This window comes from Arvicola amphibius, chromosome 1, assembly GCF_903992535.2.
Source record: "Arvicola amphibius chromosome 1, mArvAmp1.2, whole genome shotgun sequence".
Taxonomy (NCBI): domain Eukaryota; kingdom Metazoa; phylum Chordata; class Mammalia; order Rodentia; family Cricetidae; genus Arvicola; species Arvicola amphibius.
In genome coordinates this window covers 83,379,743-83,501,638 of record NC_052047.1, presented here as the reverse complement: position 1 = coordinate 83,501,638, position 121,896 = coordinate 83,379,743, and the positions used below count along the sequence as shown (strand labels likewise).

The following is a 121,896-nucleotide window of genomic DNA, read 5'->3' as shown; positions in this document are numbered from 1 at the left end:
TTTCCTTGTATCATGTTAATGCAGGTTTTTTTTTAAAGTCTTATTCCTCTTACTCCTACCTCTTGGGGTTGGGCAACTGAAAATTAAATGTGGGCAATTTCCGTATTCACTGGAACTCCCTCCTGGCACTATTCTGTGTTTTTCTGTTTTATTATTTTCATAAGCATCTTCATATTCTTTACTAATATTTCTAAATCTCCACGCCCCTACCCTGGCAAGTGGTATTTTTGTCAAGGCCGGGCCCCGACTTATGGCGCCCAATGCGTGGTGACCGGTGAACCCTGAAATGCACAGAAGTGTACCCAATCTGGCTTTGTCGTTTGCTGGCTGTGAGCATTTGACAACTATTATCTCATCCCTGTATTTCCAGTCTGACTCAGTTCCTACATCTGACCTCAAGATTTGTTCACTGTGAACAAAGAGACTAAGATGAAATACAATGACCATCCAACTATGACTACCAAAGGGATGTTTTTCCCCCAGTGAGATTCAAGTCTATGGCAGAGCTATGGAATATGACTGCACATATGGCTTATCTTGGTATTCTCTACTCCCTACACTCAGTTTCTAGTTTCCATCCAGTGAACAACTTCCCATTAGTTGGTACTTGCATTGTATGAGCACCTGGCATACTAATGATTATTCTTCAGCTACATATATATATATATATATATATATATAGCTGAAGAATAATCATTATATATATATATAAATATATATATATGGAGTTTAAGTATATAGGGATATTAGATAATATAGATAATGCTCTAAAATAGAATATTTTTATGGGCAATAATTACTTGATCACACAGTGATTGTTACCATCTCCATTTTAAGTAAAAAAATTTATTAGGAATTTAATAAAGCATCCAAGTGAAGTTGAGGAGTATGAATTCACTGCAGAAGTGGAATATGCAAAGTAAGCCTTGCCACCCGGCGCACACCCATTTGCCAAGTGACTTAAAATGACTGTGGACAGCAGAGAGCACCAAAGTAAAACTGGTGGATTGGTTTTCTTTCGTTTGGTTGGTTGAGGTAGGTTCTTCCTACCATCCCATCTAAGTGCTGACTGAGCACATGTGGCCCTCCTTTCTCAGCCTACCAAGGGTCTGGGACTACAGGCACGTGCCACCTTTGATTCTCCCTATACTCCTGTCTTTCATTTCCAAAACCAAGTGGTTTTTGTTGTTCTTTGAGACAAGATCTATTTGGTAGCCCTGGCTGTCCTGGAATTCACTATGTAGGCCAGGCCAACCTCAAACCTCCCAGTGCAGGGATTAAAGGTGTGCGCTGCAACACCTGGCCCCAAATCGTGTCGTTTAAAAGAAACCAAATCTGAAGTAGACCATTTCATACACGTGGGGACCTCAGTTCACATGACGTTATCTCCATTCTGCAGACACTCAGAATTTAGAAATAAAATTACTAAATGCAATGTATTACCCGTGTGTCAACAATGAAATCATGAGAACGCACTACTCCTGTGTGACTCGAATTTATGATAAACGAGTGACTGGCAGCCTTCTGTGCTCTTCACTGTCTGGGCTCCAAACATCTTAGTCACACTTGGTTTTCTAACTCACTGTCCTGTGGCTGTTGTAAAACCAGCTTAGGTAGGAACGTGCAGTCCAGCTCACCGGTTCCAGCTCATCACCGAGGGAAGTCAGGGCAGGAACCTGGAGACAGGAACGAAAGCCGAGACCATGAGGAACACTACCAACAGCTCACTCGCCTGCCTGGGGATGGATTTCTCACGGTGGACTGGGTCCTCCGACATCAACTAGCAATTCAGAAAAGGCTTCACAGACATGGCCACAGGCCAACGTTACCTGGTCAAATCCTCAACAGAGGTTCCCCCTTCCCGGGTGACCCTAGGTTTGTGCCAAGTTGACACTTGGTGTTTCCTTCCCTCAGACGAGTGTCCCTGTAGTTCTCTTGAGCACTCCTCCTAGGTGTTCTCTTCTTATCCTGCCAAACTTAAGTCAGCGTTGCGCTGTGGAGGTCGCCTGTTCAGCTTTTCTGGTTGACTCAACAGCTTCGGCAGCTGTTTCTTTCTTTCTTTCTTTTTTTTTTAATTACTGTGACAATAGCTTAAAGGGTATCACTTTTTTTCTGATTACTAAGAAATAGTTTTTGAACATTTATCTTGTGAATTAAATATGCTGTGGCCATAATTACTAGAATCCTTCAATGTGTTCTTACTAAAATGGGGAAACATTCGCAAATTGAAACGTTCAAGATGAGAGTCCTTCAGTTAAACCATGTGACCCTCGGGCAAGTTATACTGCCGCGATGGGTTTCCAGATAGCTTCCTACCACATGTGGTGGGTGTGAATGGTACTGATGTTCTCAATACTGTGTTTGTAGAGATGACTGGCATACAGCAGACATTCAGTGACTTACCTTGGACTCGTGTGGCTGCGTTTACAGTCTAACATGAAGAACCTGGTTTCCCCATCACAGCGTCTAGACCAGCATTCCCAAGCTGTGCCGAGTTACTGGGAAAGTTCATTTGATTTTACTTACTTGACTTTCTGTGGACAATTACCAGAAAAAGACATACTTCTTCCAGGGAAGCATATTTTAAAATCCAGATTCATAAAACAAGCTTCAGAGCTCTGCTTTCCAAATGTATCACTTCGAGGTTTCTTTGAAGCTTCATGGAAAATGAGTGCTATCATGTCAAAAAGATAGGAAGCAGACAATTCTTGCTAACATGTAAGAGAGCTGCACTTTACTTTTTAATTTAAAAGTAATTTTAAATTAACGTTTAAAAGCAATTTTAAGATTTAAAAGTAATGTTAAGTTTTCAAAGCTCGTTTTGCTTATCGTTTGTCCTTTTGTGTTGGCACGCACTTGCTGCATGATGTCCCTGCGGAATCAGAGGACAACCATGGGAGCTGCCTGTTTCTACCATGTGGATCCTGGGGGTTGCCAATCGCCAGGTTGCCAAGGTTGACAGTAAACGCCTTTACTAGCCAGTCCATCTTGCCGGCCTCTGAGGACTACTTTTAAAAAGAGCCAAGATTAAAAAAAAAAAAAAAGTCTATATGAGTGGGGTAAGAAAATTGATCAGAATAGGAAGTCGTTGCCATTGAAGAGAACTTCATTTCCTCAGAGGGTAGCCAGAGCAGTGACACACCGAGAGCTGAGCCGACTCTACTTCAGTAAAAGGGAGTCCACATTCATCAGGAGAAATACTTTCTCTCCATTTGTTTCTAAGCCAGCATGGGGTGTATAGACGACGCTGATTATAATGGCTGAAAACTTCAGTGTCAATATTAAAAAAGGTGGCAAGCTGGATGTGGTAGCACATGCCTATAATCTCAGCACTCCGATGGGAGAGGCAGGAGGATCATGAGTTCAAGGCTAGCCTGCGCTACGGAGTGAGGTCCTGATGAAAACACAGAACTGGGTACATACAGCTGCAGCAAGAGCGCTTGCCTCACACCAGCGAGGCTGGACACTCGATTCCCAGCATCATAAACAAAGTGGAAATATCCATCTTTGACAAAAATCTAGATTTGATTTAACGTCCATGATTATAGTCCTTATTTACCATCTCTATGCCTTCCTAAACTGTTTCCCCACAACATCTACTTGGATTAATAGCAATTCCATCACTCCAGGTGCCGAGGCTGATGGAACGTGTGCACGTGTGTGTGCTCACACGAAGGACGGAGCCCTGGCCCCTCGACCACGGAACAACTCTCTGCAGCACTCACTCTCTAGTAGACTTCCGTTCACATGCTGCATCTGGCAGCAAGTCCTGCCAGCCATGCCTTCCAAACCGCATCCAGCCCACCTTCACTACCTCCTCAGACACCGACTGCTCTCTAAGGATTACACCCACCTCCCGCTCTCCTGTCTGTTCAGATTTCTTTACTCCCATCTCACAGTTCAGGCCGTTCAGGATCTAGTGCCACCCTTCCGCCCCTACACGCCTGGCTTTGCTCTCCCCTTTCTTACACCCCGTGGCCTACACATCACTCAGTGTTTAGAACACAGCTTCCACACACAGGCATTCAAGTGTGTGCTCTGCCAGAACTAGTGATGGGAGTGGAAAGACAGCGCACACTTAGGAGTGAGTCTGAAGGGTGTGTGAGGTGCGGCGATGCAGCGCACAGAGGAAAAGCCATGGGAAGGGGCCAGTTGTCTCTAAAGTCGGCAGCACGAGCTGCACCGAGGTGAATGCCACAATTCTAAATGTTTACAAATTTAAAGAGAAAATGGATACCTACCAATGCCCTCGGTTTGTGTCAGAGTCATTATCACTCCTGAGTCCTGAGATATCCTGGGGGGGAGGGGTATTTAAATGTTAGCTGTAACTATTTATTTGCATAATTATTTATTTTTACCCTGCTCCATAAGATTTTTCTAAGAGCAAAGCAAGTAATTATAGCTTCAAAAGGAGTTGGTAAAATACAACTCTGATGAAATGCTTGCCAGGTACAAGACCACCTGGAACAGCCAGGCCACGGTAACTGGGTATGGGTAGGATGGGCTAACCTGGTACAGGCAAAATGGGTTGGATGGGGTAACCTAGAACAGGTAGGATGCAGTAAACTGGTATGGGTAGAACGGGATAACTGGAATGAACAAGATGGGGTAACCTGGCAAAGATAGTTACGACTATCTGACAGACCTTCATGCCCCAGAATATGCTGCATGAATAGGAATGGAATCCCTTTCCTTCAGATTAAGAGCCTTCTAAATAAGATCACTTTGATGCAATAAGACTTAAGAGTTACCCTCCTTGAGAGTTCATTTAGAAGTAGATAGAACCATTTTTCCCTTGCCCAAAATATGTATGGATATTATTATTATTATTTTTGAGACAGGGTTTTTTATGTAGTTTCGGCTGGGCTGGAACTCACTCTGTTGACCAGGCTGGTCTCAAACTCAGAGATCCATCTGCCTCTGCATCCCCAGTGCTGGGGTTAAAGCTATGTGCTGCCACCTCCACACACACACACACACACACACACACACACACACACATTATTGGTATGTGCATGTGTTTGCATGTGTGTAGGTGTTTGCACATGCACAGGTGAAGGCACTCATAGGTCAGAGGAGAGCACTGGATTCCCTGGAGACAATCAAATGTGGTGTAAGCCACCTGCCGCAAGTGGTGCTGGATGAAACTCCCATCCTCTGCGAGAGCAAGTGCTCTTGACCGCTAAGCCACCTGTCCAGGCCCTGAAATTCCTTTAGCACAGATGAGTAAGTATGGCACCGCCAAAGAAACAGAACTACTATTCAAAGTGCTTGAACAAAAACATCTGACTTAGAATTTTTATTTTCTGAGTTTTAAAAACTTGAGTTGCATAGAAAATGAGCCATGTTTTATATCTTAGCTGATAGAAGACAAAAATTCAGGGCTTCTGGGAAGAACATGGAACCTTTATCATCACAAGCATAATTCAGGTAGCTCAGACTCCAGTTCCCTAACAGGCCTAACCTAGAGAACAGAGACTTTAGTGTCCCACTAAATGCAAACGCCTATGTATTTAATATGACTACATCAGAGAGTGGAGCAGATCTGTTTAGTCCGGGGTAGACTTATCACTTCTGGCTTCCCATTCTCAACTGTAAAAAAAAAAAAGGAACCCACAGAGACAAATTCAAATATCTATTTTGAAAAGTATTTACTTAGTTTGAATAAATTAATTGCAAATAAAAATTAAGCTACAATATATAGCCTCAACAGAAACGACAAGAACAAACACAACACAGGACTAGGTTTCCTTGCAGTCACAAAGCATGTGACTAGAATACTTCAAAATCAATTACATTTCTTTGAAAAAAGGGTAATAACCAGCAGTTACTGATACATCACAGCTAACTTATAATACAAATTTCTTGACATGCATTTCCTGAGTGAACCCAAATGATCATTTTCAAAACAAAGAATTTTGACAATCAAATAAAATAAAATAGTTCATGGCTTCTAAGTGACTTTTTTGTTTTACTTAAGAAAACCGAAACATTGATGTAGTAAGATAAACTAAAGCTATACTACCACATATAAAAACCTGACAATAGTCAATTAAGTATTATACAGTTTTGCAAACTAAAGGGAAAGAAACCAGAAGCCTGAAAGACAACTTTGTCTAACCTAGTGTGCACTGCTTTCTACAAGCGCTGAAAGGGTCTGGTGTAGTGCAACTGTCGGTACGTCCGGGGCAGTTAAAGAAAGGCTAGGGTGAGAAGAAACTGTCTTGCAAAGCACATACTGGGATTAGAGAACTAAGAGGCCTGCGGTGTGGTCTCCTCTGCTGTCACTGCCTTCACCCGCCAGCCAAACAGTCCACGAGTCACACCGAGGCCACTGTCTCAGGGGTCAAGCCCACAGAGTTAAGGCTGGTCTGCTGGGTTAGAAGGGAGGTACTACTGTCATTCAACCCTTTGTAGCTCTAGATTTTTAATGCCTGGAATAATCAAATACAGAGTAATTAACTAAACGCTTTTTTTCTAAAAGCAAATCAAGTAATTTTCTTTTCTTGTTAATTTATGCACTTTCTCATAGGATTTTTTTTCTTTTCTTTCTTTTTTTTTTTTTTTAGAAACAGTGAACAGATGAACCACAGTTTATATCCAAAAAAATAAACTTGCCAAATGTCGCTGGCACTAAAAACAGATCAGTTACCACGGGAGAAAAATAGATCATCTAGATTAGATTGCATATTCAAAGGAGCATATAAAATGTCTCTTAGCGTTAGCTTTTGTTATAGTACTACACTTGAGAGAAACATTAAGGAGAAAAACGTTTTCCGATTAACTTCAATGTGGTTAAAAACAAACACCTCTTAGACAATGGTAATTAATGTGAATCTGGTTTTATGAAATACTCTAATTCATCAAATTCCCTACTTATATGCGCCTGGGGAAGGAAGCTCTCGTCTTTCTTCTTAACTGCAAGTCCTTTGAGCTATGCGCCCACTAAACTATTTCACACCAGAGTGTGTGACGCCATCACCACCATGCTATTCTATCCCGACACTCTAAAGTATTCCCTATGATAAAGACAGATAGAAAAAACTAATATACATGTTGCTGTATTTTACAATGTTTGCAACAAATTGTAAACTAACATAGTTTGAACCAACAGACCCTCGGTTATACAGAACAACTCAACGCTGAGGATGGGTGCTGATTCAAAACACTAGAACGAAGGCATCAGATTAGACTATGTCTTTTTCTCCTCAAAATATAGTTTTAAAACTCAGAATTCAGAAGTCTGGAACTTTCAAAAATTCCTTTGCTTGAGTTTCCCAGATTTTTCTCAGAAATTGCTATTATAAATACTTTAAAAAATTCTTCATCTTAATGCAAATGACCAGAGCAGAGGAACTTACATGGACAACGGGTTGGAAAACCCAACTCCCTTAGCTTATAAACTTATAATGCAGTCCTACAGACACTGTTAGTCTAGAGGTCCTTGGAAAATGAGTCTGATATAGCCTTGTTCACCAGCCAACTGATGTGCACAGAAGGGGCAGGCTGCGTGAAAAGTGTGAGTACCATGAGGAAGTGGGATCTGGGACCAATAGGCCGTTGTCTTTTCTGAACACACGTGCCCACAAGGGCTAAAGGCATGGGTGGGAGGGCCGGCGTCCACATAAAATCCAGCTTCACATCCAAGCCACAGAGGGACATAGGGACCAACAGACCTACACATAGGACATTCACGATCTTTTCCGTCACGTTCTTCTTTGTTTCCCCAGTTATGATAGCCATGAACATGGCCGCAGTTCAGATATACCCACGGTTGTTTTTCATCGACAACGTCTTTCCTCTTCATACTGGGGAAGGCTAGTGTGTTGAACCCTACAGGGCACTGAGGTCGAGCTGCATTAATTTCCTGTCTTAAAGCTTCTAAATGCTTCACAGTAGGAGTGTGGGAAAGGCCTTCTGCAGTACGCCAAAGCAAGGTTGCACCACAAAGGTCAATTAAAGAGCCATCTTGTAGCTGATTGGTTTCAATTTCCACCTGAAGCAGAAAAGAATCAAAACCACTTTTACCCTTGTGTTTACATTAGATTCTCAATAAGTCCTAGCAAGTGCGTGAGGGCAGCCCTTCCAGGCTACCTGCTAGACTTAAGGAAGTTTTTATTTATGTGTAATGTGGAAATAGAAATTTCAGCAGAAGTTATAAAAATGTTGAATTTGAAAATCAACAACACACTGAATAGTAACTTCTTTTTCAAGACAAAAGATAACTTATGATTTAATTACCTGACTAATCAACAAACTTAATTATTTTTAATTAGTTAAGTATAGTCAAAGACATACACAAAAAATAGATGCTTAATCTTTCCTAATTGAACAAAACACTATCATCTAAAATTGGTGTTTGGAAGTCAGTGTTTGATGGTCTTAGTTTTCGTGTGTCAGAACTACGTCTAAGAGCTGACAAAACCAACACACACACACACTCACACACACACACACACACGCAAGCACACACACAACATCCACTTCAACTCATCCTGTTTATTGTTGTAAAAAGAAGCTATACAGAAGTATTTACCATCTTTCCTCTCTGTTGGGCTGATCTGGTTTCTCGAAGACTGAACACATTCCCACATACTGATATTTCTCTCCATATTCCAGGCTTGGAGTCTTCTGTGAACCCATTGCGTGGATGCATCACAAGAACACCATTAGTGGTCAGGCCATCCATCTGGCCATCAGATGTCTTCCATTTGGCAGCCTTTTCCTGTAACAATAGTGAGGTTCTATTTATATGCAATTTGGAAACAGAAACTTGTGTAAAAGAATGCATTAGGAAAAAAGCTTTTTACCCCAAGAAAGATGTTTTTTGATGAATCAAATCCTGCAGCATAAATCCGAGCAGTAAAGGGGGGATTGCGCTCACATATGATCCTACAGGCAAATCTTGAGATAGTGCTTTGTACTGACTGTGTGTCAGAATTACTCTGACTTCCAGGAACTGTGTCAGTTACTACAAAATCAATAGGACTTTCAGTTGACCGACCAATCTAAAAGGAAAAAAAAAAGAACATATAACTTAATTCAAAGAACACAGTAGAATCCATCAAGAAAGAGATACGGTTAAAAACATTAAGCCTCTGAAATTTCTAAAGCTCAAACTTATAATACTTAACTATGGAGACATCTACACCTTTGAAAACTAATCTGTCACACTCTGATACAGCAGTCATTTGGAGTACAGAATTAAGTGGGAACATACAATGGAATTTCTGAGACCCTTGGGGAATAAAGAATCCAATGTGGCTGAAGTTCTTACATGGCCATAGACTTGAACCCTTAAGGTAGAAATCTATCTACCATATATCACCCCACCTTAACAGAATACACGGAATGTGGGTAAATCTTTCATGCCAACTTCAGAACATCATTTTAAACAAGCTAAACTATTGTTGGGTTCAGAAGCTGTCCACCAACACTGATCCTTGTAAACGGCTGCATATACAGTCTTGCTCTGGGTCTTTCTATTAGGTTAGCAGCTGTCAGTTTTTGCTTTTGGTTGTGCTTGTTTTTAGCAACAAGCTCTCCTTGAACCACTTACACTGATAAGGATTGAGACATCAAATAACCAAACTTCAAAGAACAGTACTTCAAAGGTACTTTGTTCCAAGGTCTCCCAAGGAGGCACAGAAAAAGAATTCTCTGTGTAGGCTGTAGGATTTGTCACAGACCTTGGCCTTTTTCCATTTCTGAGCAGTAAGGTCTGCAGCTGGAGTCCTAGGTGAGGCATGTGTCAGGTAAACAAACTATCCTTAAAGAGCTAGAAAGTAAGCAGTCCCCTGCATCATGAAAGTCGAAGGGGAAAAGAGAAGTGAGTGAGACAGATGACAAAAGCGGCACATGTCACTGGTTCAGCGGGTGTCTTGAAGTCATCAACTCTGTAATATACTAACAGCTTAAAGATGGCACGTAGAAAATCCCAACTCTCTGCAAACAGGGTGCCTTTGTGTTGGGGAGGGGTCCAGCTATACAGCCCACGAGGACCTAGTACTCTTCTTCTTCCTGCCTCAGTTTCCCAAGTAGCTGGAATTAAAATTTTGTGCCACAGTATATGTTTTTACTTTTCCAGAGGAGATAAGAGCAGACTCAAGAGCTGCCTTAAAAAGGTCACAGAGTCAATCTAAACCAATTTCCTGTTGTTTCTATGTACCACGTCCTAGCTCTAAGTAGAACTGTCAATCTACCACACCTTATGCTATTCCACTGATTGGTTATTGTCAGAAATCCTATTAAACCTGGTCAGAAGGAACAGACTAAAGAAAGACTCAAGTCTTTACCCATCAGAAGTCTGCTTCACAGTGAGACACTGAGGAGTACCGCCACATATAACTGGACTGGACTGGAATCTGAATTTCGACCTGACAGGCTCAGCATGAATGTTCTTATTCAGTTTGGAAGGCAGATAATTCATCCCTTAATACTGAGCTAATTTACTAGACTGGTTTCTGATTTTTCTTAGACTTTATAGTGCAGATACGTTTAAATTTTCATATGGATGATGCTTGTAGAAACACATTTTTAATATTGTAAAATTAACTTAGAAAAACAAAGCGCCAACTACAAAGGATAAGATAAATAAATACAAGGTACTTTTTAAAGTTAAATTTCAAATCTGTGAGTAAACAGCTACCTGTCATCTTGATTTTTAAAAAACTAACCACATTTTAAAAACTGCTTGTTGATAATGATGTGGAAAAACACTGTTACTATTATGTTATTTTTATCATGATCCAATCTTTCATCACTAAGGTTGTTGTTTATTTAGTTTAGTAGAAACAAGGAAGAGAAACAAACACCATATTCTAATAATAACTGTAAAGATAATATTCTTAAAAAACAAATCTACATCTTATTTACAGAGCTAGACAAGAGATCAGCCTCAAACATATTTTGCTAATGATCAAAATTAAATACCTCCCTAGGTGTTTTTACTTAGTATTATAAAGAAAAACGAAAAAAAAAAAACCTAACTGGGACAATTTTAACTGATTGATAATAGTCAATTCTAGTTAAGTTTCTTTAGAAAGCCTAACATGAAGAGATAAAATATCAAGAATTTTAGTGTCTCTGGGCTCCACTGCTCTGTAATCTACCAGTATATAAAATAAATGTCAGCACCAGGTTGGTACAGAGAAAGGGAGCCAGAGGGAGAGACTTTCATTATATTCGTAGCTTTGACCAGATGTGTGCTGAAAACCAAATTCCTATAGTTGATGGAAATAGAAACAGAGAGGAAGGTAGGAGATGGTGGCAACAGAAAGTCCCAACTATGTGCAGAATGTTTCTGGAGTTCTTGTTCGGAATAATAACAACAAACACTTACTGAGAGTTTAACTAGACAGCTGCCTCAGATATGCATATGCTCCACGCACATGCTCATGAGGATCTTCTCTGCACATTAAAGAGGAGGAAGAGGAGGCACAGAGTAGCCAAGACAAGTCTGTCAGGAACTCAGATCCTACAGCCCTCTCTCTCCTCTCTCCCCCCCCCTCTCCTTTTATATTTCATGTGTATGTGTGAGTGCCTGCATGCATGTACACACACCATTTGTGTGCCTAGTGTACTTGGAGGCCAGAGGAGACGTTAGATCCCCTGGAACCTGAGTTGCAGGCAGTTATGAGCCTCCTAACGTACGTGGGTGCTAGGTACCAAATCTCAATCCTCTGCAAGAGTAGCAAGTGATCTTAAACCTTAAAGTCAACTTTCTAGCTTCAAAGCCCAGCTTTAAACAATACTACAATGACTTTTAGATATGAGGGTTCAAAAATCAATACATATTTTAAACATACATTATGAAAGTATAATATTTAATCAAATCATAGCAAATCAACAATAGGTTTTTTAAGTTTTTTCATTTTTAAAGAAAAAAAATTATGTTATATAATACCTGAAACATATCAGTGTTGCTGTCATGAGTATATTCAACCACCACTGTCTGGGCTCGAGACAAAGTATATGATATGCTATGCTGGTCCTTGTTGCTTATTGCCTATGAATGAAAAAGTTAATAGCAAAAATTAGCAGTCAATCAAACAAAAAAATCTCTTTTCTAAAGAAAGTAAAATATCTGCCACACACATGTATCTCCCTCCTGGAATGTAGGGCAAAGGCTAGAAAGTCTATAACTTCATTTCTGACTGTGGTTCCACAGGCTCCGTGGTTAAACAACACTTGACAAGAACAAAAACATACACTTTAAACTCTTTTCACTTAAAGTACTTTAAATTTAATGGAGTCAAAATCAACTACCATGTGGAAACTGAAACCTACACGCAGTATTTCTCTGGTGAGGAAAAAACCCACAAAATTCTTGCAAGAAGAAAAAAACTCTCATTTTTAAAGTGATGTAAAGAATTATACAGTTATGTGAGAATTATCAGCTCACTTTATAATCCTACAGACAACAAGTTTTTATGATACACTGAACCAGATACAGAAAAATTTATATGAGGCAGATGCTTCAGGCAATCGCTATGCCTCTCCTCTCTGGGTCAGACGCCATGAAGCTCCGGCCCAAGATGGACGTACGCTAGAATCTTCCCGGTAAGCCACCACCTCGTGGTGCTACATAGATTATTAGATATGGGTTAAAGCAAGATATGTGAGAATTAGCTAATAAGAGGCTGAAACTAATGGGCCAGGCAGTGTTTAAATGAATACAATTTGTGTGTTGTTATTTCCGGGGCTAAGCTAGCCAGGTGGCCGGGAGGCGGGTGGCAGGAACGCAGCCCGCTGCTCACTACATTTATAGGATGATTAAACACTGCAAGGCGAAATAGACACTACGACGACGGCACATTTTTACTTGTCCAAGTGGACGTCCACTGATCTGTTGTATTTTTCAGGCTTCCTATGGTAATGAGTTGAGGACAATGGAAGGGAGACCTAGTCACTGAAGTAAGGACGTAGAAACAGGCGTACAAAAGGAAAACAGATAAAAAGACACAAGCGTGAACAAAGCAAAGAGGGGGGGAATGTTTATTCTCATTTTTTAGTTAATTTGTAATAGGTAAGGCCTTTTGAAATTTTAATATTAAAGAAATTAATTTTCAAATATCTAAAGATAATAAATACCCAAGCACCAAACACCAGATTTTAGCAAAGCTTTAAAGTGCTACTTTTCCTCTCACTGTCCGTGTGCTACTCCGAGACAGGATCTCTTTACATGGCCCTGGTTGTCCCGGAACTTGCTATGTAGACCAAGCCGGCATCTAATTTACAGATTTTATGATCTGCCTCTGTCTCCTGAGTGATGGCATTAAAGGCATGAGCCACTACAGTAGGCTTCTGTGTTTGTGTTTGTTTTGAGTGTGCCAGGCTCTGTAGTCCATGCTGGCCTTAAACTTAAAATCCTATCTCAGTTTCTATGGAGTGTGGTGGTTACAGGTGTGCGTCATCACACCTGGCTTTCATTTCCTTCCTTCCTTTCTGGTTTTTAAATTTTTAAAACTCTGTCTTACATAGCTTAGGATGACCCAGCCCTCACTATGCATGCAGACTAGCCTTGAATGAATTCTGGATCCTCCTTAGTTTTCCATGGGCTGAGTTATATAGGTATGGACAATCAATCAGACTCTGTCTTGTGCACAAACCTCATTTATTTGTTTGTGAATGTGTGTGTGTGCTCACACACACATGTGGAAATCACAGTACAACTTGTGGGAGTCAGTTCTCTCCTCTCGTGATCCAACTCAGGCAGTCAGGCTTAATGCAAAGTTCATTAACCCACTGAACGATCTTGGTGCCTCCCCCCACTTTTTTTTTTCTTCTTAAAATATACTCTGAAATATAACTGAGGCTACCCTCATGCCTTTTCTATGTCCCTTTCTCTAGAAGTATCCATCCTCATAAATGCAGTACAGAGAATTATTATTTATGTATTCATACGTATAATTGTTTTCACCTGTTTTAAAATCTACAGAAACTCTATATTAAGAGAATAAATTTTCAAATAATTGCTAACTTCTGGAATTTTCTTTAGGGGAGCAAGGGAAGGAGACATGGTCTCAAGGTGCTATCCGTGTTGATCTCCAACTCTCCATCCTTCCTTAGCCTCTGGAACAGAGAATACAGGTGTGTACCACACGACAGGGCTGACGTTAGCTTTGCTGTAGTGGCTGTGATGGGATCGAACACTCAGGACATCACACACTAGGATATAACCCTACCACTGAACAAAACCTGTAGTTCTGAAGGTTAACTCTTAATTTCTAGAGTTTGGGGATAATGAGGCTGTAATTATCTTTTAGCTATTACTAAGAACTACATTGGGGTATGCCAGAGTCCTACTGAAAGGCAGGGTTTAAATCCATCCTAGATGACTGCCAGACATATAGAAAGAATTCATTTTCTTTAATATATATATATGAAAAATTTAAAAATTTGACATTCGTCAATTTTCAATCCCTGAGATTTTTGTTTAAAAAGGAGCTAACGGCTAAAACACGAAGGACAAGATAATATAAAAAAATTGAGAAAGTAGGGCTGGGAGACAGCTCAGTGTTAGGGAAGCAGAGGCAGGAGGACACCTTGAGTTCACTCGCCAGCCAGTCCATCTAGGTCAAAGACCTCCAGGTTCAGAGAGACTCTGAAGCCACCAGATGTTGACATCTGGCCTTCACAGGCACACACACAAACACGTTTGCACACATATACATGGATGAGCACACACGAAATGAGAAAGTATTTTAGAAGTAGATTATATATATATTTCCCTTGACAGTGGTCTTCAACTAGAGGTATTATGTAGCTAAGAGGCATCTGAAAATATTTAAATACTTTTGGCTGTCACAATGTTAGTGACTAAATGACTTTTAGAACCAAGGACTTAAACATCTTGTAACATGTGGGACAGTCTTCATACTGAAAAACTGGTATATTCCAAATTCTGAGAGCACTTCCATGGGTACAAAGAACAACTCCACCCACTAAACACAATCCTCCTCTACAAAGGTGCAAGAGGAAACACCTTAGAAAGACCACCCCTTCTCACACACTCATTGGCTCTCAAATAGTGACCAAGAGGAGGCCAAATCAAGGCTTGATATCCACGTTGGATATAAAACAAAGCTGAAATCTAATTAACTTCGGGGACTAGGCACTGAAAACAAGCAACATATACCAACTTTAATGCATCTCATTTATTCCACCATATATTTAACCACATATGCTGTAATGTTCACGTGCACCCCAGGGCTACTTGGCTACTGATAGCTCTAAAGTCAAGGAACTCTGTAATTGTTTATATTTGGATACTGTATAACTGAATTCAGTTTGTGTTATAAACTGGAAAGAGAGGAATTCCAAGGCAAAATGTCTAAGAAAGGCGCAGTGTCTTAGAGGTCCAGCCTATAAAGCTTCTGGTGAGGAAATAAACAGGGCTGGGAGGATTAATAAAGCCTGGAGGGTAAGAAGTGTACGGTCCAGCAGGAATGCTCTTCCTCTGTCTGCGTTCAACCCAATGATTGCCCAGGTCCACTCTGTGTACAAGGGACTGGGGCAGGAGCTATGAATGTCAGAAGCCAAGAACAAAATAAAAACCAGAGGACCCAGCCGGGCGGTGGTGGCGCACGCCTTTAATCCCAGCACTCGGGAGGCAGAGGCAGGCGGATCTCTGTGAGTTCGAGACCAGCCTGGTCTACAAGAGCTAGTTCCAGGATAGGCTCCAAAGCTACAGAGAAACCCTGTCTCGAAAAACAAAACAAAACAAAACAAAAACAAAAAAACAAAAACCAGAGGACCCACAGAGCCTTAGGAACTGGGGATATTTTCTTCTAATTCCTACCTGCCCCTGGTCTGTCACTAAGGGTAGGTGGGTGGGTGGGAGAAAGAGGCAATTCCATTTGGCAGCCTTTCAAATAACATGTTTCCAAAGTCTCTTCTTCAATCCAAACAAAAGGAGAAATTTGAAACAGAAATGTGAAGCATTAGAGAATATAGACCACACAAAAGAATAGTTCAATTTTCCAGCTAACATCTTTAGAGCGCTCTCTTACCTTGGCAGCCTGAGGAGTACATGCAATATGCACAGTGCTGGGCTTCACCCCATTTGCCTTAGGTCTTTTAAACAAAGCAAACCTACTTTTCCTCCTTCCTCTATCGCCATTCGGGAGAGACCCATTATATCTGGTAGAACAGAAAAGCAGTTTAGTTGATCTCTTTTAAGGATTATGCAATCACAAAACAAAGGTTATAGTTTGCCCTCCACGTATATTAATTCTCAATTACTTATCTCAAATTCCCTTCTAGCAACTGGTGATCTCCAGACTAGCTGCTTGGGTGTGAAGGAAGATGAAATTCTGGCTATGTTTTGAGCCACAAGAATATTATAGACAGCTTTGAGTTATCCACACGAGCCAGAGCTGAGGAACGGGTGCTGGATTCCATGTGACTATACTCTTCAAGGTAATTTTTTTTTTGCAGCTATCTCTAATTGTGAACCCAACACTTTAAAAGCCAAACTTTTGGAATAACGAGTGTCTGACTTGTTAAATCCTTGCGACCTGAGAAACACTGGTGTGCTGCCACCTCCTGTCCAAGTACTGATCACACCTACTTCTGCTGCTTCAGTCCTTCAATCATTTCTCTACAACATTGTAAACCTCAGGGGTAAACAAGAAATATAAATAAAACAACTGGGAAAAATGAAAAACTTAAACATATCTAGGTATGTACCATAACCAGGCACTACTGAATTCTATCTCATACATCATTTTAATCCTATACTCAAAACCAAAAAACTGGTATACTAAACAGGCCGAAAGAATTAGTTTTCTAAAAGTAACCCAAATGTTGGGGTTACAGGCATGTGCCATCACATCCAACATAAGTTTGGTTTGAGTTTGGCCAGTACAGATGACCCGTTCTTGGCAATACCACTAGCACTGCTGGGAGAAACAATGGGACCTGGGATCTATGACCTCCCGTCAAGACATCACAAACAGGAGTTGGTGAGGTTGTTCAGCAGTTAAGAGCATTGGTTTACTTTCCCAGGCTTGGTTTCCATCACTGACATAGCAGCTCACAACTTCTCTAACTCCAGTCCCAGGGAAGCCAAAGCTTCTTTCTGACCCCTGTGGGCATCAGGTGTCTGCGCAGTGCACAGATATCCACACAGGCAAAGTGCCCATACAAAGCTAAGCTTTAAATAAACAAGAAGCTACATTAGTCTGGTTCTCAAAGGCATTACAAAGTATAGAGCACCAGATATTTAGGACAAAAATAAGTGCCAGAAGGACAGGAGATTTCATAATTTTCAGTCTCTTGACTTCTCTTAATAACAGACTGTACTTGCATCTCACAGTTACACCAAGTTTAGGTTAAAATAACTGAAATAATGAAATCACCTATTCTCCACTCTTCAGATTTTTTCCAGGAGTTTAAATTAGTCAGGTAACTGATGCAAACGGATAGTTAGATACTGTACTTAAGAGTCTCTTACTGCTCCCATAGGTCTGTGCAAACCTGGTCCTTATGCAAACTAACACTACCCCAGAAGGCGAAAGAACAAATAAATACATACTAAGATGTACAAAATGACGTAAGGCAAGAAAGGGAAAGGGGAATTTTGGTAAAGATGACCAAGCAGTTAAAGAAAAAATTTCAAAATATTGGACAGAAAATACAATTCATTTTCTAGGGCAGGACAAGGTAAAGCTTATTTAGTACTTTAAAAAATAGATTTTATTTATGTGTGTGGTTGCTTGCAGGCCAGGAGAGACTGTTGGATCATTTGGATCTGGAGTTACAGACTACTGTGAGCTACCTGATGTGGGTGCTGGAAACTGAACTCAGTTCTACTGGAAGTTAAGGGCAGCAAGTGCTGTTACTGTGAGTCTCTGAGCCATCTCTCCAGCCCCTTATTCAGTATCTCAATACTTAAGAATGGCATAAATATGGCTATCATGGATTTCTTAAACTGGTAACAGTATTAGCTTTAATTCTTCTGGAAATAAGGTACAAATTCTTAAACACAAATCCACAACAATTCCACCCTAGAGACCAAAATCACCACATCATACTGGGTTATGTCTCACCATGACGAGATCTTACCCTAAGACAATGAGTTCACCATATTTCACTGGGGCTTTGGAAGGATGGTTTTCTTGATCAGGAGAAAACATGAGCTTGGCTGTCTTTCTCAAATCTTTGTTCACTGATCAGGAGCCTTGAGACACCTTTTGCATTATTTCCTAGAAAGAAATGGTTTTTGTTAAAAACATTAGCAATGATTCCAGTTTAAATAAAGACAGTGTTTTCCAGCAGTCTTTGTGAGCACATAGTACAAACCACATGAAATACCCAGAATGTGATGTTTCCTGATAATGGTTCTGTATCTGATACAAACAGATCAAATGTACATCTGGCTGTCTGCTACTTTATAGAAAGTATTTGTACATTTCCCTATTATTTCTACAAATTATAATTAAAGACCCTGGCTATAATAATATAAAAGATAGGAAAGGTTTTTTCTAAATCTATTAAGGGAGGAGGCTGGTAAGATGGCCAACTAGAAAAGGTGCTTGCCAGCAAGCCTGAATGACCTGTTTGATCTGGGACCCCATATGGTGAAGGGAAAGAAGCACACTCCTCTGACTTCCACATACACACCATGGCACGATAAATAAACATAAATCAGTCAATCTGTCTGTCTGCCTGCCTGTCTGTCTGTCTATCTATGAAGATATGAAAAGTTGAGAGAGGCAGAACGGTAAACACTTCAGGACCCAAGGAGTAATATAATAGTGAATTCCCTGTGCTCTCTTTGGCTAATATATGCCAGATGTGGAACTGAGGACGCCAGCAACCTGGAAATATGAACTAGTATAGACAAAGTAAACAAGAGCTTGCTTTCTGTTTAAAGGAACACTAAGGTGGCAGCTTGGTAAGACAGAAAGCTTTGACTACAGCTGCTCTACTGCAGCCAAAGACTACTGAAACTGCTCCATTCTCAGCAGCCAGAGTCCAGTGTGGAGTCTTGACAACCACTGAACCACACAAGAGACAGAAAGTCCCAGCAGGAGAGTCAATGCAGGCTTTCGGTGGACAAGCCCACTCTCACTCAATCCCAGTGACAGCAGTGGAGATAACATGGAAGGAATCTCATATGCACTCAGCAGTAGTAAGAAGCATCCTTCTCTCGACCTGAGTAAACAGGGAACCTAGACTGTATCTGCTGTCAGTAACAGGAAGACACCCACTATTCTGACAAAGCAGGGTCAGGAAATGGCAGTGCAAACAGAAGGTTTACATAACACACAGTCTCAAAACACAATTTGAAAATGTCCAAGTTTCAACATATCACTCCAACATATCAAGAACTAAAGAGTTAAAACACAGAGGTAACCAATGGATGGATGACAAACCCCAGGCTTACCCAACAAGTCAGATGCAACCAGGTAAGATGCTCCAGTAAGCAATTATAGGCACATCTGGGACAGTGGGATAAAGCACGAAGTCTCAGTGAACAAACAGAAGGCACAAAGTGGAAACTGCCAAACCAGGAAACAGTAAAACCACAACAAAAGGTTCACTAGGCAGGCTGGACAACAAGACTGGGACGACAGCAAGAGATCCAACCCCACATCACTGGAACTCAAGACGAATCAACGTCTGAAGACAACAAATTTGGGACAAGAAATAAAACTAAAGAAATAAAAACTAAAGTTTTTCAAGGTAACTCACACATCCACACCAAGATACAAGTTCTAAATACAGAAATCAAAGAAAATATTCTCCAAACAGAAGCAGTATTTTATCTACAACAAAGAAGCTGTTAGAATGACAATGTATATCTCAACAGAAACCAAATGATCCATTAAAAAGTGGCTTAATAGATTAAAAATTATTTACTTATTGAAATTAAAATATAACAGATACGTTTCCTCCTCTTTTCCCCCTATAATTCTCCCCACACATCCCTTGCAGCTCTCAAATTCATGGGCTCTATTCTCTAATTCTTGATTACATATATTATTATATACATATGTATATATATATACACACATATACAGTATCACATATATAATCCTAAACATATAAATAATAAGAACCTGTTCAGTACATATAATGTTGCTTGTATATATAGTAAAAAAATGTCAACAGAAGAATCTGTACCCAATAAAATCAGAAGAAAGTAAACAAGACCTTCTCTGGCAGATTTGCCAGTGACACATCACAAAGAGATCACCAAAGGGAGTTCTTTCAATAGAGAGAACAGGGTAGCAAAAATGTAAGCAAATTATATAAAAAAAGCTCTTTTGTATTTTCCACATTATAGTACTAGCAAAGCAAATAGTATAGCAAAGTATGTCCACTCCTAAAGTCTGAAACTATTATATGAATGCCCAAATTTGACTGACATTAGTGTATCACGGAGCTAGCAAGTGTTAGCCTGTCTTCTACATGCAGCTCTGTAAACAGGGCAATCTGTTTTCTCTGTCTCTAAAAATGAAAAGGCCAAATTAGAATGAAGAGAATTTTGGAGCTGGAAAAAATATAAGCAGCTATCTGGTCCTGGCCTGAGAATTTACAAGTAACGTGTACACTGTTATATATTATTCAGGAAAAGTCTACAGCAGAGGTTCTCAACCTCCCTAATGCTGTGACCATTTAATACATGTTGCGATGGTCCCCAATCACAACATTTTCATTTCTACTTCATTACTGTAAGTTTGCTACTGTTAGGAGTTGTAATGTAAATACCTGATATGCAAAGGGGTGGAGGACCCACAGGTTGAGAACTGTTGGTCTACAGACTAGCGCAAAGCAACAAGTTCTAGTTTAGACAAGGAACTCAGGAATAAGACCAAGACTAGCATATGTCCTCCATTTATAATTTTTAAGATCATTGGCCAAATCAGATAGGAAAAAAAGAGATTTTTTTTTCAACCAGACATATTTTTACTCTGCTTTTGACCTCTCTCAGAGAAGTCCTGATTTTGGAAAATTTTACTAGGGACATACTAAAGCTGCAGTCACAAAAGTGAGTTCAAACTCAACTTTTACTCCCATCTCAAATGTTCTAAAGCCTAAAACAATTCAGTACCATCAGCTACTTACATACATAATGACCCCAGATTAAGATTAAGACATGGAATTAGCATTACTAAGCAGCAAATAAAATGTGCCACAACAGCGATTTCTCTTTCTTTGCATTCTTGCATATATTGATTGATGGTTGTAATAGACATTGCTAGAATCTTTACAGGAAGCCCCATTGTCTATACAGTGGGCCAGCATTTATAACACAAGTCCAGTCACTAAACAGTACTTCCTTCAAATTTCTCTATGTATTCTTAAACCTGAGTAGGATGTATAATTCTTCAAAATAAATTCCTGAGTTACACATTTGAGTATCTGAAATGGATACATATACAAAAATGTTCTAGCGTCTCAGTTACTGGTTCTATTTGTTACTATTATGTTGGCAGGGCTGACACTATGTATGCAGTCCTATCCCAATGTGATCTAGAACTAAGGGTTTGAAATAGTACCATTAATTCCAAGACAGGAAAACAATGTTAGGAATCTTGCTACGATAATAAGGTTGTTTATTGTATCACCTACTAAACTGAAGCTCTGCTTAGTTGTAGGAAATAATGCATGTCACTCTCAACGGGAGGAACTAACCTTCCAGAGAAAAATGAGCACCCTCTCTCGGCCCCCCCCACAAAAAAAAAACAACCCATACTCTAGCATGGTACCAGTTTTGGGGGTGTGGTTGGGAGAAAATGAAAATAAAGCCATGAAATACATTAAATTTTAGTTTGCTAAAAGTCTCCAGCCATTTGTCCTATAATATGCAGTGAAAGATATCTGTTTTCACATTAAGTCTTCCCAAAGACAGACTTCTTAAAATGTGATGCTGTCTGGTATCTCCTAAAGAAGGGAAACTGGAAAACTGATCTTTGGCCTTTAATATCACAAGTTCTTCTTTTATTTTTAACCATTTACATTGGGACAACCTCTGCTTATCACCTAGGAAACAGCTACAAATACCTGCTCGGGAAGAGAAGAAGAACCACTTCTATTCTAGCAGGCAAATGGGTAGCCATGAAGTTCCACTGTGAGTGACTTCAACAGGATGATTCAAAACCATCTGCTTAGGTGTACGTGTGGTGGAGCCACCTCAGTAACCCAGTGCAGCAAAGGACCCAAGGGTACTTTCAGTCACCTCTGCTCTTTCATGATCAGGAGGAGTAATAAGCAGCTTTTCTAAACCAAAGAGAACAGTGGTGTCGGAGGTAGCAGCTAGAAGTTAGCCCCTCTGTTTTTTCAGCTTACTGTAGCAGTAGAGGACAGGAAAGCCCACAGTCTCCTACCCACAATAAATAAAGGGCACCACTGTGTACACTCCCGCCCCCTTCTAGACTAGCCAAATGACATGCCCGGAGTTTTGGCACTCACAAGGATCACTTACCGCATCCTGACGGGAAAGCAATTAACATTTTCCCCAAAGATGTAATTTGTTTCTCTCAACTAGGGTTGTTCAGCCTCAGTACTGCCACCATTTTGATACTGTAGTAGCCTGGCCTGTATTTTAGGAATTTTAGAAGCATCCCTAGAGGTCAGTAACACACATAATTATGATAATCAAAAAAATCTCAATGGTACTGGGCATGGGTGCGAAAGAGAAGGGCAGAAGGATGACTAGTTCAGAACTAGACTGGGTACATGAATGCCAAACACAGAAAACAAACACCAACCAGCATCTCATGACCCCACTTAATCCATGAAGAGAACCACCTTTCAAATCTTAAATTGGGAATAAGAGAATTTATTCTAACAAAAGAAATTTCCCCTATTTTGGTGTGCTTTTCAGAACACAGAAAGCTATTAAAAATGTTTGCTTAATTACACAGAGATAAGCGCTGTCCTTAAAGTTTTTATATTAAGCCTTGGGCTAATAAAGGGAATGGTTTTGAAGGTAGCTGCGTTTCAATGTCTGAAAGGGGCCGATGGCTGAGTAAGAATGGGAGAATCTCTTGTCTTGATAGAAGTTAATTTAAAATATTTTGGCAGTGTCTCTTCAAATGTTTGAAGCGAAGGAAGTGGAGCTGGGGTGACCACAAAATGAGTTCAAGACCAATGCTGTACCTAGACTCACATTCGCAAAACTCAGAAGCAAACTTTGTTAAAAACAAGAAAATCTTTTTAAGTAAAAAAGGAAATCAACTTGAATCAACTCATGGGTTAAGGTCTAAGACCTTGCACTTGCACAGAATACTAATTAACAAAATGCTTTCACATAACATTTTATTTGACCCTTAAACCAGCTATCTGGATTGAATATGAAAATCTTACTAATTTTCATTTTCTAGACAAAGGATGATCAGACATTAATGTTCAAATAGCTCTGGAAGAGCATGGACTAAAATTCACACATTAACTCGAGATGCATCAACCTGTCTAATTTCTACAACTGTACAAGTGCAGCCATTCCCATCTCATAGACGGGGAAAGCGACGTTCCCAGAGGGAAAGCAGTCTTAAGCTTTCTAACACCACTACTGACACAGAGATAAGGTTGAATGGGCTAGTTCTCACGTAAGAACCAGTATACCTCATTATAGTGTTATTTAGGAAACTAGAAAGCATACTGTATAAAACAAACCCCAAACAATTACAAAATTCCGGGTAAACTAGTAATGTATATACTATCATGACTCGTGCTTTCTGAGACCACCCGAGTCTTTGTCACTTCTTCAATGTTCAGGGTATTTGTCAACCCACCAATAAGAACTTCAGTAAATGAAATGGACTTTATATTTTAAACATTGGAGGAAACCCAAGGTAGAAAAGCAGGGCCTCGAACAAAAGCAAACTCTTGGTACCATCAGAAAGAAAGCGATGTATTATTAGAGTCAGTCCAGACAGCTCAGGAAGAGACAAGCTCACGTGCCCCTTGAATGTGTGTCAAGAAGAAAGACTGCAGGCAGTCTTCCTGAGTGAGGGAAGTAGGGTCTGCTTAAATGCTTATCATATGGACCCCAAATCATTTTATTCACCATGTTACTAGAAAATGTATTTTTAAAGCAACTAGAAACACAGATATGTTTATTGTCCTCTGTCCATTTCTAGTCTGTATTCAACAATTTTTGCTAACTAAATTGCTGACGTGAGCATGTTTCTCAAAAGGCAAGATGGAAATTCCCTTACAAGTTTGGTGGGACTTAGCAGCTATTCAGAACAAATGCATAGGAAAAGTGCAGGGAATTCTAGCTCCTAAGTCAGCATACAACAACATTAGCCTCCACTACCACCCTTCATAATGGTTAATGGTGGATTTTGTCTCTATGCTCATATTGTTCTAAGCATTTTACATGTATGGGATGTAAACTTCACAGTAGCTATTACAATGCTCAATTAATAGGTAAGAACACTAAAGTGACAACCCACTCTACTACTGTGAACTGCTGAAATATTATGTACTAAAGAACATGAGGGGAAAGTCAGTTAAGCATTAAACCCAAAACATCTCAACTTTGCACTACAGAAGCACACAGAACAAGAGTTGTGTAACTGGCTCTATTGTCCTACCAGGCACAATCTTAAGAATAAACTTCTACAACAAGAAATAATCACTTTAATTTTCTCAGTAAAGTGATCAATTGCTTTAAGCTGAGTTTTATTATACTGGGAATAAAATTTAAACTTGAGAAAAACAAAATAAATTTCTTCCCAACTACTTCAAATCATTATCAACTTAAGAAATTTAAAAAGTGGAAAGCCAAGTAACGGATATTGTTGTATTTCTAGGAGTAAGGAATATTAATTTTAAGAGGACCATGATAGAAAGTACTAAATGATTATGCTGAGCAGTTACATTACTCCTAGAAACAGAATATTCTCTAGTCTTATTAGAACACTGAAGTTCCATATATTTGCTTAGAAAAGCAACAACAGCCAAATTGTGTAAGTGAACAAATAAGGAAAACATCACATCGGCACAATGCAGTTTCTCGCAGTTAAAATGAAAAATGAAATATCATCTACAGGAAAACGGATGGTTCTGGAGATCATGCTACATAAAGTAAGACACCCTTTCTCTCATATATGAAATCTAGATTTAAAAAAAAATACAAATAAGAAAGTAGAAGGGGTAATATTGGGGTTCCAGAAAGATAGAGAAGAGGGTTATGGGAAGGGATAGATATGAGTAAAGTACATGATTACACGTGCATGAAATGCCATACATTATTTTATACAAATAATATTTTGTACAAAACCCATATCTTACACAAAGAAGATATGCTAACAATAAAAAAATATGGTTGGTGAAATGGCTCAGCAGGTAAAGGCACTTGTGGCACAAGCCTGGTGACCCAAGTTCAATCCCTGGAACCCGCTTCAGTGTAAGGAGAGAACTGATCCCACAAGTTGTCCTTTACAGACATGCCCCCCGCCATCATACACAATAACAATAGGTAAAATTTATATTAAACCGAAGATTAGAACTATGTAAAAATATATGCTTTTGCTCCAATTCCTTAATAAAAACTTCCTAAAATAAGCTTAGCTGCTTTCCATCTTCAGGAGCAGTGTCGATGGATCAGCTGTCTTCTCTCTAGAGTATGGAACCTTAAGGGATAAAATGCTCTATTTGCCTGTGAAGTACACGAAATATTTATCAGGCACAGTCAATGCATGTATGTTAGCTGCTCAACAAAGAAAGCATGCCGCATAATTAAAAAAAAAAAAAGGCGACTGCAGAGTCAAAATATCTCCCTGAGGACATTTACTAATTACACAGGTGATATACCAAGTGCACAGGGGGAGAAGCCAGGTAGTTACTTCAGAAACAACTGATCACGTCAAACACGGCCTGCAAAGACATTCTGTCAGCACCCACCAAGGTGATGCAACGAGGTATGCTGTAAAGAATCTCAATCTAATACAAGAAACCACTAGGCAAACCTAAACTGACAGACCTACAAGATAATTATGAAAGTTTGCTAGAAGTCTCCAAAGTCACAAAAGGAAAGAAACAGAATTGTCAGGGACTGATTTTAGTACGGCTCAGCTAAGCAAACAGTACTTCACCAATGTCAAGTTCCTGGTTTGGACAAATACATCTGGTTGCAGGAGTTGCTAACGTTAGAGGGTTGAGTGAAGGGTATATGAATGAGCTTGTATTAGTTTTCTAAATTATTTCAAAATAGAGAAAAAAGGATAACAAAGTAAGTTCCTTAAATACTAGGCATTTAAAAAATGAATTCAGGGGCTGGAGAGATGGCTCAGAGGTTAAGAGCATTGCCTGCTCTTCCAAAGGTCCTGAGTTCAATTCCCAGCAACCACTGGTGGCTCACAACCATCTGTAATAGAGTCTGGTGCTCTCCTCTGGCCTGCAGGCATACACACAGACAGAATACTGTATACATAATAAATATTTTTTAAAAATGAATTCACAAAAAAAAAAAGAAAAAAAAGTTGGGTGGTGGTGACGCACATCTTTAGTCCCAGCACTCGGGAGGCAGAGGCAGGCGGATCTCTGTGAGTTCGAGACAACAAGAGCTAGTTCCACGCAGGCTCCAAAGCCACAGAGAAACCCTGTCTCGAAAAACTGAAAGAAAAAACAAAGGTTTCAAGGGCCGGTGAAATGGCTTAGAGGAAAGGTGCTAGCAGTCAAGCCTCAGCTCAGTTTCTGAGACCTACATGGTAGGAGAGAACAGATTCTCAAAAGCTGCTTTCTGATCTTTACACATGTGCCACGGTATGCACATACCCAACCCAACACACAAAATAAATGCAATTTTAAAATGAATTCAAGATTCAAAGTTTGCCTTCAAGACTGTACACAATTTAGAAATAAGTTCTCTATTGTATACTTTTGCCAAATCACTGTGTCTAGCATTCTCTTTTTTTCTAAAGATTTATTTAATTTTTGGCTGGAGAGCTGTTTAGCACTGGATGTTCTTGCAAAAGACTCAGGTTCAATTTCCTGTACCTACATGGTGGCTAACAACTGTTGGTAACTCTAGTTTCAGGGACCCAATGCCCTCTTCTGGCCTCCTTAGGCACTGAGGCACACATGGTGCATAGGCAAAAGACATATTAAATAAATTTAAAGATGATTTTATTTTATCTGCATGTGCCTGCACACATAAATGCAGGTCTGGTGGCGACAAGGGGGTGGTGTTGGATCCTCTGGAGCTGGAGCAACAGGTCGTTAGGAACCTTTCAACGTGCATGCTGGGACCTCAATTTTGCAAGAGTCACAAGCACTCTTAACCACAAGCCATCTCTCTAGCTCCTCATGTCCCTTTTCTAAGACGAAATTATCTTGTCCACAGCCTTCAGTCAAGGAAGCTGCTAATGTAGCCATTTATTGGAGAGGAAGAAGAAGGAAGTATAAAAGAATGACACATTCCATTCAAAAAGCTTTTATATATAAATCTTAAAAGTACCACTAATTATCTCACTATCATAGTGTTTCTTTCCAACTATAAAGAGATACTTTTGCAAAATAAAGTCATCACTACTTAAGACTGACAAAAAGTTGGGACCCTGAATAAGGGCTTGATCCAGTTCTTTATGAACCCTCAAATTTCCCAGCCAGTTCTGAAGCATGTGACTTTCATATCTTCTTTTTTTTGGTTTTTCGAGACAGGGTTTCTCTGCAGCTTTTTTAGAGCCTGTCCTGGAACTAGCTCTTGTAGACCAGGCTGGTCTCGAACTCACAGAGATCCGCCTGCCTCTGCCTCCCGAATGCTGGGATTAAAGGCGTGCGCCACCACCGCCCGGCTCTTTCATATCTTCTAAGGGCAGTGACAGCACTTATTCTGTTACAGGATTTGTCATGAGGACTGAAAGAGAACAACTCTGCAGTAAGATTTCAATGCTGGGCCATGTGCTGGGCTCACTCATCAAATACACTCTCCTCTTTCTACAAAGCAACCTAATACAGGACATGATTCAAATCCGCACCTCAGTAAGATTACCAATAACTAAAAGCTATAGAGTTTGGAGTATCATAAAATTATCCCAACTGGAACATTATTCAGCTGTTAAGAAAAATGAAATCCACAGATAAATGGGTGGAGCTAAAAAAAAAAAAAAAACTCATCCTGAGGTAAGCTAGACCCCCAAAGACAAATATTGCATGCTTTCTCTTATATGTGGATGCTAGCTTTTAAGTTTCAGATGTGTGTGTTATAATTAGAAAAGCCACAGAGACAGGAGGAGAGGATCTTCAAAGGAAGGTGAAATAGAATACAATATTATGGAGAGAAAAAGGGGAAAACAGAACAGGAACATTAAATCAGGATGGGGATGGGAGACCAAGGAAAGGAAAGGTACGGAGAAGGACAACTAATACTAAAAGACTTTGGAAAAACCATACTGTAGAAGCTTCTTAAAACCACCAGTGCCAGGAATGGGTTACATCTTCTTGAGCCATTAGCCAAGCGGATGCTGAAAACATCACAGGCTATTGCCAAGGTTATTGGTTGCTCCCCACAACCTGAGGTAAGGCCCTATTGCTAAAGACAACACTTATGTCATTGAACACAGAAGCTGAGCTGGCATCCAGTTAGAAGCTTCGCCCCCTACTAATGACTACCATTTGGTGCTAGGAGGAACACTGCATGATACCAGAGGAGAAAGGTAATTTATTCATCACCCAGCTACAAACCTACAACAGAGATCTGCCTGCAAGATAGACTGGTACAATGGTGTTATGGGAGTACCCAATCACTTTTTGATTGTACTTAAGGCCCACTGCTGAGATGGAACCCATGCTGACATTGCTAACGTACTCCAGGACCTGAGACTAGATAGGTCACGAGCTAAGGGGAAAACCTACTACTATTATTCTGTTAAAAGAAGATAGCAATAAAATAACTCCTAATGACATATTACTATACCCACAGATCAGAGCTTTGCTCAGCCTTCACCGGGAAGCTTCTTCTTGCAGTAGTTGGGAAATAACACAGAAACTCGTAACTGGACAGTGTGCAGAGTGGAGACTCTGGAGCTCTCAGACCTAAATAGGATGTCTTCAATAAACCCTCCCCTCAAGGCTCAGGGATCTATGTGGAGGAGGAGGCAGAAAGATCATAAGAACCAGGGCCAAGAGATGATTCCAAGGAAACAGTCTTTAAGACACAAGAGGACTGGTGAATGAATGAACTCGCAGAGACTGTGGTGGCATACACAAGATCTTCATAGGTTCAAGTCAGACAGGGCCCCTGCAGTGAGAGGAAAGTAGACATAGGGTTCCAACCCTAACTGACATCTGCTGGCAAAGGGAAAACCAGTTTTCTTGATGAAGTGTCACTGGGTCGACCAACCACATTCCAGGGGCTTTTTTTTTTTTTTTTTGTCTTATTGGCTTTTCGTTTGTTTTGATCTGCACTTTGCAGCATTTATTTATTTAAAAAGAGTACATATAAAGTTGGATAGATAAGGAAGTGAAAGGATGTCGGAGGAGTTAGGGGAGAGGAAAAACATGTCAAAATGTATTGTATGAAAAATAAAATAAAATTTTCAACTGCAAGAGAGCAAATAGTGATTTACAATGACCACAAAATGTAAAAATATCAAATATTTATCAAAGTCTAAATATTTAATGAAGAACACTAAATAGGGCTTAATAAACATTTGCTTGACTTGCAGTGACGCTGCCCATAACTTAAGTCTAACCATTTTCTCAGACTTAACTGTGTTTCTTGGTACCTAAGCTAATGTTTATAATTAACTCTTTGTAGATAACTTTGATACCATATAAAAATTTCTAATTTTCTAATACTTTTAATATTTAATAATTGTAAAAATCATAATACTTAATGGTTAAGGCAAATTTAAGAATCTCAAATTAGTTTTAAGATTAAATGCTATCTATGTGTTTTTTTCAATAGAGGAAAATCAGATGAATTTGGACGTTTTACTATTCTTAAAGAAGTTAACTACTTAGGTGTTTGTTTTTTTTTCAAAATGTCTTAGTAAGCTTTATTTAAAAAGAATGAGATGAAAACTTTAGTTGATATCTAACTACAAATGAAATAACTATTTCAGAGAAGGTTGTGCTAAGAAGCCATTACTAATGTCAATGGCTGTTCCTCTCAACAAACCACGATAAGTTAATCCTGCAGCTTCATTTCCTGCTAAGTGCTTGCAGGTGATCTCTCTGGCAAATCACACTGTGTTCTCGAGAAACTTTTAAAAAGACATTTAGAGACACTGTGTGTGGGAGGTTAAGAACATCTATATTTTTAAAACAAAGTGAATATTTTAAATTACTCAGTGTAGTATTCTTATTTAATCCCCTTCATTAGGAAAATAAGTACGTATATCTATGTTATTTCCATGAATTTCCTTTTTTCTTCCATCTGATTACTGCTACACCATCAAATCACAAATATCTCAAATAACCACATTATGATCAATTTTCCGATTTCTGCCATAGCCATTTTTAATTAACAAGAGATTACTTCTTCATATGCTAGAAAAAAAAGATCATACATATATACCAATATCTAGATAAGACCTAATTTCTTTTGAATTTACTGTAAAAACCATTTGAATTCTAATTTTTCTTTAGGTAAAAACAGAACACTGCTGGGAACTGATGAATGTTTTTAGTGGAAAGATTCCTGGCAATTAATAACCGGCTCTAATATTGTTCAATCTCTTCTTACCCTAATAATAACAATTAAAATATTGTGTAGAAACCCCACTTACAATCCCTCTAAAGCACAGCTAACAAAGGTGTAAGGACAGCAACCCCATTCTAGCTACTAAGTTATTTTCTTCCCAGAACATAGTTCTCAAACTTGAAAGGAAAATAGAGGTGAAAAACATTAGGCTCTACAATATGTAAAAAACTAAGACTGTAGGTTAGCTTACAAACAGTAAAAATAAGAACAGATTTGCATTTTCTGTTGGTGTGCAATCAACAGCCACAAACACCTGTAGGTATTATATTTCTCGGGCTTTCTTCACTACTGATAAGAATTTACTAGTTATATCCTAAGAACACAGAAACTGTGGATTTGAGATTTATCCATCTTTGTCCTAAGACAAAAGAAAATTTAACCATATATAACACAATTCTAAAGTTAAATGCTGAAAAAAATGCAAAATAAAAACAGGCTGATTATGTTCGGATAATTAACTTTTGCAAGTTTACCTGAAGTCTCAGAATGGCCCTTAAAATTAAGCCTCAGAGCACCCACCTTTTTATTCTGTCGCTATCACCACACGCTGGCACTCTTTCTCACCAGAGGATAAAGTGGAGATAGTACGAAAGCATCTGCGGATGGCACTGGGAACCACACGCCGCTCAATGCCGTCTGTTCGGTGTTCTTTCACTCAAGTGCCTCAGAACGTGTGTGGGTGGCCTGCCTTACGCAAAGTAGGTAAACACTCCAGAAGCCGAGCTGCTATTGGCTAAACTGAGAATTCGCTTCTCCTCTACCTCCTCCCTGAGACAGTTTGTGGCCCAAAAGGGAAGAAACGGAAGAGGAAGCAGGGAAGAATTTTTAACACAGGCTTAACAGCAAATTATAGAATAACGCACTTCCAAAGTATTCTTCTTTAGAAGCCACTCAAGACTGACTATGCACCTGTTCTGTAAATGCTGAAAATATGACTAAGGCATCTTCTAGTTCATGACACTAAAATAGCCTATTTTAACAAATTTAGCATAATAAATAATCAAACATTCCATTTAGGAAAACAAAATTAATAAAATTCACATGTACAAAATATTCATTAAGTACCATGAAATGAGCTTGATCCCCCCGCCCCACACACAAATCTGGTCACAAAATAGTATGTTACCCTGAACATAAAAGTAGGTGAATATTTAATCATATTCTCAACTGATAACACAGGGGATCTAATGCTCTCCTCTGGCTTCTGAGGGCACCAGGCATGCAGGTGGTGCAGACATACATGGGGACGAAACACCCACATATATAAAAGAAAAAGAATTCTCTAGTGGCACTCAAGTGTCCAGCCCTACTACATTCTACTAGTGCCCCCAAACTGATGCTGGGTACTCATCAATAACAGCCACTATGGAAATGGCTCACTAACTTAACAACTTAAGACATAATTAAAGTATGCTATACTGAATAGTAGTAGTACCGCTAACTAGCGATGCATGGCTCCAAAGTCAGTAGTGCCCTTCCTGATCTTAATGAGAATCAAAGTCCTGCCTAGAAATAGTTCATCTTTCTTGAAAATCCATATAAATGATTTTGGTGGCTCTATGTTTATCTAAGACACCTTCCCTCACAATGTGCCCATAGGACACAGCTCTGATTCACAGCAGGTCTATCATATTTAAGATAGTACTGGGACAAGTCACTAGTGCCTTGGCACAAAACGAGGCACCCTTCTCTTAGAGTTGAAAAGTTTCTCTCTCTTCTCGCCAGCATTCCAAAATAACTGTGCCAACATGTCCCAAAACTGCTCTTCAGTAAGTCTTCATAACATTTCTTCTGCTCCTTCTGCTGGCAGCAGGACCACTTAGGACACAGTGAAATACATCTGCTCAGGTATCCTCTTTATGTCTAGTAAAGATATGCCCAGGCCCTAAAACTCACTGAAGACAATCTGAATATATTCTAGGATCTTGCTATCTGAGGACCCTATCTTGTCATGTTATTCTAGGCCGAGGATTGCTCAAGAAACCGGACATGACAGGTTTAACACTCATACCAAACAGAATGTAGTCGTAATTGTCTATACCTAATGCCACAACAAAACCTAAGGACCTGCCTGCCATTCTTTGGATCAAAATATCAACTCTCTAATGTTTGGAAGTGTATCTCTCACTCATTCTTACAACAACCAACTTATCAAGCAGTCTATATAATATGTCATCATTCCTACTTCAATGCATAGAAACAGAGAATTACAAGTACAAAAATTCCTCACATATTCCAGGCTATGTTTATATCAAGTGATGTGAGGAAATATTTTTTTCTTAAAGAGCTCTGAGAAGATACTAAAGACAAATGTGTTCCATGTGTTCTAAGTGATTAAAATGAGCTGCTTTTAGAATAGGCCAAAGACACATATCTTTAACAAAGAGAATGGTTAGAATTAAATTTCTAGACAAGTTCTGATTGCTTAAACAAAATATTTTTGTTTCTGACATGTGCTTTTATTTATAATGATGTTTGATTAATAATGTCATGAAAACCAAGCAAACACAAAAACAAAACATAACCAAACCTTTAAGCAGCTTTCTTGGCTGGTGGGAATTGGTTACTAAGCTTTGGCAAACGGACCTAAATCCCAACCACCTTTCTTCTGCTCTTAACTATCTGGCTCAGATTATGAGCTTCATCTCCTTGCCCCACTCTCTAGTACTATAGTCACTTTGGTGGAGCTCCAGGAAAGGCCCTAAAACCTTTAAAGTCACGATCCTTCACAAGTTAACTACAACAAGGTACACTTACCTCACAATTTCTAGGCAAATTTCAGGTGTTTCTTTCCTTAATTGTTCTCTTTTTTCTTATGTGCTGTAGCCTAGGCTTCGGCTTCACCTTTGGACACAGCTGTCCTTTGAGAACTTGCTTCTCTAATGATCTATGCATACTTGCAAGCTTATAGTCAAGGGCTCATTCCTTAGTCCCTGGACCTCTAGCCACACCCGGAGCAGGTGTGTAAATTACTTCTTCCTTTAGTCTCCCCTTCCTGGTGATGGTTTGCTCCTGTTCCTCAACTAGTCATTACAGGTCATGTAGATGGCACCTGCTACTCTACAGAAAGTTTTTGTTTTGTTTGCTTGTTTTAGGAAGCATGAATATGACCAGGTTTTTACTTCTCAAATCAATGTAACTCCCATTTTAGAAAATGTTCATTAGGTCCAAGTTTTGTTAACAAAGCATAATTCTTCCTGATTAAGAACAATAAAAAGAAAAAAGTCACTAGCGGAATTATATTTTGAAGTTGAAAAGAACTTTAATGAATATACTGTTCAATTTGTTCCTTTCAAGTCTGTTCTTTATGAATGAGACAAGTCTGTGTGCAACTGCAAGAGCTAAAGTTAATTTGGGGAAGATTGGAGGGCTACATACTGAATTTAACCAGCGTAACTCTTAATTCTCATGTCAGAACTTATTTGGAGGTAATATCCCAAACACTAAAGGAACACAGCCATCAGTCAACAAAGAACTATAATGTACTATGTACACATGACAGTGAAATCTTTAGTACTACTCTTTATATTTGTTATAATTTTTTAAAAATTTAGTTTTTATTTTATGTGTTTGCCTCCATGTATGTATGTATGTATGTATGTATGTATGTATGTATGTATGTGCAGTATGTGTGGTGCCCAAAGAGGCCAGAAGAGGGTGTCAGACCCCCAGGAACAGGAGTGACAGACTGCTGTGAGCCACCATATGGCTACTGGGAAACAAACACAGGTCCTCTGCAAGAACAGCAGGTACTCTTAGATGACAAGCTACCTTTACCGCCTAATTTGTTTAGTTTTATATTATAAAACCTGATGACAGGCACCATAGAGACTTGGTTGTCGGTTTGTTTATACAGGCATGTGGAGGTTGGGGTGGGTGTGTGTTTGCAAAGGTCAACATCAGATGTCTTCCTCTATAGCTCCCCCACATCTGCCTTATTTTTTGAATCAAGGTCTCTCACTGACCTGGAGCTAGCTGTTTCTGCTAAACTGGCCTGCCAGCAGCCTTCAGGATTTGCTTCCCTCTGCCCCAACCTCTCCAGCACAGGAGTTACAATTATATGTTACATGTTCAGCTTTGATGTGAATGCTAGGGGTCCAAGCTTGAGTCACCATGTTTGTACAGCAAGTACTTTACCCTCTGAGCCATCTCCCCAGCCCTGAGACTGTTTTTTTGTTTGTTTGTTTTGCACACCAGAGGGCATGCTTCTCTAAACCAGCTGTTCAGACACCTACTTTGTGGGCTCTGCTTACTTGCAAGTCTTCTCAAACAAACACAAGAAACCTAGGCATGGGAAGTGCTGCCATAGCTAATCCACAAAATGGGAAAAGGGAATTTTTCAAATCATATATTTGATAAAAGGCTTATAATCTGAACAAAGTACTTTAAAACTGAAAAATAATAAAATAACTCAGATAAAAAATGGTAAAGTGAAAATATTTGATTCTTCAGAGAATTCAGACAGAAAAAAATTGCAGAAACAAAAATCAAATCCACAGGATGTCATTTTCCCTTATATGTTTATTATAGGACAGCAATATTCATAGTAATAGTAATAATAAAAGCCAGGTAAAGCTACTGAAAAGTGAAAACTTTTTAATTACTGCTAGTTGAAAAAAAATGGGAGTCGCTTTGAGAAAATACTTTAGTAATTCCTCAAGGTTTAAAAATAATCATATCTAGGCAGAAACACAAGAGAAATGAAAACCTAAGTCTACAGAAAACTGTATCTATGTTTACAGCATTGCCCCAAGTTGGACATACTCAAAATTGTCCTAGAATGGAAAAAACCCAAGTCTATTAATTTATGAATAAACAAAATATATAACCCATATAATGAAGCATTAGTGGCCAGTGAAAAAGAGATAGAGTGCTGGATATGCTACAGCATGGATGAACTTTCAAAACAATGTGCTAAGGAAAAGGAGCCAGTCTTCTGCACGACTGTCCTTACATGAAATGAGAGTGGGCTGCTGGTGGCTTGTCTGAATGTGTGTATCTCTCTCTCTGTATGTGATGCAAAGAGAAGATGGAAATGATAGCTAAAGGGTTATTTGTTTCACATGATGTAAATGTTCTTACATTTCAATGGCGGTGTACACAAATCTTTGAAACCACTTAAGACTACACTCAAGCAGGTGAACTGAAAGGTGTGTAAAGTATTCCTGACACAGCGGTGAGAATAAACAGGCTAACAAATAAAGCACTAGAATAAAAGATACGGATTAGACCCAAGGGTCACTGGACGCTGGCAGCACTCACCTGGAATTTAAAACGATCTTACACAACTTTAGAACTTACATAAACTTTCAAACTTGAGACACTGGACACCTACTTCTTGAGTGAGCAGAATGGAGGGAAATTAATCACCTGAACACCAACATAAGTTTAAGTTTTCACAGATGAAGCTGCATTTCCCAATCCAAGTGTTTTTTGTTTGTTATTTTTGAGACATGGTATCCCTGTGTAGACCTGGCTGGCCTCAAACTCAGAGATCTACTTGCCTCTGCCTCCCGAGTGCTGGGATTAAAGGCGTGTGCCACCATGGTCTGGTTTCAATTTTACTTAATATATCATAAATCATGAAACTCACAATTCAGCTTGGAATTTTATTTTTTTTATTTATTTATTTTTTGTTTTGTTTTTCGAGACAGGGTTTCCCTGGAATTTTATTTTTTTATTTTTATTTTTTTTTTTGGTTTTTCGAGACAGGGTTTCCCTGTAGTTTCTAGAGCCTGTCCTGGAACTAGCTCTTGTAGACCAGGCTGGCCTCGAACTCAGAGATCCTCCTGCCTCTGCCTCCCGAGTGCTGGGATTAAAGGCGTGCGCCACCGCCGCCCGGCTTCAGCTTGGAATTTTAAATCTCACATTTTTCTTCATGTAGCTTTCATTGCAGAGATGGGTTTGTACTATATGTTTTTGCTGACACCTTATATAACCTTCAATTTTGTTTGATATCAACCAATTCCTAACAATAACTGGGTATTCAACAAATTTACACCGATTTTAATACTATGTATACCCACGAAATCACAGGCTAAAGGTTCAGTATCATAATACTATTCCCAATTCTATCATCTACACATTATTATGCAAACTGTAACCCCAGCTGGGGCAGCAGGACAACAAGCTCTAGGTCAGTCTTTGCTATACAGTGAGACTGTCACAGACAGGCAAGCTGTAATTCTGACCTATGGATATAAAGTGAAGGACTTTTACCCTTTCTTGGGTTCCATAATTTATTAGTTTTATTAGTACAATTTAAAGAAGAACTCACAAAAGAAAAATGTTTCATGTATGTTCCCTAGTCTACTATAAAGAATACAAGTCAGGGACAGTTACTTGAGAGCCTGAAACAGGGAGATCACTTAAACCCAGAAGCCTATCTCAAAAACAAAAAGCAAAGCAAAACAAAACAAAAAGGGAGGAATTAAAATAAATAGTATCACTTAGAGACAGTCAAATGGAAGGGCAAGGCATTTAAAGTAATGGACATGCAGGAGAGCTTTCATGCCCTCTCCAGGTATGCCACTTGTGGTTTGAATAGGAATGGCCCCATAGACTCATGTATTTGAATGCTCTGCCTATAGATAGGGCACTACTAAGAAGTGTGGCCAGGGGAGGAAGTGTGTCACTGTGGGGGCGGGCTTTGATGCCTCATATGTTCAGGTTATACTCAGCATGGAGCTCAGTTCACTTCCTGTTTGCCTGTGAATCAAGATGTGGAACTCTCAGCTACCTCTCTAGAACCACGTCTGCCTGTGTGCTATCTTACTTCCTACCATGATGAACTAAAACCTCTGAAGCTGTAAGCTGTCCTCAATTAATGTTTCCTTTAAAGTGTTGCTGTGCTTGTGGTGTCTCTTCACAGCAACAGAAACCCTAAGATAACACTTCCAGTATTCAGATTTATTCACTAGCCAAAAAAGCTCAACTTTATCCTGGTCTTCTCTTGTGGGTCAGTAGTAAAACAATGTTCTACTTTCTAGTCACTTGGTGACCAGTCCCATCCTGAGGCTGTTAAGAAAAACCATTCTAAGTCACTCAAGTGCATGAGTGATCTAAAAGGGACACACATAAATAACAAAATTTACCTTAAGGAATTCCAGGGGTTTTAGCTTATGCCTGCTTGGCATAAGCATTAAACACACTTCTGAAGCATTTTATAGCAATAGTGTCAAATTAGGTTTAATATTCAAATAGATAGCTCAATATTGTTGGAAGCCCACAAACTATATATACAGGGAATGCACACCTGAGAGACCAATAGACAGATCCACGGGAAGTGTATACATGCAGGTCTATATGGAATAACCGTTTTGCAGAACTGTGGGAACATTTGTCCTTTGGAAAAGTCACTGTCACATCTGTAACAACCTTGTGAACAAGTCATAATTTTTCCCTTCAAAATAGGATTCATTCCCCAAACAACTCAGCAGTGTGACTTATACCATGAGGCCTTGGAGCAATGGCATTCACTCTTTATTCTATCAGTCAAATTTACAGTTAATCCCACAAAATAACTTGCTAACAGACCACACTGAGCAGGAAGGCAGCTATAAGAGTATTCAAATTAAAGCAAAAAAAAAAAAGCTGATATGGTTATGAAAAAGTATATATATCGGGGCTGGAGAGATGGCTCAGCGGTTAAGAGCATTGCTTGCTCTTTCAAAGGTCCTCAGTTCAATTCCCGGCAACCACATGGTGGCTCACAACCACCTGTAATGAGGTCTGGTGCCCTCTTCTGGCCTGCAGGCATATGTGCAGACAGAATATTGTATACATAATAAGTAAATAAATATATATATTTAAAAAGTGTATATATCAATCAGTCCAAGCCCAATCAGTTCAAGGCATTTAGTATTTAAACAATTGATTATGTAATTTATTATATAGCGGGACACTTGTGCAATATAGCATTGGGGAGATCAGAAGACAACTTGGAAGAGTCAATTCTTTCCTTTCCTCAAACATGTGGGTCTTAGGGATGGAACTTAAGTCATGAGGCTTAGTACAAAGCACCTTTATCCACCAAGCCATTGTACCCACGCCCAGATACAATATCAATGTTCCTTAACATCAAATACTGTGTGATGTTAAAGAAAAGTGTTATAATCTAGCTGGAAGAGGTTCCAAGGAAAGCTTCATTTCAAGAGGGATATTTGAGTTGAACCATAAAAGCAGACTACAAGCCGGGCGGTGGTGGTGCACGCCTTTAATCCCAGCACTCGGGAGGCAGAGGCAGGCGGATCTCTGTGAGTTCGAGGCCAGCCTGGTCTACAAGAGCTAGTTCCAGGACAGGTTCTAAAAAAGCTGCAGAGAAACCCTGTCTCGAAAAACTAGAAAAAGAAAAAAGAAAAAAAAAAAGTAGACTACATTCTCCTAAGTGAGGAAAAACACTTTTAAGTGGAAGAAACTACTGCATCAAGATGGAAAACACATAGGGAAAGAAAAACGATTTTGTGTGTCAAGGCAAGGGTAAATCATTAGATCCCTGGAGTGAAGATTTGGTTAGACTAATGAGAACCAATGAGAAATCGGGGTCGTGTTTTTGTATGCTTGGAGACTATCAGAAAGCACACACAAGAGTGCAGCAAGTGAATGAAAGGCATCTGGAAGGTAAAGAAGAGCCTAGTACTATGAGCTCGAAGAACAGGAACAAAGATTAAATGTTGCCCAATCAAAAGCCTTTAACTAAGGTTTCAGAAAGAAAATAAACATACATAGCAGGTATTGAAAACTCTATATGCTAAAACTAATTTTTACAACTGTCATGATAGATAAGGAAATTAGGCTAATAATTTGCTCAAGTTAATTTAGAAAGTAGGTGGCAAAAGGTGAAGACTGGACTTAAGCATGTGTTGTTCCATTCTACACTGCATGAGTTAACAAACCTATCAAGCTACAAGTAACAATATCTCAAAACATAACAAAAATTTAAACTCTTAGTCTGTTCTTTACTGACTGTGGCAAATTGATTTTTAGGTTTTTGGGTTTTTTTTTCTTGCTAGTTTTGAGAGCAACCATCCTACCTCTAGAGCTACCTTTCGAATGGGGCAAACAGGTTGAGACGTTAATGATGGATAGAAAAGCATGCTAGATGTGCATTTAGACAGAATGGATGATGAATACTATAAGCTAAGTCACAGAAGGCAGTTCATAATTTCAGATACTGAGAACAAGGAGAGATGATCAAGCAAGAGCTTACTTACAGAGATGGGGAGGATGAAGTAGTTTGGAACAAAAATTCAAGCACAATTACGGATTCTCCTTTACATCCTGACAAGAAGAAAATCTGACTCTTTTAATAATAGACATATTATCAAGACCTAAAAAAAATACACCTTTAAAAGTATATTAATTCTTGAAAGCCTAGCTTATTTAAATACTTTTGCTGTTATTTATTTATTTTTTTATTAAAAGATAAAAAATAATTACTTTTATCTTTAAAAAGAAAATAAGATACATATCAATCCAAGTTCCCATTTCCTCCCCTTCTCCCATTCCGTACATATACCCTCCTCCCACCCCATCCCTATCCAGTCCTCAGAAAGGTGAGGCACATTGCTTTGGGGAAGGTCCAAGGTCTTCCCTACTATATCTAGGCTGTGCAAGGTATCATCCAAAGAGAATAGGTTCCCCAAAAGCCAGTACATGCAGTAGGGATAAATCCTGGTGCCACTGCCAGTGGCCCCTCAGTCTGCCCCGGCCATGCAACTGTTAACAACATTCAGAGGGACTAGTTTGGTCCCATGCTTGTTTTTTCCCAGTCTGGCTGGAGTTGGTGAGTTCCCATTAGCTCAGGTAGACTGTTTCAGTGGGTGTACCCAACTTGGTCTTAACCTCTTTGCTCATATTCTCATTATTCCCACTGTTCAACTGGACTTTGGTCCAGTGCTCCAATGAAGGTCTCTGCCTCTGTTTCTATCAGTTGCTGGATGAAGGTTCTATGGTGATATTTAAGATATTCATCAGTCTGACTACAGGGCAAGTCAAGATTGGGCCCCTTCTCCTCTATTGCTTAGGGTCTTAGCTGGGGTCATCCTTGTGGATTCCTGGGAAATTCTCTAGAGCCAAGCTAAAGAAGGATATCCCTATGAAGGTACAAGATGCTGTACATAAATTTATAATTAATAAATTTGGAGAAAGCACCAAATCCATCGAATTCTAAGCCATTAAGACTTTATTTGAAAACTTTTCAGAGGCATGGCTCTAGACAAAACTTGGGCCGCTGTACTTCAGCAGAAGATCACAGTGGTGTTTATAACAATTATGAGTCTGGCTTTTAATACCAATGAACACGATTTAAAACAGAATGTCTTCTGTGAAATATTGTTGCATTACAAATCATATTCATTAAGCCAGGTGTGATGGCACATGCCTTTAATCCCAGCACATACGAGACTCAGAGGCAGAGGTAGGTGGATCTCTGAGTTCGAGGCCAGCCCAGTCTATAAAGTGAGTTTTAGGACTACTCAGAGGAATCTTGCCTAACCAACCCTCACTTCCCAAAAACAACAAAAACAGATCTAACCAACCAGATACACACACACACACACACCCATACACACACACACACACACACCCATACACACACACACCCATACACACACACACCCATACACACACACACACCCATACACACACACACACACATACACACACACACGCACACACACACATACACACACACACACATACACACACACACATACACACACACACATACACACACACACACATACACACACACATACACACACACACGCACACGCACACACACCCATACTTCTCAGAGCCCTTGACTGCGTCATTGTCATTGTAATTCTGCTCATGACAGTTCTTTTTCTTGTAAAGGGGTTACTGCACTGCACTTGAAAGGACCATTACCCTGGGAGTCCTAGACTTGCTTAAGGTAACATCTGAAAGATGAAATTTAGCTTTGCTGTACTGTTAGGAATGACCACTAAACAGCAATATCTGTTTTCAAACCAGTTCTCCACATTACCTTATAATTTGGGCATGAATTACATGAATTTCTTTTCATGCAATTTAAAGTCACCATTTTATAATCTAGCTATCCCAAAAGAATAAACTCTAAATTGAGTTCCCTCTTAGAAATTTTTGCTCAGATCAAGATTTGGTAAATAAATAATATCAATCAGCCTTCTTCATTCCCAAATCAAAGAATATAGTTATATAAAAATTGATACAAGAAGGTAGGCAGAGTGATATTTAAAGCCCAGAAAAACCACATTTAAAGCTGCTTTATTCTAAGATTCAGGCTAGCGCAGTAAATATTTCCAGAGTGCCCACTATGGTTTCAGTACTTTCGACAGATTAATATGAAATACTCTTACTCTCTATGAACCACCAAAATTAGGTAAAACAGTTTTCATCATAGAAATTTTCTGTGATTTTCTGATTTAGCCATATAATGATGGTCTTAAAAGTGAACAGTCTTTAAGCAATCAGATTTGGAAAAGCATATTTTAAAGGTATAACGGTTTTATCTGCCTATCATTATTTGTTTTGCCTCTCATTCCAGCACCATAGTCAACTCTTTTTTCTTACTGGCTCTCAAATTCTTTCCTAAAATCTTTTATTTTAACTCGAGTTAAAGATTTAGTTGGACTATTATGACATCTGTAGTGAGTTTCTGAATGTATAATTTGATCTGTGTTTATCTACTTTTTTGCATTAATTATGCATTCTTGGCCTTTTTACTAGAATCTTACTGCAGAATATATAGTAGCATGCTTAAACTTTAAATTTTAAAATACATTTAAAATTTAAATTTCATACATCTTATCATCTTCAGTAGCAACATCTTAATGTTTTCAAAATTAATCAAAACACTGAGTTTAAATAAGTTTACCTAATTATTTTCATAACACAATAGAAGATCCTAATTACCATGTTGCCCTTTCTCTCTGAAGGAAAGAAACAAAGATATTAAATTGCACAGAGCCGATAAATTCACATCTATAAGTTTGGAATTTTCTTTAACTTTTCATCATAGAATAGTTATCTCTCACTAGTGTATGCTTACTGAGCCAAGAATCTACAAGGACAAACAGCAAAGCTATGCATTATAGTGAAATCAATTAGGTTATTCACACATTTAGTGAATGCTTGCCAAAGCCTTCCCTTTTTTGGTATCAATTAAAAAGCAGTCATATTGTTTTTTAAAAGTTAGTTTGTTTTGAAAAAAAAGCCAGGGTTCTTAAATTCAGTGTCCCTTCATAACTCTTGCTCACTTTGTGTGGGTGGAAGGAAGAAACCAAGATATCCAGAACAAAATGGGAAATAAAGAGAAATTTTTAGATAGCAATAAATTGTAAAAATCATTAACTTATAGTCAGAATGATATTCTGGAAAGAAACATAAATGGAAAAACTTGCGTATGCATTGGCAATGCAAAAATAGTAGGTGCTGAATGCCGTAAATGTAGAGGTCCTTTCTTTAGATCCATTTGGCTCTTGTCAACTCAATAAGTTACAACTGAAACATATTTAAACAGATTCTATTTAATGTTCTTAATGACTATAAAGATGGCTGTATCTGGGGACTTGAATTTTTAACAGTTGACGAAATCAATATATTTTCTTTCATGATAGTAGTAAAAGTGCTCTTCATCAAATGTCTATAAAATTTCCAACACTGAGCACTTAAGCATCTATAAGGGCTATCTCAGAAAGCTCATCTCAAAGATACTGTTCAAACTCTGTAAAAATGCAAGACCTATACACACACACAGATACACTGAGGATCCTTAAGACCCTGAACAGACAGTGGTTGCTAACACTGCTGATCCACACACAGCAGTAGGAATTTCATGAATGTAGAACTATCTGAATCAGAGTTTCAACTTACTGTATATGTATAATCACTTTTTATCTGAGAATTTTTTATATGACCCCAATAAACAGGCATATAAAATGGGCATACAAATCAAATACTTGCTAATAATAAATAATTTAAAAACAATTCTTTGGTATACATATAATTTACTGTTCACTAAAAATGAAGAAAATCAGAGAATTAACATTGGTTAAATATCCTACTGAGGATGTAAAGTAGCTCCAAAGTTCCCAGAGTTGACTGACATTTTTTATAATCACCAATGCTGAGAACATCTCTTTGCAAAAACACAAAGTATGAAATAACAAAAGTCTTTTTAGGCCCTTTCAGAAACTGTAAGATAATTCTCAGTTATAATTTCACTGAATAAGCTGTCTAAGGCATTTGATTTTATTGACTCTCCTTGTATCCCATGGACACTTGGCAGTAGTTTATTACTATGTTCATTTAACCTAGCCAACCACAAGTTTTGGGCTCATTTAACAGTACTGGAGCAGGTTTTTTGTTTGTCTTTTGTTTTTGTTTTTCAAGTCAGGGTCTCACTGTGTAGTTCTGGCTGTGGCCTCAAACTCACGGAGATCTGCCTACCTCAGTGCTGGGATAAAAGGCATGAACCACTATGCCTGGCTCATGAAGCAGGCTTTAAATCCAAGCAGAAAGTAGTTGGCTACTCCCATAACACCTGCACCACTACTGCATCAATGGGTCTATCTTACCAGGTCAGTTACTACTGCAGCTCACAGGAGACTTTCCTCCCTTTGTGGCATGCACAGAAACCTTGTAGAATCATGAAAGCCAGTCCGTGGGGATGAAGCTTCAAGGTTGGTATTATCTTATTTTCTCATGTCTCCAGCAATCGGATAACATCAACTTCTGGAGAGTAACAAAGCAATGGCAACAGTCTGTTACGTCTTAGTATGAGACCCCAATGGTTTTTTTTTTTTTTTTTGGTTTTTCGAGACAGGGTTTCTCTGCAGCTTTAGAGCCTGTCCTGGAGCTATTATTTACAGCTTATAATGTCTACAAAGCCATTTTCTCTTTGCAGTAGATAGCAATTAATACAGAAACCCTCAACCAGTTAATATGCATAGGATAAGAAACTGTGGAGTGTTCAGCTCTATATGCGACATCTATATCACACCTTTTTCCTGCCAAGGTACATGCAAGAGGGAGTAAAAAAGACTGCAAGAGCTTTATCTGTAAGGAAACAATATTTGCCAGTCATGACAGGACCATTGTAAACATGAACTCACAGAGCCTATGACTCATGTAGAAGACTTGCACAAGATCAAGTCAGTCAGAATCCCACACTGATTGGGGGGGGGGGGGAATGGCTGCTGGAGGAGAGCCAGTTTTCTTTTGGGATTCAGGAATGCTCCTGTAAATGGTATCAATGGGTATTTGAGGGGGAAGTGGAAGAAGGAGGGAAGAAGAAAAACAGAGAGGGAGGGAAAGAGGGAGGGAGGAAGGGAGGAAGGGAGGGAGGGAAGGAGGGAGGGAGGGAGGGAGGAAGAAGCCATGCAAGTGAGCAAGAGAGCAGGCAAGCATGTGAAGTTGATAGGGTAAGGGTAGACTTTAGTCAAACACATCATATAAAATTTTAATGAATAGAAAAAGTGTTGGTAACATTATTTGAGCCTTGGATAGAACAGAATGATGCCACTCCAATTTATATAAATCAATGCATTCCACCCCCCTTGATCCTGTAAGCTGAGTTTTCTCTTATAATGGTCTTAACTAATACAAAAAACTACTTCAAGTATGTTTGTTTTCCTTACAGTAAATATTATGTCATAGAATTCAGTTCCAAGAAAAGATGAAAATATTTTTCCTCACAGATGATTCTGTCTTTTCTATGTCTGCCCTCCTCTCAAAGACACCGGGCTTTTATTTTATGCCTCATATTATCAATAAAAAGGATTTTATTTTTCCTCGAGAAGGATAAAAAGCTGTAAAAAAAAAATAAAGTAACAAGTAATAGGAGGAGGAGATGGGGTAAACCATCTAGCTATGCTGTAAATAGTGTACAGGTGTGCTTTTACCTATGGGTTAAACAAGAGCCAATGACTAAAGCTTATAAAATTAAGGAAATTCAATATACAAATTTTAATACAAAGGCATCAAAGTTCAATTTAAAAAGCACCTGGTAAAAACTGGGATTCACAAACAACTCCCTCAAAAATTAAAATCTTAAGACAATAAAACCAAATAATTGCATAACGTCAAAAGGTAACAGTTACTCATGAAGTAAAAATTCTTGATTATATGCACTATGTGATTATGACATGTTACTGAGTGCCTAAGATATCCTAAAAATGGTTAGCAAAAGGCTCAACAAAGTAAATCACAGCTAAAGTCACTTAGTAATACTGTGAAGCTACGCACAGTAGCTTTCTGGGGGGTTGGCGATTTAAACCAAGAAGAGAGAAAAGCAAACAATGCACATGGAATTAATGTGGAATTATAGTGCATACTGTGCTTCCCAGATTTCACCAAGGTGAGCTTTCACATGTCCATTTTAGAGCACATCTTAAAGCACCAGGTGCGCATCCTTGAGCAAATCACAACACTTCTCATCACGGTGAGGCCTTTAATATGCAGTCTGCATGCACGCTGATGAGATCAGTTATTACTTGAGATGAAATAAAATAGGGATATTAAAGGAGGCCTGGAGCCAGACTGTCTATGTCTGACTGCTGACACCAACATCTAGTTTCTGTAATTGGACTAGCTTCCACTGAGGATCAATTTCCTTACTTGCAAACTTGAGATAATAATAAAAATAACTGGCATATTTGCAGCCTATATCATAAATGCCAAGTATCAGAATTTTACATGTTGTCTTTCATTCTCAATAATGTTCTTAGTAGATGAATAATAAAAGTAGTACTATTGGTTATTTTGTAGAGGAAGAAACCAACTAATTTAATTGCCTGAGGCCACAAAAATAAAAGTAAGATTTGGGAAAATTGGGAGAGATGGCTCACTGGCTGCTCTTCTCCAGGTTCTATTCCCAGTATCCACATGGCAGCAAATTGTCTGGAACTCCAAATCATGAAGACTTGATTCTTTCCTCTGATTTCTGTGGGTAATTGCATACGTACATGGTATGCAAACACATATGCAGGCAAAACATTCACACACATCCACTTTTTAAGTGACATTTAGGACTAAATCATAAAAATTTTGGTTAAGGACCTATATACACAACCATTACATCCTACAATATTAATTTCAGAGTACCGTCATAAGATATTAAACACCTAGACTATAGTAGTAGCACACCACAGCTTAATAATTAGTATTTTGACAGTTTCTATTTACAAGACTATACAGTCAGTTTAAAAAAATTAATATGCCAGGTGGTGGTGTACACCTTTAATCCAAGCACTTGGGAGGCAGAGGCAGGCGGATTTCTGTGAGTTCGAGGCCAGCCTGGTCTACAGAGTGAGTTTCAGGACAGGCTCCAAAGCTACACAGAGAAACCCTGTCTCGAAAATCAAAAACAATTAATATGGAAAGTAATTTTTGCTGAAAAAAATTACTTGAAGAGGGAGAAAACGCAGGAAATTCTTATGGGTCCTAAGCATAGGAATTTAAGATACTTTTGAAATACCCAAGGAAGGTGTTGGAAACAAATGCATCTATAACTCTAGAGCCTAGAAGAGAGAGATGGACTGGAATATAAACCCAATACCAAGAGAATTACCTGATCCGGGGAAAGAGTATAGAGAGGCCAGGAGAAAGAGAGAGAACCTAAAACTAAGGTGGCTAAAGGTTATAAGACAAGGAAACAATGTTAATATATTTAAAATACTGAAGTGATGAAGTATGACCTTCACAGCTGTTTCAAAGTATTACTGAGATTTCAGTTATTATTAGCATCTTTATATACATTATAATCAAGTTTAGAAAGCACGCATTGAAGAACTAGAGAAATGGCTCTGTGTGAATGAGAGCTTGCTGCTCTTGCAAAAGACCTGGGAGTTCAGCTCCTCGCACCTACATGGAGGCTCACAGACACCTATGGCTTTGGTTCCAGTATCCAACACGCTCTTCTGGCTTCTACCAGCAGTAGGCGCATACATATGTGGTGCCTACACATGCAAACAGGCAAAACACTCATACATGTGAAATAAGATAAGGAAATAAATCTTGCAAACATATGAGACATGCTGATAATTACATTCAAACTTTGTCCCTGACTAGCCACCACTACTACCTACCTACTAAGGACTTTGTGGCTGAGCTATGATCTAATGTATTTAGAAACTAGGATCATGCAATTTTCCCAATTGCAACTTCTAGAATTCAGGAGGCTGAGGCAGGAGGATTGCAAGTTTAAGGCCAGCCTGGGTTAAACAGTAAGACCCTGTCAACACACGCACGCACACGTGGCAACAACAAAACCAACCAAGCAAACAAACAAAAACCCTGAAAAATGTATTAGGCACCAGGAAAACAAGAAAACTAAGACTTGACCCCTGCCCTTACAAAGCTATGTAAAACAATTTAAAGTCAACTTAATCTAGTAAAATAGGGCCTCATGGGAGCAAAAAACACACATCCAAGTTTAGGATGTAGGGGTTTAGGTTTGCCTGATTTAATAATAATGATGATAATAATAACACCCACTCACTAAATTTGCTGAGTTCTTCCCATAATTTGTAGACCCTAGGAGCAAAACATAGTGAATTTAGATCTCTATACACACAGGTATAGCCTACTAAAGTGGATCTAGATGTATTAAAAGAGAAATCCTAGGGCTGGGGATGTAGCTAGGCTGCTGAGTGCTTGCCTGGCATGCATTAAGTCCTGGGTTGGCGGTGCTGTCTGTAGTTATAGAACTTGGCAAGGGAAAGAATGGAGATCAAAAATTCAAGATCATCTTGGGCTACAAAGCTCAGGAGGCTACACACAAAAAAAGGGGAGGAGGGGAGAAGGAAGGAGAGAGAGGCTAGGGTAAAGGAAGGGAGAGAGATTTTATGTGTTACCACAAAGACATTAATCAAACAAGAGGCCTGAGACCCAACTTGAAGAAGAGTCTCTTGTATACTATCCCAAATGCTTGGTGTAATGGAAAGGCATCAGGCAAAGGCATTTATTTCAAGCAAAGGGACTAACCTTTGCAGAGGTCCAAAACTACCTTGCAAAGAATAAGAATGTCTTTGTGGTTTAAGCACTGTGGTGGTTTAAATGAGAAATGCTCCCCCATTGGCTTAAGTATTTGAATACTTGGTCCCAAGGTGATGGCACTATTTGAGGAGGTTAGGCACTCTTTAGGAGGTAGAGTTTTGCTGGAAAAAGAATATCACTGGGGGCAGGCTTTGAGAGTTTATAGTTCACCTTACTTCCTGTTCTGTTTCCCGTGTGCTGATAAAATGTGACCAGCCAGCTTTCTGCTCCTGCTAAAATGCCATGTTGTCTCCACCATGATGAACTCTTCCTCTAGAACAATAAGCCAAGATAAACCTTTTCTTAAGGGTTTTCTTAAGGTCAGTGCTTTATCATTGCAACAGAAAAGCAATTAATACAAGCACGATAATGAAGGGGAGACTATAGCAAAGCTGGAGAGTAGAGGAGACCACATAAAGACTTTATAAGCCAAGATAATGCATTTGGGCAGACATAACAGGGAATGGGAACACCTCGACCTGACAAGCTCAAGGTGTTCCATCTCTTGATCCCACCTGGCCCACCCCAGAGTCTTCAGCTCAGTAAATGGTACCACTATCCTACTAGCCCAGTAAAGGTGAACACCAGAAAATTGAAAGTCTTCAATGCTCCCTTCGCCATAATCCTTTAGAAACCATCCTATAGCTATGCCATTATTTGACTTCTAAAGCAGACTCAGCACACACTACCAGGTCTTTGCTCATGCCACACTCTTAGCCTGAACAATACTGCTCTCTTTAATTAACTGGTGCCTCCTTCATGTTCCTGACAGCGTAGAGACTCAACTCAGAAAGCTCTCTTTTTATCCAATAAAACATGGGTGCTTTCTGCTGCTCTCTCACTGCAACTTGATCTGTACTGATTTGTACATTTAATTACTTTTCCTATCTCCCTCCCTATTCTGTGATTTTCATTCAGAAAGAACTGCCTGAGTTTGTCTTTACACTGTTTACCGAATGCTGGCATAGCACTTTCTCAACACACAGGAAAGTAGCTCTGATAGCACTATGGAGGATGAACAAGAAACATGTGGTGATTAGGACCAGGGACACCAAATGAAAGGAATCACAGCAGAATGCTAATAACAATAAAATTAGTTTCTAATTTCTAAGTATCTGCTTTATGTTTGCTCTGCGCTGTGGACTGAACAAAGTGTCTTTATCCCTTTCAGAGCTGGTAGAAAGGTATTTAGATCCTTGAGGTTAAGTAAATCAAGTCAACTGCTCAAGGCAACAGAGCTATTAATCCCATGGAGTAAGGATCTGTATCCAGTTTTCTTCTAATCAAAGTTTTTGTTATTCTACCCTATCTTTACTGTGAATAATACGCAGAGTGGAAAAAACACCATGATTAATGTGCTATTAGACTGAAGTATGGGGAGCGAGTCCAAAGAACAATTTAGTAGTGATATAAGAACTAGAGGGAAAGAAACAAGAGCACCTGTAAGACCCCTAAATCCAAAGGCCTTGGAATTACTACTTGTTTTGCAAGTAAAATGTGGCTCATGGCTCACAGTAATAGCAAACTTATAATTCCAACACTTGGGAAGTTGATTTCAAAGCCAACTAGACTATACAGAGAGTTCAAGGCCAGCCTGAGATACTACATAATGTGTTTCAAAAATCCTAAGTAAACAAATAAGAACTTTGGATCTAGTCAGACACATTGAATGAAAATGTGCATCTTAATATCATTCCCTGGTTTCATATAGTAATATTTGAGAAGTAATGGTATGGTTCCATTAAGTAAATAAAGAAGATAACCACATCAAAAGCCAGTCCATAGAGCTAGAACTAAGGCTTTTAATCTCTGGTTTCATGGTTTGTCTACAAACATCATTCTGAACTTCATTTACATGAGGTTCATGCTAGAGAATCTTTAGAACTTGAAATGATTGTAAATCAATTTATCGCTAAGTATTTTAATTTGTTCTATCCCTTTTGGTGTCCTGTAAATTTTCTCCAATCTTTCAATATCTTAATGAAACATTAGACTGCTATCCCTGAATATAAAGAATTCTTAAGTTCATGTAGTGTCAAGAGTGAATCATGAATATAAAGAGGCATTAGTACAGGCTATCTTTCCAGAAGCAAATCAGTATGGAAGTGAGACTTCCTATAGGCAGACAATTTGAAGTCATGGAATCTTGAAGCTGAACGAGACTAAGGCTGAGAAGACAAATGGATGTCATCTAAAAGCACCAACTATATATTAAATGCTGCATCAAGAAAGGAGTCTGGTTGAGTGCTGCTGTGCATACCTATAATACAGCACAGCACAGCACCCAGGAAGCTAAGGCAGGAAAACCATAAAGTTAGTCCAGGAAACACAACGATCCAGACTCAAAAGGCCAAAAGTCATCGGAAGCTGGTTTGTGATCGACATTTAGTTATAACTTTTATGAGGGTTCCAGAGACCATAACTACTACAGAGCATGTGACTTTGTACAGATGAAGAAACTAAGGCTAAGGTGGGTTAAAAGAAATACACAGCCACAAAATAATCAAATCAGAATTCTAGGTCCCTAACTTTAGGGTTGGGATTTTTATCCTGCACATAATGTCTCTCCTCTCTGATGTATTTATACAATAAAATGTTCTTTTTATGTAACATAATAAAAGTCAAACCAATTAAAATTTAACAGGGAGGGAATACACACCTTTGAAAGTTTTATTAGGCTATTACAGGGTTTGCAATTCTATAATAAAGACATGTTCACGTAACTACATTCAAAGATTTAAATAAAGGTTGAACCTTTAGGTTCTATCACTATGATCAATGAATCTCTGACTCAAACTGTTTCCTGACAATTTCACTTTCATGGCAAATTTTCCCATATGACAATTCTTTATAGAGTTCAGCCGTTATGACTCAGGGCACCTCGGTGCTATGAAGGAGCTTTCAATATAAGGGGTAGGAGGAGAATGAGGGACCTACTGAATCATTAACAGCCTACACAGTTATGAAACCCAGCAAATCCTTTTTGGAAACCATTTTCAAAGCAACTTAAGGAGGCAAATTCTGGTGAAAGCCTTATTAAAAGACTGGTCTTTAAGAGATGATTTATATACAAGAAAACCTCTTATTTGTTTAAAGAACACATAACTGGGAATTTTCAGCAGAAGCATTTTCTCTTTGAATGTCACATCTTTTTTTATTTGGTATCACTAAGTCGGTGTATGCTATACGTTCAACAGTTAAAGAGCCTCCTCAACATCGGTCACAGCTCTCAGGTAAGCTGCGAGAACTAGTTCAAAGACTGAATCACCCTGCTTGATGTGAAAGCTACAGGAAAGCAGGAAGCCCATGTAAAGGGTGTTCTGATACAGGGATCTACAGACAGACAAGGTTGTGGTTTCTAATTACAACAGCCACCATTTTACAAAGACATATCGCAACACATTTTCTCATTAATAATAAACAATTAGATTTGTAATTTGGACGCTCTTGTCCTTTTATGGTAAATGCACAGAATGGCAATGCGAACAACCTGAAGAAAACCCCTCATGCTAACCATAGCCTGAAATGAAGAAAACTACTGCCCAGTACTCACACTTCACTAATCTGCCGTAAATCCAGAAGATAGTGTCTGCCAGGAATCAGGAATACAGCACTGAGGTTTGGAGAAGCAACAAAGCGCCTCCTAATGTTTCCACTTACTGTTAAAAAATAAAACTAAACTTAATTGAGCCTTCAAAAAAACTAGTCCCACTTATATGTTGAAAACTGTAATAAACAACTGGGAAACATCAAGGCCAATGAATCACTTTTCATTTCATTCTTGTGGAAGGAAGGTAGAAACTTGTCACATTACCCATCTTCTATCTTCTGCTTGAATATGAGGGAAAAAGCAACAACGGAAATCCAGACAATTCTCTCCTAAGGTCACCTCAAATTATATTATTATAGTGCTAATTAAGGCTCCAATTGTTTCACATTTTGGAAAAGACAACAAACATTAAAAGCAGAAAATACCCTTTGAAATTCCACTCAGCTATTAATTCTGCTACCAACTGTTGCTCTAACAGCATATAGTTCCTACCTGAATGTAGTATTAATTTATGAAGCTTCCAATTCAGTATGCCTATTTCAGTTTCCTATATTGATCTAAAAAAATCTACATCCCACAGGTCAAATAGTTATATCTCTGTGTCTGACAGAATACACCACGGTTACCAGATACACATTAAAAAAAGAAGAAGAAGCAAAACAAAGGCAAAGATAAGAAGTTAAAAAGGAACAGGTTAAGGCAGAAACAGGAAATTGCTACATAGTTACCCTTTATTGCCTTTTTTTTACAAGTGAATCAAAGACAGCTTTTACAACTTTTAGAGTTAACATAAAGCCCAAGAATTAAACATAGGCTGCTCTGTATTTCATGCTAGCACAGTAGTGTTTAAAATACATTAATTAATCCATCCATTTTAATACATCCATCCTCACAGTATGTTTACATAAGGACTGAGTCTGGGTATTTATACACACACATATATGTACAAATATATATATATATATACACACACATACACACACATATATATATATATATATATTACATTTCTAACAATTTACAGAAAATATCTTAAGACAGGGCTTTGCTAAAGTACTCTTAATACAGCTGGGCATGGTGGCAAATGCCTTTAGTGCCAGCATTCCAGAGGCAGAGGAAGGCAGATGTCTGTAGTTCAAGGCCAGTCTGATCTATATACTGAGTTCCAGAACAGCCAGCGCTAAATAAAGAGACCCTATTTCAATCAATCAACCAAACAACCAACACTAATAACGTATTCCCTTTTCTTTAATCTGACAGGCAGTATTTATCCAGATGGTAGTCTCAACACATGCGGTTAGAACATTCAAATAAGAACTCAAATAAGATCCACTGTTAAAGATTGGTCTTCAAACATCATAGCTATGATGCCACGTTTGCTTATGATCTTTCTGATGTAAAACCACATCCACAACTCAGTGGCCACCAAACCATTCTGCAGTTTCCTTAACTGTAAGCTGTTTGAAGCTACCAGTTTAGTACTTTGAATTATTTTTTTTTCATACTCTGAATAGTTGTAGGAGTTTAGCAGAGGTTGGAGGAACCAGCTCAATCTTGGCATAGTGCCAAAATGTGGTCAATTAAGACTTTGACTGTCATGACAATGTCATGGTCTAAGGTGGAAGGTTCATTTCCCAGAACCCATAAAGTATTCTTAATACAGATGTGTATTTATAATCTTAATGGCTATAATTAAAGTTCACAAATTTTGATTATTGCCATTAAATTCTAAAAAATATGAATGAAAAAGTTATGCTTCCTCCATCATTTCACATAAGTAGAAAAATGTAGTCTTTATTAAATTATCAAATAAGTTTCATTTCTCAGGTTGGAAACATTGTAGGAAGTACAAAGATTTTTCAAAATTAATAATATCTACATATATTAATAATATCTACACTGTCCTATAGACAAATTTCTAAAAATCTCTAATCAAGAGTTTCTGGACATTTAAACATTTGGGTAAGATCCATTTTTTTTTTTTTTCAGCCTATGGTTGGAGTGCTCATAAGGTCCAGGGGTGAACCCAATACTATTATTCTGCTAAAACGGCATAGGATCAAATGGCCCTCTAAATTAATACCTCCATACCCATGGACTAGGGCAGCTCTCAGACCTCATCAGAGAAGTTTCTTTGTGCAGGTACAGCATTAATACAGAAATTCACTACCTGTCAAAGTGCAAAGAATAAATGTCAGTGGAGTGCTCAGCCACAAATGGAGCATCTGTATCACATGTCTCCTCCAGCACAAGGGACCACTGCGGAAGAGGGGCAGATGTGCTCACGAGCTCACAGCAGCTACAGCTGTCTGCAATTGATCAAGTCAGTCAACATTCTAACGTGGAAGGAGACCTGAGGGGTTCGTGAGCCCCTCACGAACATGGATTCTAGAAAAGAGAGAGGTTTTAAAGGGTGTGACCCCGGCAGGTCAGCAAGGCTCCAGTGAACGGCTCTCACCCAGGATCATATGGACAGCACAAGCTGGAATGGATGTTTTGTTTTTTAAGATGAGTTGGAGATGGGGTGAGGTAGATGTGGGAGGAGTGAGAGAGAATAATGATCAAAATACATTGAATGAAAATGCTCAAGGAATAAAAATATTAAAGGATCTATTTTTCTATAGTTCTAATATTGAAGATTTAACTTTATTAACTACTGATCTGAGAAATTAAGCATGAATACACAATTTGTGGTTCAGACTCATCTTCCACATGTACATGTGTGGAGGTCAGAGGTTGATGTAGGTGTCTTCTTCAATTGCTCTCCTCATTTTTGAGACAGTCTCTTCAAGAGCCTGGAGCGTGCCGTTTCAGCAAAGCTGGCTTAGCCAGTGAGCTAGAGAGAGCCTCCTGTTTCCACCTCTGCAGTGCTGGGACTACAGGTACATGCCACAGGTACATGGCTTGTGTTACATGGGTGCCAGTCTGACTGAGCCATCTCCCAAGCCCCACATTCATCTCTTGACATTATACCTGTTAGTCTTCTAGTTCTTCAGTTGTATGCCACAGCAACTAGAAAGTTCCACAATTTTCCTACACTTTCAAGTCCAATCTTTTGTTAATGAATGCATTTTATTTTACCTTTTACTAACTGGTCACCATTAAAAGTACTGTTTAGTCCTAAATACATGATACATATGAAATTTACCTGCAACAACTGTTTTTGAGTACTTAAACATTAAGAAGTGGACATAGTCATGTGTGCATATCTGTTTTAATATTTAGAACATAAATATCCAAACAAGTTTATTGCTTTTCACACAGTCACATTCAGAGTTATACCTATCCAAATGCTGTAATTGTTCAGAACATTATTAAACCCCTCAGATCATGGGTGGATTTAATTTTTAGAAATAGTATCTGCCTTCTCAGAGTGGACGTGGTGTTTAGAATTAGCTTCATATTACTTCCTATTTTTCTCCTGTCAAAATCCATATCTGAAAAATAAGATAAGTAACCGATAGCTAATAAGCCTTCTTTCCTCAAAAACAAGGAGTCAAAGAATTAATACAAAATAATGAACTATTTTCATGTGTGGCTGTCAGACAGGCTTTTAAAGCAATTAAAAAACCTTCTAAAACTATTCTGAGCAATCTTAATATTGATGAATATTGTTTTCATAATGGCTAAAGACTTTATACACACACACACACACACACACACACACACACAGGCACAATTAAAGCAGGATGGAGAGCGAACCTTATACTCTTTACTATTCTCACATGATCTCCTGATAGTGTTTTGTCTGTACATATATGCATAGTCATATTCACATATGTGCAGGTACATGTGGAGGCCAGAGACTGACATCAAGAGTCTTCCTCAGGTGCCCTCTTCTTTTACATACTGAGGAAGAGTCTTTCACTTGAACTCAGAGCTTGTTGACTCAACTAGTCTAACTAACCGGCTTACTCTGGGGATCCAGTCTCTGCCTCACAAATGCTAAGGTTAAAGACAGGTCAACATGTTTGCCCAGCATTGATATGGGCGCCAACTCCAGTCTTCTTACTTGCACAGTAAGCACTAAAGCCACCGAGCCCACTCCAGGCCTACTCTCATACGCACTGTCTCTCTGCAGTCTAGGGCCATCGCACCTCAGGGTCACTGTACTTGCTGCCCCCTCTTATCAAGCATGTCTGACAACAAGATTAACTACAAGGCTTGCACTCTTACATCCCAAAGCCTTCACTCAAATATGTATCATGTTATCAATAAATGTATGTATGTAATTACTTTGATCATACTCCTATCTCCCCACTGAACCCCTTCTTTCCAGCAAGTACTTTTCCTACTTTTCTATCTTTGGGGTTTATTTTTTTGGGAGTTCCACTTTATTTAGTCAAATTACTTGGATAAATATGGGTGTGGTGTAATAATACTTGACCAAGAGCAATGTATCATGATTACACCATTGAGAAATGATTCTTCCCTCCCTCAGCAATCACTAACTGCCCATATAGTTCCTTGGGGAGGATGGGGCCTTAGGAGTCCTATCACCATCTATAATGAACACCGATGGGCTCAACTTTGTGCAGACAGCCATTGCTACTATGAGTCCACGGTGCAACCACCATGCCAGGCCCAGAGCGCAGCTTTAGGAGCACTGCTTTCCATCTCCTGGCACTGGCATTCGTTGTGCCCTTGTTTAACGATGCTTCCTAAGCCTCACAGGCAGCGATACAGATGTCCTCATCCGGGGACCAGGTTCAGGGTACCTGGGATGAACTATTTCTGTGTGGTAGGCTTATAAAACAACCTGAAAGTGGCTGGCTACCACTGTAACAGTTATGCCACCATTGCCCCAGCGGGCACATCTTAGCTGGCAGGTTGGAACTGTAGATCACATGGTTCACAGCTGCTTTAAGATCCCTGACGACTTTTCTTCACTAGAAGCCAAATAGCACTTTCTAGCACTGGGAAAGCTGGTCAGCAAGGAGGAAGCTTTGAGCTCAGTTCAGCATGGTTTCTCTACGTTCTGCAAACAAGGTATGTGGTCTTATCTAGTTCTGGAGGGCAACCAAGAGCAACTGACTGTAGCCTATATTGTTTGGGGGTCCTTTGGGGCTTCCATGACCAATAACTCATAAGGTGGTATCCCACACCTGAAATGGGATTTTTATTTAATAATGTAAGACTTCTGGGAGGAGCATTATTCACCTATACAGAATAACTCCCTAAATGAAGTCTTTCTTGATGATCCTCTATCTTCCGCTCTCTCCATAGTCCTTCTACTACTTCCCTGATATATTTCCATATGTGTACAAAATTTTTATGTATTACACAAAAGTAGAAAGAATATATGAAGTTTCTTGTATCTATCTGTATGGCATCTATCCCCAACCATTTTCAATCTAGGCCAATTACATACCATCAATGTTTTCCCCTTTTCAAATAATTTAAAACCAAAAAAAATCCAGACATCCTATTTTTGGTTCATGCACATTGTATCATTTGTACATAGGTGTGTGCACCTATGCTTGGAGACCAGAGTTGACATAGAATGTGGGCCTTTATCTTTTTGTTGTTATTGTTGTTTGGATTTTGGTTCCACCTTTTTAGATATTCTCCACTAAATCTTTGATTTAGCTACATCACCTGGCTATCAAGTCCCAGGCATTGTCCTGTCTATGGTGACACCATGCCAGGCTTTTTACATGAATGCACAGAACAAACTCAGGTTCTACTACAAAACAAGAAGCACTTTACTGACTACGCATCTCAACAGCCCCTAGAAATTATATTTTATTAACTATTCCTACAAAGTAAAGATTTGTATCATCACACCTTAAAAGAAAAACTGACAATTCTTCTTCATTAAAAATCCAGAGTTTAAACCATCCGTATTTTCCAGATATCCTTTTACAGTTAACTTGCTCAAAGCACCATTCAATGAAAGTCCATTTATTATATTTGGCAGAGAGCCCTCCAAAGGCAAATTTAAATCTTAGTTTCTTCTTCTGTTCTTACTTTCTGCCATTTATGTCTGAAAGAAACATGATCATTTCTCTCTTGAAACATGAAATATTTTTAAATTTATAATTTTGGTGGTGCTGGGGTTTGAACCTTCGCCCTCATTGATACTAGCAACCGCTAAGCAAGACCCTCAGTGTGCTCATTCATTTTATTGTGCTTGTGATTATAATGTAAAACAGCAGTAAGCACTTAGGGCGATAACAACTAGACAGCACCTGACATAGAAGAAGTACCCAGTGTATATTGAATAAATTATCTGACATTTATGTCAAAGTCTAGTAGCAGTAAGTGGGACCTAGACCCTGCTTTCTAAACACAGCAGCACCTCAAGCAGTCATTATTAAGCAATCAGAATTTGGTGGAAAGCACTGTATCTGTTATTGCTTTAATGCCCTTGGAAGTGCACATCTACTTCCAAAACGAGAGCTGACCACACTTTGTATGCTGAAATTCAGCAGGAATGCAGTATAATAAATTAGTGTTTAAGTGTGTTTAAATATTTCTTTGTTTATTCTAGATAGTTGGGCAAGGGAGAACAAACTGTAGCAAAAACAAAGAAGAAGATGACGACAAAAAAGGAGGCAGAAAATTATGGGAAACTAGAGATACTACATATTTGTACAGTTAGCCACATCCCAAGAGGTTCATTACAAAATAAAAGCAACAACAAATGCTTTGAAAAGGAAGTAAATTCCATGTGTGTTGGATTAATTTTTAACTACACAAATGGTCAAGATTAACTGGCAGATGTCAGGATTTTATCATTTACAGACGTTAAGTACATTCTATTTTTCTAAATGGTATTGTGAGGTGTAATATTACAGGATACAAGAGGTACAAGAGACTTCAGCCAAGCCTAATGATCTGAATTTAATCTCTGGCCCCACGCAGTGGAAGGAATAGAACCAATGTCCACAGTTGTCCTCTGGCATCTACCTGTATGGAAAAGCTTCTGTAGGTGGGTAACAAACGGGCATCTTCCGCACACACACTACTTGTCTGAAGTAGAGCTTATTGTAGCACCATCATCATCATCTAGAACAGCCTGTGCAACGTTCTGAGTGAGCCACTTAGTCCACCAGAAGATCCCAATCTTCCAGGATGGAGCACCCCTAGGGAGGCTAAGAAGGAGGATTTTCTGTTGAAGGATAAAGTGTCAAGGATACGGTGGACTATAAGGCAAAATCTTATGGGGGGGGACCGCTTAAAAACAAACAAACCTGTAATCCCCTGACATTCACTCAAGAATTTCATGCTTTTTCTCTTTACCATAAACTTGTTTCACCAGCACAAAAATTACTTAAGAATTTCCTAAGTATAATATGCTAGCCAGTATTTCCAACTATTGATCTACTTAAAACAACACAGAAAAGACTAAGATGACTTGAAATCACATCCAGATCTTTGAATGACCCGTACTTGTTTTAAGGTCACACCTTAGTGTGTGGGCTGAAGGAAACTGTCTAGCAGAGGTCAAACTTTAACAAAGAAAAACAACACAGTGTAAAAACTCTACCACAATGTCTAATAAGAAACTCCAGAACAATGCAAATCATCTGAAAGCATGCTTTTATTTACTTTTCTGTAACATGAGTGGAGGGTTTCCTAGAAACTGAAAATGCTATGTGTAAGTCACTGTCTGGGGCTTCAACTAAAATTTGGTTGAAATATTTATAAATGTTTTCAGGAATCTTTACTATTGTACTTCCTAAAATCTTTGTCAGTTTTCCTTACCTATTAATTTTCCTTCTTCCATTGGTTTTTCTTAGAATATGCTTTATGTTTCTCAGTTAAAATTCATAACTGGAATAAAATATTTTTTCTCCAAAATGACTCCCAAAACCACCTCAAAGGCCGTTTACAGTGTGAGAGAGAGGGAGAGATCTCTGTATTTTGCCGTTCCACGGGAAATGTATACACATGCTGGACAGTTTCCAATGCTGTCTTGGCTGAAAGCGTCTCCCACCTACAGAAGCTTCTATCTGCAAACCTGTTCAATGGCAGAACTAACTCTACAGCCCTTTACAACTCTCTACTGCAGTCACAATGGGGCTCGCTGGAAATCAAAGGACTCAAAACACAACTGACATTTTGAAAGGGAAAAGGAAGTTGAAACTAAGGTAAATGGAAACATTCGGAGGCTTCCCCCTGAAACCTGCCTTAGCAGCACCATTTCCTGCCCCATATTTTTTGGCCATTTGTTTTAAAAGTTTCCCAAAGAGCTCGGGAAACCTGCAAAGTCAAAATTCACTTACTTCCTCCTCTGGACTCCTGGGATAGGACTGAGCAAAGGCACTGTTAGTAGTTCCCTTATAAGTACAAACGGCCCTGGTAAATCTGGTTGGTAAGTACCATGGAAAAAGTTCAAAATAAGGTTACTTACATGCCAATTTTAAGGAGCACATAAATAACCCCCAAATATGCAACTAAGGCGGATTTTCAGTTTACTGTTTTCAAGTCAATAAGCAGCACTACACTTCTATTACACTAAAAACCTAGGTGGAAGTTTCCTCTTTAAAAGCTCAAATCCATTAGATGAGGCGCTCTAACTATAACATGCAATCTTCCACACACTTAACTGTCCCATTTTCAAACTGTTAAAGGCATCATCTGTCAACAAACTTCAGAAACAGGATAGGTTGGAGAACAGGGAAGAAAACAAGGTCTCACTTTCATTTTCTGACACACCCACCAGATTAAAACCCAGGGGCAGCTATACATTACAAAATTAAATTATCCAAGTGAAAATACTGCTACTACAGTTCTGAGTCTCACACAACTGCAGAAAAGAACTTGTCGAAATAACATTTGATTTAAACTTTTCACATCTTCCAATCGGTACCAAAATACTTTAAAACCTACCGGGATTAACTGCCCTCTACCTACTACAGATGCGAAAAGAAAACAACAGCGACGGAAACTTATTTGTTGTATTTAGACAATCAGGAGATTTTCAAGTATGTGTATCTGAGGACTCTGAGAAAATATTTTCGGTTACCTGCAAAAATGTATCATAAACCGGAAACCGAAGAATTTGAGGAACTGCACCCTTTCCATAATTCAAAAACTTTAAACCCACACTACTAGGCAAACTCAGTCCCACGCGGAGAAAAGATAATGTCCTATCTGTCACAAAAGTACCTGCTTCGAAGACAAAAGTTCTACTAAGTAAAGAATCTCTGACCCAAAACAGACTGCCTACTGACACACAAAAGCTCCAATGCTTGGTATGATCAAGCGTCCATGGAGGAGGTGCTCAATAATATTTGCTAAGGGGAACTATTGGGGCTCGAACCACAGCGCAAAACGCTGTGTTTAGTGACTACAACGTGTTAAACGTAGGCTAAGTAGAAACTATCCCCTCCTCTTCTCATTGCTCGCCGACTTCCTAAGAGTCCTGCACATACAGACATAATAGATGGCGAAGTGAGTTTATGGCGTGCAGAGTATCTTCACCACTCGGAACATTTTTCAGAAAGTCCTTTGAGGTTTTTTAAGATTCAAACACTATTTTAAAGGAATTATTGTCTCAACTACCTAACAATTACCTAGGCTTCCTTCAGACTTCACTTAACCTGTAAGTAAAATGAGCATCTTTAACTTTTCCACAGGGCATTTGGAGAATGAGTTATTACTCATAAACGCTTTCCGAGCCTCAGACACCAGGCGCGGTACATCAAGCGTATCCATCAATTTGAGGGCTTTCTGGACCTCAGTTTACCCACTTACGGAAACGGGCTTGGCAAGGGCCCGGGAGGCGGGATTAATTAATGTTTTTAAAACGCTCGGAGATCCAAAGATGAAAGGAAATGTGAGAGGCACACAGAGATGATGACAATAATCATAACAATAAAAAGAATGACTAACTTGAAAGTCTGCGTTATGTAAGGAAGCAGAAGTTAACCAGATTCACACAAACAAAAGAAAAGCCCACCGCCCCTTTGTTCCCCTTCCACTTGGCCGGCCTGCAGCCCGGCCGCGGGACCGAGAACCGGGCAGCCAGCCGGCCCGGGGCTCGCAGCCGCCGAGCGGCCGCTCCAGCCGTGGGGGGAGGGCGTTCCGGGCAGCTCCTCACAAAGGCGCTTCCTCCCACAGCGCGGGATGCGGCGCCGCAAACTCCGCTCCCCGCCGCCTCCCCGCGGGCGGCCGGGCGCGCGCACAGCCGCGCCGCCACCGGCACAGCCTCGGAGGAAGTTCCGCGCCGCCGGGCCCCCGCGCCCCCTTCCCCTCGCCGGCGCCGCACTCACCGGACAACGGCTGGGGGCCGGAAGGCCAGCTCGGCCCGCCGCGAGGAGCCGGAGCGCCGACACCAGGGGCGCGGGGGCGGCGCGAGCACCGGTTGAACGCAGGCACCCGCGGAGCCCGCCGCCTTCCCGCCAGCCACCGAGCCCCGCGAGGCCGAGTGGAACGCCGAGCCGAGCCGAGAGCCGAGGAGCGGGGACCGGAGAGAGGCGCGGGCCCGCTTTGTGGTGAGCCTTCCTCGGGCTGCAGGCAGATCCGGTGGCGCCGCACGGCCGCTGCAGCCGCTGCTCCTGCTGCTGCTGCTGCTGTTCCTGCTGCTGCTGCTCCCGCTGCTGGTGCTGGCGCTGGAGAGGAGGCGGCGGCGGCGCCCCCGACGGTCCCTCCGCCTCTAACCGCCTTTGGGTCACTGACACACACTGGGAGGGAGGGGAAGGAACTAGTGGGAGGGCGGGGCACAAGAGGACGGGGCAGGACCACATCGGGAGGCGGCGCCGAGGAGGCTCTTGGGAGATGTAGTTCTTCGACTGAGAGAAAAAAAGCGTCTATTGTGGGGGCGCCTACGGCTGGCTCTGCTGCTCATGCGTAAGGACATTGGGGCGGGGACTGTTGCCATGGTCACCGGTTCACTAAGCCTGAAGGTTCAGTGCTGTAGTTGACTAAACAAGGCTGGTCTTGTGTCTTTGGTGCCATTGGGTTCGGGCCCATAGCCAGTCTCTCCTGCTTCGCCCCACCCCCAACAACTAGCCTCACCACTTTCAAGTGCCCAGTGAAATCTCACTTCCTCCTGACATGGCAGTCTCCCTGGCTGCTCAGATTTCTTCTAGAAATCATAAATACCCCTTTCCTTTGCCTCCTTCAAGTGAATTACACAAGATACTAGATCCACCTGTTCTTAGCATTTTAACAATTAAGTTATAAAACTGTTAGGAGCATGGCCATTAACAGAATCGCATGATTTGTTTGCTCAGCTAGTTACATTTAACTTTAGTACAGGCAAAGGTGAATGAAGGTCATCATTAATAACATCGTTTGATCATTGTAACGCAACTTGCTCATCTTAAAAATCTATAATTCTTCAGACATCCAGATTCCATAAATATAAGTTCAAAAGGTAAGTGGAGAGTCCAAGGCAGCTCAGTGTACATATTAGGCAACTTTCATTTGGTAACAAGAAACCTGAACCACGGTTTGGGTATGCTGTTGGGCTGCTCAGCTAAGCCTACACCCATTCTAGTTGCCCAGGTATGTATATGTGGTGGTGGTGGTGGTAAGTCTGGAGACAGGCAGGACAATGCACTCCTCCAAAGGAGCTGGGTTCAATTCCCAGCACCCATGTGATAACTCACAACCATCTGGAACTTCAGTTCCAGGGAAGCCTTTACCATCTTTTGGCCTCATCAGCACATAATGCAGGCAAAACACCTATATGTAAAATACTTTAAAATAATGTAGATATTTAAATAAAATATTAAAAAACAAGTGAACATATTTACTATGTGCCAGACACGTTATTGAGTCTTAAAAATAGAACAAATATATATATATATATATATATATATATATATATATATATATATATAAAAGAAGCATATTTTGTATTCAAAGTCCTCACTCTGCCAAGGAAGAGACTGATAAATGGACCCAGTGTGAGCTATGCTGTCATAGGAAAATGCATGCGACCTCAGCCTTGGGCAGGGTCAGGAAATGCTTCAAAGATCATTTGAATGTGGCGATGACTCACGGCTTTTATGTTCGTGTATTTTAGAGGCAAAGAGGAAAGAGAGAAGAGAGAGCATAAAATGCAAAGACACAAAGGCTCGTGAGCATTTTTTGCTAGCCGTGGTCAACTGGCATTGGGGAGAGAGGCAAGAGGAAATTCAAAAAAATCTAAAAGAGACAGCCAAGCCCATTTAGGTCTTGGGTAATATACTAAAGAATGCCATCTTTTTTTCTTCTGGAATCAGTAGGCTATAAACAGAAGAAATTTCGGTAAGATACATACTTTTTTTTAAAAAAAAAATCAGTCTGTGAGATGTAGTATGTATGAAGATGTCTTGGTTAGGCTTACTATTGCTGTGAAGAAACACCATGACCACAGCAACTCTTATAAAGAAAAACATTTAAGTGAGGCTGGCCTATAGATTCAGAGGTTTAGTCCACTATTATCAAGGCAGGAAGAATGACAGTGCCCAGGCAGATGTGGTGCCGGAGAAGGAGCCGAAAGTTCTACATCTGGATCTGCAGGCAGTAAGAAGAGAGAGACACTGGGCCTGGCTTGAGCATCTGAAACCTCAAAGCCCACCCCCTAGTGACACACCTCCTCCAACAAAGCCACACCTCTCAATAATGCCACTTCCTAGTGACCAAGCATTCAAATCTATGAGTCTGTGGGGGGCCTTGTTATTCAATCTGCCAAAGAAGTCTATTGAAGTATTATTGGGGGATGGATAGAGATGGAACTGAGGAATTGGTAGTGCCACGAGACAAAATTGAGTGTAATTAGGTCCTACTTAGAGAATAGAATTTTCTGGTGCTTAAATGCCTGTGTTTGGGGGGTAAATGGTGACGGGAAGTTATGGGTGGGGGTGCTTTGATTGCAGGCAGCAGAAATCAAACTCCAACTGATTTAAGCAATAAAGAAGGATTTTTTACCCACCTAGGTTTTAAAAAAAAATCCAGGTAAGGGGCGGCTGCAGGAGGATTAACTCGGCAACCCAGTCAGTCATTAAAGGCCTGCTTCATTCTCATTTCCATTGCTTTTCTCTCCTTAGTATTAGTTTTCTGGTCAAGTGACAGCTACCAACAACTCCTGTTTTACCATCTGTGTCGAGGAAGATATAAGAAGAACATCTCTTTTTAGAAAGGACTGAAACCTCTTTCCTTAGAGTCGCAAGAAACTGATTCCCGTGCCTTCACATACATTAAGAATGATGTTGCACAAGTTTATCTCAAGATGAAGACACATGAGCTCGAGAGCTGAAGCAGTGAGTTTCCCAAAGTTATGATGAAACCGTGTTATCCCAATTAAATTATGGTGATTGCCCAAAATCAGCAGAATGGAGGCTGAGAAGGGCATCACAATATCTACTACAAGGGGAGACCCAAGAATGGTTTCCAGGTTTATAAGCTAGTGATGCCATTCCTTAAATATAAGGAGAGTCAGCTGCTTTTGAGAGAGGTTTGGTGTGGCGTCCTTTAGACACACTGAGTCTGAGACGTATCTGGAACATCTAGATGGAAGGGGTGCAGTCCCGAGTAACGGGCTCTGGAAAGGGATCAGGGCACTAGTAGACACAAGTGGACTGACCATCATAACTGATTGCTGTTGAAATTACGGGGACAGATAATGCTGTGGTGTGTATAACATAAAAGGAGGAATCAGTAACAGAACCTGGGAGAACGCTGGCTGGCACTGAAGAAGCACACAGCAAAATGGAGACGATTCCCGGGAAGTAACAACGTAACAAGAGAACTTGGCAAGCAGAGTCGCGGGAAGAGGTGGGGGTGTATCCAATCTGTCACCAGGTGTGAAGTCAGTCTACAAAAAGCCACAAGGACTAACGTGATAGGATTAGCCGTCAACAGTAAAGCGGCTGCGATAAGCTTCTTCCACCGACTGAAGGAGAAATTAGAGAAGGGGAAAAAAATCTGAAGACTAACTTTACAACTTCTAAAATACAAGTGTTGCTGGATAGTATTAGAACACAGAGACAATTAGCCACTGAGCAAATTAAGTCAGTTAAAAGAAAATGAAAATGGTTGCTTGAAGACAGAGTAATTGAATCTCTCCAAAATAAAGCACATCAAACACACCACACACACATTAAAGAAAAAATCCCCAAACACTAAAGAGAAAAGTCCCTCAAATATAGTGTGGTTTGTGGGATAGTACCAAATATTCTAATATTTGTGTGATTGCAGTCCCTGACAAGAGAAGAGCCAGCAGCGGGTGACACAGAAGTGATTTGAAGTAACATGTCTGAAAATACTTTATTATATGGTGAAAATTATAAACCTGCATGTTTGAGAAGCTTAATGAACCCTCACCAAGGTAAATGCACATGCATATGAAAACCAGTGCAGGACTTGTAAGGTGGTTCAGTGGGGTACACATGCTTACCCCTAAGCCTAGCGCCCTGAGTGCTGGAAACTGTAACTATATGATGAAATAGGAAAGAGGCCCCTCATAAGAAACGGTCTAAAGATCACCTAAAGCAGAACGACAACACTGTGTGATAAGGCCCACAACATAGGCGGAAGTCAGTGTGTTGCAGCGAGCAGCTCCGCAGGCTGAAGGAGGAAATAGAATCATATTGTTTAGACAGAATTGTGGTACACTAGAAGGGCACATTCTGAAATATAGGATAGCCGTCAGAAATAAAAACAAACATGAATACACAATCGTGAAGATAAAAAAGAAACCCTAATCCTAAAACAAGCAAACCCTGGAGGGAGGAACAGAAACACGGAGGACAGTTATGTCCTTAATGACTGTGGTGCTGACACGCATGCTCTGGACTCTGCCTTCTGCTTTGGTTTAAGATTCAGAGGAAAACAATTTTCTATCCAGTTTAAAGGCAGCCTGAGTTCTTCCCAGTTCAGTCTCAGCAGATCAAGCCTACAGCAGTTTCATGGACTTGACTATGTTCCTCGGACTCAGGTATACCCACATGTTACATAGCATCTGGCCACCTTGCCAGCAGCTTCATCTCAGCTGATTTACCCTTTCTTTCTTTCTTTCTTTCTTTCTTTCTTTCTTTCTTTCTTTCTTTCTTTCTTTCTTTCTTCCCTTCCTTCCTTCCTTCCTTCCTTCCTTTCTTTCTTTCTTTTTCTTCCTTTCCTTCCTTTCCTTCCTTCCTTCCTTCTTCCTTCCTTCCTTCCTTCCTTCCTTCCTATTATTCCATGTGTGCATAGTCATAGGTACTAGAGGGCCACTTTGTGAAACTGATTTTCTCCTCAAGACTCTCCTGCCACCTTCACATGGGTTCTGGGTATCACATTCAAATGTGGCTTTCAGAGCTAGCTCCTTTCCCTGCTGAGCCCTCTCTGGTTCTTTTTAATTTTTTTGTTTAGTTCGGATACAATGTCTTCCTATGTGTCCCAGGCTTGTCATGAACTTGCTGTGTAATCCAGGCTGACCTCAAACTTGCTATCTTCTTGCCTCTGCCTCCTGAATACTGGGATTGCAGGCATGTGCCATCATGCCCAACTCCAGTTTTTCTTGAAGGATAAAGATGTGCACATGCTTAGTATAGTCCTTCGGATATAGACATAGTACATAGTCAGCACTTCACAGTACTTCGGTGATAAAGTAGAGATAGCACAACTTAGATGCGTGCTATAAACATAGGTGTAGAAATCAGTGATGTTCACACATCACGAAGCCCATTTTGAAACTGTCTTTACCTTCAGAACATAGTTCCATACAGCTCTTCAGAATTGACAACAAGCCTTTGAATTCAGGACAGTTCTGTCATGGAAAACGAGTACACTTCCAAATACCATCCGTTCAGTTTCCAAATGTCTATAATTCCTTGGCCAAAGCAAGTCTGCTTTTGCTGTGCCGTCTGACTTCAAGAATCAACTAAAATTCTGTTTCTACTCTGTCCTCAGACAAACACACAAGCAGTGTTTAGGATATAAACAGAAGGGGTTTGTTGTTTTGTAAATCACAATGTGGATACTGTGCCACTCAGCTTTCCATTAAGTACATATGAGATAGGATATGAAGAGAGGGAAGGGTTCGTGTGGGCTAGTGGTTTCGGTGGTTTCTCAGCCTGGGTGAAGTCGCACATTGCAGTGCATGGTGAAGCTGCTCGCTCGAAGCCTGGACAGTGCTGGTGGCCCCGCTTCTTCACGTCACACCTCCACCCCACAGCACCTCTCTGGGAAGCAAGCATTTGCCACATGAATCTCGAGGAATAACTTGAGATTCAAACCACTCTAAAAGAACATGCAATGAATATAGAAGTTTCTGGTAAACTGTCTAGGGTTAACTGGACGTGCCAATCTTTTCTTGCAACTGGAGGAAACCATTGCGGGCTTTTCCTCTTTCATGGCAATGTTCATTTGCTGCAAAGGAGCATATGTATGTGTGTCTTCTCAGGTGTGCAGTTTTAAAGAGCGCCAAGTGGACTTCTTCCTTCCGGGACCAGCAAGACCCGAAACCACACACTGCATCCTGTGGAATTTGTCGGACTTCCAAGTGACAGTTTTGTGTGCCTGTGTTCATTTGATGTTCAAATCACAAGTAGTTTATCTCTCAGAACTCCAGCCTTCCAACATTGCTTCCCAAAATAAAATTATTCTCTCCTAATACTCTCAAAGTCTCCAGTTAGCTCATAGGCAACCCGGAGCCTGCTCTCGTTTTAAACCTGTGAATGGCGCACAATTTGAAGGCTTGGGTTTTCACTCGGGAGATTTGTAGGTCCCAAATGCTAGCTATGACATTTTAGATATAGTTGGAAAATGTCAAAGAGAAGCTAGTAAAGATGTTCATGTTTTACAGGAATATTTCTGTACAACAAGGAATACAGCTGAGACAGTCTCACTCAGTATTAGAGAAAGAAACATGGACAGGAGAGGTTGTTTTAGAATGTCAAAAGAGCGTATGAAGCCGGGCCTACTGGCACACATCCATAATCCTAAAGTTAGGGAAGCAAAGGCAGGAGGATTGCAAACTTAAGGCCAGACTTGACTATGTAGTTAGACTGTCTCAAAGGATAAAACAGGCCAAATTATGAAATGGGACGTGGTATACTCATGAAGAAAAGATTAGTTATTTTCTCATCCTTAAAACTGACATATTTTTTTTTTTGCCAGTGGACAGATTGATTTTTCTCTTGAGATACTGTCTATGCAGTCCAAGCTGTCCTTATGTAACTGAAGATAATTTTGAACTTCTGATCCTCCTGCTCCCACTTCCAAAGTAATAGCGTTGATTACCACCACGCCTGCTTTGTTTTGTTTTAATTGCATGAACTATGGATACAGAAACTGGCTTATCATCCCCACCCCAAATAAAGTTTAATCAAGAAAATAAAGTAAAATAGTGTTTTATGGGTGCGGTTAAATACGCGTAGGGAATAGCAGGAATGCAGAGAAGAAAATAATCCATTTTCTCTGAGAATGCAGTCAGAACACTGTGTCAGAGAGAAGGCAGCACTCATGCTGAACCCTAGAAGACAAACAGGGGCTGACCGGGTAGGTGACTAGCAGGAGGGTTAGCACAGCCTGGAACGTCAAAAAGCTCAGAGGGAGGACAGAACGGGGCTATTTAGGGTAGGGAAGGCAAGACTGAAAAATCTAGGCGCAGAACACAGAAGTCCTTGCGTGTCATCTTGTCCCAAGACGTTTAGCAATCGGAGCTGTCGAAAGATTTCTGACGGAGGAGAGGAACCAAACCACATCTGTGTCTGAGTAGAGTGAATAGCGAAGGCGGAACCCTTTAATCCCCGCACTCAGGAGGCTGAGGCAGGAGGAGCTCTGTGAGATTGAGGCCAGCCTGGTCTACAGAGGAAGTTCCAGGACAGCCAGAGCTACATAAAGAAAGCTTGTCTCAAAAAAATAAAATAAAATAAAAATAATGTGTGTGTGTGTGCGCGTGTGCGTGTGCGTGTGTGTGTGTGCAACAGTGCAGGTGAGAGAGTGAGAGATGTGGGCAAAAGAGGTGTCTGTCTCCTCACCAATCTTCATTATTTCCTATTGCTTTCCTTTTCCTATTACAGTGAATATCATCATACTGTTATAATTTTTGCTTACACATTTTTTATGATTGAGGAAACCAAACAGCTTTAGAAAGAATACTGGCCATTTGGAAATCATTCCTTTGAAGGGTCTAAATTAAAATTTTGTCTATTTTGTCATCTGTCTTCTTACTAATGGAGTTCTTTATATATTTTAGTTATTTATCTAATTACAGATTTCTCTCTCTGTATGTGTGTGATACAATGCGCGCACACACACACACACACACACACATATATACTAGAATAGTATATATTTATAATTCTAGTTTATTTTTCTCATACCAGAAAGGTAGTATAAATGTAGACCCTACATTCAGCAATTATGAAACTTTGCGTTTTGGGCTCTCAGAGAATTTTTTTTCTTTACCCATAGTTCAGGACAGAAAACAAATTATCTGCTACTGGTCCAGTCTGATGGGTGACTCTTTTCAAGCTCCTTCCGCCAACTGCACAGCTGTTTGGAAGTCCAGGCTTTAGCACGAATCCCAATCCAAGCTCCAAACTGCAGGGACAAGGACGCGTTTTCTTTCCCTGTAGGATTGTTAAAGCCCTGGTCCCTGTCCCTGAGCGTGCAGGTTGCTGGCTTTGAGTGTCCCTCACACATCCCAGCTCCCAACCAGGACGCTGCTTCTCGATTTCAGTCTTGTTTTGTTGTACCAGCCATGTCTTTGTATCAGTTTAGTTTGTTCTGACTGTCATGCTGCAGGGCCCTCTTTACCCTGGTGCTGGGGATTGAACCCGGCCCCTGAGTTATGATGGGAGTCCCCAGTGCCAGTGTCACAGGCATAGCCCATGTAAAAGCCTATTTGTTATTCATCTTTAAACACTGTGTCAAACGTTTTCCTACGCCTTCCTATTTTATTCTTCCCAACACTTTAAAGCATACACCCGACTTTGTAAAGTGCCATTTCATGGTAAAGTTCTTGAACAAAATAAGAAATAGATGGTCTGCTATGTATTAGTACCTCGGGAGTGGAACTATGAAGAATTCGAGTTGGGGAATTGTGGTGGCTAATTTTTCTGCCAGCTTGACACAGGTTAGAATCATCCCCGGGGGAGAAACCCCAGTTGAGAAATGCCTCCCTAAGTTTGGGCTGTAGGCAAGCCTGTAGGTGGCAACCCCTCTGGGTGGTGTATCAGATATCCTGTATATCAGATATTTACATTATTATTCATAGCAGCAGCAAAATTACAGTTATGAAGTAACAACGAAATGATTTTATGGTTGGTGGTCAACACAACACAGGAACTGTATTTAAAGGGTCACAGCATTAGAAAGGTTGAGAACCACTGCTGTAGCATTAGTGATCATTGGGGGAGGGCTTAGTACACTGTGGGTGGGGCCACCTCTGGGCTGGTGGTTCTGGGCTCTGTAAGAAAGCAGACTGAGGCAGTGATGGGCTGCAAACCTCCATGGGTTCTGCATTAGCTCCTGCCTCCAGGTTCCTCGCCTGCTGAGTTCCGGTCCTGACTTCCGTCAGTGATAGTCTACGTGGGGAAGTGTAAGGCAAACCAACCCTTTCCTCCCCAACCTGTTTTTGATCATGGTGTTTCATCCGAGCAGTAATGACTCTAAGTAAGTCAGGAATACTGGATGGGGAAACTGGGGAGAGAGGTTAGGGTGGCAGCCTTACTTCAATTTGATGCGTTAAAGAAATGCAAGTTCACGACATTCAGTTTGATTCTGCTTCATCCCTTCAGCTAAGTGGAGAGCCAAATAACTCGGTTCTTCCTGTTAATTTCCTTTAGTTTTCTGTTCCTTTAGTAATTCAAGTAGCGAGTTATTCCTTAAACATTTTAGTTTGTTTCTTTGTAATCTCTTCATAGTCCCGAGGAACCACTCAGGCAGGGTGAGCTCTCCAGTGTTCTGGAACTCCAGCCTTGCTCTTTCCTCCAGGGAGTCGCTGGGCAGTTTCGTTTCGCTTCCTGCCTTACTCATCTGCCTCTAACTAGTGCTGCCTCCGCCGTCACCCGCTGGCATGAGTAGCTGCACAATTCCACCCACTGTGCCACGTAGAAAGCTCCCAGCCTCCCCACCGACCTGAGTCACCACACGCCCCCTTCTACTGGTACTGGCCAGGCCTGCCCGTCATAGGCCTCACCTCTAATTCTGATAAAATCAGTATCTCCGATTAGCCAGCCTGAGATTTAACAACGGGTGGGTGCCTCCAAAACCGAACAAAACCAAAGTGTTCTTTTCAAACCTTTTCATTACTGAAAATTTCAACACATAGAGTAGGAGCACACCCACCCACCAGAACCCTCACTCAGCTTCAGCAGCTCCAAACAGCCGTCGGTCCTGTTCTGTATGTACCTCTACCACACCCACTGGTCATTTGAAAACAAACTTCAAACACCGTATAATTCCTTTTATATCTGTGTATGCCCCCCCTTAAATAGGAAACAGCCCTTTTAAAGTATAATATCATTATCACACCTAAAAATTTAAAAAAAAAACTATTTCCTAGTGTTCTCAAATCTCCAGGTTTTTTACTTGAGGTCTAAGAATATATACATACATATAATATATATACATATATATTAGAGAATATATACATATATTACATCACATATTTCTTTGAAACAAACAAGCCTAGTGGTGCAGGTGTGTAATCCTTGCTAGTTACTAAGGAGGCTGAGGCAGGAGAATTACAAATTCAAGTTCCCCCCCCCCCAGGCTACAGAGTGAGTTCAAGGTCAACTTAGTCAACTTTTTGAGACCTTGTCTCACGGTGAAAGCTCTTAAGAGGATGAGGATGTAGCTTGTTGTAGAGTGTTTGCCTGGCGTGTGTGAGGCTCTAACCCTTAGTACCTCAAAAAAGACACGCACAGGAAAACTTTCAGCACAATAAAAGTGACTTATAAGATCAAGGCCATGTTCTCTGTGCTTCAGTAGGACAATTATCGCTGCCTGCTTCTAACTCCCATTACTACCCCTTCATGTGTGTGATTCTTATACAGTGTTATCAGAAGTGAGCATCTGGCTGGGTTGGACTCGCAGGCTATAGTTTACTTGACTTGAATTTTTTTATGAAAAAAATACATTTGATTTATTTTATGTTCATATAATATGCTTATGACCACGGTGGTATGTGTGCAGGAGTCAGAGGACAATTTGCTGGAGTCCATATTGTCTTTCTACCATATGGGTCCTGGGGACTCGAACTCAGGACATCAGACATGGCAGTGGGTTCTCTTACCCGCTGAGTCATCTTGCCAGACCTATTTATTGTTATCATTATTACAAATGAAAATGAAGGTCTGAAGATCTAGCCCAGTTGGTAAAGCGCTTTCTTTGCAAGCACAAGAGCCTGAACTTGATCCCTTAACCCCATATTTTTTTGGGGGGTGGGGGAAAGGCAGTTATGGTGACTCGTTACAATCTTAGTACTGAAGAGGCTAAATTCTGGGGCTGCTTGGCCAGCCAATCAATCTAGCCTACTTGGCAAGTTCCAGCCCAATCAGAGCCCCTGTCACACAAAAGAAAAAACTGACTGATGCCTAAGGAAAGACACCTGAAGTTGTCACACACACACACACACACACCCCAGCACACACACACCCTAGCACACACACACACACACACACACACCCCAGCATACACACACACACAGTCCAGCACACACACACACACACACACACACACCCCAACACCCCAGCACACACACACACACACCCCAGCACACACTCTTTGGATGCATTTATTGGGTATGGAGCAATCATTTGAACATGCACACAATGTACAGTGATGAAATCAGAACAATTAGCATTTTCATTCCCTCCCACGTTCATCATCTCTCTCTGTTAGATCCACTGCTGTTTTTCTGGGCAACGACAACAGCAAATACATCAACAGGCTTTTGTTTCTCTTCCACCCGTAAGCTGTCCTTCAGGTCAAATAAGCACCATAAGATACTTATGGTACGCTTCTGTCGGAGTGAAATACCTAAGCAGAAGCTTCGGAGCTATAGTGGTACCACCAATAGCCCCGGCTGAGATGTGGCCAGGATGCCTGCGAAAGTCCACTAGATTTCCCTCCTCCTGTTTGCTGGAAACCTCAGCAGCACACAAAACCATAGCCTGGGTCTCACGCTCTTACTGGACAGCTTCCTTGTACTCACCGTGTTTTGGTTTTGTTTTCTATATGTGAGAATTTCAAAGACTATGTGGAGACCGTGAAAAAAGTTAACAATAAAGAGATGGGGCCAGGGAGGTGGTGGCTCACGCCTTTAATCCCAACACTCGGAAGGCAGAGGTGGGAGAGTTTAAGGCCAGCCTGGTCTACACAGCTAGCTCCAGGACAGTCAGGGCTACACAGAAAAACACTGTCTCTAAAAACCACAGAGAGAGAAGGGAGAGGTGAAAAGCATACTCTCCTAAAGAAAGCGCTTATCTCAGGTGATCCTTGTAAAACAGACACCTACATTTTTATTTCTGACTGGCCATATTTAACAATATTTAAGAAACTGTGAGAAGCAATGCCTACCTCTCAGAAAGTAGAATCCACGAAAGTAAAACATCACAAATGTTTTACTAATCAATAAGAATGAAACGGAATTCAACAGAAACCTTGTTCTGTTTAAAGTAGCAGGTTCCTGTAAAATAAAAGCAAACATAATTTCAGAACTTGCATTTATGCAGTTTCTGCGTTTCATTGTCCTGACTGAGCGATACACAACTTTTGAGACCGCTTTCTGGCTATTGTAAACGATTGGTTGGTTGCTGTGTAGCCTTCAACCATAACTACCTACTCGTTCTCTTATTCCCCAGTTCCAGATTCCAGCAGACTATTCCACTGTGGGGTTAGACCTGGCGAGGGGTCATGGTGAAGCCGGTGGCACTTCACAAATCCAATCAGAGCATGTTGTTCTGAAGACAGATCCTGTGTTTGCCTTCAAGAGGTAACAAAGGGCTGGATGAGTGCTTTGTGTAATGTTAAATTTAGAACCAGGTCTGAGCCTTGGGAAAGGTCCTTAGCTGGCGGTCACCGTTGCCTCTCAGCCCTTGAAAAAAAAAAAAAAAAAAAAAAAAAAAAAAAAAAAAAAAAAAAAAAAAAAACGGCTGCTGTGTTGTAATCACTGGGCAAACGCCAAATGCCTCCTGGGATATTCTGATCTCACCAACTGTAACCTCTTCTCCAAGCTCTTATCTCCTCTGTGGGAAAGCTTTTGAATTTCCAAGCCTCTATCAGACCACACCTAAGTTCTGGCCATCCAACCCTGACCCATGTCTGTGCCTCAAACAGTCTCTTAGGTTGTTAGGAGGAAGCGGCCAAAGCGGAGGAGCTGCTTAGAAGAGGTGGTATGTGTTCTCTATATGGGACCCAGAAATTCCTGTTAGAATTCTATCGCTGTGAGAATCAATAGGCATAGTAGGGTCTTGATAAATGAGCGTAAGGGCCACACAGTAAGAAGCTTGTTCTATGGCTGTTGAGCAATGAGGCTGAATAAGGTCTTTCATAACTTGTAGCTCAGCCAAACTTTTGTTTATGCAGTTTCTAGATTTAATTGTTCAAAACAGCCGCAGATACATACCACTTAATGAGATTATTTCAGTCTCAAACAATTTGTTGCTACTCATTCTTCAGCCATAACTCTTCACCCTCATTTTTCCCCTCTCCATTTCTAAATTCCAGTAAGTCATTTAACTGAAGGATTAGACTTGTGCTAATGGCCAAAGACAAACAGACGCTATTTGAACACAAAGAAACGGAATGCACAATGCAAATACTTGATACTATTGTCTAAGTATGAAATGAGTAAGGTGTTAAGCTTTATAAACATAACCACAGGGACCTTTTACTTATAACACGGTGAGGCTGGGACTTGGCTGTTGACATACCGGCCACTCGTGAATAAAAGGCAAACATTTGTACATGATAATGCTGGCAAGCTGGTTGGCTTAAAGAAAAACCTTTAAATCTGTCTTTGTAGATGGAACAGAGAAAATGGAGCCAAATCACATAACAAGAAAAACAGGAAGGGAAAGATAGGTTATTGCCAGTTCTATAAGGTAAAAACATTAAATGTCTCGAGACCATCTATCTACCCAGTAGTCCAGCAGGATCTCCTAAGCCAGAGTAAATTGGAGCTGTTACTAATGACTAAGCAGGAAGAAGGGGGGTGGGAAGGAAGGAGAAAGAGGGAAAGGAGGGGAGGAGGAGATGCTGCAGCTACAAAGGGTATAACAAGGGATATGACTAAGCTCACAGACTTCACCAATAGACAATTTTAATTTTCAACTTCTTTAGTACATACGATTCCGTCAATTCCCCAGATCACAGAAGACCAGAAGCAACAGAAATGCTTCTCCAGTCTTCCTAGGTCCTAACTTTGTGCGTTAGCTATGTGAGAGGGATGCTCACGTGAACCTTAAATCTCTAAAGTAAATATTACGGTTCACCTCATGTTCTAGGTGAGAAAACTGAGACAGAGAAGTTGAATATAATTTGTCCAAGGCCATGCAGTAAAAGGTAGTAGGGTCTGGATTCAGACACAAATGTTTCACTAGAACCCACTTCTCTAGTGAAGAATAGCAAACCCCAAGGTGCAGCACACTTGGAAGGCAATGGAGGGGTGGGGCCCATGTCCTTGGTAGCTGAGACTGCCCTTTCCTGAACAGAAACAGAGGAGTGGATTGGGAGAGGGTAGAGGGGAGGGGTGGGAAACTTCAGCCCAGATGTAAAATTAATTAATTAAAAATCAATAGTTGGCTAACTTTCCACATATGCACAGCTGGTCAGTGGCTCTGGAATTGCATTTTGTCTGACATCAGGCTTACTTCTTTCCCGGAGGAGCTCAGTAACAGTGCCCCACAAACAGAGTCCCTTAGCATTGTCCTCATCAGAGAAGGCATCAGCCCCGAGCATGCCCACCAGAACTCTCCCGGCACAGTGAGTGAATGCACACCCCATTGGTTGTCGGTCATCAAGAAACGGGCGTGATTTTCTGACTTTTTGGGAAAGCAGGAGCCATGCAGTGGTGGTACACACCTTTAATCCCAGCACTCCGGAGGCAAAAGCGGAGGCAGGCGGATCTCTGTGAGTTCGAGGCCAGCCTGGTCTATAAGAGCTAGTTCCAGGACAGGCTCCAAAGCTACATAGAAACCCTGTCTCAAAAAAACCCAACCCCCCTCCAGTTCCCTTCCCCCCCCAAAAATAAAGAAAGTAGGGAATGCATAAGCATATTCTTACAAGTTAAAAAAACAGTTAAAACCAATTTAGGTTTAGACGAATGAGCTTAAAGTGGGTAGAAGATTCTCCTGTGTGGAATCCCTCTTTCTACAGCCTTAGATAAAGATTCCTATGCTGGACAATCACACAAATAGACATGCAAATTACAGGTTACTATAGTCCAGGGTCACAGAAACCAACACAAAGTCCTTACGCTTTATAACTTGTATTATGTGTTAGTTCTGAATAAAACAACATATTTAAATAACTTAAAATTGTTTAAAACATAATTTATCATGAACTCAAACTGTTAGAAAAATAATTGGATTTCCCCTGATTATAATTCTGTGACAAACAGCAAATATTCTTCAATAAAACCCAACCCTTTGAACTAGAAGTTCACATAGTCACACTAAGTAAGCAAAGGAGGTTCTGAAAACTATGATATATTTGGTATGCCTTTTTGTTTGTTTGTTTGTTTGTTTGTTTTTGAGATACAGTCTCATTATGTAGCTCTGACTGTCCTGGAACTTTGTATGTAGACCAGGTTGGCCTCGAACTCACAGAGCTCTGCCTGCCTCTGCCTCCCGAGTCCTGGGATTAAAGGCGTGCGCCACCACACCTGGCCTTCTACTCTATTTTGGGTAGTTTTTTTTTTCCCATGATGGCCAGTCTCACAGCGGTAATCATGATCCATAATTTGAGACATGAAAAGAGACAAAGATAAATTGTGTTTAGCGTAACTTGAGAGTGATGTGTTTGATTTCTATCATTTAAAATTGATCAACAATGTTTAGTAACCTTCAGATAACATTACTATATAAACTACAAAATGTTATTCTTCAACTTACTCATGCGAAATTTTGAAAAAATTTGTAGCTATGTAAGACAACACATTTCATCTGTTGTACATTCTTTTTATAGATGTTTAATGCCCCTGTCATGCTTAGAGATTTGATATACGTTAATGAAAAAATTTTAATAATTTAAAAATAACAATGATTTTTCAAGTGCTTACATGTTTGTAGAAAGACAACATTCAAACAACAGAACATAACTAATTCTATCATTATTTATATGAAGGAACTTTGTGGCGATAGTAATTAATTTAGACCTAAAGATGTGTGCCTCTGAAAGTGGTAATAGTTAGGCACAAGCCTTGGTAAAGGGCTTTGGTAAAGGCATTTCGCTAACTGTGGAAGCTGTTGTGGAACACAAGCTGGGTGAGCTGACAGGCGTATCAGAGCTCAGCATTCAGCAGGCTGAGACCTTGTTAGGATTATGGGTTCAAGGCTAACCTGGGCTACACAATAAGACCCATTTTTAAAAACAAAACTAAGAAAATACAAAGGAACAGGAACCAAGAAGCAAATGTGGTTTAAAGACAAGAAAAACAAAACCAAAAACCCATTGTTTTCTTCTTAGCCATTTATACCATAGATGATGCACGACTACAACTATCTTTTCCTAATTTTCCAAGAGCGTTCCAGTCTTATTTCTGTGTGTATGTGTGCCTGCGTGAATTTATGTGCACCATGTGTGTGCAGGTGCCTTCAAAGGCCAACAGAGGACATGGGCTCTCTGGAACAAGAGTTACAGGCAGTTGTGAGCCACCACGTGGGTGCTTGAAATGGAAACTGGATCCTCCAGAAGATCAGAAAGTCCTTTTAACCACTGATCCATCTCTCCAGCTCCATGCGTTCTATATTTAATATTTCTCCTAACACCATGTTAAAGCATTAATTTGATAGTAATATTTTAAAATTACTTCACACTGACTTTTAGGAAAATCTCCTTTTTTTCTGATTCTGAATGGTTTCAGCACTATCAGAGAACTTCCAAAAGTGAGCTCCATACTCATGGAAAGCATAGAATGGTGGCACAAGTTTGAGGACCCGAGTTTGATCCCTGACGCCACATTAAAAAGCCAAGCATGGTGGTGGGCACTATTAACCTGAGGCTGGGACAGTGAAGACCGGAAGATGCTTGGGTCTTTCTGGACAGGGAACCTCACCCAATCAAAAAGCAAAGTGGACAGATTCCGAGAGATGACATCTGAGGTTGACCTCTGACCTCTGGGTGCATGAGCACACACATGTGCACATACACATGTGGGACCCTTGTACACACACACAATCTAGAGCATTTCATTAATAAAGAGCTGTTGATTCTTGAATAGGTCTTCTAATTGGTTTCAGAAATATTCTGAGCCAGGTGTTGGTAGTGGCACACACTTTTAATCCCAGTACTGAAGGGGCAGAGGCAGGCAGATCTCTGAGTTCAAGGTTAACCTGGCCTACAGAGTAGTGAGTTCTAGAGAAACCAGGGCTACACAGAGAAACCCTGTCTCAGGAAAAACAAAAACAAAAAAAATCTGAAATATGGTCTAGGATTCCATCTTAGGATTTCATCCAGCAAACTGGTTAATATCCTATTTAGGGTAGGTCCATCATCTACTGGGCTAGAATTTCTGTGATGTAAGAGAATGCTTCTCTTCTTTTGAAAACATTTACTCTAATTATATTTTCTAAGGAATTATTTAAATATTGAATTGATATGATAGGCTTTGTGGAAGCAACAGTTGTATAATTGGCCTAAAATCTACTTTGTATATCTAAGACAAGGCATGGAGAATAAAGGCATGGAATGCCTGTGTCCTTCCTCTGGGAAGGAAGGGAGCGTTCTGAGGGGTGACAGTGTGACAACAGAACATGCTGCCCCCTGCTTCGTCTATGACAATGTCGGCAGGTAATTTGATTTCATCTGCTTGCCATCTTCTCAAAAAGAGGTCAATCTTTTGGTTTTTCTCTATTTCCTCTTTACAACTTTTAGCTGGTTCATGTAATTCAGACCTCAGAAAACAATGTCATCTTTCTCTTCCTAGGACATATCAATACCATAATACCTATGTCATTCTAGGACCTTGATATTTGTAATGATGAACTATGCCTTAGTTACTGTTCTATTGCTCTGAAGAGACACCATGATCAAGGCAGCTTATAAAAGGAGGCACATATTTGGGGACTTGCTAAGAGTTTCAGAGGACCAGTCCACGGCCATCATAGTAGGGAACATGGGGACATGTAGACATGGCATTGGAGCAATAGCTGAGAGATTACATTTGATCCACAAGCAGCAGACAGAGAGAGATGGGGTGGGAGGAAAATTGGGCCACATTGAAACCACAGAGCCCGCCCCCAGTGACACACCTTCTCCAAAAGGCCACACTTCCTAATCCTTTATAAACAGTGCCACCAACTGGGAACCAGACATTCAAATATATGAGCCCATGTGAAGCACAATTAATAAAAACTCAAAGACAGAAATCGGGGTTCAACTTGAAGGTCAGAAAAGCAAAACAGCCAGCCACCGGTTCTTACCTCTACCTCAGCCTGAAATGGTGATCCTGCCTCCAAGAATCTCAGAATGAGACCAGTACTGAGAGCTGTCTCCTCCCGTTTTATAATCCTCTCTAGTTCTGGGATTAAGGGCATGCACCACTACCACCTGGTTTCTATAGCAAGCTAGTGTGCCTACTGGGATTAAAGGTGTCATTGTGCCTACTGGGAGTAAAGGTGTGTGTCATGGCTGCCTGGTCTGTAAGGCTGGCCAGTGTGCCTGTTTTACTTTTCTGTCCTCAAGCAAGCTTTATTTATTAAAATACAAATGAAATGCCACTACACCCATGGGGACCATCCTCATTCAAACAACCAACCACAAGATTGTACACATATACCCAACAGAGGGGTTTTTATGACTATCTATGTGTATATAGGTTAGATTGTTCTAGTGTGGTTTCTTTGCTGTGGTAGCACCATAACCAAAACAACTAGGGAAGGAAAGAGTTTATTTCATCTTACAGGTCTGTCTTTGAAAGAAATCGGGAGGAACTCAAAGATGGAACCTGGAGGCAAGAACGACAGAAGAATGATGCTGACTGGCTTGCTCTCTGGATCATATTCAGCCGCCTTCCTGATACAACCTAGACTCACCTGTCTAAGAATGGTACCGTACACCAGTGGAATAGCTCCTCCTACATCAATTATCAATTAAGAAAATATGCCATAAATATGTCCAGAGGCCAATATGATAGAGACATCTTTTCTATTGCAGTTCCCTCTTTCCAAGTATATGAAACTGGCAACCAAGATTGGCCATTAGTGATTTAAAGCTCCAAGTGCATTTTATGTTAAGGTCCCAGAACTAACAGAGTATTTGTGTTTATGTCTTTTACTTTTTATAAAACGAAGTGTGGTAGTTTGAAAGTAATTGGCCCCCATAATCTCATAGGGAGTGATACTGTTAGTAGGCGTGGCTTTGTTGGAGTGGGTATGGCCTTGTTAGAAATGTGTCACTGGGGCAGGCTTTGAGATTTCTTATGCTCGGGATACTGCCCAGTGTCTCAGTTGACTTCCTATTGCCTGCAAGATGTAGGACTCTCAGCAACTACTCCAGCGCCGTATCTGCCTGCATGCAGCCATGCTCACTGCCATTATGATGATGGAGTAAACCTCTGACTCTGGAAGCCAGTCACCCCAATGAAATACTTTCTTTGTAAGTTTCTGTGGTCATGGTGTCTTATCACAGCAGTAGAAACCCTAACTGAGACACTAAGAAATATGCAAACGTCCATAATCAGGGCCAACAGCCAACACTTCCTCAAGGATTAGTGAGTGAATGTTACGTATTCATAAATACATATCATGGATTCCTATCTTTGTAGTTCATGAACTTTGATGTCTAGATAGAAAAAGAATACAGTGCAGTGTTTGAGCACCATGTGAGTGTGACGATAATTTGCAGGGACATTTAAGTAGACCTAGAATACCATAAACTAGATACAGTGTTTCTAAAGAGAAATCATTCCTCCCTACACCTTCTTTTTCCTGATCTGAAGTAGTTAACTTTTTTTGCTTAACTATTTTTCCCCTACGGCTCAAAGAAATCTATGACCCAAATACATTTTGTGAGGTCTTTTAAATAATCATAAAATTACATACAGTAAACTTAATCTCAGTTAGATAAATATTTAAAAACACAAATTTTATTTTATTTTGGTTTTTCAAGACAGGGTTTCACTGGGTAGCCCTGGCTGTCCTGAAACTAACAGAGATCTGCCTGCCTCTGCCTCCTGGGTGTTGGGATTAAAGGCGTGTGCCACCACTGCCTGGCAAGAATACAAATTTAGATGATAGTCTTTTCTTGACACTTGATAGTAATCTTCAAAGTTCACAATATTAAAAAATATTTTATTCCTTCTTTGAGAATTTTGTACACTGTTTTGACTAAATACTTTCTCCCTCCTCCTCCCTGCCTTCCCAGATCCCCACTCCAGACCTCCCCAACCAGCCTCCCAGATCCCCCCTTCGGGCCTCCCCAAATTTGTATTTTGCTTTTGTTTTACTAACTCACTGAAGTAAATTTGTGTTACCCGTGTACTCCTGGGTGCAGGGCCATCCACTGGAGTGGAGTTGACCATATTATACCCTTAAAAAGACAAAACCAAACGGAGTGTCTCTCCTCCAGCAGTCATCAGCTGTCCATAGCGCCTCAGTTAGGAGTGGGAGCCTGTAAACCCTCCCCCCTCCAAGCTAAAATATTGACTGGTTTGATCTTCACAAATGGTTTTCCCTTCCTTACATAAACACTATCAACATAATTAGAAAATAAAAATTTACATATGAAAATATTACCATTGCGTCTACTCAGTGTGCTTCTTGTACTAATTTTGCTTGGTTGGCTAATTCAGTCTGTAGGCAACTGTGCGGATCACAACTGTCTGTTCTAAATGGTCCCAGTGAACGAGAGCCAGGCAGGGCGAGACCTGTTGCCATCCATATGGTCACCATCCATGCTTCTGTTCAGTCATCCTACCTTCCTCAGGGTTCACTGCAATGAGGTTCAGAAGCAGCCCTCAAAGTGTCTACTCCATCATCATTTCCTGTGCTCGCCTTGCCACGTCATTGGCCCCGCCCCCTCCACTGACTGGCTGTCCTAAAACTCCTTTCTCCACCCAGTTTCCTTCCTTGGCTGTTCCTCTACTTCTCTCTTCTCATTAGCGCTTCTTGAAGGAGGGCTACATTGTCCTTCATTTTCATACCACCCTTTTGTTCTCTTTCTCTCTTTTTTTTTATTATGGTAAAATACATACTACGAGTGTATGTTACACAGAACTTGCCATTTAAATCGATTTAAAGTGTTCAGTTCTGTAGTTTTAAGCACATTCACACTATGGTGCAACCGTCACTTCCACCCATCTCCAGACTTTTTCAGCTTCCCAAATGGAAATGGCATCTATTAAACACTATTCTCTCCTCGCGATCTTTGGCAATTACCGCTTTATGTTTTATCTCTGTGAAACCGACAGCACTAGATTCCTTACGCAGCAGAATCATGCACTGTCTGTCCTTGTCGCTAGCTTGTTTGAAGACATCTTCAGAGCTCACCGTGTCTCCTCCTCTTCACTATTTCTTGCAGATCTAATCCACTCCCTTGGCTTTGCTCTTCTACCTGTGGGTTAGCTCTGACTCCATATCTAACCCAGATTTATTTTCTGAGCTCTGGGAAAGCACTAACATCTGTAACTAGAGATCTCTACATGAATGTCCCAAAGACCATACATTAAAAGCAAGACTTACCCTCTTTCCCTCCAGAATTGCTGTACCCATAACATTTAATTGATTTTCTTTAGTGTTCTCAGTTTTTCTCCTTAATAGGCCTGGTGGTACTTGTCAGTTTGAGTATTGGACTAATTCTTCATCCAGGATCACTGGCCCAGTCTCCTCCCGAGTCTGCTTCTCTTCCTTCAGATACATCCTCATCTAATAAGCCCTACCTGGCACCCTTCTTCCCTTAACTGCTGAGCATGCTGGCACCCGACTTTAGCTACATTTCAATGTGGAAATTCGCCACTGTTGAACAGAGCTGAAGGTCATAATTGCTCAAGGTCATGCTTTCTTGGAGCAGCCTAATACAGTGACTGACTCGTAAGGAGCCTGACCATGTTGCCCTCTCCGTGACAGGTCCACAGACTGTCCTAGCTCTGTAACTCTCCTGTGAAGGGCTGAGGTGTTTATGGTAACTGGTTACAACCCAGCTAGTCCTTCTGCCCCATTAGATTCAACTTCTCTCCTTCACCGTACAGGTGTTGATCCTGAAAGCGAGCTTCGTGCACACAGATGTGCAGCTGAGTCTGCACCCCGGGACACCACGTAGCAACACTTGCTCCCAACCGCCCTTGCTTTTTCCATCACATCTCTATCCCATAATTGCCTGTTTACTCAAGTGTCTATGTCTAAATATAGTCAGCAACGCGAGAACAGGAATTCAAGCTTATCTTTTTTCTCTTCGTTTGCTTTTTCTCCTAATTAAGTCCTTCTGAATAAACGAGTGTATAAATAAAAGCAAGAGAGATCGCCACCTTTGAAAACCATGTGGAGAAGAGGGGCTATTCCTAAAGTCAGTTCAGACCTTCCTGAACCATATTTCTTTTTGGAATAGCCCCATAAAATCTGGATTATCTTTCCTCAGATATGTTTTAGGCTTGCTGCTTTTCGTGCTTCATGAAATTGTAAGAAGTATGGATCTGAAGGTCTAGACTTAGCAGCCTGGATTAAATTCCCACAGCATTGTACACTAGTTGTGAGGTTTGGGAAATAATTCTTCATGCCTCAGTTTACCAGGATAATCTATCCCATCGGCATTGCCGGGTAGTAAATAAACGAGGCAATACTGTATAAAGTGATGGTGTATAGTAGCTATTTAGTAAATTTTTTATTCCCCGTCTCTCCTGTTTCTGTTTAGATTGAACTCACCCTTTATAAGAGCTTGCAAGGGAATGAATGATAGTGGTTCAGCCCTGCCGAGGCGTCTCATTGGCTCTGGCTATCTTTTTTTCCCCCGCGTGCCCAACCCGTCATTGTCCGCCACCGTGCTTATTTTAGAAGGGAAAACGTGTGACTGACGGCATCTACTCAGCCGCGCAAGCCCCTGCTTGCCACAGGCTTTGTCATTCATTTGTGAGACGGCAAATATGCCGGTGGCGAGGCGTGTGGCTAGGTGTGTCACTGAGAGTGAATCAAAGGTGAGTGTGTGACGCGAATGGGTTTCCATGGGGGGGGGGGGAGCTAAAACGATTAACATGGGCGCCAGTGAAAGGTGAAAGTGTCCATAGCGAGGTACTTCGAATCTGGGTGCCAATTCATCCTTATTTTCAGTTTTCTCCCTCATAGTATTTGAAAAACAATCACCCCCCGTCTCTCTCTCTCTCTCTCTCTCTCTCTCTCTCTCTCTCTCTCTCTCTCTCTCTCTCTCTCTCTCTCTCTCTCTCTCTCTCTCTCTCTCTCTCTCCCTCTCGTTCTTTTGAGACAGGCACTCTCTGCATAGCCTTGACTTGCAGACTTGCTCTGTAGACTAGGCTGGCCTCGAACTCACAGACATCCATCTGCCTCTGCCTCCAAGTGCTGGGATTTACAGGCGTTCAGCGCCACTGTTTGTTTCTGTATTTTTTATTTAACGTGCATGGATAGTTGTTGTTTTTTTTTTTTTTTTTGCTTACGTGTATGTGCACCGCACACATGCAGTGCCCTTGGAGTCCAGTAAAGGACATCATCTCCTTTGAAATTGGAGTTGCAAACAGTTGTGGGCTGTCATGTGGGTGCTGGGATTGAACCTGGAGCCTCTGCAAGATCTGCAAGTGCTTTTAACTGTGGACCCCTCTCTCCAGCCCACATTACTCTCTTGAGAGCCATGTGATAACCTCTGTTACAAGTAGGAGGAAGTATTTAAAAGCCAGCGATAAGTTCTTAAAATCAGTCTTAAATGCCCTGAATATCTCCCAGGCCTGGAACAGATTAGGAGAGAAAAAGACAGGAGTGGGGGGTGGGGGTGGGGTGATGATGACACGCATGAAGAAACAAGAAGGAAGGGTGAGAAGAGAAAAAGGAATTTTCTGTTGTTTTAAACTGTAAATTTTAGCCTTTTCTGGCTGATGACATTGTAGCTGAGGAAAACTCAAGACAACCCAAGGGAATAAAGAGTCTCAGGAAAAGCGGGGAGAGCTGACTGTCTCAGAAGGTAGAACTGGAAGGTTCTTCAGATTTCTTGTTGTCCATCAGTCCACGTCGATTGCCCCATGCTAGAGTGACTTATCCTCTCTCCCAGTCTCTCAGCTGAGTCTGCCTACATCAGTTCCCACTTCCAGTTGCTAGGTGACTTTCAGTGCAATTCTGTATCCTTATACCTCTACATCCTTGTAAAGAGATGGGACCTAATTAGCCCCTTTGGACATCCCCTAAAAGTGTTCTTGACCCAGATTGCTTCAAAGGCTTAAAGGTACTTAAATTTTGCTTTTTTTTGTGTGTGTGTGGGGGGGAAATCAGGGATACCTTCTACACAGACCCATTAACAGTAGCCCTGAGGCATGAGATATAGAACATGGTCACTAGTGCTTAAGGGAACTGGAGGTCTCCTCCACCCGACAGAAGCTATCAATTGGAGTCTGGTGAGACAGGGCCTTTCTGTGTGGTACGCATCATATCAGCTTGTCCAGTAAACTAAGATACAAACAGTCCTCTATCTACTGCTGAGCATACAACTGATTAAACAGATATCTTGGTCTTAACTGGAAAATTGACCAGTGGCTCCTGAGTTGAGTCAATTTTTTTGTTGTTGAGCTACATAAGACAGGAAAACTAGGCACCATGACCTGTGGTCAACAGCATAGGCTAGTCATTTAGATCAGCTTCAGCAGGGGCCACTCAACGGTGAGAGCACTTGGGGGTGACGATTGCTTTATGGCAGTGGAATACTCATGACTGTTTTGATGTTAAAGCATAAATTGGCAACTGTTTCACTTCCCTTTGACATCGGTTAACTACACATGCGAAATAAGAGTGTGGCAGTTTGAATGTCATTGGCCTCCATAATCTCAGAAGGAGTGGCTCCTAATCTTAGGAGGTGTGGCTTTGTTGGATGGGCTTGGCCTTGTTGAAGGAAGTGTGTCACTGTGGGGATGGGCCTTGAGGTTTCCTATGCTCAGGATCCTTCCCAGTGTCCCAGTCGACTTCCTGTTGACTACAGGATGTAGTACTCTCAGCTCCAGCACCACATTTGCCTGCCCACCACCATCCCCCCCCCAACCAAGACGTTAATGGACTGAGCTGAACTGTAAGCCACCACCACAGCTAAAGAGTTGTCATGGTCATGATGTCTTTCCACAGCAGTAAAAACCCCGACCAAGACCAAGAGTTTCCGTTGGCCTTAGAATCACCATTCTGCTAGCAACAGTTCCAGGAATAATCTCCTTAATGTGTGGTCATCTGTTTGGCCTCCGCTTACAGGGTATGTTCATTTACTTTCCTCCTAAAATAGTTATCTCCATCTTAAACTCTCCTCTGTAATACTCTGCCTTCTTGCTTTCACTTTCTCAGAGATATCTTTTATGTTTCTTTCGAAGTAGCCACTGGCTTCAACCCCTTAATCGTTAGGCATCCAGCTGCCAGTCAAAACCTCCACTTGGTCTCTGCTACCTCAGTTTAGGATTAAGAAGAAATAATCTAATTAAGTTACTATAAATTAAGCTATCGATCAGAGGAAGCTAAGGAAAATGTAGAATTATGAAAATCATAGATTTCATACTGTTCTTGGAATGTCTCAGGTTGCCTCAGACTCTTCAGACACTATCAGCAGAGGGGAAGGCTCTGCACTAGTTCCTGACCAGACATGGTGGGTTCTAGAACAGTGATTGTGACGCTAATATTTGTAAAACCATAATCTTACATAATTTAAGATTCTGTCATTTATAAAATCGTGTCCCTATTTTGGGGCTGTTAAAAATAGCGTGTCATAGATTCTCCTGAAGCACGGTGCGTTACTGGGTGGTAGGCCATGCAGAGGGAAGGGTGAGGGCGAGGCATGTGTGTGGAGCTTTGACACCAAACTTACCTTCTGCTACTGGAGCTTGGGACTGACCTGTCAGTGCCGAGAGGCGGCAGAATCTTTTAAGAGTTGGGGCTTTATGGGAAGAAGGGGAGCCTTTGAGGGTACGGCCCCCTGAAGGGATTAATGTCATCCATTCATATGAGTGTGGATGGTTATAAGGTAAGGCCACCTGCTTTCCTGTCCTCTTCTTCGCTCGGTTGTTTCTTTTCTGCTTCTCCAACGTGTCATGACTTTGACCCACAGGGGTCCCCAACAGAAGATAAAATGATGATCTTGGACTTTCATTTTCCAAAATATACTAGCTTTATAAAAGACCCAACTTCATGTATTTTGTTATGGCAAATATAAATATACTAAGATAGTTTCTAGTCTTATCACTTATGGCCATATAACTTTGGGCAGAGCATTACATGTCTATTTTATGTAAGCAAGAAAAACAATATGTTTTATATAAGATTTTGTAGGTGAAAGTGCCTAACATGTAGTAAGCACTCAGGGCCTGTTAGCTGAATTTGAATCTACTTTCTTATTTTATTTTATTTTTTATTAAAAATTTCCACCTCCTCCCCTCCTCCCACTTCCCTCCCATCCCTCCACACCCCTCCCCCTCCCTCTTCAGTCCAAAGAGCAGTCAGGGTTCCCTACCTTATGGGAAGTCCAAGGTCCTCCCCCCTCCCCCCAGGTCCAGGAAGGTGAGCATCCAAACAGACTAGGCTCCCACAAAACCCGTCCATGCAGTAGAATCAAAACCCAGTGCCATTGTCCTTGGCTTCTCAGTCAGTCCTCACCGTCAGCCACATTCAGAGAGTCTGGTCTGATCTCATGCTCCATCAGTCCCAGTCCAACTGGCCTTGGTGATCTCCCATTAGATCAGTCCCACCGTCTCAGTGGGTGGACGCACCCCTCACGGTCCTGACTTCCTTGCTCATGTTCTCCCTCCTTCTGCTCCTTATTTGGACCTTGGGAACTCAGTCCAGTGCTCCAATGTGGGTCTCTGTCTCTATCTCCATCCATAGCGAGATGAAGGTTCTATGGTGATATGCAAGATATTCATCAGTGTGGCTATAGGATAAGGCCAGTTCAGGCACCCTCTCCTCTGCTGCCCAAGGAACAACCTGGGGACATCTCCTTGGACACCTGGGAACCCCTCTAGAGTCAAGTCTCTTGCCAACCCTAAAATGGCTCCCTTAATTAAGATATCTACTTCCCTGCTCCCACATCCATCCCTCCTCCATCCCAACCATCCCATTCCCCCAAGTTCTCCCCATCCTCCCCTTCTCCCTTCTCTCTCCCCATCTCCCCTTACCCCTACCCTACCCCCACCCCACCCCCACCCCCAGGCTCCCAACCCCTGCCCGGCAATCTTGTCCACTTCTAATATCCAAGAGGAAGCTAAATAAGAAGGTGAACCCAAAGAAAAACATATTTATCCTCCTGGATATTGGAAGTGGACATGGATCTACTTTCTTTAAAGTGCTGTTGGATAATTTTAGGGAAAAGACTCTTGTCCTATTAGAAAAATGGATTACAGAGTAAAAAGCCAGGTGTGTCTGCATAACCTGTAACCTAGCACTCACGAGATGGAGGCAGGAGGATCATCCATTTGAGGCCAACCTGGGCCATGTATTGAGGACGTGTCTCATACATAAAAACAATCATAAAATCTGGATTGGACTGGCCTCTGGCCCCCTTTCTACCGCTATCGAGGGCCTTTGTTTCTTCTCAGGTTCTTTTTCTAAATTATTATTAGTCTCCCACTTTTTGTCAGGCACTGGCAATGAAAATTTAAACCAGGCATGGCAGCATCCACAGATTACAGCTCAGCAGTGAGGATCGAAATGCAAGCTAATCATTGTGGGAGCCAGCTCTTCTAAAGGTGGATTCCTGATGTCTTCTACAATTTGTAAAGTGCTGTGGACGTGTAAGTGACTTAAAACAACCTTATCAGAAATAAAATTTCCCTTTTTAATGTCTCCTTGGGATCAAGGCACATTTTATCTTTCTTCTGTTCTTGCTCTCTGCATCTGCTTCCTTCTTTGTTAAGCATGTAGAGAAAGTGAACCATTAAGCAAGAAACAAGAAGTGTGCATGTAGCATCTGAGTCAAAATCAGTAGGCATAATTTTAGATCTACCTGTTTTTGTGGTGCCTTTGGCTGTGAAATACTTACCTGTCTATAGAAGGCACAGTTTTCTATGGGAAGCAGCATGGCAAAGAGGGAAAAACACAGCCCAAGAGATCAGAATAAATTTAAATTTTGGCTTTACTAGTTTTCTGGCCAAGCCACTTAACCATGCTGAGCTTTGGTTTCCAATAATGATGACATTAATAAGTATATGTGGCTACATGTAGCGAGCCTTTAATAAATGTTATTATTTTTAAAACCCCAACTCAGCTCTTAGATAACTGTGCAAATGCTTTCATAGAAGATAAGCATATATTAGGGGCAGAGTTGACCTGACCACATTAAACAAGTAAATAGTTATTAAAATTAGCTTGACCCAGGATGCCTATTGGATACAAGTAATTCAGATAGCACAGTCAACTCTGAACACCAAGATGGGTACAGTTTGAGCCTCATGGGTGTATAATGTTGAAGCCTAGTATACGATGTGGAAGAGATTGGCATCAGGCACTGACTAGAGTGACAATGGTAATTTTTGATTTTAGTGTCAATATCTGGACCCTTTCAGTTTTAGGAAACTTCATTAATAGATGAATGTAGGACCCACTTCCTACCAATGAAATGCAAGGCCAGTTTCCACATTCCTAGGAATAAGGGAGCATCCATGTGGTTTACTGTAGAAGCAAAGCCGATAAACAATTCATTCTGATAGAAAGGAATATGTCAGAGCACTCAGGTCAGCGACATCAGTGTCCGGTGCTGTGGGGTATGCACCTATGATCTGCTTCACCTGCCTAAGGCCCCTGATTGGTTTAATAAAGAGCTGAATGGCCAAGAGCTAGACAGGTGGTATTTCCGGGGGGAGAGAGGAACTCGTGGTTAGAGTCTGCTGTGGGAGGAGATGGCAGCGAGACACGGAGGGAGTTGGACATACAGAATGGAGGAGCGGTAAAGAGCCACGTGGCAGGTCATAGATTAATAGAAACAGGTTAATTTAAATTATGAGAGCTAGTTGGGAACAGCCTAAATTAAAGTCAAGCTTTCATAACTAATCATAAGTCTCCATGTCATTATTGGGGAGCTGGTGGTCCCAAAAGAAAGTTTAACTATAGCTCAGGGTTGCCCAGAAGTGGTAATCACGTCCTGTGAAATACAGAAAATTTAATGATAGTCAACCAGAAAAACCAGGCATGTTTGGCTGTTCTAACTGCTTGGTCTTCCTTGGTTCTGGTTTATTTAATTTTTCTTTTCCTTTCTCTTTTCTCCTTCCTTTGTTCCTTACCTTTTTCCTTTCTTCCATTCCCATCCCTTCTTGTCTATCTCTCTTTTAGACAGGGTCTCACTTCATAGCCCAGTCTGACTTCAAATTCACAGTCCTCCTGCCTCCTAAAATGCTAAGATTATAGTTGTGCATGCTCAGCTCTCTGGCTCATTTCTTTTAGTTTTTAAAATATGTATTGTTCTATGTGTGTGAATGTGCATTTCTGGTGCCCAGGGAGACCAGAGGAGGAGTAACAGATGGGCCAGAACTGCTCTATAGACGCTGGGGAGCAAACCCGGGCCACCTGCAAGAGCAACAAGTAAACCACCGAGCCAGCTCCGGAGCTCCTCTGGCTCAATTTCTTGAACCTGGCTCTTTGGACTTCTTATCCACCTTTGGAGCTGTCTATTAGTGCACAGAATACCCATTGTCCATTGAAGAGAAAGTCCATTTCGGCCATCTGTCTCTAACTCTTGACTACACTGGGGCAAATGGAAGAATCCCAGTGTTTGGGCAAAGTGGAGAGCAAAGCTACCACTTTACCAGGAGGCAAAGGGAGAGAAATCAGTGACAATGCTGGTGGTCCAGATGGGAATGGATAATAGCTATTCGTTACCGGGGCCCTCCTACATGAATATACTCCCTAGCCAGAGCTCCTCTCAAGAACCAAGATCTCAGCTGGTAATAAGAAGGCGGATTCTGCTAAGGAATGCTTCCCTAGGGAATAATCTAAGGCAGCAGAAATGTCCAGACGCCTGATACAGAGGGCAGAACTGAACCAATATAATAATTTCAGGTCACTCCCACCTCCAGGTTCCCTTCAAGGACAGAGTCAGCAAGAGAATCAGAGAGTGGTGCCATGTTTCTTGTCTGCTGAGTTGTTTCTGGGAGTTATCCACAGCGTGAGCAGCCTTCACTCCCCTGGGAAGAGGAGGTAGGAATCCTAGTTGGGTTCCCGAGGAGTCTTGACTGACTCCAGCCACAGCTGACGAGACAGTGCTCTCCGGAAGAGGACAGTGGGAGACGCAAGCTCTGGAACTGGAGACCAGGTCCCTGCTTACGGGTAACCTTACACACAGGACAATAGCCAGGAGGCTGGACTCTGGAGGGAGGAAGACAGGTAGGGAAGGGAACATTAGAAGCGTGTGAAAAGAGGTATGAGACAAAGGCCGGGTGCTCTTAGTTACGTGTGCTTATTATGTGTACTCAAATGTTACATGTGCTCATCGTATGTGCCCTGGTACATATACTTAGTTGCTACATGTGCTGATTGCGATGTACTCAATCACGTGTGCTCAATTGTTTCCGCACTCTGTTGATACATGTATTCAGTTACATGTGCTGATTGCGATGTACTCAATCACGTGTGCTCAATTGTTTCAGGCACGCTGTTGTAACATGTGCTCAGTTACATGTGCTGATTGCTATGTACTCAATCACGTGTGCTCAATTGTTTCAGGCACGCTGTTGTAACATGTGCTCAGTTACATGTGCTGATTGCTATGTACTCAACCACGTGTGCTCAATTGTTTCAGGCACGCTGTTGTTACATGTGCTCCGTTACATGTGCTCATTGCCTGTACACAGTTAAATGTGGTGATTGCTGCAGCAGGATGGGCCTCTTCAAGGCGTTCCCAGAACCTAAACCGTCTCTTCTCAGTCACAGTGATGATAAATAATTATCAATTATTTATTATAACTACTGTATAATTAGTAACTATGTGTGTTATTTATAATAATAAATACAGTTTTGTCTTGTGATACCATGCCAGGAATGTTCTAGCCTTTAAGAGGCAAAACTCACTGCAATCTAGTCAAATGCTTCATATATGACTATATGTGTGTGTATGTGTGTATGTATTCTAAATAACTGCATATAAAGCAATATATTGAAACAAGCATTTGTCTCAGCTTCATCTTGAGACAGAAGGTGAACACTATATAAAAGCAAGCTGGGTACCCCTCATCCCTTTCCAACCTGACACCTGGACAAGGAGCCATAGAATCAGAGCTTCAGGGAGGCCAGCCCTTCAGGAGGGGATCAGTGGTTTGGGGCGTGGTGATCACATCTAAGGCTATCTCCCCACCAAACCTGCTCTCCTAGCATTCTTGCCAAGTGTACATGGCCCAGCTCTTCTGATCGAGTGGAGAACAGAGCAAGGACAGCCATGTGGGACGATGGTGTGGGTGGGGCGCTTTGTCCTGAGAGTCCTTCAGCCTCCGTGCACACTAGGACTGTTGAAGAGCACTTTCTGTACCCTGCATGGGATATTTTTAGAGCCTTAGCTGCCTCAAAGTAGAAAATAAAACTCAACAGGATTTTTAGCTTGTTTTTCATTTCTATGTTTCCTTGGCAGCCGTAATATTATACATAGTAAATATCTAGGGTAAACCAAGCAGTTCACAGGGAGAAATGATATTTCACACCTCTATTTTGGAATTATGTGCAAAATTTGCCACATGCCTCATGTTGAACATCACATAGTTAAATTGCTAATCTTTTCAGTGTGGTGAACTACAATTAAATTATTAGTCATTGTCTTATTGCATTGGAATATCTGATTTCTCAGTTCAGATAAAATACATAGTAAAGGTTGCTGCTATACAAGCCTTTTATCACAAAATTATGCAGAGCCATGAAAACCGGATTAACAATGGCTTTAACCTGAGCGAATGACCAGATAGATTGGATCCTCTGTCTGAAGGAAGCAACAGAACTAAATTTATGGAAATTAGGAGTTTCTAATAGGAGAATAAAACTAAAAGGCTCCCGCTTCTCAGCGACTGGGCACTACAATTCCGGGGCCTCTGGCAGATATTAACCATGCCTAAAATTTCCCCTTGGGTCTAAAAGCACTGGTTGAACCAGATGATTGGCAATAGAGCATCCACCTCTCTTTGCCAGCTGACCGCCAGTGGGGTACCCCACCTCCCTTTGCCAGCTGACTGCAGAGGGGTACCCCACCTCCCTTTGCCAGCTGACTGCAGAGGGGTACCCCACCTCCCTTTGCCAGCTGACTGCAGAGGGGTACCCCACTGCCCTTTGGCTCTGGCTGCTCTTTACTTTTCTTCTCTCTCCATTGCTTGTTATCTTGTTTCCATACTCCTTCCCCGCTTCCTTCTCGCTTCCCTTGCCGTTCTGTCTCCTGTTTCTTCCATCTTTTGTCGCAGTCCTCAAGCCTGATCGCCTCTCTTTCCTCCCCATCTCATTCTTCCTCATTTCTCTCAAGGCGAAACTGCAGACCAGTTATTAACAGCATATGCTCAGAAAAGCAGATGAAGGCTTCCAATTCTGGCTTTCCTTGTGCTAGCTAAGCTACTTACCTTTACCTGATGCTATTACCATGTATTTAGATCGGGGTTCAGATGGAGAAACAGAACCCTCCCCGTGGGAGACACTGGGAATGAAGGTCTAAAGAGGCTACTGTGTGATGGAGTGAGGCACCCGCTAGTCCCTTGAGAAGGCAGACACGTCCAACCAGTGAAATGGGATTGCAGATAGGAGCTGGTTGAGGATCCATGGAGGGTTTCACATTCAAACATTAGGTGATGCTATTTTTCGGCCTGAGATTTCAAAAACATTATCAGGATGTGGAACAAAGGAAGCAGACAGCCAGACCTGCTGGCCCCTCTATCTGTCTGATACTCGATTTAACCAGATGATCTTCAGAAAGCAATGACAAGCTTTCCCTCTGTCTTCCATATCTCATGCAAATCTCACTGTGGGTTAAACAAAATCCAGAATCATACAAGAAGATTCTGGAGATCCTAAGCTCTCATTCAACTTAATTGGTGGGGTAAAACAAAACTCACCACACGAGTAATTTTCGAAATAGTCATCGGTGATAACGGATATCACAAACAATGCTGTGAAAATTTAAACAAAGTTTACTACATGAGAAGAAAGCACTTTATGCAAAGACACACAGTGAGCACCCAACAGAAGCCATTAGTGATTTTCTCTCCATCTCAGCCCTTCCTGGGAGATCTGACTGAGCAACATCACCAAGTCTCTGAGCATCGTTGCCATGTGACCAGTGTGCAGGATGATTGGAAAGTGGAACAAAAAGATAGTGCATATTATTTTCTAGGTTGTGCACACGGTGACTCTTCAGACATCAACAGTTTGGTGCTTTTAACAGCCTGTGGACTAGGAAGCATCACCATTCACACGAGACTGCAATGAAAATTGAAGGAGACAAAAGGGGGGGACAGAAAAAAAAAGAAAAGAAAAAAAGAAATTGAAGGAGAGAGTACACATCCCTGCCCTAAATACAAACTGTCTCCTGAAGCAAAACCCCAAATTTTCACCTCCAAAGCCTGTACTCAGAGGGCCTGCAGTTCAATACTTTCAAACGTAGTAAATGTTTCAGACGGCGCCTACCACAGTCTCCACTCATCTTTCCGTAGCGTCTGTCTCCCGCCTTGTTCATTCATCATTACCTGCCACATCCTAGAAGGCAGGCGGGTTTCCAAGCCCTGGTCTCTAGGAGACAAATTAAGAAGAGGTGGGTGGTCCTGATATCCACATGGAAATCAGCGGACAAGGAGTACGAACTTCCTGTTCTGTCATTTTTTTTTTACTTATCTGCCCTCTGCTCTCCCAGCCCTCCCCCCAGAATCTTTTACAGATAAACTTGCCCCTGGCTTCACCCTCTGGGAAGCGAGACCTGAAGTGTTCACAAGGCCAAGTGGGCAAATGGCGCGATCTTATCTTTGTCACATGTGACACCTATTTTGAAAAAAAAAAATCCTGAGACATAAAGGATGGTTGCACCCAGGAAAAGCATAGACTTGCCCCCAAGCAGGTGCAGGTGCAATCCCTGCAAGTGCACTTGTGATGGGCTACAGAGTGCTTTTCCCTCTGTGGAGCTCGAGGCTGAAAGGTGCGCTCTCAGGGAAACACTCGCTTTCCCATGGTTTGGAGGATGTATGACATGAAGGGTTGAAGACACGGGAAGATGATGAGAGATGGTGTTGGGTATGGTGGTAATCACTTCTAGCATACGAGGGATACTTTTCAACAATAATGCAGGTAGTGCTGGGTGTGGAGGGTGGCCTGCAGCCCCAGCCTCAGGAAGCCAAACCAAGACTTGGAGCCCAAGGCCAGCCTAGGTGACAGAGTGACACTTAGCTCAGGGCAAATCATTAATTTAAAGCAGTTCTGTGTTCAATGTTTAACTTGTCCAAAAGCTGGGTTTGGCATTGTATAATAAAACTGGCAAGATTTACAGCATATCATTTAAAATTAATATACTTGATAGAATCTTCCTTTTTCTATGGTGCTATGCTGATAAATGGGATTATATTTGTGGGAAGGAAGCCGCTTGTTTTATTCCTGGCCACTTGGCCCCGAAATAATGACACAGAAACTGTATTATTTAAATCACTGCTTGGCTCATTAGCTCTAACTTCATATTGGCTAACCTTACATCTTAATTTAACCCATTTCCATTAATCTGTGAATCGCCCCGAGGCAGTGGCTTACCAGGTAAAGTTCCCAGCATCTGTCTATGGCAGTGGCTCCATGGCTTCTCTCTGACTCTGCCCTTCTTTCTCCCAGCATTCTGTTTAGTTTTCCCCACCTAGCTCTGTTCCCCTACACCTCTGCTATATGCCCAAAGCAGTTCCTTTATTAACCAATGGTATTCACAGCACACAGAGGGGAATCCCACATCATATATTCATGCCTGGTAAAGAAAGACATGGAACTCTGGGACTGGCACTTGCAGGTGTCTCCTGGTGTGCTCGTCCTGGATTGTGTAATGGAATCTGGGCATGAGGTACAGATTCTTTACATCCTAACTGTTCTCTTATGCATCTCTGGATGTTAGAGTACTAAATGAATTTTGCTAGGGATCAGGGAATAGAATGATGATTTATCACATGGCTAGCATGCACAAACCCCTAGTTTGGATCCCCAGCACAAGGGTCTGGGGACAGGGGGGGTTGTTTACTTGGTATTTCAATAAAATGATTACTTTTAGTTAAGTATAAATTTATAATTTTATTTTCTTAAGCTTTGGAACTTGGTTTTCAAAAACAAAATATCTGATTAAAATGGAAGAGTAAGTTTAACTAAAATCATTGTTTTAATTTTTTATTGATTTTATTGAGCTATGCATTCTTCTCTGCTCTCCTCTCTGCCTCTCTCCTCCTCTTCAACCCTTTCCCATGGTCCCCCTGCTCCCCAATGCTCCCAGTTTACTTAGGAGATCTTGTCTTTTTCTACTTCCCATGTAGATTAGATACATGCATGTCTCTCTTAGGGTCCTCATTGTTGGCTAGGTTCTCTGGGATTGTGGTTTGTAAGCTGGTTTTCTTCGCTTTATGTTTAAAAACCCCAAATGAGGAGCAGAAGGAGGGAGAACATGAGCAAGGAAGTTTGGACTGTGAGGGGTGCTCCCATCCACTGAGATGGTGGGGCTGATCTAATCGGAGCTTACCAAGGCCAGCTGGACTGAATAAGCATGGGATAAAGCCAGACTCCCTGAACATGGTGGACAATGAGGGCTGCTGAGAAGCCAAGGACAATGACACTGGATTTGGATCCTACTATGCATACTGGCTTTGGGGGGGAGGGGCTAGCCAGTTTGGATGCTCACCTTCCTGGACCTGGATGGAGGGGGGAGGAGCTTGGACTTCCCACTGGGCAGGGAACCCTTACTGCTCTTTGGACAGGAGAGGGAGGGGAAGTGGAGGGGGGAGGGCGGTAAATGGGAGGCGGGAAGGAGGTGGAAATTTTTAATAAAAAAATAATAAAAAATAAAAACCACTTATGAGTGAGTACATGTGATAATTGTCGTTCTGGGTCTGGGTTACCTCATTCAATATGATGTTTTCTAGCTCCACCCATTTGCCTGCAAATTTCAAGATATCATTATCTTTTTCTGCTGTGTAGTACTCCATTGTGTAAATGTGCCACATTTTTCTTATCCATTCTTCAGTCGAGGGGCATTTAGGTTGTTTCCAGGTTCTGGCTATGACAAACAATGCTGCTATAAACATAGTTGAGCACATGTCCTTGTGGTCTGATTGAGCATCCTTGGGTTTATAGCCAAAAGTGGTATTACTGGGTCTTGAGGAAGGTTGTTTCCTAATTTTCTGAGAAATGGCCATATCCAAAGGGGCTGTACCAGCTTGCATTCCCACCAGCAATGCAGAAGTGTTCCCCTTACCCCACAACCTCTCCAACATAAGTTGTCATCAGTGTTTTTGATCTTGGCTATTCTTATAGGTATAAGATGGAATCTCAGAGTTATTTTGATTTGCATTTCTCTGATGACCAAGGATGTTGAACATTTCCTTAAGTGTCTTTCAGACATTTTAGATTTCTCTGTTGAGAGTTCTCTGTTTAGGGCTGTACTCCATTTTTAAATTGGATTATTTGTTCTTTTGAACACCAATTTCTTGAGTTCTTTGTATATTTTGGAAATCAGACCTCTGATGTGGGGTTGGTGAAGATCTTTTCCCATTCTGTAGGCTGCCATTTTGTCTTGTTGACCATGTCCTTTGCTTTACAGAAACTTTTCAGTTTCAGGGGGTCCGATTTATTAATTGTTTCTCTCAGTGTCTGTGCTGCTGGGGTTATATTTAGGAAGTGGTGTCCTGTGCCAATGTGTTCAAGTGTACTTCCCATTTTCTCTTCTAGAATATTCAGTGTGGCTGGCTTTATGTTGAGGTCTTTGATCCATTTGGACTTGAGTTTTGTGCATGGTGATAGATATGGATCTATTTTCATTCTTCTACATGGTTATATCCAGTTATGCAGGCACCATTTGTTAAATATGCTTTCTTTTTTCCATTTGATATTTTTTGCTTCTTTGTCAAAAATCAGGTGTTTGAAGGTGTGTGGATTAATATCTGGGTCTTTGATTTGGTCCTATTTGTCCTCCTGTCTGTTTTTATGCCAATACCAGGCTGTTTTCAGTACTGTAGCTCTGTAGTAGAATTTGAAGTCAGGGACTATGATGCCTCCAGAAGTTCTTTTATTGTACAGGATTGTTTTGGCTATCCTGGGATTTTTGCTTTTCCATATGAAGTTGAGTACCGTTCTTTTAATTTTTTACGTTTCTTTGTTTCTCTCTCTCTCTCTCTGTGTGTGTGTGTGTGTGTGTGTGTGTGTGTGTGTGGGTGGGTGTACACATGCCACTGCACATGAAGTCAGAGGACAGTTTTGCAGGACCAGATCTGAGCCAAATCCCACCATCTTGGTTCTTTAGCTGTATCCACTTGCAAAAGATCAGACCCATTAATCTTGTTGATGGTTTATAGCTCCTCACAGAAGGGTGGGCAGGGTCCTGAGACCCTCACATGAGTATCCAGGCCCTCCCTACCGTCTGTTTTAGCCACTCTGCCCTAACTGACTGTGACCTGGAGGAGCAGCAGGAGTAGAGTGGCCTAGAAGATTAGGGGAGGGAGTATTTTCAATTTCAAGACTTTTTCTGAGTGCTTAGAGAAGGATACAGAATAATAGACCCCTTATAAACCAAATTAACCAAATTATTTACTGGGCATTTTGGAGAAATATGAAATGTTTGGACTAAGTTCAATCAATGAGTGGGGAATGGCTTTTTTGAAAAGGTCTAAGTCACACAGTTAATATTTAAAGTGAAAGCAACAGTAACAATCTGATTGGTCATGTAAAAATAATATCCTTTTGGTGTAAAATTTTAGGCTGGCTTGAATAGCACGGTCCAATAGAAATGTCTACAATGATAGAAATACTCTCTCATCTGTACTATCAAGTATGGCTAAGCCATGTGTGACTGCTAAGCATCTCACATGGCGGTAGTGCACCGGAAGAGCTAAATTCCAGTTTTAGTCAGCTGAAGACCAAGTTTCAACAGCCGTCTGAGGTAGGAGCTGCTGTTTGAAGCAGTGCAGTCCTACAGTGTTATTGCTGGAATCTCTCAGAGAAATTCCTTTAAGTTACTCCACTTACTATTTTAACCAGGGTTTGCTGGATGTGTTCTTTGTTCCAATCACCAAGAATATAATGGCACAGGAACCCTAGCTTCAGGGAAGTTAAGTAGTCTCCTGGATTAGATAAATGCCAATCAAACAGTCTCACAGCCGGTGGGAATTAGAGGATCTGAATGAAGGATGATGAGCCCTCGAGGCTGGTTTCTTTGAAGAAACCCAGGCTTTACGGCCTCTTTAATGTCTTCTGATTTCTCCTGTGGAAATGACCCATGACCTAGGATCTGAAAGACATTTGACCCTAGGGGAGGATGGATTTTATCAGCCGATGCCACAGAGATGAAACGGGGTGAGCAGACGTAAGATTGGACCTCTTTCATACCGACTACATATGTGAAAAAGTCCACTCATTCTCTTTAGAATGGAGGTCATCAGAAGCATTAAAGCTGTGGGAACGGAACATGGAAGAGCAAGCCCCAGTGTATCCAGAACCTCCTAAGTCATTTTGACTCAGGCCTCTTTAAGAGCCTCTTTGTTATTAAGTACATATACTTTTCTTTTAAAAAATTTATTTCTTTAAAGAAATATTTTCAAGATGTTCTTGGAAAAATTCATCCCTACTGAACACTAGTTAGAGTTTGGATATAGAGAAATTGTGTCTCTTGAAACCATGCCACGTTAAACAACACTGGTCTCGTCTGTTTAAAATTTCCCACTGCCCTCAGAGGATAGTCTGGGAAGCAGCTGATCTGAGGGTTCAGGAAACGAAAGGATCCAAGAGGCTAATAAGTAGGAATTAAAATCTTGTTTTCATGTAGAATTCCAATCTCCCTGGAAGTTTTAACTTATAATCAAGCTTAACTATGAAATGATATATGATAATTTGAAAATAATTATGCACTCTCAAATGAGATGCCACTAAAATATGGTGGCACTGGATTAAAGTAGACTGTGACTCTCTAATTTTATCTGCTGTAACTTTAATTTGGGTTTTATCTGAGGATGGTACTGCCTTCTCAAAACATCCTGAGCCTGAGCAAACATTGAGGCAGAAATGCTGAGAAACTCACTTCATCCCTCAAAGAGAACATATATTGCACCCAGCAGTCCACCTGGGCAATGGTGTGGTGGTACTTAAGGAATGTTGCCAGTCCCGGAGCTTGCTCCTCTCATTCAATTTCTTTCTCCAAAGTGCTTGGGAGGCTCTGAATTAAGTAACACAGGCAAATATATCAAAGCAATACTGTATTTAATTAACAGAGATACTATAACTCTGGAATATTCTGTGGGAGGGGTTGCTGCATACAGCCATTGATACATTCTTGGGTCAATGTATCACTGAAAGCTTTGTGTCAGCCACAAATATCGACGCCACGTGTTTCCTTCTATAAGGCCTGGGAGTGAGAGGATGCTGTTCCCTCTATAATTCCAGTCTACACATTTCTCAGACCTTGGAACTTTACTGATAGCACTGATTTCTGACAAACCCAGAGACTGTCCCAAAGCTGGCATTGCCACAAGAGGATGTCTAGGCCCTTATTGCTCTGCCATCATCTACCAACATCTTTTATTTTATTTTATTTTATTTTGGTTTTTTGAGACAGGGTTTCTCTGCAGCTTTAGAGCCTGTCCTGGAGCTAGCTCTTGTAGACCAGGCTGGTCTCGAACTCACAGAGATCAGCCTGCCTCTGCCTCCCGAGTGCTGGGATTAAAGGCGTGCGCCACCACCGCCCGGCTTACCAACATCTTTTCTAGTCTCTTGCTGAGCAGGTGTCTGTGAATGGCAAGGCTGAGGGGAGAATTCAGTTCATCTCCTGGCTGGTCACGGATGGCCTCTGCCCAGGAATGCTGTGAGATGCACACTATATCTTACATGTAGTTTAAGCAAATGGTCTTATAGACTATTTTAAACATTTACAATGTTGGATTTTAGAGAGGATCTAGTGTACAATAGTGTTCCAGACTCCTACAGACTTCCACCCGTTGCACAAGCTCTAATTGGTCTTAATAATAAAAAGCCGAAGCCGGATATCGGGGGAATGCTGAAAGTGCTGAGTGAGAGACAAAGTAGCAAACCACAGCCAACTCTCACCTTGCTAACTGCTCAGCCGCAAAAGGGCCGACCTCCTGTCTCCTCTGCCCAGTCATATCGCTTCCTGTCTGTCTGTACAGACCTTCAGAACTCTAGGTTATCCAGTGGCTAGCTCCGCCCTCTGATCTTCAGGAGAGCTTTATTTGTACAAACCAAGTATCACATCCACCCCTCGGTTCCACGGGATCAACTCATGGTTGCAGCTTTCATTTATTCTACCACCGCCTTGGCCCTGTCTTTTAAGAAAGTGAATGGGTTAAGTTGCAGCGGGATGGAACATAGACTAGGCCCCTCCCCCCGGGGGCTCCCATGATCCTTCTCTCTTCTGTAAGGAGTAACTGCTGTTCTTGGGACTCCCCAGAGTTCTACCTCTAGCACCTGCCATGCCTTCGACTTTTCATGAATTCTCTTTTTATACTAAATCTTTGGAGGTAGGATCCATGAGTAATGCACCCAGAATTCAATAAATATTTGTTGAATGAATGAAAAGGTCGATATATAAAGATAGGTTATAGTGACTAAAGCCAAATCAAATTTAGATAAAATAGATCTACACCTGGATTCTAAATACCGGAATCAATTTCTCTCTCTCTCTCTCTCTCTCTCTCTCTCTCTCTCTCTCTCTCTCTCACACACACACACACACACACACACACACACACCCCTATGCATACATTGGCCTGGAACTCAAAGTGCACCCCGAGATAGCCTTGAACTTGAGATTCTCTTACCTCAGCCTCCAGTGTGGTAGGGCTACAGACGTGAACCACCATGCCTGCTTCCTCGTAGTTATATTTTTACTATGTCATTTGATCTGACTTCTGTTTATAGATCCAAAGTACAGACCTTAGTTTCTTCCAAGTGCCAAGAAAAGCTTCAGGCAAAATTGATTTTCTTGAACAGAACAATGAACGTATTAGCCACTTTGTGTCGCTATGACCAAGACACTTGATAAAAGCAGCTTAAGGTAGGAGACATTTGTTTCTGCTCGTGGTCCAGAGGGTCCAGTTCACCATGGAGAGAAGAGCAAGGGTGAATGGAGCAGTGGGTATCATGGTGGGGAGAAGCAGAGCAAAGTGAGAAACAGAGTAAGCCGGGTATCCGTATTCTGCTGGCTTTCTCCTTACCCCTCTCTTATCCCATACAGCTCCCAGCCCATGGAATGGGGTTACCCACAATCAGGGTAGGTCCTCCCTGTCAGGTAATTCTCTCTGGAAATTGACACACATACACACACACACACACACACACACACACAGAGAGAGAGAGAGAGAGAGAGAGAGAGAGAGAGAGAGAGAGAGAGAGAGAAAAGCACTATTCCTCATTAATCTCCTGATTCTAAACCTAGTTCAAGATGAAATCCTTGGTTCACATGATTGTGGAGGACTAAACAAGAGCGCATGCATGAGTTCTCCCATTCTTGTGATCGGCACTCCCATGCATCAATAATACACTCACCGAGAGCTTACTCTTTGGTGAAACTGGACTAAACGGGATGCAAGTTGTAGTCATCCTTCCTTTCTTTCCCCCACCTTGCCCAGCTGATATAGCAGAATATCTGGGACTAAGGAAAAGAGATTTATTTGGGCTCCTGGTTCTGGAAATCAAGTACGTGGTGCTGACCATATTCCACATCATAATATGATGGGGAAATAGGAAGGCAGATGGGGAGTTATAGATGAGAAGAGTTGACCATCTGGTCAACCCCCTGCAACTGACCACCTCACTTCCACGAGAAAACCAATGCACTCCCTCATCACTCCCAAAACCTTGTAAAGGCCCCATCACCTCTCAACCCACTTACCGTGGGGACCAAACTCCAGTGCGAGGTCTATAAGTGACGAGCTCTAGTCAAGCCACGGCACAAGCATCATTTAGTTAATCCGCACTGTAATTGAAGATGATCTAGAAAATAGGGTAATGTAGTCAAAGTCACAAAGCCAGTAAGAGGTGGAGTTGGAATTTGGGATTTGAAGGTTTGACCCTGAAGAGGAATTCTACATCTTTACTCTTCTGCTATAATGTCTTTGAAAGCTTGCATAGACAAATGATATTCTTAAGACGTTAAGGCGAATGATTTTTCCTTTAAATCACTTCTTGAGAAATCTGCAATTTTGAATAACAAGGCATATTTCAAGGTTGGGAGAGTCAGTAATAAAAAAAGTGAGCAGTAAAGACCGTATTCGGTTTTATCTGAAATTGCACAGAGATAGAATGCACCGATAGAAAATTAGTGTATTCCAGGAACACACGATGCACAGACACTTGTAACACCAATTTTAGTGATGTGCTGAGAAAGTATTGCTAAATGCGCAGTTTCCATAAGGCACCCACAGAAACAGTAGCATCAGAAAGATAAGAATTCAAGCCCGGCATGATGTAGATGTCTGTAACCTCCTCATTTGGGGTAGGAGTGGGGGGATGGTGAAGCAAGAGGATTGTAAGTTGAAGAACAACCTCGGGTACATCAGTGTCTTCGAGACTATCCCAGGCCCCAATTCAAGAAATGATATAAAATTTATAAATTTTTCAGAAGTTTTTGAGATGGTCAGTATTGGAAACGTTTTCAGGACAGTGTCCGGCACGGAATGCGGCCTCACTGCGAAAGGAGGGGTGAAACGTGAGATACCTCAGCGGTGAAGTCACTCAGAATGTGGGACAGTGTTTAACTCTTGTCTAAACTTTAAGAAAACACTCTAGCCAAACCCCTAAAACAATATGTATTTCCTTTTTCCCCCCTCTCTCCTTATTAGGGGTTCTGGCATTTTCTAAATCTATTAGTCACTATTGGCAAACTCCCACTGAAATACTCAAGTTGACTGTTAAAGTTGGTTGTTAGTGTTCTCCTCAGATAAAAATGTTTAGATGTGATCTTCAGGAAAATGCAGCAGAGCCTGGCAAGCAGACTTCAAGTTGGACTAGCCTGGCTAGTCCCTGGAAGCTTCCGGTTCCAGATACAGACGCTGGGGTAAAGCAAAATCTCAACCCAGTGCCTGAAGAACATGGTGTGATTTAGCAACACTGCCAGCTACATCACAGCGTGTTTGGAGAAGTTGCCCCCGGACCAGCTGTCACGGGAATTTCTTAAGAGTCTCCCAGTAGAAGCTATTGTGAGGTCCCATGAGGACAGGATCTCTGCATGTGGCTCTCACCTCTGACTCAGAAGAGACACCATAAATCCTTGCTGACTGGAATAAGGAGAGATGGTTTGTGCTGTGCTTTGGTCTTTCTAGGAGTCCAGTCACGTGATTATCATCTCAAACTTCCAGACTCCTGGATGATGCGTGAAACACTTTTCAAATAAGTATGGCTAACGACCTTGATGGTTATTGTTGAAGTTGAATGTGGAGACTGTGAGCCTGTTTTGGGTATTATACCAAACTAACCCCCCATGGCTTTGTCCCCTGGCAGAGATACAGCAGGCCCCTAAGGGGACAAATGTGGGGCAGAACAATTGTTCCCTCCAGTTGCTCCTGACACAGTGTTTGTTTGTGTGGAGAGGACAGTGCCACTCACAAACCAGCCCTCTTCCCTTTGTAGACTGCAGACTTTCTCTCTCAGCTAATAATTGATTGATAGTGTGGGGTCCTTAAGGCTGAGCATGTGGGTGCCTGGACTCCAAGAATCTCTGATCAGAGGACAGAGGAAGGAGCAGTAGCCACCTACCTCTGACTCGATTGTGGCTTGGTATTCTGGGCCTGCTTTGGAACATGAATGTCTGTGGGAGAGCACACCGTAGAAGTGCACACATGTGCATGGAAAGCTTGGTGCTCTTTCAGAAATGTCCTGAAAGAAGGTCATATCTGTCACTAAGTGTGGGTTATTTGGGAAATTTAGTATCACAAATAACAAAAAGAATTAAAGCTTCTTATATCTGCCCTTACTTGGCAGCAAGACATTTAGTATGTCTCACCCTTACCTATTCATAATATAAGTCAATTAAAAAAACACTACACAACAGTGCATTAAAAACAACAATGAAACCTAGACCAGCTCCTTTCTCGCATAAGAATATCTTGTCTTTAAATCTCAGGGCAGTGGGGGGGGGGGAGGCAGCTCTCTGTATAAGCTACAAAGAGACCTGACTTAAAAGCCCATAGGCAGAAGGATTTCCTGAACGTCCAGCACACCACCTGGTACAGAACTCACAGGACCTGAACCTGATGTGTCACCAGGGCCACACATGCCGTTGATAAAAGGGTGACGTCACAATAAATATCAGCGGGCCTGGTTAGACAGGGAGGTGATAATCAACAAAGATTTCTTCCGTTTGGTTTCCAGTGGTTCTCAACCTGTGGATCTCAATCCTTTGGGGGTGGGAAGACCCTTTCACAGGGGGCACCTAAGACCATCCGAAAACACAGTTATTTACACTACAAATCACAATAGGGATGAAGTAGCAACAAAAAAAATAATTTTATGGTTGAGATCACAACACGAGGAATTGTGTTAAAGGGTTTCCGCATTAGGAGGGTTGTGAACCCCTGCTCTAGACAGTCAATGCCAAAACACCTAATGTGAGCTCATTTAGACTTAAGCGGGGCGGTGGTGGTGCACACCTTTAATCCCAGCACTTGGGAGGCAGAGGCAGGTGGATCTCTAAGATCAAGGCCAGCCTGGTCCATGGAACCAGTTCCTGGACCAGCAGGTATACACAGAAACCCTCTCTCAAAAAATCAGGAGTGGGGAAGTTACTTAGGAATAACAGGACACATGTTTCCTATTTTCAAGCACATAAAACTCAGCAAATAAGTTTTCTTTCTAGAGCGCTGGCAGGTTGGGCCAGGAAAATAATCATTGCTGAATTTTCACTGAAGTCTAGATTTACATTTTAACCCAGGAGCTGGACACTCTCCCCCTCCCCCCCTTTCCCCAGCCCTCAGAATGATAAAGTTCCCGGAAGCCATTGTGACTGCGCTTCTTTTGTAACTGGTTTATGACAATAGTTCTCATAAAAGCACCCGGGGAAGCCTACGCTCATCTTTTCAGGGGTATGCCTGCATGGAACCAGAGTCTCACTACGTAGCCCAGGCTAGCCTGTTTCCCAGGTGCTGGCATTAGAGGCGTCGGTACCACACCTCACTGGAAAGTGGAGTCCTTGATCTAGGGTTCGGTCTGTTCATATCCTTGGCCAACGGAGGAGGTGCGAACTAAAGCGAGGGTTTACCACTCCGTTTGCTTCTAAGCTGATTTCTTCTTACTTGAAAATAAGTTAGTGCAAAGCATTGGGAATAGTTCATAAATAGAAAATAGTAAGTCCTAAATAAAAAATACCATAGTTCCTAAGGAAGAAGAGAAACAATGGACTTGATGATTGGAAAGATGCTTGGCGTTTGGGCCTCGCCTTTCAGCCGCAGCGGGAGCCTTAGGTTAACTTGCCTTCTTTGGTTAGGGGCGTGGGCAAATCACGCAGCCTTTTAGGTAGGCTAAGACAGTCTTGCGGACGTTTCTCCTGCCAAGAGATAGCCCAAAATAAAGCGACTGCTTGATTGTTTGGATTTTTACTCTGCCCTGCCAACCTGCTTCTTCACTTGCCTGCCTCCATTGCTCTCATGGCCCTAACTAGCCAGCTCAGTGCAAGCTTCCATTTTCTTTGTGCCCAGCCCGTTTGGTTGTTTTCTTCCCCTGTGAAAACAGTAACACAGAGATTACTCGGGTCTAAGAGAAATTTTCAAAGATGTGCCAAAACTAGAGAGTAATCGAACATTTTTGTATTGAGCCTCCACTTCCTATTATATCTACCCTCCAAGTTTGGCACCCTGTGCCCTTGGGGCATCTGCCTCTTAGCCAGAGGCTCTGACACCTGAAGGGGTGACATAAATCAGATGGCTGCACCCAACCTGCAGAGTTTCTGATCCAGCCGGTCTGGGGTAGGACCTGAGAATGTGTATTTCTCACGAGTTCCAGGTGATGTTGACTCGGAGGGCCACGGTTTAAGGGGCTGCAATGGAAGCCTGCCTGCCCCCCCCCTCCGCAGAGGTCTCCACAGTCCTCTGCTGTGGGTTAGTGACACCCCCACCCCAGAGAGAGGTCCTCCCGCTGCTCTCTAGAATAGCCCCTGACCGGGAGCGAATGTGGAAGCCTCACTTCCCCGCACCCCCACCTAATATACACGGATTGGCTACAAGAGGGAACTGGAACCAGAGCTACTAATGAGAAACTGAAGTGAAATCGGATTGTTTTGTACAGTGTCCTTCAACTTGGTTGTTTTTTTCCCTCATTACCTTTTCCTAGTGAAGTTGTTTAAAGCATTGCTGTCCTTAATTTGCCTGACCTCAAACTCCACCCCTTTCTATGGAATCTAAACACCACAGACAGATTGTGTTTGTTAATTTACTGTGGTCTTTATAATATCTTTATTCCCCCACCTACCAAGAGCTAATTTTTATCCCTTTGAGGCTGGTATTGGCCACACTGAAGAGTTCCTATATAAGGGCAATTAAGGCAGTTTAAATTGTGTGCAGTATTCCTGTGTGGACACCCTTCTCTTCTAACGCAGGTCAGTGTTTCCAAAACTGTCCCATTCTCACTGAGCGAGCCCTTCAGTGCCAATACACATATGGCGCTCCTCCCTCCTTCTCTCTCCCCTTTCCTTCATTCCTCCCTCCTTTCCTCCTTTCTTCTTCTTCTCTTGTCTTAGCTACCTTTCTCCCTCCCTCCAGTCCTCAGGTTACACTTTTGTCTAGAACATCCAGGAGATGCAGGGCACTCTGCTTTCCCTCTTAGTTCTTTACCAAGGAAAATTCTATTGTGCTCATTCGTAGATGCTTCTTTCTGTTGGACTTCAAAGTCTAAGGACATCACAAGTCCTTTTGCCAAGGTCCAAGTTAACCAATAATCACCCTTGGGGACGTTAGTGGGACAGTCAGTAGCAAGCTCAGGGAAAGGTCCCCTTCCAGTCCCTTCTCTGACTAGCTGTAAGAAACTTCTAATTGTCCCTGCAGATTTTGGTTGGGTGAATAGGAGACTATCATTCCTTCACTTCCCACTCCTGCTACACACACACACACACACACACACACAGAGAGAGAGAGAGAGAGAGAGAGAGAGAGAGAGAGAGAGAGAGAGAGAGAGAGAGGGGGAGAGAGACAGAGGGAGAGAGAGAGGGAGAGAGAGAGAGAGGTGCACATGGGGTGGGTGAGGGGATTGCCGAGACTGACTAGTTTAAATTAAGTGTAATCCCCATTATTCTACCATTTAACTACAGCATATTTCTGCATCCACAGGGAGCTAGACTTTTCTGTTTTGTATGCAGAGTGCTTTTGAGTCTTCTCTCCTCTAGCTCCTACTGTGAGAATCACATTAGAACACCCTGGCAAACAGCAGAACCCACCCACCCTCAAGCTCAGAACTTAAGGCTTCCTTTCCTGAGCTCAAGGTGGAAGGGAGGCCTAAATATCCTCCTCTCCGGGGACACACTGGGGAGACATGACAGGTAGCAGCTCTGGGAAAGGACTGTTCCGCTGGTCACATAGTTTTGAAAAGTGGAGCTCTGACTTACTAGGACAGGATGTGTACTTTGTGTTTTTTTTTTTTTCTAAAAATGAAAAACAGAGTAAATTTCACTTAATCTGCGGGATAAGATTTTATATCACCCTCTGACGGACTACAGGCTCCACAGGAATGACTCTGCTTCTAGGCCTAGGAAAGACTTTAGAGTTGGCCTACTGAACATTCTCATCCTGGACCGAGGAGTGTGGTCCACATGCATCTTAGCTTGGTCCAGGTCCCCCAGAAGGAGGAGAGCAGAGCTCACACTCAAAGCCCCATGACTCCAACAGCTTGGGTTTTCCCTTGATTCCTTCCTCTTTCTTTACTGTAAAGCTGGGATTCTTCTGCTTATATCTACCACTGAGATGTGTGAAATCTAACAATAGAGAAACTTAAAAGGTCTGTCTGGGTTTAGACTCCAATTTTCTCAAGAACTAAAAAGGGTGGGATGTATTCTGGGGCTCCCGGATGTGAATGGGGACAAGGAGGGTCATACATAAGGAGGCTTAGCCACATAGGAAAGCTTTGGTACATTTTCAGAAGCCTCCAAGTAAGAACCCTAAGGCATCTTCCCGGGGCTGCCACATGACCAACATGGAAACCAAGAAAGGAAACAAGGAAGCTAAGGGAGCAGGCAAGGCTAAGTTTCCGTTTCCTTCTCTAGTTCCTCTTCAAGCATGGGAGGCAGGAGAAGCAAGACTGAGTGACATCAGCATCTTTGGTTTAAATGGAGACAGAAATGGAGGGTGTATGAGGCAGAAAGTAGCAATTTGGGTGTGCTTGACCCAGCAGATGCAAACAGAGCATCCTGTCGGAGACCTGAGGAAGCACTATTTGAATATGACCTCGATTGCAGAGTTGGACCCCAAATTCATCTGTAAGTTGACCTAATTCAAATAAAATGTTAAGCACTGACTATGTGGCAGATAAGTACTATGGGACTAGATAACACAATGAAGAGCTTACTTTCAAGTGCCTTATTACTGAGAAAAGATGCTCAGTAGTCTACAGACTACTAAGATAGAAAGTAACTGTGCTACCTAAGAGACACAGACAAGATTCTCCAGGAGTCCTGGGACTATGACTACAAATGAGCTCTTGGCCAACACTGCAGCCACCACAGGAGGTTTAGAGGAGAAGTAAATGAAAGGCTTATGCTAGGAAAGAGGAGGGATTTAGGAGGGGAGGAGGTTGGTGGGTGAGCAAGACATGTGACTTCCACATCAGGTGACTGTGGAAGCAGCTACTTCTAACTAGCCATCTGAGATTCCTGAGGTCACGTTTCAATTTTGGTCTGTGTATTTGCGTTCCTAGTTTCCATGAGCTTTTTCTCCAACTCTCAGACCTGAACTTAAAGGCGACAAATTATTTTTCTCACTTGAATACTTGAGGAAAATAAAACAAACAAACTAACAAACCTAGGATTGCATGTGCAAGTTCAAGATTATGAAGACAAGTGCGACTGTGTTAGGGATTGCACAACCCCAAACTGAACATGAAAAACTAACAGATGACGGTGACACTAACATGTGCCCTTGGAACTACCAAGAATTAAACTGTATGCTTGGTCTTTGGAACATCAGAACCGTGGCAAGATTTTTAGTAGCTTCTGCCTTGATACTGAGTCCCTAGAATCTCTGGAGAACAACACAGAAAACATCAACACAACTGAAACCACAAGCTCCTGAAATCTTTTTGCTATTCTATTTCCTGATAAGTGGGTCTTGAAATAATTCTTGAACACCTTCAAAATAGAAATTTGTGTGGAAGAAATAGCTAATGGATCATTAAAAAACCTATTTTCTTCCATCATGGAGTTGCGGGGGAGTGGTAGCTCCTAAACAGACTGCAATTGGCAGCAAGGCACACCTCTCCAGTCTGTGTAGTCAGGGGATCGGGAAAACACGACGGGGGAGTGTGGTGGGGTCATCCTTTTGTACACTGTGAAGATGCGTCTCTGCTAAGGCAACTTCTGATTGGTGCTTTTCATAGGGAGCTGAAGGGCCAGTGACTAGGCAGGAGAGGATAGGCGGGACTTCTGGGGACAGAGAGAAAACTGGGGGAAGAATCTGAGAGGCAGGGAATTGGCCTGCCAGACATAGAGGAAGTGGGTCACGTGATACTGAAGAGATGTAACAAGACATGTGGCAGAACATAGATTAATATAAATGGGTTAATTTAAGTTTTAAGAGCAAATTGGGAATAAGTCTAAGATAAGGTCTTTCTTTCATACTTGATAAGAAGTCTCCGTGTCATTATTTGGAGTTGGTAGTCCAAAGAAAGTCCAGCTACCTTTGGCATCCAACATGGGGCTTGAGCCTATGACTCTGGGATTAAGAGTCCCATGCTCTACTGACTGAGCTACAAATTTTAGGTTATTTTTGCTTTAATATACCATAAGGTGTTGTACCTATGCGGTTCATTTAAAAATGTAAAGTTCTAGTCCTTGAAAGCTATTGTTATAAACTATTTAGGATAATTACAAAATACAGGTTAGTAATTAGCCATCCATAATGATCAAACTTGTAGTCATGTTAGGCATGTTGTCAAGGTGAAATAGACATATATCTATATTTTAGATGCATAGGTAGTCTTCAAACACTTCAGAGACCTGTAGATTATGGCATTTAAGATTTTTTTTTAATAATATAAGGTTTTTCATGACAGTGAGATATGTCTGTTCCTGGCAGCACCAATAAAAATAAAAAATAAATAAATAAATAAATAAATAAATAAATAAAATTATGATGAAGTTGTAGGCTAATAAATTAGATAATAAAAAATTAAGTTTATGAGCTGCCTCTGCCCCACTGAGACACTGGGTTCCTTCTGTCAAGTAAGAATTTCTGGTAGATACTAAAGAGGGGAATTGAAGCTGGAGGTTGAGTGAATGCTTTAACAATTCCTGTATTACTTACCTCCCTTATTCTGGCTGATGGTCTAAGGGGATATACTAACAGTGGTGGGGGAACTCATGGCAGTGAGCAGCTCTGTGGCAGCATGAGCATGCATACTTGTTTACATACCCATGAACCAGAAGCAGAGGGAGACACTTCTGCCCCTGTGGTCCCATGACATGAGCCTGTATCTGCCAGCTAACCGTAATGTTACACACACACACACACACACACACACACACACACACACACACACAGCAGTACCAACATCTGAAGACCACGTATTCAAACATATGACTCTGCATGAGTCTGTGGTGGACATTTCACATCCAAACCAAAGCAATTCCTACGTTCCTCCAACCCCAGAGCCATCTACCTTGCCTATCCCCACTTCCTCCGGGAATGTCAGGAACGTGGAATATGAAAAGGATGCAGACAGGCCAAACACAAAAACAGATGATTGAACTTCTCATTTTTGCAGAAGGCCAAATGCTAAGTAGTCATTGAAGAAAGGGATAAGGACATTCTGGATTCTATGGCTCTTGGAGACGGCACACCTGGTGGGAGCCTGGGAATGGTTGTGGGATAGGGTGGAAAGAAAAGCCTGTGGTGACTTCCCCAAGACTGTAACCAACTGACATCTCACGCCTTTCTTGCTCAAACAGGATAGTAATGAGTAAGGACTGAGAAGTTAAAAATATGTCATAAGACAAAAAAAATCAAAGATATAGTCTAGTAGGTTAAAAAGACTTCATATTTTTTCTTTACTTACTTACAGTCAGGGAATTTATGTCTACAAACAATAATGTTATTTAATTAGTTAATTTTCATAAACTAGAGACTAGAAGGCCCTTGGTGACATCTGAGTTACAGAAGACGTTAGGTTGCAACTGTTAGTTGTACCATTCTGCAAGCTCTCTACTACAGGGATGGAGATGCTTGTATTTGGTCCTTCGTGATGCTTATCTTTAAACGATAACAACAACTAGTTGGCTTTGCTACAGTAAACTCCTGCTGTGGTCCCTTTGAGTGACACTGGTCCAGTCTTCAACATAATCCATTCGGCAGATAGTTTCCCTTTTCTTCTATTGTACTAGTCCCCTGTTATCTGGAATTTCACTTTTTAAGATTTCAGTTACCCATGGCCACTCATGTCCCGAAAATATCAAATGGAAATTTCTAGAAGCTAGAAAGTGGAAGTTTCATATTTTTGCATGCTATCCCAACGTGTGCCATGAAATTCTGAGTCATCTTTCTCTGTCTTTTCCAGAACGTGAATCATCTCACCCTTGAGTGATCCATGCTGTATAGGCTACCCTCCCATGAGTCACAGCTGACTTGCTTCATTTGATTGGGATTCTATTGAGGTATTACGATGTTTGTGAGGCATCACCGGCAGTTTTGAGTATCCACTGTCGGTCTTGGCAAATGTACCTGCCGGATAAGGGAGCATTGCTGTGCTTTAACTTGGCAGCTTTGTGTGATCTTAATGGGTGTTTTCTGAACAGGCAAGGGGGGTGCTGACAAGCGCCTGGCTCAGGTCTTTCCCACACACTGCGTTAGATCACAACAGGTTGCTAAGAAGCAGCACCTGAACTGCACCGGAAGCTGTAAAAGTAAAATATCCAGTGAGCGGTTTGCCTTGCAGCGTTCCAGTAGCCCCGACATCTGCGTTTCACTACGAGAGTAAATCACATGTGTCACAATTAGGAAGTCGGTGTGTGGTGTGAGTTGGTTGTTACCTTGGCAGCGGTGTGGAAAGCATTAAGCTCTTGGCAATGGACAAAACCAAGAATGAGCCTGTGCCATGCGTAGCACCGTGGATTTTCGGTACATAAGACAAGAGGGAAGATCATTAGGCAGTAATACTTGCCGCCTCTTCCTTTCACCTGAAGGTAGTTAATAAATTCACCTGGTTAGTAACAAAAATGCATGAAACTGTTTTAAAATACAACAGCGAATGACTTATTTTCTATAACATGGTAAGGTACCATGATGCAGACTTTGTATTTGTTGAAAATGTCTTGTGAGTGAGTGTGTGTGTGTGTGTGTGTGTGTGTGTGTGTGTGTGTGTGTGTGTGTGTGTGTGTTTTGAGACAGGGTTTCCTTTGTGCAACAGTCCTGGTCATCCTGGAACTAGCTCTTATAGACCAGGCTGGCCTCGAACTCACAGAGATCCACCTGTCTCTGCTTCCTGAGTGCTGGGATTAAAGGCGTGCGCCACCACCGCCCAGATGAAGATGTTTTATACTTGTATTACTCTGACTTGTACGTCGAGTCTTTTATTTCCCCTGAAGAACAAACTGGAGTGAATGAAGAACGTGGCCAAGCAGGAGGTCACAGAGCAATGACATGCCCAGTAGGGAGACAGGAAACTAAACACTGATCTTTATTCTTTCTATGAGGATTCTTGTGTTTCTAAGACGTCATTTCAGCCCCCATGCAAGGGTTCATCTGACCTGCCATTTGACTCCAGTCCTTCTCAGCACTGATGAGCACTGTGGTATGGGCTTCAGCTGACAAGAGGGGAGTGTTTGAAGGTAACTCCTTACGGTGAGGACATCCTTCTTCGTGTGTTATGTGAGTCATACGAAGTGTGTAGCACTCCGGGAATCATCCTGAAAGAGGAGTGCTTATCCACAACACCACTGCTGAGAGCTCTGCTCAGCTCTGCCTGGAGATGCTCTCTCGCCTGGGATTCCAGGCTGTCATCCACTTAAGACTACATTCTTCACGTTCTGCCTGGAGATGCTCTCTCGCCTGGGATTCCAGGCTGTCATCTACTTAAGACTACATTCTTCACGTTTTGCCTCATTTTCGCCATGACACAGGCTGGTCCCTTCTTTTCCTCCCCTTTGAAATGAATTCCAAAGAGGTGAAGATATTTAAAAACATTGAATCTCATTTATCCATTCATTTCCTGGTTCGTTTGCTTAATAGATATTTACCAAGTGGCTCCGTGTTCCAGGACTTGTGGTAGAAGCTGAGGATTCAGGAACAGCTCCTGCTCTGGCGGAGCTGATGGATGTTATATCAGTAAGACTGACCCACCCCACTCCCAGATGCCGAGCCGAGAAACAAATTAATCAAATACTTGCCAGATGGGCTAAACAGTCGGAAGTAAACAGAGGAGCCACTGAGCCGGGGAAGGAACAAGAAGCAGTGAGATTGTTAGGTGGGCAAAGTGACATTTAAGCACATAGTCTTAGAGGAGGGACCCTGCCACCACTGGAAGGGCTGCAGTGAGCAGGCCTGGGTTTCAGAGGGCAATTTGGGAGCCAGAGTCAACTGTGCAGAACTCACTCTCCCCACAGCAAGATTCTTTTCTGTAGGGCATGTGGTTGTGACCCTAACCAGCTTGGTAGCCACAGGAGTAATACTTCAAAGTCCAAAAATAATCTGTTGTTGAGTTGCCCGTGACAGCAAAACGTTCTATCTTATTTGGCAGTGCTGACTAATTGGTAACCAACTTGCTTTGGCTGTTTTGTTTGCTCATTTGTCTTTTACCTACACACACACACACACACACACACACAGTGGGGGGGCAGTATTCTGAGTACAACCATCCAGACTGTTGTATCTGCGAAGCCCTAGTACTTTCAATATTTCCCCTAGCAAGACCTCTGCACCACTTGAGAAATATCCACAAGGTCCTTACTGAGGAAGGGGCATCACTTAGAGCCATGCCCACAACTTTCCCTACTTTGGAGGACAGCAACGGCACCATGTTTAGCTTCTCACACTCTCCTGCAGGACAATGCCATCAATCTTGAAAAGGATTCTGAGGCCGTGCCCTGGCTTCATGGTCGCTGTTAGTGATACCTGCTGTGGGCATGGGATGGAGTCCTGTATTTTCAGCTTAGTGTCCTCATTAGGTTAAGAAGGGATCTGCCAGGTTTCTCCATTTTTAGACATATCTGCCCCCCTTTGTAATTATGAAATACTCTGGGGGTGATATTTTGAGACCACATGCTTCTCTTGTTTTCCAACATTTTGCTGCCATAGGAACAACTCAGCCTGGCGAGTTCCCACTAGCACGCTTGTGTCAGCCACTAGCACGTGACATTTCAGCAGGAGCTTGAAGAACTCAGGGCTCTCTGAAAATATAGGAGTTATCTAGATGTTTATAGTTGATTAACTGCATTTAATAATAAAACCTCCATTAAAATCCGTTAGCTTGTGGGAAATAACTAGGTTCCCCTTGATGTGGCCAAGGAAGAAATACTGGTAAATAACTCATTGTTGCTATTATTATTTAAAAGAAACGGGTAACTGTTATGGTCAGGTTTCTTGCCCCTGCCCAAATATTATTCACTAAGCGTTGGTCTTATTTTCTTTGTGTTTCGTCTTTGAATGCTGGGGAAGAATTGCTAGACAGAAGACTCTGTGGGGGGCACGGGTAATCAAATCCCCTTAGAATCGTCTGTTATAACTCCAGATTGGGCAGATTAATGTTGGATTTTATTATTAAAAGCCATACTGTGGTAGCTTTTACATGAATGTAATCCCCATTACTGAGTGTAAACAGGAGAGCCTGTCCTAGAGACTTCCTGCAGTGATGAAGTCCATGGGGTAATTGAATTAGGGTAATAGGGTTGAAACAGTTTGTAATTTAATGAGTTTGTGGATTTCTTATTCCCAGAATTATAAAAGAACTTTTGTGAATGTCAAATTCAGTAATTATCGCACTGAACAGAATTTGGCTCTATTTAACCAACTGGCAGACTCTGTAGCTAACAACATGATTTGATATTTATAAAGAGCCTGTCCCCCACCCCCACTCTTAGAAACAGAAATTCATTAAATTTAAAGGTTTTCACAATTTTGTGAAGAAACTCATTTTTCTGGAACTTTCTTAGTCTCTAAATTAGGCATTATAAAAGAGATGCCATTTCTGAAATATAACCCTTCAGCTTTTCCTGAATTACAGTGACTAGTTGTGGTCCAAGACACTAACTGGCTTGCACTGGATGGATGGATGGATGGACAGATGAATGGATGGACGGATGGACGGATGGATAGATGGATATGATAAAACGCAACGTCTCTTTGGTGTTAGAGTAATAAACAGTTGAATTCAGGGAACAGGGATGAAATTAGGATGTGGTATAGCTAAGCCACTAACTTTTGGCATTGGGTACCCATGTGGGTTCCTTTGGAGTAGAACCACAAAAGCATCGTTGTTGCTGTTCCCTGCACTTTTCCATTGTAGTGCTATTGCTAACTGTGCAAAGAGATGGCTGTCCCTCACATTTATATTCTCGGTACTTGTGAGGGTATCTTGACTTCTCCAGCAGCTCTAGAGAGGGCACAAAGATTATTTGCCCTCCTTGAAAGATGAAGACACCTGGGACCAGAGAGTTTAGGCAACATCCTGTAAAATAATCTGGCCAAAGCTCAAATAAACAGCATGGCTGCAGGATCTGAGACCGTAAAGACAGGCGACATTGCCTCCCAAATTGTGCTGCCTCTTCACTGAAGGGCAGGGAGAGTTAGAGCCCTCCTTACAGAAGACTGAAGAAAGCTTCAGTTGAACAGGATGTCTACAATCCTTTGTAGAACTTTTAAGCCAAGACGGAGGCTCGTTGCCTGGAGAAAGGACTTGTGTAAGGTATCCCCTTTGCTACTGGCGGATCCAGGCAGAACAAGGAGATACCCCGTCCCTTCTGACTGATTCTTTTCTCAACAACATAGAAAGCAAACAGCACCCTTTCTTGTCAGAGGGAACTCATTCAACACTTGTTCCGCATCTCTCCCTCGGGGCCAGCATTCCTGGCAAAGAAAATGAAAGCCGGATAATAAACATCATAGACATTATGAAACGGCTTCTTATCTGAATTCATACCTTCACCCCTTTAGTGCTTTCATAAAGCACTCCGGACTGATAGGATTATCTTCTCCATGACTCATGTGCTTCACGCTTCCATTTGCTTCCCCTTTGCTTTCCAAGCTGAGCGCAGATGATGAAGAGGGGAAAACCACCCAGTGGTGCCAGGTGAGGTTTTACTGAAACCCAACCTTGTGACTGTAGTCCTAAAGGAAAAGTGGCCTGCTCAGCTGCTTTTCATACGAAGCAAGTTCCATAAAAACACAAGCCAACGATAAAGTCTACTCACCAGCTAAGCAATTATCTTCCCTTTTTAGTTGTGAAGTATTGCAGGCAAAGATGACCCTAAAAGAAGACAAGCATCGCCCCTTCCCTCTACACACTTAGGTTCTTGTATACAACGTGTGGTTGCTCCCCTGGGCAGCCTGGGACAGTCTTGGTTTACACCTGCTTTCTCAGCATTAGCATAAACAGTACCTCATTTCATCCCCAGAAGAGCTCCATTTGGATGACAAACACAGCCCCTGGTAATAATACTCATTAGATGATGTTTCTGAAATACTCCTAATTCTTGGATATAAATACAAAGCACAAACAGTGGAGGTCCAAAAACATGGACTGGCATTTTGTCTTTATTTTGGAATCGTATTTCAGTCCCTCAGTGTCAGTTTAAGTAAGTCCATCGGGAAAAGGGTAACATTTGATTCTGTATTATTTTTTAAAAGTGCAGCCACCATCCAGGGAAGGGAAGATAACCAGACAGGCAAGGTGATTTAAGAAACTGAAGGGATGTTGCAGTAACCAGAGAGCACAGCATATATTGTGCACTTAATCCAAATTTTGGAGAGGAGCAAAAAGACAAAACAAGACAGAAGGAACTTCTGGATAAGAGCTAAGGCCTCACCATCATAATTCGTTGTTAAGAGCATCAGAGCAGCCAAAGCTGGCTGGTGTCCTTGATGTCACAAGCGTCTAGGATGATGGATGTAGCACACTGGTCCAGCCCTTGCCTGGCACGTGTGATGTCCTGTGTTTAAACCTCATACTGCCATAAAGAAGAGGAAGGTGAAAAGGGAAGGAAATTAGGACTTGAAGTTGCCTTGACGATTCCATTTGGGGCATCAGTATTTCATCGAGGATGGGAGAGGGGCTCATGAGGCCCCATCCTTACTGGGGAGACCTGGCACCAAAAGGCTGCTTTGGGAAGGGGAGTCAGTCATTTTCTTCAGTGGAACAGTCACCGAGAAGTTGCCCGTGCTCCAGTCAGTAATACTCCATCCATGCTTTAGCAGGCAACCCTAACTCAGTGGATCACAAAACAAGACAGGAGTTGGGCCCAGTGGCGCACGCCTTTAATCCCAGCACTCTGGCAAGGAGAGGCAGGTGGATCTCTGTAACTTACAGGCCAGCCTGGTCTATATAGCATGTTCCAGGACAGTCAGGGATCTTGTCTCAGAAAGAAAGAAAGGAAGAAAGAAAGAAAGAAAGAAAGAAAGAAAGAAAGAAAGAGAAAGAAAGACAGACACGAAGATAGGAGGGAGATACGCTGGGAAGAAAGATTTTAACAGGAAGTAGAGAGCTATGAATCGGTGGTGATCAAGGTTCATTATGCACATGTATAAAATTATCAAAGAATAAAAAAATGGAACAGAGAGGTGAAAAGAGAGCCTCTAGTCTTAACTTCTAGCCACGCTCGACCCTTTTCTCTTTGATTCCCTGGTCTCTACCCAATTCTTTTGTTTTGCTTTGTTTTGAGCCCGGGTCTCATGTAGTCTGGGCTGGCCTGGAACTCCCTGTACCGAGGATGACCTTGTAGTGTGGCCACATCCCATTTTCTGTGGTGCAGGAGCTAGAACCTAAGACCTTGTGTCTGTCAGTCAAGCACTCTGCCAACAAAGCTATATCACTAGCCTCCCGTTGCTTTTTCTTTTTAATTAAATTTTTATTATTTTTAATTATGTGTGTGTGGGGGGGGGGGTTGTATTTGTAAGCGCTGGTGCCTTCAGAAGTCAAAGGCAATGGAAACTCCTAGAGTTATAGGTGGTTGTGAGCTGACATGGGTACTGGGAACTGAACTCAGGTCCTCCAGGAGAGCATCCTGTAGTCTTCACTGCTGAGCCATCTTTCCAGCCACTAGAGTTTTGTTTTGTTAGACAAGTCTCACTCTGAAGGCCATGATGGCCTTGAACTTGCACCAGTCACTGCCTCCCAAGCACTGGGGTCACTGGTCCGAACCACCACGCCCTACTCTCTACCCCATTTCTAAAAGAACTGAACTAGTAGCTTTCTTTGAGAGGTTCATCATTCGGACCAAATCCCGGCTCCCCCTCAACCCTCATAGCCACAGCACTTTTCCTTCCCAGGGTCATGCACTTCTGTTTTGGCCCTTGCTCCATAGTGCTGGCATGTGCAGGGGTATAGGGCCATCCACTAGAGCACCTACCAAGGGCTGCATTTGAATAAAACCAACTTTCCTTCACTGGCAGCCATCACTTGCCAATAGCTCCTCAGCCCACTGAGACGAATACTCCTTTTTTTCCCCCTTTTTCTTTTTTTGTTAACTATGGCATGCCTTGTGAAAGTCTGGTATCTGCAGACCTTCTAATTACATATCATTTTTGTGCACACTGCCTGAATATGTATGCGTGCATATTTTGATATGGAAGGCGAGCTATTTTTAGTTTCCTTTTGGGTATGTTTTGGGAAACTCCTAACTGTTGCCATGCTGCTATGGGAACAGTATCCACGTACACTGACATGTTTACAATTGTTTAAAACACTATAAACTTCCCAGGGCAAAGGCAAAAGCTTGCTTCCATCTGAACTGCCCTGTGCTTTCTTTTTATTATTAGTTTATTTATTACTCCCAGATCCATGTTGGAATCTGCCTCAACCAATCCATGTTGCATCTGTCCCTGTACAAAGACTTTTTTCTCTCTGCG

The 121,896-nt window shown here is 41.4% G+C and overlaps 1 protein-coding gene across 1 annotated transcript; it reads right to left on the bottom strand.

Moving 5' to 3' along the window:
• Positions 1-5,634: 5,634 nt before the first annotated feature.
• On the bottom strand, positions 5,635-62,861 carry Peli1 (pellino E3 ubiquitin protein ligase 1). The gene is made up of 7 exons (XM_038329435.2): positions 62,486-62,861; positions 18,070-18,209; positions 16,014-16,143; positions 11,906-12,007; positions 8,811-9,008; positions 8,537-8,725; positions 5,635-7,996 (listed from the first exon to the last, which is right to left on the bottom strand). Exons 2-7 carry the CDS (start codon positions 18,138-18,140, stop codon positions 7,430-7,432), a joined length of 1,257 nt encoding a protein of 418 aa, XP_038185363.1. The 5' UTR covers positions 18,141-18,209; positions 62,486-62,861; the 3' UTR covers positions 5,635-7,429.
• Positions 62,862-121,896: the final 59,035 nt, after the last annotated feature.

Bases quoted from the DNA above. Each gene is read 5' to 3' on its own strand.
- Peli1 (XM_038329435.2), bottom strand. From the start codon at position 18,140: ATGTTTTCTCCTGATCAAGAAAACCATCCTTCCAAAGCCCCAGTGAAA. The intron at 12,008-16,013 runs GTAAGAGAGCGC...TTTCATTCATAG, and splicing joins GTACTCCTCAGGCTGCCAAG to GCAATAAGCAACAAGGACCA. The intron at 7,997-8,536 runs GTAAATACTTCT...TTTCTGCTTCAG, and splicing joins CCCAACAGAGAGGAAAGATG to GTGGAAATTGAAACCAATCA.